The 135606-nt window shown below is 35.7% G+C and overlaps 1 protein-coding gene across 1 annotated transcript; it reads right to left on the bottom strand.

Annotated features, from left to right (window-relative positions):
* Nucleotides 1-16497: 16497 nt before the first annotated feature.
* On the bottom strand, nt 16498-123319 carry LOC142337125 (uncharacterized). The gene is made up of 12 exons (XM_075386222.1): nt 122827-123319; nt 120060-120411; nt 119554-119698; nt 85451-85812; nt 83018-83237; nt 70723-71066; nt 60908-61166; nt 39841-40005; nt 32090-32575; nt 28660-29286; nt 27906-28529; nt 16498-17126 (listed from the first exon to the last, which is right to left on the bottom strand). The coding sequence occupies exons 1-12, from the start codon at nt 123155-123157 to the stop codon at nt 16548-16550; spliced, it is 4494 nt and encodes a 1497-aa protein (XP_075242337.1). The 5' UTR covers nt 123158-123319; the 3' UTR covers nt 16498-16547.
* Nucleotides 123320-135606: the final 12287 nt, after the last annotated feature.

Below are 135606 nucleotides of genomic sequence, written 5' to 3'. Positions count from 1 at the left end.
TGCCAAGTAAACAAACACGACGAACAACACTGGGAAATAAGCAACATCACACATTTCTTGACTGTCACAACACTTCTGATTTCAAAAATTTCCAGAATTCACCAAAAACACTTATATGAAACTCCGTATAATGAAAAACTAGATAATTTTCAAATAAATGAGCGTCATAAATTTCTAAAAACCGTTATGCATCTCCTAAAATTAGTTCTTAATTTACTTCTCTGTCTCATAAAAATAATGAGCTTCATAAAGGCCTGGAGCTGTAAACCATTTATGCGTTTTTTTCCAGAAACATCCCTCAGCTATATGATGCTCCGCACAGCAATATCCCTCAGCTAACGTTATACTTGTTTGTATCTTTTTAAACTAGTTGTCCTATGTGACTTAAATACGAAATTTTACCTCGTAAAGTTAAAATTTCCAATGTACTGCATCTTGGAACTCTTGCTGTCGAGATAAATATGGTAATTTTACTTATCGTTCAAGCAATTATCTAGATAAACTTTCAAAAGCAGTTGAAATTGTTTTGTAAAAGGATTTAAAGGTATCAGTTTATAGTTCAAGAGATAAGAAGTTTGTTGAATTAAAATAATCTATTTCTAATTCTACTTCAATTTAAGCGATTAAATTTGTTATTAGATCAAACTTTCTCAACTCGACTTGTTCATTTTAACACATTTTTGATGCACATGAACTACGCCCGCATTGTGAATTTTTACTAGACGAAGTTATCAATATCAATCAAAGTATTTAAAAAGGTATTTTTAAAATTATTCAGCTAAAATTGTAAGTGGATGATGTCACGTGAACCTAACTTACGAAATTCGTAAGCGTTGTCCACGGTCTCCCGTGGGGCAGCAAAATTCTCATAGGGTCAAACGACTCGTTATGATGTGAAGTTTTATAGCTAAGAACATTAGCCAGTTTTTGTTTTGTAATCAACTTCATTGATGCTGGTTCTTAAATGTTCGAAATTTTATGTTTGAATTGAGGATTTCTATAATGAATTACCGGTTTTTGAAGCCTAGTTTATAGAAAATTACTTATCTGGGATTCCATTCAGATTTTCTGCGAAGCCTAATTTTTCGTTTTGTAGAAGAATAGTTTAAATGAAAGATGCTCTTTGAAGTAGTCGGTAAAAATTTTGCTGAATTCTTTATAGTATTTAGCCTAACTACAAGTCAGAAAAACTTTATTTTTTTTATTTCAACTTCAAAGTAATAGTTCAATTGGCGAATCTCTTTCATTTATTATATAGTACACTGAAATTGTGGAATGTTTGAGTTCATGTCATAGGGATTAATTGAATCTCTATGTCATATTGGATTTTGGGGTTTGTTTTTTGTTGGTCCTCAATCCATTTTGTGTTGTAGGATCATCAAGTAATATTTCAAGGCTTTTTAAAAATAGTTATAGCAAATATAAAGAAGTGTTTTACGTTCCATTTACTTCAGTTTCTAAAATATATTGTCAACCAAAAAATCTTTTCTTAGTTGAGGGTTAGAGTGGTTTGGCGTTAGCAATATTTTTCGCCCTCTTTTAAATTTGGCAGTAAAATTTATTACAACCACTTCGGAAACAACTTTGTTTTTTTTGCATTTACACTCTCAATTACAAAAGTTGGCAACAGTTGTTTTAAACCTAAAAGAAAAGCAAGAATTTATTAATTATGAATGACAAAATTGACATCAGATTGTTCTCTGTTTTATTTTTTTTGCTTGAAACTGGGCTTATACATTGCCTTCAGGTCAATAATGTTGAATTCATCACGGGCAAATTGAAACATTGTTCTTTTTGGCCGCATTACAATTTTGTCAACGTAATACATTTTCTTTGCCAATCAGATCAAAAGAGGTTAAATAAAAGCCGCTTTGTGACAAAGACTTATTGCTTCAACATTTTTTTTATCAAAATAGGGGAATTCATATGCGGGACCGGTTTATTTCTTCAGTCAAATATTTACTTTTTGTTTCCAAATGTCACTCTCATTTTATAGAGAAAAAAGAAAAAAAAGACATTAATCTTCTTCCTATTGCTATGAAATCAAATTGTAAAACTATAAATTACCTTGTAGTAAATTTTTCCCAAATTGTTTGTTAAAAATCATATCCATACGAATAACTATGACACTTCCAATGTACCAAAAAATTACAGAAAAGAGAAAACATCAAAAGTACCCATTGAAATGAAACTTGAAACATCTTGATAAGAAACATATTAAAACTTGACAAATCTTGATAAGATCTTGGTAAGATTCTTGGTAAGAAAACGTCAAGATATGTACGGACATGCAAGATCTTTGCAAGAAATTCAAGAAATAAGATCTTGATAAGATAAACAAGAAAGAATTTTCAAGATCTTAGCAAGATTTGTCAAGTTTTAGGGATTTGAAAACAAGAATTAATAAGATTATGCAAGAACTGTCGGAAAATTTTCTCTAGTCGATAAAAAAATCGACATTGAGATTTTCCAGTATGATCTGTGTGTTTCTTCCCTCCTCCTTTTTCATTCCGGGCTGGAGACCGGCAGTGGCGGAGTTACTGAAATAAGCTATAGGAGTACTGATTCAGTACCGCAAAAAAACCGCACTTACACAGTTCTCCGAAACAAAATCAAATATTAGTTGATTTTATACGGAAAAGCGTCTTTGATCCAATTTACCCTGACTTGATTAAAGACTATCACCTTTCACTTTTTTCTGATATTTTGTGCCGCAATAAAAAAAATGCGTTGAAGTGATTTACAAAACATTGTCTGGGGATTTGAATTGTATTTTTTATTGATATGTGACCAACACAAGGGGATTCGAGAATCTGAGGACAAAAATGCTTGCTTAAATAGGAAAAATCTTGAAGAGTGCAATTTAAAAACATAATGTTGAGGAACAGAGCAATCACTACATTCTGATCGGTGTTTACTCGTCTCATTCAAATCAAATATTAAATTTGGCCAGGTCAGAGGTCAAATAAATGCAAATAGTGAGAGCAGGGGACAAACGACTTCAAAATATTTTTCTAAGAAATAAAAAAGTAATAACCTGATTAAAGTAACAATTCTACAGTTCTACTTGATAATTTTATTTCGTGTTTTGTCATTGAAATGAATGTGCCACGTGATTGGTTTTGCTAATTGTAAGTCCGAAATTATGTATTAGTTGATTTTATACCGAAAAGCGTCTTTGATCCAATTTACCCTCACTTGAATAAAGACTATCACCTTTCATAATTTTTGATGTATTGTGCTGCAATCAATAAAAAATGGGTTGAAGTGATTTGCAAAACATTGTCTGGGGATTTGAATTGTTTTTCTTATTGACAATGACCAACAGAAGTGGATTCGAGAATCCGAGGACAAAAATGCTTGCTTAAATAAGAAAAATCTTGAAGAGTGCAATTTATAAACATAAGGTTGAGGAACAGAGCAATCGCTACATTCTGATCAGTGTTTACTCCTCTCATTCAAATCATATATTAAATTTGGCCAGGTCAGAGGTCAAATAACTGCAATTAGCGAGAGCAGGGGACAAATGACTTCAAAAAATTTTTCAAAGAAATAATGAAAGTAATCGCCTGATACCAAAGTAACAACTCTACAGTTCTACTTGATAATTTAATTTCGGTATTTGTCATTGAAATGGATGTGCCCTGTGATTCTGTGTTGCTAATTGTAATTCTGAAAACATGTATTAGTTGATTTTATACCGAAAAGCGTCTTTGATCCAATTTACCCTCTTTTGTTTAAAAACTATCACATTTCTTTATGTTTTGATGTTTTGTGCCGCAATCCGTTAAAAATTGGGTTGGAGTGATAAAAAAAATTCTTAGGGGGTTTGAATTGTATTTTAATTGATATATGACCTACTGTAGCGGATTTGAGAGTCCGAGGACAAAAAGGCTCGCTTAAATAAGAAAAATCTTGAAGAAAGCAATTTAAAAACATAATGTTGAGGAAAAGAGCGATTACAACTTTCTGATCGCTGTTTTCTCCTCTCACTCAAATGAAATGTTAAATTTAGCAAGGCCATACGTCAAATAACTGCAAACAGTGAGAGAAGGGGACGAACGACTACAAAATATTTTTCTAAGAAATAATGAAAGCAATCGCCTGATACCAAAGTAACAACTCTACAGTTCTACTTGATAATTTAATTTCGGTATTTGTCATTGAAATGGATGTGCCCTGTGATTCTGTGTTGCTAATTGTAATTCCGAAAACATGTATTAGTTGATTTTATACCGAAAAGCGTCTTTGATCCAATTTACCCTCTTTTGTTTAAAAACTATCACATTTCTTTATGTTTTGATGTTTTGTGCCGCAATCCGTTAAAAATTGGGTTGGAGTGATAAAAAAAATTCTTAGGGGGTTTGAATTGTATTTTAATTGATATATGACCTACTGTAGCGGATTCGAGAGTCCGAGGACAAAAAGGCTCGCTTAAATAAGAAAAATCTTGAAGAGTGCAATTTAAAAACATAATGTTGAGGAACAGAGCAATCACTACATTCTGATCGGTGTTTACTCGTCTCATTCAAATCAAATATTAAATTTGGCCAGGTCAGAGGTCAAATAAATGCAAATAGTGAGAGCAGGGGACAAACGACTTCAAAATATTTTTCTAAGAAATAAAAAAGTAATAACCTGATTAAAGTAACAATTCTACAGTTCTACTTGATAATTTTATTTCGTGTTTTGTCATTGAAATGAATGTGCCACGTGATTGGTTTTGCTAATTGTAAGTCCGAAATTATGTATTAGTTGATTTTATACCGAAAAGCGTCTTTGATCCAATTTACCCTCACTTGAATAAAGACTATCACCTTTCATAATTTTTGATGTATTGTGCTGCAATCAATAAAAAATGGGTTGAAGTGATTTGCAAAACACTGTCTGGGGATTTGAATTGTTTTTCTTATTGACAATGACCAACAGAAGTGGATTCGAGAATCCGAGGACAAAAATGCTTGCTTAAATAAGAAAAATCTTGAAGAGTGCAATTTATAAACATAAGGTTGAGGAACAGAGCAATCGCTACATTCTGATCAGTGTTTTTGCTCCTCTCATTCAAATCATATATTAAATTTGGCCAGGTCAGAGGTCAAATAACTGCAATTAGCCAATTAGCGAGAGCAGGGGACAAATAACTTCAAAAAATTTTTCAAAGAAATAATGAAAGTAATCGCCTGATACCAAAGTAACAACTCTACAGTTCTACTTGATAATTTAATTTCGGTATTTGTCATTGAAATGGATGTGCCCTGTGATTCCGTGTTGCTAATTGTAATTCTGAAAACATGTATTAGTTGATTTTATACCGAAAAGCGTCTTTGATCCAATTTACCCTCTTTTGTTTAAAAACTATCACATTTCTTTATGTTTTGATGTTTTGTGCCGCAATCCGTTAAAAATTGGGTTGGAGTGATAAAAAAAATTCTTAGGGGGTTTGAATTGTATTTTAATTGATATATGACCTACTGTAGCGGATTCGAGAGTCCGAGGACAAAAAGGCTCGCTTAAATAAGAAAAATCTTGAAGAAAGCAATTTAAAAACATAATGTTGAGGAAAAGAGCAATTACAACTTTCTGATCGCTGTTTTCTCCTCTCACTCAAATGAAATGTTAAATTTAGCAAGGCCATACGTCAAATAACTGCAAACAGTGAGAGAAGGGGACGAACGACTGCAAAATATTTTTCTAAGAAATAATGAAAGTAATCGCCTGATACCAAAGTAACAACTCTACAGTTCTACTTGATAATTTAATTTCGGTATTTGTCATTGAAATGGATGTGCCCTGTAATTCTGTGTTGCTAATTGTAATTCCGAAAACATGTATTAGTTGATTTTATACCGAAAAGCGTCTTTGATCCAATTTACCCTCTTTTGTTTAAAAACTATCACATTTCTTTATGTTTTGATGTTTTGTGCCGCAATCCGTTAAAAATTGGGTTGGAGTGATAAAAAAAATCTTAGGGGGTTTGAATTGTATTTTAATTGATATATGACCTACTGTAGCGGATTCGAGAGTCCGAGGACAAAAAGGCTCGCTTAAATAAGAAAAATCTTGAAGAAAGCAATTTAAAAACATAATGTTGAGGAAAAGAGCAATTACAACTTTCTGATCGCTGTTTTCTCCTCTCACTCAAATGAAATGTTAAATTTAGCAAGGCCATACGTCAAATAACTGCAAACAGTGAGAGAAGGGGACGAACGACTACAAAATATTTTTCTAAGAAATAATAAAAGTATTCACCTGATTTTAAAGTGACAATTCTACAGTTCTACTTGATAATTTAATTTCGTGTTTTGCCATTGAAATGGATATGCCCCGTGATTGGTTTTGCTAATTGTAAATCCGAAATCAAGTATTTGTTGATTTTATACGGAAAAGCGACTTTGATCCAATTTACCCTGACTTGATTAAATACTATCACCTTTCACTTTTTTCTGATATTTTGTGCCGCAATAAAAAAAATGCGTTGAAGTGATTTACAAAACATTGTCTGGGGATTTGAATTGTATTTTTTATTGATATATGACCAACACAAGGGGATTCGAGAATCCGAGGACAAAAATGCTTGCTTAAATAGGAAAAATCTTGAAGAGTGCAATTTAAAAACATAATGTTGAGGAACAGAGCAATCACTACATTCTGATCGGTGTTTACTCGTCTCATTCAAATCAAATATTAAGTTTGGCCAGGTCAGAGATCAAATAACTGCAAATAGTGATAGCAGGGACAAACGACTTCAAAATATTTTTCTAAGAAATAATAAAGTAATAACCTGATTAAAGTAACAATTCTACAGTTCTACTTGATAATTTTATTTCGTGTTTTGTCATTGAAATGAATGTGACACGTGATTGGTTTTGCTAATTGTAAGTCCGAAAGTATGTATTAGTTGATTTTAGACCGAAAAGCGTCTTTGATCCAATTTACCCTCACTTGAATAAAGACTATCACCTTTCATAATTTTTGATGTATTGTGCTGCAATCAATAAAAAAATGGGATGAAGTGATTTGCAAAACATTGTCTGGGGATTTGAATTGTATTTCTTATTGACAATGACCAACAGAAGTGGATTCGAGAATCCAAGGACAAAAATGCTTGCTTAAATAAGAAAAATCTTGAAGAGAGCAATTTAAAAACATAATGTTGAGGAACAAAGCAATCACTACATTCTGATCGGTGTTTACTCTTCTCATTCAAATCAAATATTAAATTTGGCCAGGTCAGAGGTCAAATAATTGCAAATAGTGAGAGAAGGGGACAAACGACTACAAAATATTTTTCTAAGAAATAATAAAAGTAATCACCTGATTCTAAAGTGACAATTCTACAGTTCTACTTGATAATTTAATTTCGTGTTTTGCCATTAAAATGGATGTCCCCTGTGATTGGTTTTGCTAATTGTAAATCCGAAATCAAGTATTAGTTGATTTTATACGGAAAGCGTCTTTGATCCAATTTACCCTGACTTGATTAAAGACTACCATCTTCCACTTTTTTCTGATGTTTTGTGCCGCAATAAAAAAAAATGGGTTGAAGTGATTTACAAAACATTTTCTGGGGATTTGAATTGTATTTTTTATTGATTTATGACCAACAGAAGCGGATTCGAGAATCCGAGGACAAAAATGCTTGCTTAAATAAGAAAAATCTTGAAGAGTGCAATTTAAAAACATAATGTTGAGGAACAGAGCAATCACTACATTCTGATCGGTGTTTACTCGTCTCATTCAAATCAAATATTAAATTTGGCCAGGTCAGAGATCAAATAACTGCAAATAGTGATAGCAGGGGACAAACGACTTCAAAATATTTTTCTAAGAAATAATAAAGTAATCACCTGATTTTAAAGTAACAATTCTACCTTTCCAGTTGATAATTTAATTTCGTGTTTTGTCATTGAAATGGATGTGCCCCGTGATTGGTTTTGCTAATTGTCAGTCCGAAATTATGTATTAGTTGGTTTTATACCAAAAAGCCCACTTGATAAAATTTACCCTCACTTGAATAAAGACTATCACCTTTCATTATTTTTGATGTATTGTGCTGCAATCAATAAAAAATGGGTTGCAGTGTTTTGTAAAACATCGTCTGGGGATTTGAATTGTAGTTCCTATTGATAATGACCAACAGAAGCGGATTCGAGAATCCGAGGACAAGAATGCTTGCTTAAATAAAAAAAAATCTTGAAGGGGGCAATTTAAAAACATAATGTTGAGGAAATGAGCTATTAATACTTTCTGATCGCTGTTTACTCCCATTGAAATCAAGTATTAAGTTTAGCAAGACCATAGGTCAGCTAACTGCATTTAGCAAGAGCAGGGGACAAACAAGTTCAAAATATTTTTCTAGGAAATAAGAAAGTAATCACCTGATTTTAAATAACAATTCTACAGTTCCACTTGATCATTTAATTTCGTGTTTTATCATTGAAATGGATGTGCCCCGTGAATGGTTTTACTAATTGTAAGTCCGAACTCATGTGTTAGTTGATTTTATACCCAAAAAGCGTCTTTGATCCAATTTACCCTCACTTGAATAAAGACTATCACCTTTCATAATTTTTCATGTATTGTGCTGCAATCAATAAAAAAATGGGTTGAAGTGATTTACAAAACATCGTTAACGGTTTTGAATTGTATTTTTATTGATATATGTCCAACACAAGCGGTTTCGAGAATCCGAGGACAAAGAGGCTTCCTTAATTACGAAAAATCTTGAAGAGTGCAATTTAAAAACATAATGTTGATGAAAAGAGCAATTACTACATTCTGATTGCTATTTACTCCTCTCATTCCAATCAAATGTTCAATATAGCAAGGCCAAATTTCAAATAACTGCAGGGGACCAACGAGCAGGGACAAACTGCTCCAAAATACTGAGAGAAAATAGCTCCAAAATTTAATTTCGTGTTTTGTCATTGAAATGGATGTGCCCTGTGATTCTGTGTTGCTAATTGTAATTCCGAAAACATGTATTATTTGATTTTATACCGAAAAGCGTCTTTGATCCATTTTACCCTCTTTTGTTTAAAAACTATCACATTTCTTTATGTTTTGATGTTTTGTGCCGCAATCCGTCAAAAATTGGGTTGGAGTGATATAAAAAACATCCATAGGGGGTTTGAATTGTATTTTTATTGATATATGATCTACTGTAGCGGGTTCGAGAGTCCGAGGACAAAAAGGATCGCTTAAATAAAAAAAATCTTGAAGAAAGCAATTTAAAAACATAATGTTGAGGAAAAGAGCAATTACAACTTTCTGTTCGCTGTTTTCTCCTCTCACTCAAATGAAATGTTAAGTTTAGCAAAGCAATATGTCGAATAACTGCAATTAGCGAGAGCAGGGGACAAACGACTTCAAAATATTTTTCTAAGAAATAATAAAAGTATTCTCCTTATACGAAAGTAACAACTCTACAGTTCTACTTGATAATGTAATTTCGTGTTTTGTCATTGAAATGTATGTGCCCCGTGATTGGTTTTTGCTGATTGTAAATCCGAAAATATGTATTATTTGATTTTATACCGAAAAGGGTCTTTGATCCAATTTACCCTCACTTGATTAAAGACTACCACCTTTCATAATTTTTTGATGTTTTGTGCTGCAATGCATTAAAAAATGGGTTGAAACGATTTAGAAAACATCGTTTGTGTGTTTGAATTGTATTTTTATTGATCTGTGACCAACAGAAGCGGATTCAAGAATCCTAGGACAAAAAGGCTGGCTTAAATAAGAAAAATCTTGAAGAGTGCAATTTAAAAACATAATGTTGAGGAAAAGAGCAATTACTACATTCTGATCGCTATTTACGCCTCTCATTCCAATCAAATGTTCAATATAGCAGGGCCAAATTTCAAATAACTGCAGGGGACCAACGAGCAGGGACAAACTGCTCCAAAATAGTGAGAGCAGGAGACAAACGACTTCAAAATGTTTGTCTAAGAAATAATAAAAGTAATCGCCTGATGTTAAAGGATCAACCCTAGAGTTCTAATTGACAATTTAATTTCGAGTTTTGTCATTGAAATGGATGTGCCCTGTGATTGTTTTTTGCTAATTTTAAATCAGAAAACATGTATAAGAAAAATCTTGAAGGATGCAATTTAAAAAAATAATGTTGAGGAAAAGAGCTATTACTACTTTCTGATCGCTGTTTACTCCTCCCATTGAAATCAAATATTAAGTTTAGCAAGACCACAGGTCAACTGACTGCATTTAGCAAGAGCAGGTGATAAACCACTTCCAAATATTTTTCTAAGAAATAATAAAAGTAATCGCCTGATATTAAAGTAACAACTCTACAGTTCTACTTGATAATTTAATTTTGTATTTTGTCATTGAAATGGGTATGCCCTGTGATTTGTTTTTGCTAATTGTAAATCAGAAAACAATTTTTAGTCGATTTTTACCGAAAAGTGTCTTTAATCCACTTTGCCCTCTTTTGTTTAAAGACTATCACCTTTCATAATTTTTTGACGATTTGTGCCGGAATCCGTAAAAAATTGGGTTGAGGTGATTTACAAAACATCATTTGGTGGTTTGAATCGTATTTTTTTTTTGATATATGACCATCAGAAACGGATTCGAGAATCCGAAGAAAAAAAACGCTTGCTTAAATACGAAAAATCTTGAAGAGTGCATTTTAAAAATAAATTGTTGAGGAACAGAAAAATCACTACATTCTGATCGGTGTTTACTCCTCTCATTCAAATCAAATGTTAAGTTCAGCAAGGCCATAGGTCAAATAACTGCAATTAGCGAGAGCAGCGGACTAACGACTTCAAAATATTTGTCTAAGAAATAATGAAATCAATCGCCTGATACCAAAGTAACAACTCTACAGTTCTACTTGATAATTTAATTTCGTGTTTTGTCATTGAAATGGATGTGCCCTGTGATTCTGTGTTGCTAATTGTAATTCCGAAAACATGTATTAGTTGATTTTATACCAAAAAAACGTCTTTGATCCACTTTACCCTCTTTTGTTTACAGATTATCACCTTTCATAATTTTTTGATGTTTTGTGCCGGAATCCGTAAACAATTGCGTTGAAGTAATTTACAAAACATCATTTGGGGGTTTTAATTGTTTTTTTATTTATATATGACCAACAGAAGTGGATTCGAGAATCCGAGGACAAAAATGCTTGCTTAAAAAAAATCTTGAAGAATGCAATTTAAAAACATAATGCTGAGGAAAAGAGCAATTACTACATTCTGATCGCTGTTTGCTCCTCTAATTCAAGTCAAACCTTAAATTTAGCAAGACCATACGTCAAAAAACTGCAATCAGCGAGAGCAGGGGACAAACGACTTCAAAATATTTCCCTAAGAAATAATAAAAATTAATCGCCTGATATTAAAGTAACAACTGTACGGTTCTACTTGATGATTTAATTTCATGTTTTGTCACTGAAATGGACGTGCTCTGTGATTGAATTTTGCTAATTGTAAATCCGGAAACATGTATTAGTTGGTTTTATAACGAAAAGCGTCTTTGATCCACTTTACCCGCTTTTGTTTAAAGACTATCATTTTTCATAATTTTTTGATGTTTTTTGCCGCAATCCGTAAAAAATTGGGTTGAAGTGATATAAAAAACATCGTTTGAGGGTTTGAATTGTATTGTTTTGATATATGACCATCACAAATGGATTCGAGAATGCAAGGACAAAAATGCTTGCTTAAATACGAAAAATCTTGAAGAGTGCAATTTAAAAACATATTGTTGAGGAACAGAGCAATCACTACATTCTGACCGGTATTTAACCCTCTCATTCAAATCAAATGTTATATTTAGCAAGACCATAGTTCAAATAACTGCAATTAGCGAGAGCAGGGGACAGACGACTTCAAAACATTTGTCTAAGAAATAATAAAAGTAATCGCCTGATATTAAAGTAACAACTCTACAGTTCTACTTGATGATTTAATTTCGTGTTTTGTCATTGAAATGGACGTGCTCTGTGATTGAATTTCGCTAATTGTAAATCCGGAAACATGTATTAGTTGGTTTTATACCGAAAAGCGTCATTGATCCACTTTAACCGCTTTTGTTTAAAGACTATCATTTTTCATAATTTTTTGATGTTTTGTGCCGCAATCCGTAAAAAATTGGGTTAAAGTGATATAAAAAACATCGTTTGAGGATTTGAAATGTATTTTTTTGATATATGACCATCAGAAACGGATTCGAGAATCCGAGGACCAAAAATGCTTGCTTAAATACGAAAAATCTTGAAGAGTGCAATTTAAAAACATATTGTTGAGGAACAGAGCAATCACTACATTCTGATCGGTATTTAATCCTCTCATTCAAATCAAATGTTAAGTTTAGCAAGACCAAAGGTCAAATAACTGCAATTAGCGAGAGCAGGGGACAGACGATTTCAAAACAATTGTCGAAGAAATAATAAAAGTAATCGCCTGATATTAAAGTAACAACTCTACAGTTCTACTTGATGATTTAATTTCGTGTTTTGTCATTGAAATGGACGTGCTCTGTGATTGAATTTCGCTAATTGTAAATCCGGAAACATGTATTAGTTGGTTTTATACCGAAAAGCGTCTTTGATCCACTTTAACCGCTTTTGTTTAAAGACTATCATTTTTCATAATTTTTTGATGTTTTGTGCCGCAATCCGTAAAAAATTGGGTTGAAGTGATAAAAAAAACATCGTTTGAGGGTTTGAATTGTATTTTTTTTGATATATGACCATCAGAAACGGATTCGAGAATCCGAGGACAAAAATGTTTGCTTAAATACGAAAAATCTTGAAGAGTGCAATTTAAAAACATATTGTTGAGGAACAGAGCAATCACTACATTCTGATCGGTATTTAATCCTCTCATTCAAATCAAATGTTAAGTTTAGCAAGACCATAGGTCAAATAACTGCAATTAGCGAGAGCAGGGGACAAACGACTTCAAAATATTTGTCTAAGAAATAATAAAAGTAATCGCCTGATATTAGGGTAACAACTCTACAGTTCTACTTGATGATTTAATTTCGTGTTTTGTCATTGAAATGGACGTGCTCTCTGATTGAATTTCGCTAATTGTAAATCCGGAAACATGTATTAGTTGGTTTTATAACGAAAAGCGTCTTTGATCCACTTTGCCCTCTTTTGTTTAAAGACTATCACCTTTCATAATTTTTTGATATTTTGTGCCGGAATCCGTAAAAATTGGGTTGGGGTGATTTACAAAACCTTTTTTGGTGTTTTGAATTGTATTTCGTTTGATATATGACCATCAGAAACGGATTCGAGAATCCGAGGACAAAAATGCTTGCTTAAATACGAAAATTCTTGAAGGGTGCATTTTAAAAACATAATGTTGAGGAACAGAGCAATCACTACATTCTGATCGGTGTTTACTCCTCTCATTCAAATCAAATGTTAAGTTTAGCAAGGCCGTAGGTCAAATAACTGCAAGTAGCGAGAGCAGGGGACAAACGACTTCAAAATATTTGTCTAAGAAATAATATAAGTAATCGCCTGATATTAAAGTAACAACTCTACAGTTCTACTTGATAGTTTAATTTCGTGTTTTGTCATTGAAATGGATGTGCCTTGTGATTGTGTTTTGCTAATTGTAAATCAGAAAACACGTTTTAGTCAATTTTTACCGAAAAGTGTCTTTGATCCACTTTGCCCTCTTTTGTTTAAAGACTATCACCTTTCATAATTTTTTGATGATTTGTGCCGGAATCCGTAAAAAATTGGGTTGAGGTGATTTACAAAACATCGTTTGGTGGTTTGAATTGTATTTTTTTTGATACATGACCATCAGAAACGGATTCGAGAATCCGAAGACAAAAACCCTTGCTTAAATACAAAAAAACTTGAAGAGTGCATTTTAAAAATATAATGTTGAGGAACAGAGTAATCACTACATTCTGATCGGTGTTTACTCCTCTCATTCAAATCAAATGTTAAGTTTAGCAAGGCCGTAGGTCAAATAACTGCAAGTAGCGAGAGCAGGGGACAAACGACTTCAAAATATTTGTCTAAGAAATAATATAAGTAATCGCCTGATATTAAAGTAACAACACTACAGTTCTACTTGATAGTTTAATTTCGTGTTTTGTCATTGAAATGGATGTGCCTTGTGTTTGTGTTTTACTAATTGTAAATCAGAAAACACGTTTTAGTCAATTTTTACCGAAAAGTGTCTTTGATCCACTTTGCCCTCTTTTGTTTAAAGACTATCACCTTTCATAATTTTTTGATGATTTGTTCCAGAATCCGTAAAAAATTGGGTTGAGGTGATTTACAAAACATCGTTTGGTGGTTTGAATTGTTTTTTTTTGATATATGACCATCAGAAACGGATTCGAGAATCCGAAGACAAAAACCCTTGCTTAAATACGAAAAAACTTGAAGAGTGCATTTTAAAAACATAATGTTGAGGAACAGAGCATTCACTACATTCTGATCGGTGTTTACTCCTCTCATTCAAATCAAATGTTAAGTTTAGCAAGGCCGTAGTTCAAATAACTGCAAGTAGCGAGAGCAGGGGACAAACGACTTCAAAATATTTGTCTAAGAAATAATATAAGTAATCGCCTGATATTAAAGTAACAACTCTACAGTTCTACTTGATAGTTTAATTTCGTGTTTTGTCATTGAAATGGATGTGCCTTGTGATTGTGTTTTGCTAATTGTAAATCAGAAAACACGTTTTAGTCAATTTTTACCGAAAAGTGTCTTTGATCCACTTTGCCCTCTTTTGTTTAAAGACTATCACCTTTCATAATTTTTTGATGATTTGTGCCAGAATCCGTAAAAAATTGGGTTGAGGTGATTTACAAAACATCGTTTGGTGGTTTGAATTGTATTTTTTTAATATATGACCATCAGAAATGGATTCGAGAATCCGAGGACAAAAACGTTTGCTTAAATGCAAAAAGTCTTGAAAAGAGCAACTTAAAAATATAATGTCCAGGAAAAGAGCAATCACAACCCTTTGATTACTTTTTACGCCACTCAATTACAGTGAAATTTATAGTGCCGTGTTTAACCATGATACTGGCAAGTTTTATCAAGAAATTTTCTTGATATTGCTTGATAAGATCATGGCAAGATCTTACCAAGATGTACCAAGAATTTTTCTCCTATCAAGATCTTGGTAAGATAACCCATGTTTTGTCAATAATGTCAAGAACTTGCATGTCTTGGCAAGGTGTATCAAGTTTCGTTTCACTGGGTATGTAGTTTATCCAGAGAAAAGAAAGACCAAAGAAATTTGAAATAGTTTTCTCATTATTCTCGGTTGTTTCTCTTGCCCTGATTAAACTATTTTCCATGCCATTTAGTAGCTACACATCAAAAACTATTTGATTCCATGATAATTTCATAGAAACACAATTATATTTTTTCTGAATTGAGAAGGGAAAATATCAAAAGTTCTGAAGAATAACTTAATTTGTAAAACACCATGGGAATTTATGCTATATATGGATACTGAAAATCTAAATTTGGAATGAAATTTCAAAGATTTGATCAATAACGGGATATGTGAGACAAGTTCAACAGAAAAATAATTTCGTTAGAGAAAAAAACGCAACTTTTTTGATAACTTTCTAATTTCACCTTTTTGCTACACTCCTGTTGACCATCAGTTTCAGTCATCTCGACAGGCGAACAAACGTGAAGAAGTTAGCAGTGTAAATAATTTTACTCGCAAAAATTTTTTGGAGAAGTAGAAAATTAACTTCTTTTAGCAACATACTTCACAAATCTACCGCATAAAATGTTGCCTTTCCTTTCCCACAATGTTTTTAGTTGATTAATATGAAATTAAAATAATAGAATTAATTTTTAAGGACATTCAAGAACATTAAAAAAGAAAGACAATCACTTGATAAATAACGAGAAAAAATTTTTGTTTCTCATTCCCCTTGAATTTGCATTTAAATTGACGTTAATGATTGAATCGATTAAATGGTTTCATTTTCTTTATCAGTCCAATTTAACGAAAAATTCTAAAGGAGTCCATCAAATGATTTACTCTAAATAAAAAAACAGGCAACGTTTGTTTTAGTTATGCATCTAAATTCTTGTAAAATATCAGCCTAACATCCTCTAGTAAAGTAAAGTTTCCTTTTGGTTAGAGTTAGCTTAATTGATCATTTAGGGAAAATTGTATTAACAATAACGGAAAAATCAGTCATTTGCGATGAAAATGATGTTTTGTTTCACTACTGCAACGTTCTTCTTCTTCTGAACGAGCGCATTGTGAACTAAACTCTTCAACTGACTAAGAACTGACTAAATCCACTGGAATGAGATGTTAAATATACAAAAGACTTGATTATTTCAGTTAGAATAAAGTATAAAACTTTAAATTCTTACCTGTGAGATATATATATATATATATATGTATATATATATATATATATATATATATATATATATATATATATATATATATATATATATATATATATATATATATAAATTACATACCACCAATTATTATTACAAAAATTGCTCTTTTTCGAGATATTAAGCTTTCTGTGCTTTGCTTAATTTATCGTCCTTCCCATGGGTAGTTATAACCAACATACATATCTGCATTGTTATAAATGATAACAACAACAAAAGCCATGTCAGATTCGTCTTCATTTGGATGCCACCACGAAACTCTTTCTCTATAGTCAACCAGCGAAGTTGGGTTCAAAAAATAATTCGGGTCATTTCTATACTCAAAATTATCATTCACTATGTGAACTCCAGCCAGCGTGAAATAATTGATCCACATTTCGGTGTACTGAATTGGTTCATGATTCACATCAAACGCATACTGTTCACCCCAATCCACATTTCGAAACGTGAAATACGGATAACTTTGAAGATATTTGTTGTTAGCGAAGGTATAAAAGTTCGAAATTGAACCACTCCCAGTTGCCAGTGCCCGGACGCGGCTGTTATAAGTTACGGATCGGAAATTGACGGATGCTGAAATTGTTTTTTCAAAAGTTTCATCAGAGCCACTGCTAACAGTCTCAGTTCCAGTTACCCAATTTCCGACGAGGTCACGTATTTCAACAACTGCTCTGTCCATAGCTTGAGGTTGCAGCCACGAGAGAATCAGTTTTTGGTACGGGCTCTGAAAAAAGAAATCAACCATCCAAATAATGAAACCGTACCTAACGCTCAGAGAACAACTGATTGGGAGCGATTTCAGATAAATTTTCATTTTTCATTGCTGATTCAGAACGATTTCAGATTAGCTTTGTATCAATTCTGAATGGGTTTCTGAATTGCCTCTGAGTCAGAATGGAAATCAGAACTTTTTCTCAACCCTAATGAGAGACACAAAAAACTGTTCATCAATTTTTTAACCGTTTTTTAGCTTTTGGAACAAAATGCCACTAACTCTAGCCGAAAAAATAGGAATAACATCTTCGCTGATATATTCTGGTAAAAAATGATATTGGCTCTTTGCATAGTTCCTGGTTCTTTGCAACATTTGGTTTAAGACTGACTGTAGGGGTTATATGACCTGTGAATCTGCAACAAAATTGGTCATAATACGTCTATTTGACAAAAAATGTCATTATTTAAAGAAGTTACAATTTTCTTTATAATCAGTTTTATAATAGGTCGTAGGTGGTAAAGTGAAATATTGTGTTTTTCTATTATTTATGTTTGCTTTGCCTAGTTTTGTCTTGTTTATTGCTTATTCCGTCTTGTTTTTGTTTTGGAAAACTACACAAGCATGGTTTTTTACCATGCTATACCAGTTTTCCTATACTTTATTTCAGCAACTCCGCCACTGCCACTCCCTAGCCGGGAATGGAAAGGAGGAGGGTAAAATCAAACAGAGCATGCTGAAAAGCTCAAAAAATCAGTTTTTAACTCGACTTGAGAAAATTTCCTGCAACCTATATTATAAAATTCTTTAGTTTCTACAGGTATTGTATGAATTTTTGTTTTTAAGGACATGAGAGCGAAAGCAGTGGTAAAACCTAGCTTTGCTTATAAACATAGTAATGAATTTTTCATAAATCAGAGAAACTTAGATTCTGAATCAGAGCCCGATTCAAAGTCTGAATCAAAGAAATATGGGAGTCTGAATCGAAATCTGATTTAGACACAAATCAGAGTCTGTATCAAAATCTGAATCAGACAAATTGAGAGCGAAATGTGACTTGAATCAAAGTCTGAATCGATACTATCAAATTCTGGTTTTTACTCTGATTCAGTACTGATTTACTTTTTGAGTTAGGTACGGGAGGAACATCAATTTACTGAACAAAGAGAGCTGGAAAATTGATATTATTTAAGCTTATGTCTAAGCGCGACATTTCAAACTTTTCTGACTTGTCTGATAGGAAATGGCACGTACCTTTTGGATGATAACAATAAATAAAAGAACCTATAACTTGAACAGCTATCTTATTAAACAATTTCTAGTACCCGGAACAAAGTTGCTTTCTTAAAAAAACAATCAGATTGCGGGGTAAAATAATACAAGTGACAAGAACTACATTAATTGACAAAAATGTCTAAGAATTAGTTTTGAATGAAAATTGTTAACAAAAAGGAACTTGCAAAATAAAGGGTTCCTTCAAAAGATCATTTCCTTCTTTCTTTTTAAAACGAGTAGGCTCGCTAATGTGCAGTGGCACATCATGTCCCATTCCTGCTCATCCACAATAGTGTCTCAATTGTCAACCAAAAAAGCAGAGATAGACTGCCTCTATTGAAGTAGTTCAAATTTTGTATTTTAACTTTGAAAGACACTTAAAAAAGACAGACGTCTATACAATAAAGCTTCATACCAGTAAGATTATTTATTTTTCTTCAATACAACGAACACTCAACGAAACAATAGACAAGAAATCAAGTCTAATGCAATTTTTATAGGAGAAAAAAACAAATGCATCACATTAACACCAGCTGTTACCAAAAGAAACCAGGAACTGAGCTCAAAAGTGAAAGCAGAAGTTGAAAAAATTACTTTTGAACTCATTTAGAAATCTAAATTGAAAATGCAAAATCAGATCAAATTCAAATACAGGTTACCCCAACAAAGGTAACCTAAGGTAAGTCGCGATTGAAGTAATTCAAGTTTTACCTTGGACTCTATCAAAAGGTTGCTCTAGCATTTTGGTTGTCGCTCTATATAAACAATCATATACGGAACTAGCAAACAGAGCAATCCTGACTAATACTCCTTTTTCAAAAATTTTTTAACAAATAACAAAAAAGTCTTAGAGTAAAAACCAAAAAACTGAATTGAAAAGCAGCTAGAATATCTTTTTTGTGAGATGATTTTATGAGTTGACAATACAATATTGAAGATCAAAGGTTTTTCCAAAATCTGTTGTTTAATTTCAATCGAAATTCAAGACGATTCATAGTTGAATGAACAGATTCAGAGGTTGCATTTATGCCTCTTGAGAATACCAACTGGTCTTGTCGGAAATAGAAAGGGTCGATAAGTCTGATTATAAAAAACCATCTTTAAATAAAATACAAAATTGAAAAATCAAACAAACAAAACTAAAAATTTCTCAACATCTTTACCATATATATATATATATATATATATATATATATATATATATATATATATATATATATACCCTATATATATATCAATTTCCGAAAAAAGCGTATTTTCAAATCCAACTAAATTTTTAGTTTCACTCAGAACAGTTCAGAAAACTGCAGCTCTGCACCATTACGATAAAAACATTGCTTTTCTTACAATTCCTTTTATTTCTTTTTTTGTCGAGATATTTTACCAAAAAACCTTCATGTATGAACTAAAAGCATTAGATAGTTTCACTAATGTCTCCTCCGATACCGAATTAGTCATTTGAATAACCACATTGAGACATAAGACTGCAAAAAGAACATTAAATGCTGGCTAAGCTGATGAATCCAAAACAAATTGAGGAAAACAATTTGTCGAACCCATAAAAACGAAAAGCACTTTACTCATAAAACACTTATTAGCTCAATTTCCAAATGAAAGCAGACCTAAATGTAATTTGGATGAAAAAAACTGCAAAAAACTTTGAAAAGGACATACCCAAATTACAATCCAAAACCTTTTTTGAAAAAATCAACAATGGGACCAAAACTGGCTTTGTTATAGCGGCCCGGCTTTTAAAAAAACGCAATTCTTCTAAAACATTTGTAATTGTTTTTCTGGCAAACGAATATAATAAAAAATTAAAAAAATAATTTTGAAATATTTATAAATATCGGTATGAACTAGCGGAAGACCTCAAAAATGTTATTTCTGAGGAACCGGAGCAACAAAAAACTAATATAAAGCCAAATAGGTTTATTTGATGCCACTTTTTGGAAAAAATTTAGCTGGAAATATAGCCAAAACAGTTGAAATAGTTCGCCAACTCCCTTTTCATCTTTGAACGTAAAAACAAATGAGACTATTATATTTTTAGCACAAATTGATCATATTTAAGCAAAAATTACGAAAAATGTGAACGTTCACAAAAATTTACTCGGAAAAAATCGAAATTCAAAAAATAATTTTAAATTAAATTTTGACAAGTTTTATAGTTGACAAGCTTTCCAATGATACTATCCACATCCATGTACGATCGGCGAAAATTGACTGAACAAAAAACCCAGTTCAGTATATAGTTCCTCCGCCACTAAAGTGGGTCCGAACAATAAGTTTCGAAAAAAATGTCGATTTGATATTGAAAATTGTGCTGATACTGTAAATTATCAATTTCGGACTCCTTATTTATTCTAATAAGAGCTCTGAATAATTGTTACAACCCGATTGTTATCGCCACCGCAGCATACACTAGTACCATACGAAACAGCGATCACATACGGAACAAGCCAAAGTCGCAGTAAAGAAATCACTTCCGTCAAAGAAACTTGTTGGCATCATTGCCTAAACTAAATGCGAAGAGATCTGATTTTTCGTCCGAGTTGAAACATCATTTTCTGGTTTTATAAGTTTCTCAGAAATTTCATTTTGTAATAATGCTCTAGAACTTTCTGTATTCAAGTAAATGAGTTTTTTTGTTATTTTTCTGATTTTGTCAGACAATTGACTGGATTGAATGGAGTCAGATGCACAAACGTTTTTAGATGCACTTGGAGCATATAAACAAGAGCCAATCAAAAAACTTTTGTTAAATTGATTTAATCAAATAGCATAACAAGACATGGAGAACGATGGCGTCAAGAAGATATCTCGGTCTTGTCCAACACAGAAAACAATGCAAGGAAATGACGACCAGCTGCGACAAAACATTTTTTTAGTATTTTTTGTGGAAGGAATTGAGCAAATTATTGGCAATGTTTCAGTACATTAAAACAATAACAGGTTTCAATTTATTCCGATTATTTTTCTTAAACAGCACAAAAATTTTCAAAAAATTTTGGGCATATAACTCAAACTTTTGCGTTACCCCACTAGTAAGATTGTCGAAGCTTCTATGGAAAGGAAAATTTAAAGAAAAATTAATTTTAAGTCCTGGCCTCAATTAAACAAAAACAGTTTGTTAAAGTTAGAAAGTGAAAAACATACTTACTGCACAGAAATCGGAATTTGTTTAATCTTATAATACTCTTCGGATGACTCTCTAGCTTCTACTTTTGTGGCAAGTTTCATTTATTTGAAACGGTTTTTAATTGACTTCAATCGGAAACAATTATTGTCGTAAACAAAACACACACACACACAGACACACACACACACACACACACACACACACACATATATATATATATATATTCATATTTATATATAAATATATATATATATATATATATATATATATTCATATATACATATATATATATATATAATATATATATATATATATATAGTATATATATATATATATATATATATATATATATATATATATAGTATATATATATATATATATATATATATATATATATATAATCTATTTCATCCTTCAAACTTAATAATCTCAAGAATGTATGTTTTGCTCCGTCAGACGCTTTACATGACCAGAAAAGAATAACCAATTTTAACATTTTTTTGCTTGTTTTTCGGCCAATTGATCTAACTTGCATAAAGAGTATAGGAGATGAATCATTTGAAAGCGTATAAAAAATAGCAGTTTCTTGGATAATGTTGCTGGTTGTTCTCTTGGTTTCTACTTTATTTAAGTCATTATATTCAATGTATTTTGAAGGATAATAAAAAAAATCAAAACTGCAGTTGTGTATACTTAAATATATGAATACAACCATCTACATATCGACATCAAACTGTGGAGACAGAAATTCGACCCAGGAGGGAAATCGATTAGTAAAAGTGTATATATATTTATATGAGTGTAGGTGTGTGTGTATACAATTGCATATAAAAAAGTATAAAATTATAGTATTTACATATATAATTAATGTTTTCTATCACTTGTACTTTTTGTAACCAATATATTATTTCTTCAGCATTGGTGAGTTTGTCTTGAATAGTAGAGATATTACGGGAAAAAATGTCCATTTTTGGCTTTAATTGTTGGTTGAAAACTGATATTTACAAACACTGAACTTCACGTTTGAAGACTTCATCTTCGTTTTCTGACATAGAAATTTTTTTTGTATCGAGGGACACGAGAAACTTTTTTTCCAGCGATTGGACTGTTTGAGCAACTAGGCTGTTATTGTTCCATCCCTCAATGTAATCGAAATTACGAATTTTTACCAGTCCTAGATTTTTGCTGAGCAAATGTTCACAGATATATTTTTTCGGTGAGCCGATAGATGTTTTTGGTGAGATATAAATGTGGCATGAATAAAAAGAAACGCAATCAGATCGCAAAATTTATTCCAAATTTTTTATAACTCTGTCAATCATTTTTTACTGTTGTACAATAAATTTGCTGAGAATCATAGTTTAGTTTTCGGTTCATAAACAAAGTTTTAAAATCTACACTTCTCAAATTAATTCAAATATCAAGAAGTAAATTTGCTAGAAAGAAACTGGAGAAGAAAGAAGTGGACAAATTAGAATTAATAATTAAACCTTTTTTCAATTTTTTGGAATATCTCTAGGATAGGACTTGATTAAACGAACAATGGGAAACTTAAAAAATTCTGTTTGAGTTCTCTTCAGGCAAATCACATGCATCTCCATTTTTTTGTTAATTTTGCAAGAGTGTTTGAAGCGCAATTTAGCGGTTATCAGATATACCTTGTCACATGAGCACCTAACAATGACCAGCAACCACAAAGAGATGCTTTTTTTCAGAAAAATCAACTGATCATTCCATCCCATCCCACTAAAAAAAACAAAAATCTTGTAAACATAATGTGTTTATATAAGGAAAGGTCTGGTTTTCGAGAGACCAACAATTTAAAGTTTTCACGTAATAAAACAGAATATATTAATAGCAGCGCCATCGTCCTCTAAAATTTTTTCAACTCTGGTTGTGAAACTGATGAAAACTCTTTGTTACTGCCTTTTTAGAATTCTGTTTTAATGCATTGTCTATATCAACTAAAACAAAAAACTGCCCATATAAATTCCCAATACGCAAAACCTAATAGAAAAATTAGAGAATGAAAATACAAAGAAAAATCTAACCAAGAAAAATAAAATCCTGGATTGTTTTTTCTTGAATTAAGGAGCAATGCTATTTGGTAATATTAGTTTACTTCAAATTTTCAAGAACAAACGCTCCATTTTTGTAAACTGGCTTTGATTAAACAGTATGACTAAACACGCAGCTTGTAAAGACGATAAATGAATAGTTGTTAAATCTAATTGATATAGTTTATTGCCATAGCTTATAACAATTGATGAAAACTAGAGAAATCTTCTAGTTCTTTTCTAGTTTTTATTGATGTTCTCGCAATGTTAATGAAAAATGACTGATATATATGTTATATATATATATATATATATATATATATATATATATATATATATATATATATATATATATATGACACAAATTATTAATTTCGAACGTGACATTAGCTGATTTTAATTTTTATGTGCGAGCGCACAATAACGACCCTCCTTGTTTAGCTTGTCAAACGATTTTGCTTGAGACTCTTCGTTTGTAAAGAATTTCGAAAAAAACTCATGAAAAATTCTTTCAAATGCCCTCATTCCTAAATTATCTGACTAAAACTTAATTCACCAGTTTTTCCGTTCTGCGGCTTTCAGCTGTTTGGGCCGATCATTTATAGTGACAAAGCTTATATAATGCAGTGCCATATATAATACAAAAATCAAAACGTTTTAGTGATGTTTGATGCAACACTACTGTGCTATTGCCTGAGTACATATCGGCATAATTAATAAACCAACCAGACTACGCCAACTGGCGCTAACAATAAACCATCACCATAAAAATAAGCAATAAAAGCACTTTTTCAGCTTTGCAGGGATACGATCCACTGGCTAGGAATTAAAGCCCAGTGGCAGAGGAGGAGCCGCAACTAACAACAAGAAAGCTAAATTGAGTGGGCCGACTTAGCTATACTAATCGAGCAGTCAGATCTAATACTCAGCTTATTTCCTTAGTTCATTAATACATACAATTATGCATTGTACTAAACAGTGATGACTGTGACTAGGTGCTTGTTTGCAATTCAATATCTCGTTGGCGACTCCAAAGGTACTACAAAATTACTACAGCTTTAATAGTTCACATTATGGAAGCTTGTTTTCTTGATTTAGAGACTGATGGTTTATGTTTCTTAGAAGTAGGACGTTGGAACATTTTGCGGTACGTACATTATAATGCGAGCTCTCTTGTTATAGTTTTTTGATTTTATTGTTTTTGTTGTTAAGCTTTCCAACTCAGAGATGCTTTCTTTGCACTAATAATTACCTATGCTTCAGCAAAAGATTGAATCATGGGCCAGCAAGGCGGTGGAAAATTACGCAGCTGAGAGCTTACTTAAAATTACGCAGCTTAAAGAAACAATATAGGTGAATTGATACATGCTTCACATGTTCTCCATATACAGAACATTTTCCTAATCACTTAATTTTTAAATCAAATAGTTATGTACCATATCAAGTCCTGAGAATTATTCCTGAGAATTGTTCAGTTTGACAAATGATAATTATATACATATACACTCGCATATGTGTTTATTTTAACCGTAACTCGGCAAGTTCCATTTTAAAGTTTAATTTGATTACGTGCGACCATCCCAGGGGTAATTGTAGGCTACGTGTATTTCTACGTTATTATAAACCAACACTGCTACAAATGTCATCAAAGATTCATCCTCCGAATGCCAGGTGGAAACTGTTTCTAGATAAGAAAGACTCGACGTTCCTGCAAAATTTCCAGCACCCACTATATGACGGAACTGATCATGGGTTAAATGCTCGCCATCCAAGTTGAAATAATGCAACCACATTTCAGTGTAATAAATGGTTTCAAAATTGATATCCAGTTCGTAAGTTTGTCCGTAGCCAACATTAGCAAACGTGAAAAACGGATAACTCTCTAGAAATTTGTTCACCACAAAAGTGTAAAAATTTGAAATTGATACACTCCCAGATATAACTGCGCGAACTCGGCTGTTATGTGTATTTGTTCGAAAGTTGACTGGAACCGATAATGTTGTCTCGTATTTGTCGGCAGAACCGCTAGTGACGGCCTCGGTACCAGCCGCCCAATTTCCACCGGAATCGCGGATTTCGATGATTGCTCGGTCCATAATTTGAGGTTGAAGCCATGACAGAATCAGTTTTTGATAGGGACTCTGAAAACAGCTGGTCTTTGACTAGTTCAATTTGAACAATTAGTTCTCTTGGAACGAATGCACACTTTCTTCTATGAGTTGAGTTTATTTTTGTAAGGACAGGTCATAACGAATTTTGATTCCAGAAGAGAATAAAAGCGAATTTCAAAGAGTTATGTTAAAAGCAGAGACATAAGAGGGCCAAGAGGGACGAGGGGGAAGGCATAAGAGAAGGGTTCAAATCTACAACCAGCTGATCGTCAATTCCCTAGTCATTGAGCATTGCAAATCTCATTTCTTATTCTTATCTGGCCTCACAAGTTAATGCATTAATCTTGTAAAATTGTATAAGAGACTTACAAGATTTGCTCTGAACGTATAAGATCTTATAAGAGTTGTAAAAATTCGTAAGATCTTATAAGACTCTTATAAGATATGTTTTAGTCTTGTAAGAGTTCCGAAGAATAGTAACAACTGGTAAGATCTTATAAGGATCTTATAAGACGCACATTATTCTTACAAGATTAAAACATATCTTGTAAGTCCTTACAAGAATCCTATAAGACACACATTTTTCTGCTAAGATTAAAGCAGATCTTATATGATCATAATAGAATCTTAAAAGGCACACACACTATTCTTATAAGATTAAACTAATCTTGCAAGATTTTATAAGTATCTTATAAGACACACAGCATTCTTTTAAGATTGAGGCTGATGAATAGAATCTAATACAGAAACACTTTTTATAACCCATCTTATAAGCAATTACAAGATATGTAGTATTGGTAAGAATCTTGTAAGATCTTATAAGAATTGCAATGGTCAATGACCAGGGTTTGCTTCAACATTCGCGAGGTAAAATAGAAGGAATTTAATTCATTGGTATAAAATATAAAATAGGGTATTTGTTTGCAGAGCAATCCCATTAGAAAGATTTTGCAATGCACGAATAAAGTTTGGTATTACCACTGTCGCGTTGTGATTCTAGACACAATTTTCCTTAATGAACTGGTATTTTCAATCGCTTCAGATCTGATGAGCAGTTTGGCAGATTTTACCCAATAGATAATTTAGCTTCTATAGAAAGTTATACAATATAATTTTTTCGATTATATCCTTGTAGAATATAACCGAAAAAAATAGTTGCAGAAAAAAATATGTAAAATAGAATTAAGAAACTGTATTATGTTATCTGCCTTTTCAATTAGCATCTCGTATTATAACGTCACATCACCAGTTTTGCTATTTGTAACAAGATTCTTGTATTATATAAGACTATATAAGATGATATAATACAAAAATTTTCTCAACATTTCTTGCAAAAGTTACAGAATCAGAATTATTTTTGTTTTCGAGAATCTTGTGAGTAAATACAAAAGTTTTTTGTCTTTAAATATCGTCCAAGACAACCTTACACTAATTTTGAACAATTGCCTCGAGGGGTTACTGATGAAAACTGAAAATCTTGGAAGTTGAAAAAGAAAAATCGTTACAGAGTGTTCATATATTTTGTTATCCTTTCTGGCATATAGCGTGAACATGTTCTGAGTTGCAAATCCATCAAATAAAATATAGAAAAAAAGTGGAGACAAAAATTAGGATTCGATTTCAGAAATCATTGCACTGAGAGATTCTGGAGTAAAACTTTTTAAAATAAGATTAAGGACTTATGACTAAAATAGATTTAAAACTAACAATACGAAACTTAGGATTAGGTAGCAAATCATTTAGACAAGGACAAGCTTGAAAATCTTGAAATGCGGTGGATTGCCAAGTAGTAGGTTCGCATTGCGTATATTATGGCATGTAGGAAGTTTGGTATATGAATTAGGTCTGAAGCAATTAATGCAAAAGTTTGCCAAATAATGAGTTTTCTATTAATCGGAAAATTGTTGTCGCGGGACAAACAAAAAAATTGGGACTGTTTTGTCTGGGACTATTTCTAAATTTAAGACTATTTTGCCTGGGACTGTTTTGTCTGGGACTTTTTTCAAATTTAAGACTATTTTGCCTGGGACTGTTTTGTCTGGGACTGTTTTGTCCGGACACCGGAACTGTAGTGGCATTACTTTCCACTCCCGCCTACAACAATAGTCCTAAAACAGAGGGCCAAAAAAGACAAGTCAACAAAAATAGGAGTCATATTGAAAAATAAGCGTCTGTTTTTGACCAGGAAAGGTAACTGAAGACTTACCGATGAATCAACAGTGATTGTGTAGTGCGTCGTCGCGAACTCTCCAATCTCTACAGAATCCAAAGTGCCATCAAAAGGAATCACCCGTTCAAAAATGTGCCCCACGTCTTCAATCATCACACTGCCATTTGATAGCACACCTGTAATCAGGAACTCCTTTAGATAAGCGAACTCGCTTTTGATGCTCACGGATCCTTGAAGGTTATCCGATTCGTACTGGGCAGCATTAAATGGATCCGAAGAGTTCCAGATCGCAATCAACACTTTCTCCACTTTAACCCAAGGACATCCCGGAACGTATGCCGGACAGTCGAAAGAGACCACAGCAAGATCTGAGTTTTGGAATGTGACAGAGTGGACGCATTCAAGGCTCTGGATGTTGACTTGGTAACTCGCAACAGCAGATGGTTGTCCAGGTAAAATGGAAGTGATCTCAACGTTAAATTTATGCCAGTTGAGGGTGGTGGACAGCTGGCCAGATCCACTTGAGAGCGGTCCGTCCGCCACGGTGGAAGATCCGCCTCCTGTGTAGTCGGAAGTGTAGGTTACTCTTAAATATGCAGAGGTGTATATGCCTGGTTGGCTCCAAGTCACGACCAAAGTATCCGGATATGTAGTCTCACTCTAAATACAAATAATTCACAAATAAAAGGCGAAATCAAACATAAATATCACAATTTTTTTCAAATTTATATAAATTGAAAATGTTGCAAAATGTCGTGCAAAAAATAGAGCAAAGAACAAATTTTCGAACATTTACAACGTTCCCCATCTTGTATGAATATATTTCCTCTTGTGCTCCAAGCATTGACACGAAACCACCACCCTCACACCCAGTATCAGTGATAGCCGGTTGTGACGTCAGACCTTCTTCTGCCATAAGCCCAAGTAGACCTTCACGCTCAGTCAAAACTATTATTGTGTACATTTTCCCATACTCCAACTTAAAGTCAACATATTCATTGGGACTTGCAGACCGGACAACGGAGGTTCGATCTCCAGCCTCTCCGGTACACCATATTGCGTCTAAAATATTATCGGCAGTTCCAGTGTCAGCCCACTGTACACGGCCCAATGAATTAGAAGGGTACGACAAAGTCAAAGTGGGTGCACTTGTAAAAGTTTGGGTAAAAAACTCGGCGTCAGCTGCTGTCTCGCTAGAATCTAAACTGTTCACTCCTTTGACAGTGACCTTGACCTTGACTCCTGGGGTGAAGGAGGGTGTGGGGTAGACACTTTCAACTGTGGTACCTGCTCCTTTTATGACGTCATAAGTCTGAATAACCGTGTTAGGATCTGAATCGAGGTTCACTAAGCTGATTTGACACTTGTCATAGAGGGCTGGCAGGGCCCATTGCATGTAGATTGTGTTGGAGTAAATCTGAAATCAGAAAACCAACTTATTAAGTTGTAGTTATTTATCAACAATACAATAGCAATTCTTTCGAAGATTTTGAAAGACAAATTTAGTGAGAGCTCAATTTTATCTTGAAACCCAAGTTGAGGTCCCATACCAAAAGTGGGCACTTCCAGGCTGTCCTAGACGAAAGATTACTGTGTCCAGATTGTCTCAGGAATGAAACACCTATGTCGATTTTCGTTCGTTCTTGCACTTTTCCAAATGTATACAAGATTTTTATGAAATACTCGTTTCGTGTATAGATAAAGGTGATCATTGAGCTGCACTGTCAAAGTAGTCAGTTAATAAATGTTCTAAAAAACAATGTCAACAAAATGTCCGTCTTCAAATGATACGTCCACACAGATATTAATTCAAAATAAGCCCGAGCTCACTAAATGAACAATTTTTCGAGGGCAAAATAGAGCTAAAATAGCATGACAACAAAAAATTAATGCTCCATTCTATAAAAGCCAAATTGACTTGTTCATTTTTGCCAACACACTATTTTAGTATCTATTATTAAAACGTCATCATCATCCATCAAGTGAAACTCAAACTCGAAAAGTTTCTGAAGTTTTCAGCTCTGCCTGTATCTGTTGTTAATTTGTAGTCTTTTGACTTATTGTGAATTGTGACATGTCCAAAGCACTAACAGGTTAATTTATTTACTTAGTTTTAATTGAAAACTCACAGTTGTTGTCTTAAGGTTTTAAAAATTTTCTTTTAAAAAATTTTTTCTAGATTTGCCACTAGAAAAAAAAACTGATATTTATTTGATGATATTGAAAATGATGATATTTAATAGTTTCTCTCAAAAATGAATTCAAAGGTAGAGTGATTGTTGATGTAATGGCATTTCAAATTCAAACTGGTTTCTTTTAATTGCCATAAAAAATTGCAGATGATCCAAGTGTTTTGTTATATTCATTCGATTTTCTGATTATTGCCTGCATTTGTTCTTTTGAATTTTTGCATTCGTTTGACTTCCTCATTTGATAGATAATTAGGTCACAAATGTGGTTGTGTGGGATTGGAACCTCATGTGCAAACATACATTACCAAGCCTTCTTGTTCCATATCAATTTCCAAAAACGCAGCCGATGCTTCATCATAATATTCAGAAATTCATTTTATCGCATTGAGTCTATGGAAAGCAGTGTGGTTAACTATAGTAATTTGCACGGCTTGCAAAATAGTATAATCACGCTCATTGCTTTCCATTGAAACAGCTCTTACCAGACCAGCAAAGCAGTTTTGCAAGCCAATTTTTCGTTTGGCTTGGGAAACCTATAGAAGAATTTCAGAAAACATAACAAACAAAAAAAAACGAAGTTTAATTTAATAACAACAATAATAATTTTGACAACAATTTTCTTCCGCATAAGTTATTTTTTGCAACGGGGAAATTAGTTTAGAAAATTCTCATTTCTGATTGATATGTGCTGGTTTTCCAAATATGACCACCAAGTTATTTACCCGCGTAGATTACGAACTTGCCTGTCATTAAATTACTACAAATTCGTCTGTTGTTTGGGACAAGAGTTCATTGCATCAATGGTAATTTCAGTATTCATTAGATTCAGAGATAAACAACTTGATTCATAGTTTCTATTCTTGTTAATTGTCCAAATATCACTGAAAAGTTTTCATGCACAAAACAGTAAGGATACCCATAGATTTCATATGGAAACAAATTCAGTGTTCAAGAAAAAATATTTTGAGTGACGTTAATCAATTAATTGTTCTTCGGGGATTGTGTTTGATCACTTTAAAGAGTGATGCACTTAGAGAAATGAGTGCAAGCCTCCGGCAAAAATTTCGATTAAACAACGATACAAAATTCACTTCTTTTTGAGATTTTAAAGATTTTTATTAGCTTTTTTACGAAAATTCATTAAAAGGTAGAGTGAGTCTCGAACTAACAGCATATAAATTTAAAACTGGTTTCTTTTAATTGCCATGAAATCGCAGATAATCCAATTGTTTTTTTTTATATTTAGGAAACTTAAGTGCCAGGTCACTTCCTCGGAGGTAAAAAAAAATCAAAATTAGAATTCTGAAGTTCGGATGATCCGTCACTCTTTGTTTGCCATGAAACAATTTCACTGAAACTGCTTCCCAGTTACTTGACTTTAAGTTTTCTCGATTCTATTGTAATGCAGCTTCCATGAATGATCATTCCGTTTTGTTTATCAGATTTTGGAAGGGAACTTGAACCTTTTTTTGTGATGTCGTTCTGGTATAGACAAAACATTAATAATATCGTTCCTCTATATGAATGTTTTATACGGAGCATGTTATCGTACTTCTTTGGTAACAATTGCAAAGAACACCATATACTTTACTTCAGCATTTGATGTGCGGTACGTTTCATGCCAGATGTTCGGTATTAATTCAGCCCTTAAAAAACTTTATTCTTGTTCTTTTTTCCAAGGTAGTTTTTTGGTTGCTTCTGCTCTCTACTGTACCTTAATTTCTTAAAAAAATGCTGAATTGGCAATAAGATGTTTTCTGATTTAGGGTTTGAAAGTTATAGTTGACCCGAATGGTAAATTTCCTTCAGGTAATATTTATTAAAATAAACTTGTGGCATGTGTCGATAGATCGTGTCTTTATCATGCATAGCACAACGCCGTGATTCGGGCTACACATAAACCTTAAAAAACCTTAATTCTGTCTTTATACTGTCTAAACCTTTCTAACCTTTTTACGGTGCTATAATCTGGACTGCTTCTCGTTTCAAAATAAAGATTTCAAATTTCGACTGTTAAGAAACACTAACCGATGCGCTGGGTCCCACTGTAATGCTCCAGAGAATTTCATCATAACCGTGAACGAATGTCTCCGGAAGATCTGGATCACAAGATCTCGCCACTTCCACAGCCTTATAGAAAAGGTAGCCCCCCTCGGGAAACCCAGCATAGACATCGTTCACTCTGGGTACGTTGGTGTACCAATAAAAGTAACCCAGTTTTATAGTTGCTGGATAATCTTTCCCTTGATTTGCGTCACTGGCAATCAATGTACGACTAACTTCACTCGGAGACCACAGCGAGAGAAAGTTTTGATCGTATTTAGTTGCAGAGTTCCAGTTAAAATTAATTTCTCGTCTTTCGGCTTCATTGGCAATCGGCTGTATGAGTGGCGCATTTGAGTCAGGGGTGACATATCTTGATAATTCCATAGTGTTGCTTTCTTTACCATAGCTTATTGCAGTGATTTTTAGCACGTGTTCTTCTTTAGTGCCAGAAATGATCGGCGAGTAAACCTAAAAGTTCACAGAAAAGTGAAAGAAGAACAAAAGATACAACGGCAGCCTTTGTTAATCAATTGGTTTAATAAGCTCTATATTACTCATACAAATATCATAAAATTAACAAAATTTGCAAAATAACACAAAAAGTATGACATCAGTTGTATCACGCTCATTTCACGTTCAATTTTTAGATTAAAAAATTCAGAGTTATTTGAGTTGATATAAAAATTTCTATAATTATATGTCATGTTTTGACATTTCAGATTATCTCCAACTTGAAAAATTTGATCTTCTTTTCTCGACGGACTCGTCCTAATTATGCGTTTCCTAAAATGATTTGTACAATATTGTTTTGTACAGCAAAAGTTTCAGCGTTTTCCTGAATATAATTTTTCATTTCAAATCTATCCTAAAAAAAATTTAACCACAATTGCATTTAACTTCAACACTATATGGATAACCCCGAAACACTATGGCACAAATAGCTGGTAGTTTTATTTTTCCGACCCCCACTTTAGTGGGGAAATAGGAACTATGTACTCAACTCGGTTTTTTTTCAGACAATTTTGGCCGATCGATGTATTTATCGTAGAGAATTGTGAGTGGTATCATTAGAAAGCACGTACACCCTAGAATATAAAATAGAAACATTTTTTGCGAATTTCCTCTTTTACAGGGAGTTATCGAGGTTTAAAGTTTTGTGAATATTCGACAGTTTTTATTCACATTTTCCGTAATTATCGCTAAATTTTGGCACAATTTTGCTAATATATTTTGAAATAAGTTAAAATTTTTAACAGTAGAGTGTTATTGTTAACGTTACAGATAGATGAGCGTTGCTGAATTGTTTTATTGAAGATTTTTTGGCTAAAATTTTTGATAAAATTTTCAAAACTCAAATTTTTTTCATCAAAAATGGCACAAAATATACTTTTTTGGTCCACTTTGTTAAATTTGCCAGACTTAGTGACCTAGACACCTTGACACAGACTCCCTGACCTCCAAATGAGCGCTAGTTAAAATTAGACTTCCTTTGAAAATCTTCTGGAACTAAAAATTTGCAGGTTCAACTCGATAATTATAGAAAGTGAATCGTTGTTTTTTTTTTGTATTTAAAGAATTTCACTTTATAATTTGTCCAATTCGCAAACACTTGGAACACTTGGGTGGTTTGTTGGGCGCGCGGCAAAATCAAGGCTAGGTTTGATATTATCAGGGATTGTTACAAAAAGAATTTTTTGATTTTTATTTTGGTGCTGCCGTTTTTCCAAATATTTTGCGTTTGTTTTTTATTTTAATTAGTGACACAATATTTTATTCACGGCTCCATTAATGACAGCTCTGATTTCCATAAAGATGAAGCCTAATGTAGATATAGTTTGGTTTCAGAGAACCTAATGGTTTTAATGGCTTTGGGGAGGAGCTTTAGTAAACATTAAATGAATTCTTGTGTTTTGGCTTCAATTTTTATTCTTTCTGCAGTCTGAGTACTAGGTCTAAACATTTAAAGATCCAAATGGCTTCCCCAGGAGGTGTAAATGATCATGTACCATGAATTCGTTTGTTACCTAATGTCCCTCATGTCATCGAAATTATTTGATTTAAGGATATTTCAGTGAGTTTTTGAACTTGTCATTTTTTTCCCTTAGTCAAATTTTTGCTTATTCTCAGTAAACACAGGTCAGACTTTCTTCAATATGGAATAAAAACCAATTTTGTGGTGGATTGTTTTAACAGAAGGTTTTTCTTGCTTTTGGTACTACGAGCATTCACACAAAATTTCATGAATTTTTTGGAATTTTGGTGTTGTTTTCATTTCTTTGGTAAACTGTCAAATTACCTAACAATCTAGGAAAAAAACACATGACAATATCCCTGTTTGTTCTGGTTTGCGTTTTTTTTGTATTGAACAATGTTGTATCATTTTTGCACCTTAGCCTCATTATTGAGAGGTTTTCCTATTGTTCTGTTGAATCAAACAATAAATTGTCAGCTCTTTAAACGTTTTGACTGATGCGTTCAGGGCTTAGACAGTTTTTGAAACATAGATACATTTAGATAAATTAGAGAAATTTGTGAAACTTAGATGCATTTCAATTTTTGTGGTTCTTTCTGCTGTCAGTTTGTGAGAGTCCTTTTACCAGACGTATTGATGATAAAACGAGACGCCAATGAAGATTTTATGTTCTCGCGGTTAAAATTTTATAAATTAAATGACTTCATCATTTTGGTTTCGTTGTCTTATGATTAATTCATGCTATCAACAGGTGCAATTAGTTTTCCAATAAGTTGCAAGTTAAGCTGTCTACTCTTTTTGTCGAAAGCAAATGTTGTTTATGATTTTTGAAAAAGTTTGTTTTTTTTAAAAAAAAGACAAAAAATTTTTGAGAGTTGTCAATCTTTTTCTGCTACTTGTAGCTTAGCTTCTCCATTGACAAGTCACGTTCCTTATCTATTGAACTTTTGCTCTTCATAATGGTTTTATTTTCCTCAAGTTGTCTTTGTTTTTGGTATCTCTCAAAAACAGTAAAATGAGAGCTCAAATGTTGGGTAACATTCTTCCCAAAAGAGGACGGTGGTACTTCAAATTTCTGAATGACGGTTTGTAGTAATCAGTGTTCTGCATGTTTCAAAAAGAACAAAGAAATCCATACACGTGTCAACTTTTTATCGCCAAAAAAGATTTAAGATTAGAGAAATAATCGGGGAGTTTGTAGCCAATTCCCCTCAAAACTCTTACATCATATTTAGGGGTAAAGGGGGTAATTCTTCGATGCAAGAGTGGGGGTAAGGGGGTAAATTTGGGGTGCAAATATGGTGCAAGAGAGGGGGTAATTTTGGGGGGTAAAATGATGCAAGTGCAGGGGTTATTATCCCGCTTGGAGGCCCTAATCTTTCATTGTGTTAGTCTCCTATACTCGAATACAGACAGTCTTGATCCCGCTACCTCTGTACCCTCCGCCGGTTCTCCTTATCCTCTTAACCATCAATGGTTGCCCAATTCTTGACGGTCCCTCGATTTCAATCTACTCCCTATTACCACCATTACCCCCTTTGTCTTACATCGCTATTTTCCCGCTAATCTTACATCTTTGGATTTAAAAAGTCGACACCCATAACCTCCCTTAATTCACATGGTTTTAATTCACATCGTTCAATTCTTAAATTTTCCCCGTTACCCCCCTAAACTTACATCGTTTTACCCCCTAAAATTACCCCCCCCCCCTAACCTTACATCTTTTTGGGGGTTAATTTTTGGGGGTAAAATCTAAAAATTCCCCCATTACCCCCTCCATTACTCTCCTAATCTAGCATCGTTTTACCCACCTAAAATTACCCTACAAATTTTACAACTTTTTGGGGGATATTTTTTTTTCGGGGGGGGGGGGTGTAAAATCTAAAAATTCCACCCATTATCCCCATTACTCCCCTAATCTTAAATAGTTTACATCATTTTGGGGTAATCAGGGAGGGGGGTAATTTTGACACGGGTATAAGCCGGGGGTGAACCACCGCTCTTTTTTTAACAGTTTAAATTCTAAAAGAATTGTCTGTTCATATTATTTATCATTTTTTGTTCTCTATCATAGAGCTCATCTAATTTTACTCAGACTGTTTAAAATTTAAAAAGGTTGTGTTTAATTAAAAATAAAATTTTATACACATTTACTCAAGAAAGAAATTTTGATGCTCATAATGTAGAAGTCAAAATCAACTGTGTTATATTTGATGTATTTAATGTCAGTTCAAGCGTAGTCCTTATTTTGATCATTTATGTTTGGTTCGGTTTTTATTGTCTAGGATAGAATGGAAACTACAAAAAATTTTAAGGAAAACGCTGATAATATTGCTAGTTATTGTGAATAGGTTTCTGCATGTTCGACATTGAGCTTCGTCAGAAGGCTTGGGAAACAGTTTTCAAAGAGATAATGGTTACTTACATAGTCGGTATCATAATTTAGGAAAATTTTAGTCTAGTTGTATTCAAAAGGAGTTATCTCACTGTTGTAAGCATTTAGAGGGCTTTAAAAACCTGAAAAAAATGTGAAAACAAAAAAAGCGTTTCAAATCTTCCAATCTGCAGGCAAAATGATGTTTCAGATTAAATTTTTTTTGTTCTTCTAGATACTTCTGTAATTGAAAACTAGCGAGTTGTACGGAGATGATAAAGTGCCTGATAGATCTATAATTTTTTATTTCAATTTTAATACAATCTACATACCTCAGCTCAACTAACTAACTAAATATCAAGATAATCATTTCTTTTATTTAAGGTAAAATCAACGCATCAGCTGTTTGGTTGGTAGCGTGTGTCTCTAACTATGTGTTAATCATTCTATACAATTCTTCATTTCTCAGTGGTACTTTATCGGAAAATTGCAAGACTAGGATGAAATTGGTCAGAATTTAGTGTTCAGATTTCACTGATAGATCACTTTATTATTTTGCATGAAAGTAAGCTTTCGGTCACTATTGTAAATTAATAATATATTTTCTACTTGATTATACCAATTTATTCTTTCGGCCGATATCCGCAAAACTTCCGGCTCGTAAGTTACGATTGAACTTCTGGATGCCTCCGGAAATGCGCTCTCCACCTTTCTTCTTCAGTAAAAAAGGTTGTCCTTTACCAACATTAAACAATTTAGATACATGTCATTCCATTTACCATTCAACTTTTTGCAATGAAATTATCCATTTGGAAAATTTTTTGCATGTGTAGCGTGCAAAAAAAGATAAACCTATCAATAATGTCAATTGCAAAAAATCATGATGAACAGCCAATAATCTATAAATATATACAATTAAGCTTTAAATTGCATGCTTCAAAACTAGTCACAATAATGGATAGTTTAGGCAGTTGGTTATCTGAAAAATAAAAGTATCTGTTGTTTTGTCTATTCTAGGGCTAAAATTTGGCTGAAAACTGCCCATAAACACCTAAAAACTCGATGGGACCCAATCTGTGTCAAGGTCTTCTTTTAGAGTTTGGCATCGTATGATATCGGTTCTCAACATCCACGGGAAAGGGGATCAAAAGTAAACCCGAAAAGTTTGAGTTTTTTTAAAAGTTGGTTACCCAAGTCTTGGTCAAGACTATCCCAACCTGTAAAACTTAGTTAAAGCTTGTTTTAAAGCGTGCACAGTACTGCAAAATCACATAGGGACTTGAATTTAGATTTGTCTGATACTTATTGAGACTTAGAGTTCGGTACGGATTGTCATATCTTCTCAATTAGCATTAATAATTCTAATAGACCACCCCTAAGGTGGGGAGGGGGTTGCAGGTAAGTAGGCGGGGGAGGCTTGTAGGTGTGGGGGGTCTACAGTTTAGATAAGTAGGGGTGACTTATATAGGATCAAAAAATCTCAAAATGACATCTTCAATTTGAATATTACCAGCAGCTCCTAATAACTATATACTTCAAACTAAGCTACTGTTAAAGGCCAGAAGTCAACAATCAAAAACAGAGGTAAATGTTCAAAACGAAAAAAGCCCAAATTCAAAAGCCCCCCAAGTCATGACTATACTCGCTCTACCTAAAAAAACTGTAGAATACCAATACTCCTCTTCGAGTCGTAAAACCCGAAGCATCAACAGCGGACAACCGTGACAAAAAATGCCATTTTTCAATTAGCCTTAATCTTAGTATGAGTTTTGATTGAAAATTAGTTTTTCAATTTTACGTGAAAAAGTGCTTTTTTTATGATAATCCAATTAGCCATGCTCCACAAAAACAACATTTCTGATTCTTCTCAGTGATAGGTAAACAAACCCGGGTTGGGCTCCAAGTGAAGTCCATTGATGAACCATAGTTAATTCATAATATTCCATAACCCATCGATGGATCATAGTTTTTTTTCATAAACCCATCGATGGATCATAGTTTCATGAAAATAAAGATATAGTTTTTCTCGAATGAAAAATTTAAATAACATAAAATTCAACATCACATGCAGTCAAAAAGGCGACCACCATTGAATTAACTGTGTATAACATAGATTGGGGGACAACTCGGGCTGCTTGCAGGCGTCAAGCAGCCCGCGTCGTCGTCGATGTTTGCTGCTGCGTCGTCGTCGTTGAATACAGCCACTACTCGTTGAAAACTCGTTGAACTAAACTGAGAAATGAGTACAGCTGCGAGTTGGGGGGGGGGGGGGGGCTAGACCGTTTAGGCCAATTTGATTTTAACAAACATTAAATGCCAGGCCAGATATTGGATTTGTCGACTACATTTAGCTTAAAGTTGCAAAAATTCCCCCTTCTCTAAGCTGATTGAGCGCCCCGACCCCCCCCCCAACCCTGTGCAGGAATAATGGGATAGTTTTAAAGTATGAATTACACAAACGACATTAATTATTATTTCAAAAACAGGCGTTAGTTTGTTCACACACATTGTAACAGAAGATGAAAGTTTGTTCAGGGGGAAACTAGAATTCTATTTCATCCGTGCCGGGCAAAATTCGCTCATTTAGATGCACAGTTGACTGATCTTTTTCGAAATGAAGATTTTCAAGAGAATTAGTGGGGAGGGGTTGTTGGATGTGAGTGTGGGTGAACAAACTGACACTGGCATCGCTGCGTCAATTTTTGACCAATTTCCGACCAATTTTTTTTTGACGTTTTTTGAACCAATTTCATCGTTTTTCAGACCTATTCTTGACGATTTTGAGACCTACATTTGATGTTTTTCTGAACATTTTTTGACGTTTTTTGGACCAATTTCAACGTTTTTCAGACCTATTTTTGACAATTTTGGGAAATACTTTTGACGTTTTTCCGACCAATTCCAACGTTTTTGATACCTATTTTTGACGATTTTGGGACATATTTTTGACGTTTTTCCGAAAAATTTTTGACGTTTTTTGGACCGGTTTGATGGATTTTCTATGATCGAGTGAAGTCGCATCGATGGATTTTCTATGATCCAGTGAATTTCAGAGCTTTCCAATCGATGGAATGTTATGATCAGAGAAAAAGTGGTAATGATCCATCGATGAACAATCGATGAACTTTTCATGAAATTTCTATTATCCATCGATGGGATTCACTGGGAGCCCAGCCCGGGAAACAAAGTTTCACAGAAGAGAATAAAAGTCAGCTGTACAGATAAAATTCCCCATATTGAAAAACTGTTAGACAATAGGATACCGTACTTTTAGACTAGTTGAAATACCTTTCATTATCTATTCCTTGTAAAATTAGAAAAATTGGTATTCGGACCAAGAAAGATGTCACATATACATTGCGCTATAATCAGGTGGTGAAAACTTACAGCTAAACTAGTGTCGAAGTAGACGTTCATGTTGCTTCCCTCAATTATGTGGTAGAATGGCGCCCCTTGCAGAACAGAATTAACCTCCAGTTCGAATTTCAACTCATGCCACACTCCAATTTGGACCAGATCGAATATCCACGTGTCCTCGTTGTCCCCATCAGCCTTAAATAGTTAATCAACAAAGCCACACTTGGAACTGTTCCGCTTCACTGTTAGAATAGCTGTCTGTAATTGTGAGTAATTTGGCACATTAAAACTCAATTGGCTTAATAGCCATGAAAAGATAGAATTTGTTGAACTATTGAATAATTCCCAGGATGTGGTGGTAGAAATATGATGGACAGTTTATTCTCTTTGGTGGGGTCTGGAAATTTTTGCGCCATTCTATCGTATATCATAAATCCACAAAGACGCTTTATATCGATTAACAGTCAGGCTAATTTGGCTTTCATGTTCCCGCTGAATCAAAACATAAATCCGCCAATTCGAATGATATTTATTTTGAACAACATTTTTCAACATTTCTTTTTTGCATTATGAGCTGGCTGAATTGGCTCAAATAACTTATCAGCAGAGGCTCTCGTCAGTTGCCACAAGCAACACTTCAAAAGTTCAAAATTATGAAAAAAATGACCATAATGTGGAAAACGTCCAAAATCTTGGTAACTTTATAATGTCATACTAATATTTATCAGGCATTAAAAGACTTTTTCCAAACTAAACGCCAAAGAAGATTACGCTTGCCCCCTTTATTTATTTTTCAACAAATTTTTTGGGAGCTTTATCCAGAGTTTACCTAGTCATTAAATATATTGGATTTGCGGAAAATTTGAATTAAGGAAAAGTTCTAATTCGGCAAAATAATATATTTATAAATCGAAACATGCTCTTTTTATTCTCCAAAGTCAGGTCCGTTGAATCAAGATGGTCTTAAATTGCGCATTTTCATTAAAATTCGCACTATGTTGCACATAATCTCACTATTTCGAACCCTGTCGGCCTCTTGTCTGTGCATCAGATTATAAATACTTTTTGGAATCATAAGATTCATCAATCCACCGCAGGACTTGGTTTTATCTGATCATAGCCACAGTTCTTGGTTGGTGCGGTTTTCGAGTCACAGAAAATGCATGGCCCTACAGAAACGAGACGCGAACGCGCATCGACAAATTTTATAGAAAGCTAAGACCTTCTAAAGAATTGAAAACTGGTACCAATACGAACACATCGGTAAAATCGGGCGTTAAAAGACCTCCAAAGGGCCGTCATATCTATGTTGGACGACTTAGCCAACATATCTCTGTCACTGAAATGGAAGAATACTGTGAAACAAACGGCATTGAACTCCTTCAAATTCGTCAAATTTCAAGAGCGGAATCACAGCTCAAGTCATTTCATTGTGTTTTTAAGTTTGAAGATGAAAAAATCGGGTCAGCGGAATTTCGGCCTGAAAATTTTACCGTATCAAGGTTCTATCTGAACGAGCCAGCTCGTGAATGGCTGAAAAGCGTTGAAAAAAGATGACTAGAATTTAGCTTTTCTGGCAACTATGAAAAGCGAATGTTTAACTGCTTCTTACATAATGCTCGCTCTGTGAGAAACAAGACAAAAGAAGTAAATGCTTCATTGCAAATAAATGAGATAGGCATTAGAATATGTGTCGAATCATGGATTAAAAATAATATGAACGATAATTTCTTCTTGCCACAATGTTGCCCATCTGGTTTTAAGTCTCACAGTGCACCACGACTCAATAAAAGAGGCGGAGGAATTTGCTTATTCTACAGATCAAATACTCAGTTACATAATTTTGAAAGTCAATCGTCAGAGCTCTTCGAATGCTGCTGCGCAACCTTGGAAATTCAGGAAACTACTTTTTACCTAATCATCTTGTACAGAGTGCCTGGAAGAAGTTTCAAATTGTTTATTGATAATTTTGCTAACTTTTTGGAAGACAAAAAGTTACGTTTCGTTGGAATTCTTCTCTTAGGCGATTTCAACATTTCTTTGAATGTCAACAATGAAGCTTCACGTCTCTGGGCTCTTTTTTGGAAGAAATTGGTCTAATTCAGCACCTCAAAAGCCAAACTCACAAATCCGGTGGTCTTCTCGATCATGTTATATCGTCCGATGAAATTCGGATAAATGTATTATCGAACCCTTTTCCCTAATTTGTTTTTCGATGAGTAATTGGAAATCTAGCAAACAAACCGACAAATATTTTACCGGAAATGAAAATAGTATAGGCCTGACTTGTATCTGAACTCGCTGTTAAGTAGTTTCAGCATAGAGCAAACTTCGAGTGTTGATAAAACCTGGAATGACTATCTGGCTGCAGAGGAAAAAATATAAAAAGATCAATTACCGCTCAAGTTTAAAACCATCTTTAACCTTAAATGCCCGTTTTATGATGATGAGTTGTTATTCTTGGAGAAGAAGAAAAGGAAATGTGAGCGATTAAATCGAAAAACCCGAAGCGTTAATTCGAAAGCGGATTTTGATTTGAATACCAAAATTTGTTTCGATAAGTTTCTTGAAAAAAGAGCATTGTTTATCAACAATGTCTTGCACGGGAAATGTACCCGTCAAAAGTATGCGTTATTGAAAGTTTTACTTGGTAAAAAGGAGCAGATACTACGAAAATTTGAAAACAAAGAAATTCTTGCTTCAAATTTTAATAAATTTTTTATATCAAAATTTGGGAATATAATTGCATCAAATTAGGCAGCTGAATGCCCAGAGGTCCTCCTGTTGACAACTAAACCTTAATTCTCTTATCCCCGAGCGATATGAAGAAGCTATTTACGGCTTCAACGACTAGTATATCAACACTGGATGGGATTCCAAAGAGAATTGAAAAAACTTTTCCTAATGAATTTTCTTCTGTAGTAATGAAGCTAGTCAATTTTTCCTAGGAAAAAGGAATTTCACCCACGCTCTTAAACAAACAATTGTTAGTTCTCACATTAAAAACGTTAATCTTGATCCTGAGGATTTTGCAAACTATCGGCCAATATCAAACCTCAGATACACATCGGAGTTTTTAGAAGGATCAGCACTTATACAATTTACCGATCCGCTCGAGCGCATTGCAATGTTCTGGGCGTTTTCAAGTGCTCGTAGAAAGTTTCATTGAACAGAAAGCGCAGTACTAAAAGTCACTAACGACATGTTACCTAATTTAGAGCTAAAAAGAGCACTATTAACATTGGAATCGATCTATCAGCAGCCTTTTGATACACTGGATCTTGATATACTTCTATCAGATCTTGATGTAAGCCTTGGATTCCACAACTCTGTTCTCTGTTTCCTAAAAAGCTATCTGAGTGGTCGATCTCAAAGGCTGTTAATAAAATATGAGTTTTCTTCAGAACAGGAAATAAAAACTGGGGTACCACAATGATCGGTTTTAGGCCCCCTACTTTTCTCCTGTTATTTGCTGCCATTAGAGCTCATATTTAAACAGTTGCAAATAAACCACGAGTTATATGCGGATGATACCGCTATTTATTTTGTCTATGAGGAAACGGTGACTCAGGAGAAGTTTGATCTGATTATTAGCACCTTACAGAAATAGTTTTGTGGTGCCGATGAAATTGAATACCAGTAAAACAGAGTTTATGAAAGTAGTGGAAAATAACTCTCTCAATGCCGATCTAAAGCTCCCTATGGATGCCAATTTTCGAATCATTTGAAATTCCTTGGCTTCATTTTGGATGACAAACTTTTATTTTCAAAGGAAATCTGCTCGTTTACTTCGGCCTATATGTGCTACGCAAGATCTATTCTAGCAGAGACCAGTTGACAGTGATGTCCTAGTAGAGTTGGTTAGAGTTATGATTATTTCGCGGCTTGACTACTACAATTGTTGCAACGGACAATGAATTGTGCATGCAGGCTGATATTTCGACTGTCACCCGGAACACCAAATTTCCAGGGTATCTTCCAGGGTATCTAAGCTCTCTTGTGTCTCGCAATGATAAAGTTACAAGATGCCAGTATATTTACAACCTTCAAATTTCGGTCACTAAAACTAACTTCGGAAAAAGGTCTTTCAGCCATGCATTTCTGCATGAATGGAACAGACTGCCATTTGAATTGTAGCTAATACCAGATGAGCTTTATTATAGGAAGAAACTGAAAACTTCTTTATTCTGATTGTTTTTTATTGAAGCAGTTTTGAGTATTTAAATGGTGCCTAAACCTATAACATATAATCATAAAATATTGAAGTTGTTGGCACAAATGACAAATTGGAATCAAGACCATAATATTGTCTGGATAGTCTGGTCTGGGTCATTTTTTTCCTGGATCGTGTAGTTCATATTTCCCCCACCTCGACCCGAATTACACATAAAAGTGCCAAAAATTGATGTCGCCCCACTGTACCCTCATGCTTAGTGGTCACCATAAAAACTATAACTCAAGAGCTATGACTTTGTTAACGGCTATAACGTAGTGGGAACGCTACAATGGGACTCAACCCCATCAGACTCAACCCCATCAGAGGGGAAAATAACTCGATGAAAGAACGCATATCTGAGAAAAAAATGCCATTTTAGCACGATAATCACATTATTATCGAGGGCAATTTCCACAAAAACTCAAGTAGACCCATGCCTCTTATGATGAAGAACCATCAATTTTGTGAAAAAAAAAACGAAATAAAAGTAGTAAACCAAGTCATTTTTTTCCACACCAGCAAATAACAATTCTAATGAATACTAATTTTGTTGCAGGTCTGGTTTTTCTGTGGCAAATTTTTTTCTGCAAATTGCGGAAGCAAAAACAAGTTAAGTAGATAAAAAATAAAAGCGTAGTAGCAGCGTTAGATTTTTTAAAGATTACTTGGCTATATCTCGCATAACTTAAGGCACCAAAACTAAAAGACATAGGCAATAATTCAAAAAGAAATCGCAGTCCTTGATTCAATCAAATTTCTCATACAGAACTTAACATATTAAACCAAATGATTGAGCACCAGATACTTTGCGTGTAACTAACTCAAAGGATCCCATGAGAAAAACTCTTTAGGGCCCTTCTTATCATTTTTCCGAGTGATATGAGCAATGTCACTTTGTGCTAATGCTCCCTCATTGCTTGCAGTCGCAACTGTATAAAATCTTAATAAAAAATGAAGTTTTCATAAAGTTCGTTTTCAAATATAGAGTATCGAAGCTCCATAAATTGATTCTTGTTTGTACGAATAAAAATAGTTTCAAGAGACCCTGTCTTTAGTAGCGCAATAGAAATTTTTCATTCTAGCGATGATATACAAATTCAAATTTCTACGACCAAATAAAGCTAAAATTATTAGACAAAGTTATTATCAGTTTATTTTAATTCAGTAAAGTCAAATTAACATAATCGATTAGTTTGAATATTGAAAACATTTGATGTGCGTAGAGCCAGAACTATTAAATAGTAAAATCTAATTTTGCAAATAGCTTTACTGACGGATCGCAACTGAATACATCAATTTTATTCTCATTTTTATTCAAAATGTAATCTGAATTTAAAGTGAAAGACAGACCTTATTCACCTGCTGAAGTTTAACTGACATTTTTTATAATTATGTTCGGCGCAACAAACAAATGGGATAGCTTTTTGATATTTTTTTGCGAAGTCAAGTAAATATAACAGACAAAATTAAAACTCCAATCTGAAATAAAAAAGAAAGAAAAAGATCCACGTTGTTTCAAAAGCTAGTGAACTGTTTAGTGTAAGTTTTTATTATGATTGTGGTCAGCGTAAAAAATCAGTTTTCACACAAAAAGTTTAACAATGAAAATATTGGATGGGAGTTCTTAACTTGACACGAATATAACAACAGTAAAAAAGAAATACAGATAAAAATGAGCTGAACTAGATAAGAGAAAATAAATTATTTACAAATGTCAATAAAAACGCTAATTTTTCGATGTATAGCCTGCCCGGGCTTGATTCTCATTTCGGCTCTGAACCAGCATATTTCAAGCGTGAAAACTTAATTCAGTTCTGAAACATTGCATCTCCACAAAATTTTAAGTTTCTTTATGTGCACTTTTTCTTCATTATGATTACATTGAGGTCATAGAGTTCGCCCGATCTTGTACAGACCAAAAATTACTTATAGCCGAAAAGTAAGTCTGGGCAGAACAATGCAATACATTTGCAGCTTATAACGGTAATTATGATAGTAGTATACAAAAGTATTTATACATAAGCTAGTGTGTAGGTAATCACCACAAAGCCCATTTATCTCAGTGGCTGCGACTTGCTACGCAAAATAAATCTCACAAGTACCCAAGCGAAAGTTCGATTTGCATATAAACCAAAATTGGTTAGCGGGAGTTAAGCTGAACAAACTATATATCTTGCAGTAAGTTTCACTCAAAAATCAAGACTGGCCAGTTTAAATTGTGATATGAACTGAGTACTGGCCATCTTAAGAAACAAATTGCCTCTATACTGATTCAGCGCTGATCTGCTCCGGGTGTCTACCATCTTCTTGCAATTAATGAAGTCATTTTTATACAGAAAATACCGTATAGCAGCATCCAGCCATAAGTCAAAACGAACTGCAAAATAGCTTCCAACAAACATGAGGCAAGAATAAGCTCCTCTTTCGTTTTAGAAACTAGTTTTTTTTGTGACCAAATGTTGTCTTCCTTTTAGCTCGCACGCAAAAGCAAATGTAAAGGCTAGAAACAAGATATTAAAGAATAGGTAACACTGTACAACCTATTCATTTTTGAGATTTTTTCAGGACTCTACAACAGTTTGACAGATTCTTAATGATTTGGTTTTATATTTTTTAGATTTAATATTTTATCATGTCTTCAAATTAAACTTCCAGACTTTTTTAAACACTACAACAAGTACACAGCCATTTGATCACTTTGAGCTGAAACTACATATTTTTTACTGCCGAAATGTTATACCGCGCAAAGTGCTACCAAAACATAAACAGCCTTTTTGTTGGTAGTCTGGTTTAGCCGGTGAGCAATCAATCCAACAAGAAGGAAAATTTAAGTCAAATGTTCAATACAATTAGAAGTTTTTTAGAATGTTTTGTTAAAGATAGCTGGCGAGGTTTTATTTTTAGAAAAATTAAAATAGAAGATGAGATATGTTTTTTTTCAACTTTTTGCCCTTAATAATGAGCTAGAATATGCTGTCACACTAAAAGCATTTTTGGTTCTCACTACAGTGAAGAATTACCATTTTTCCACAAATTAATACAATAATTTCAAAACATCTTACAAAACTGCAGTTTTCACGTTGATTTTGCTCCAGGAAGTGGCAATAACTGATAATTGCAAATTGAGCATAACAACTTCAAAAATCGAATATTTAGGGTGAAAACATGCTCCTTCAGTTACATAGACGACATAAAGCGATAACAAAAAATTAATCTAATTTTTTTTAAAAATGTTTTTGTTTTTTATAACTTCATTGACACTAAGTCTTGATTTCTGAACAACGAATATATCATAGCTTTCAGATATGTAGAAAAAACCCTTTTATTCCACCTTTCAGTCATAAAAGTAGTTGTATTTCGTGACAAGTTTTTATCAAAAACTTCTACTCATTTATTGGAAATGGCATTTATTCCTGTTTTGGAATTCCTTCCGCACGCTTTGATTGTCCTCAATCTGTCAATAGAATCAATTTGGGGTCAGAAGTAAAGAAGTAAAAAAAAGTATCAAATATCTGGGCCGAAAGTTATTGAAAACTTTAATTACGGCCTTCTATGCCAATTTGAGCAAGCCAAATTTCGGGCTTTTATCAAAACTGACATTTAACCACTAACCTATCGGATTTTTCGCCAAGCGATAAGACCAAAATTGTTCAAATCAGGTAAAATTTGATGGAGTTTTTGACGCTCATTTTGTTTTTGTTTTTTTTTGAAGGGAAAAGAATTTTGATGACTGTTAGTAACTAAATAGATGTAAGCGAGAAATATATCATCCAATCAGATTCGAGTATTTATGTACGGATTTAAATATGCATAGAAATCGTTCCAATTTGCGTACAAAGCTCAGAAAAAGTGCAAATAACATAATTCCGTCAAACCTAATAATTAAACCTATCAAGTAAGGCTCGTTTGAACTTAATAATTTTCGGTTTTTTGCACGGTTTCGAATAGAATGGTGACCAGCTTTGATCTCAAGTATCAGAAATAGACTGATACCAGTTAAATGAGCAAAAAGACTTTGCCGTCTAAAGACACTTGTTGCTATGATCGTACTGATGCTTATACGTTATTGGATTGTACGTTGCTATCATCGATGAGCTCAATGTTGCTTGATATTTGAAATTGAAATTCCAAAACGGTAGACTGTTTTAATAGATTTACAGCTACATTTTGGGGCCGCGACCCTTTGTTATGGCGCCCCACAAGGGACAGTTTTTTGTATGAGCTGACAACTTTGCGTTATTAACTGTTCCGGTTATTTGGAATACACATTAGATCAAATGTTCCAACTGCTCTGTTCCCTTAATCGACGAGCGACAAAATGTAATGATGGAGAATCATAACACCGGCTGCAATTGTTTTCAACCCAGTCCTGGCTCAAGTTTTGTCAATAAATCAAATATCGCCACTACAGTTGAGGGAAAAAATCGACCCGCAACCGAAAAGTTTTGCCCTTATTTCAAGGAAGCGCCGAGGTTAAACCAACAGAATTGACACTCACAGCTGGACCCCGGATAGTTGGCTCGGGCACCACTGCAGATACCCTCAACGCTGCCCAAAACCCACGGTCATCCCAAACCAGAAATTGGGAATTAATCCTCAGAAACTCATGATGTGGCAATTGTGTTTGACTGCTACCCAGATCAACACGTTGGATCCTCAATCTACTATTTTCTCTGGTACACAGGAACATTTAAGCCAGCATACTGTAAGATTAAATCCAACTCAAAAACATTGAACTGATGTCATAAATTTATCAAACTGCTTTTTAGACGGCAAGGAACCCAACCGTGATACTTTTCAAAAATAATTTTAAGGGGTTGTATAACCAGATAAATCCGTGAAAATCATCCGTAAGAGGTCACCATTAACCCCCCACAAGTATTTTTGGAGACGAAAAAACAGCGATTTTGAAAATTTTTGGTCGAATTGTGAGAATTTTGTAAAATGTGATCAAGTCGGCTTGTATATCAAAAATAACCTTTGATATAGAGAAAACATTATGCTAAATTGTTCGATTTTGAAAAATTTTGGTCAATTTTGAAGCAATTCAAAAAAACTTTAGAAAATCAATACCGAATATTGATAAACCGTATTTTCGAGATTAAATCCGTCCAGTTTATTGGATTACCGTTCCGTAATCAAGAATTTGCAGAAAAAATTGACCAGAATTTTGAAAAAAATTGACTAAAGCATAAAATTTTAACAAATTCGTCAAATTTATTATTTTCAACGAGAAGGTTCGTTAATTGAGTGAAACTCATCACACAAAAAGTTGTGAAAATTTTCACAACCTCCGGCGTACAAAAATTTATCCAATTCCCATAATTTTCTTCGCCGCTCGTTTATATACCGTTTTTCGTCTGCGTTCTTTTCGTTCTTCAACTTTACAATTCTCCGTTTTCCGTTTTTTTTCAATAACGTCGCTCTGCCAAAACTTCGCTTTTCGTTTTCTTCACTACTTTTCCGATTTTCGATGTAGTATGTCATATGTGATGAAGTATGTTGTTGTTTTTGCTGTAGTATGTTGAGTAAGCTAGTATGCTGGTTTGTTGTTTAGGTCTTATAGCTTTCTAGGGTGTGACTTAAGTTTATTCTCGAGTTACGGCTGGATTGCCCTTTGACTTTTCAACTTTACTAATTTACTAGCCTTCCTGCTGTAGTATATTAATTTTTGCTGCTCTATGTTTGCGTGTAACTGTATGATTGTTAGTTGGTTTGGGTTTTTTGCCTTCTGGGGTGTGACTTAAGTTTATTCTGGAGTTACGGCTAGATTGTTTCTTAACTTTTCCAGCTTTCATTGACTACAAAAGCACTGCATATTACTTAACTTTTGTTGTAGTTTGTTTAATATTGTTGGTATGCTGATTGGCTGTTTAGGCTGGAATTTTGCTAGGGTGTGACTTAAGTTTATTCTAGAGTTACGGCTAGTAAATTTCTTGCTCTTTTCATCCATTTAGTATACTACAGCTTTGCCGTAAATTAGTTCGTTATTTGTATATATTAAGCCCCATAATGACTTGTACTAGTTTGGCTCGTGCAGTAGCATCTCTCCTCCATCCTAGGGTGTGACTTAAGTTTGTTCTGGAGTTACGGCTAGTTTGTTTGGTTGAGTTTGTTGCTGTGGTCTGCTAGCATAGTGGTTCCCGACCTCCCCGCTCGCTGTGTAATCGTCTCCCGCCCGTTCCGACCCGCCTTTCCGTTTCGTTGCGCGCTACTCGCTCAACGCCTCCGTTGTGTCCGTCTCGTCTCACGTTTCTTCGTGCGTCGCTCGTTCAGCGTTTCCGTCCCGTCCGTTGCGTCGCCCGCTTACCACCCGCGTTTTCGCCAGTTTCGTTCCGTTCACTGTTGCGTTGCGCGCCGTTCGCCCGTCCTTCCCGCCCCGTCCGCTTCGTTTCCCGTTTCGTCGTGCTTCGTCTTCTTACTTACCTTCGCCGAGTAATTCATTACTCGGTAACTTCTTTTCTGCTCTTCGACGTCTTGATTATCAAGTCGTTGTCATTTGGGTTCGGTATAACCCTCATTCCACGTGTTTGGTTGAAAGTTACTGTACGTTGATAAACTAGCCATTTCAATATCATGGCCGAACAGCAGGATAAATTGAAAAAGCTCTTTAATGCAAGATCTAATTTGGAATCTGAATTACGTAACATCCATAAGGACATCACAGATGCCATAGATCGTCAAGACAGGAGGGTTAAGGTTGAACGCTTGGTTTCTAAGTTAAAGGATGTCTTCAGTAAACTGGTGCATAAGAATGAAGAATTATTTGACTTAGCCAGTAAAGCGGAGAACCCAGATTCAATTTACCCTGTCCTTGAGCAATGGTTGGATGATGTAACCAAGAACAATGATAAATTCTTGCTTGCGGCTAGAAGCTATATTGACTCAGTTGCTGACCGAGACACCGTATGTGAGGGCGCTAATCTTCAAGGCCAATCTAAGGGAAGTTCACGCCGAACAACATCATCAATGTCTAGCCAGCGTAAACATGAATTTCTCATGGCAAAACTAAAACGCGAAGAGGCCGAGAAACAAGAACAAGCTGCCATGCGCCTCGCTAAACAAAAACACGAAATTGCCATGAGAAAAAAGGAGCTTGAAATACAAATGGAACAGATGGCACTTGAAGAATTGGAGGAAGACCACCGCAAGCGTGTTGCAGCAGCTAAATTAGATGAGGCTGATTTAATGGATAATCATTCATTGTTTAGTCACCACTCAAGTGAACTGAATTTGTTTAAAGATAGGGGATCAGATAGAAGTCAGGGACTTGTTCAGGACTGGGTAAATTCGTTTCCAGCAGGTAATTCAAGTGAGTTAAACTTTTCTCGTCCTGGTTCAGCAACCGCCGACCCTCCTGTTAAAGATACTTCCCCTAGTAATCCTCCAGAAAACCCAAGTGATGTTGCCGATAACTTACATCATCTTGAAATGCTTTCTCAGTACACACGGCCAGGAGTTGCAATTTCTGTTGCCCAGCAGGAAGCTTTATATCGGGAATATCTCCAGGCTCAACTGCAGCAATCACTCATTGATCAAAGAGTCGAGCAGGCACATAGTCCCTCAGGCAGTGGTAAGGTGAACCAAGTATCAGTCGACGTACAAAATGTTGCACTTCCACCACTTCAGCCACCTATGCAACCTCCCCGGCCACCGTCACCCGCTATTGCACCAACGAACGCCATCTTTGTACCTGATTTTTCAACAAACCCACAAATAAATCAATTCTTGGGTCCAAAAAGCTCCAGTGTGCCTTGTCAATTACATACGTCAATGCCTCATGTTCCGCAACAACAGAATCCACCTCAAAGTAACATTCAACACCAAACACAAGTCCCTATTGCCCATTCCCCGCATGATGTCCCTCCACCTCTAAACCCACTCGTGAACCCGCCACCCGTAATCCCGCCTCAACAATTATTAAATCCTCAGCCTCCCGTGATTCCGTCGCCCATTCCAGCGAGCACAGCAACATACTTACCCGTCCCCAACATTCCACAACAAAACATTGTCCATTCACCTCAAACCCGCCTGGTACCGTGTCCTACAGCACAAAGACCTCCCCAGAACTGTAACCTTGATCTAAACTTGTGGAGTTTTCCACAGAATAAACCCCCAAACGTAAACCAGGCGACAAATAATGCTACCGCCTACAAAAATGTTCAACCGTACCTACCCCCAAGCACAGCTAACCCCACCATCAGCCATCCCATCTTGCAAATAAGTGCACAACATAATCCAAAAAGCAACTACGCAGCTAACTGTAGCATCCCTGTTAACCCCTTTAGTACAACTACTAACATCGTGCCACCCTTCGTCACGCCGGTTATACATCCAACATACGGGCATACTGCTCCGATACCATTGTGTTGGGGTGGCCCACCGCATCCCACGCCTCCAGCGCCAGCATCTGAAAATGCAAGCTTGATTAAGGCATTCACTGACGCCTTATCTAGCAAGAGGAATGACCCACTACCCGAATGGAAGTTGTCACAATACAGTGGGGATCCTCTACAGTGGCACGAATGGTATGGTCAATTTAAAAGCGCAATTGACTCTCAGTCCTTAACTGATGATGTAAAATTGACATACCTTAAGACCCTCGTTACAGGTAAAGCTAAAACAGCTATAGCTGAGTTCGCCTACTGCGGCGCAATGTACAAAGACGCACTGAGGACCTTAGAACGTAAATTTGGCCAACCACAGGCGGTCGTAAGTGCACATTTGGACAAACTCAACAGCTTTCCACCATTGAAGATGCACAATAGCGATAACATCATTAACTACTCGGGGTGCATTTCAAGTCTTGTCGGGGTATTTAAATCGCTGTCATACGATTCGGATTTAAAGAGCGCTGCGCTTCTCAACACCGCCGTACAGAAGCTACCACCCAATATGAAGGAGTCATGCTCACTCTTCACGGTCAAAAAGCATTGGGTGAAACCTACTCTTCTTGATTTCAACGATTGGTTGAAAGAGAAGGCCGAAGCGCACGATTTAATGAAGAATACCGCACTTAAAGCAAGGACTGAGGATACCAACAACTCAGTAACCAGATCAAAAGTTGCTTCAAAGGCATTTGCTGCAAATACGCAACAGAAGAGTAACTTTAAGCCGCAACAGAGATCTCCGTCAACATCAATCTCTAGTTGCATTGTATGCAAAGGCAACCACCGGTTGTGGGAATGCCGTGTCTTTAAGGAAAAGACTCCCACACAGAGAGCCAAGGTCGTGGCTGAGGCAAAGCTCTGTTTCTCTTGTTTGCGTGATAAACACATGTTTAGGCAATGCCCAAGTCCACGTAAGTGTAGGAGAGATGGTTGCAACAGCTCCCATAACACCTTACTTCATGGAGCTGAAAGGGTTTTTCCAGCTAAACCCTCAACAAACAACATCGATACTTCGAAGTCGAACGCAGGTACAAGTAGGCCATCTACTGGTCAACAGCAACCAAGCAAAACAACCACTTTGTCTTCCGTGACGGATGTCAAAGGCCTTCTTCAGGTCACGGAACTGAAAGTTACTAATTCTTCTGGTCTTAGTACTACGGCGTTGGTTTTATGCGATACCGCTTGCAGTAACTCTTGGGTGTCCGATAGTCTCGCAGCTAGACTCGGTTTGCAGGGTACCGCATTAAAACTGACCGTCAAGGGTATAAACACGGAAGAACTCATAGACACAAAAGTGGTTCAATTGACTGTGACACCTCACAAAGATCAAGACTTCGAAGCATTTACCGTACGTCCCTACGTGAGGGAAACATTAAACGTAGGTTCCGACATCATTGACGTGAAGTCCATGCAAGAAACGTACCCACATTTGGCAGTTCTAGATCCAGTAAGATATAGCTATGGAGAAATTGAGATGATACTTGGACAGGATGTCTACCATGCCATCCGCCCGTTAGAGTATTTTTCAGCCGACGAAAAGTGCTCACCATTCGCTGTCCGCTTGCCCATAGGTTGGGTTTTAAGTGGCCCACTCCCGTCAAGCTCAAGTTTAGTCTCCACGTGTTTCAAAGCCAATATTGAACAGGATTTTGAATTAGCTTGTCAGGTTAAATCTTGGTATGATATGGAATCGTACGGCGCGTTCAAGCAAGTTGACCCAAGATCCGCAGCGGATGCTCGCGCGCAGGAAATACTTGAAACAACAACCTTCCATAACGGCCAAAGATACGATGTCGGTATGTTATGGGCTGATGACAACACCCAGCTCCCGAATAACTACTATTCGTCACTGGTACAGCTCAAGTCTCTCGAAAAGCGGCTATCGAGAGATACATCATTGAAAGAAACTTATGCTAATACCATCCGTGAAGACTTGGAAAAAGGTTACTTGATTACAGTCCCTGATGCTCACAAAGTAGAGCAACGGTCGGATAGAGAGTGGTACCTACCACACCATCCCGTAATCAATCCGAACAAACCGGGAAAAGTGCGTAGGGTATTAAATGGTGCAGCAAAGTTCCACGGTACTTCTTTGAATAAATCTTTGCTCACTGGCCCCGACCTGCTCCAAAACCTAATCCACGTACTACTTAGGTTCCGTCAACATCAGTTTGCCGTGTCCGCAGATATCGAGGGTATGTTCCTCCAAGTGGGTGTCCCTGATTGGGACCAGCCATCACTGCGTTTTTTGTGGCGGGAGGACCCCACAACAAATGTTGTAGTGTATCAATACACGCGCCATATATTCGGGGCTAAAGACTCGCCCACATGCGCTAACTATGCACTGCAACGCACGGCCCGAGACAATGTTAATCAGTACCCGGAAGCAGCCAAAGCCGTCCTAGAAAACTTCTACATGGACGATTACTTGGATTCGGTGGAGTCACCTGAGAGGGCTCTCAAAATATCGAAGGAGTTGGTACATCTTCTCCATCTAGGTGGGTTTAAGCTTACTAAGTTTTTAAGCAATGTACCAAATCTGGCTGATAGAATTGATGGGTCAACTCAGTCTACCGAACCAAAAGTAATTGCCTCATCTAAGGAGGATTCTTCGCACGTGCTTGGGTTGAAATGGGATCACAACAATGATACTCTAGTTGTGAGTCGGGGTACCTCCAGTACAGTAACTAAGTCTTTAACACAACGCTTGGTATTGAGCCTAGTGTCTAAGGTGTTCGATCCCATCGGCCTAGTGGCACCATTTACTGTTGGCGCCCGATTGTTACTAAAGGACATCTGGCGTGTCAGCGGGCAGCATTGGGATGAAGAATTACCAAAAGACACTGTTGAAAGGTTCCTCGAATGGAGTGTAGAACTACCCAAACTTGCCGCAATCACTATACCAAGGAGCTACTTTTCCGGAAACTTTGAACACCTGGAACTACACATGTTTGGCGATAGTTCACAAGAAGTTTTCAGTGCCGTTGCATTTCTCCGAGCTCGAGTAACTACTTCGAGTGGGCCCCAAACGGAGCTTGCGTTTGTCCTGGGTAAAGCTCGCGTAGCACCTATGAAGGTCATGACTGTTCCAAAGCTGGAATTACAGGCAGCGCTACTGGCCGCTCGATTGAAACAAGATATATGTCGAGCTCTCACAGTAAAAGTCAACAGGGTTTTCATGTGGACCGACAGCACTACTGTCTTGCAATGGCTTAACTCTGCAACCAAGCACCCAATATTTATTGCAAACCGTGTTTGCGAAATCTTAGAACACACTAGCGTTGACGAATGGAACCACGTTGCCTCAAGCGATAATCCAGCCGATGCCGGTACTCGTGGTATGTCCGCTGAGGTTTTGCAATCAAGTAGCTGGGTAAGAGGTCCAGATTTCTTAAGAACCAAGGAATTCCCGTTCGAACCAAGCATCGAAGTAGTTAAAAACATCAAACTTGGTATAGTAACTAAGGAAACTGACGAAACCAATACATCATTGGCCGCATCCGTAACCAAGTCAACTAAGGAACCGCCCCCGCAACTAATTCCCTTCGATAAGTACAGTTCTTATCAGAAGTTGCTACGGATAACAGCGTACGCACTCCGCTTGTTACCTTCTCACGAATGTTACCGTAACGTCGATGGTAGCATCATAGACCCCACGGAGCTTGACGAAGCCGAGCGTCATCTCCAGTATCTTGTGCAAGGGGAGTCATTCAATGCAGAGAGAAAAGATCTTCTCGAAAACAAACCCGTTAAACGGAGTAGCCGTATTGCCCCGTTTTCTCCCTTTATTGGGCCAAATCGTCTAATCCGATCGGCAGGCCGCATCAAGCGGTTGGTCGAAGTTGACTTTGATGTAAAACATCCTATCGTTCTGGACGCACGCCATGCATTTGTAAAGTTGTTCCTCAGGCACACGCACGTCAAACATCATCATCAAGGTATTGATTACCTGCGGGCAAAAGTACAAGAACGTTATACTATCCTTAAATTACGTTCCTCACTACGTTCCATTAAATCTAACTGCCTTACGTGCAGGATGTTCCGCGCTGCCACTATTCAACCCATCATGGCTGATCTCCCAGTAGAAAGACTTGCATACCAGTCTCCTCCCTTCACGAACACCGGGGTCGACTACTTCGGCCCGTTTTACGTTACTGTACGTAGGACTACCGAGAAGAGGTGGGGTTTCCTCTTCACATGCTTAACTACTCGTGCCGTTCATGTTGAAATCGTTCCGTCCATGGACGCCAGTTCGTGTGTAATGGGCGTGGAGCGGTTCGTCTCCCGTCGGGGTACACCAGCCATTATTTGGTCAGACAATGGCACTAACTTTGTTGGCGCGGAAAAAGAACTACGCGAGAACATCGAAAAGTGGAACACCATCAACATCGCTGTAGAACTTGCCCACAAAGGCATCAAGTGGAGGTTCAACCCGCCCAGTGCGCCACACCAGGGTGGCATCTGGGAGAGGCTAGTACGTAGTTTTAAGCGCGTACTTTACACAATCCTTGGAACACGTCGCCTCACAGATGAGGTTTTAAATACCACTTTTTGTCTGGTCGAACATGCCCTTAATTCGCGTCCGTTAACGCCCGTAAGCGCCGACCCGGCCGACCTAGGCGCATTAACACCTAATCACTTTCTCCTCGGTAACCAAGCACGTAGTCTCCCCTCCATCATTGGCGTAGATGAGTTTGATCACCGTAAACGTTACGCCCGCGCGCAGTCCTACGCTAACGCTATTTGGTCTCGTTGGATCAAAGAATACGTACCGGCGCTGAACCGACGTTCCAAGTGGCAGACGCCTGCCGACCATCACCTTAAGACCGGTGATTTGGTTTGGGTAGTTGAAGAGACCAACCCAAGGGGTTACTACCCCACTGCTCGGATCACTGAACTTCGTTACGGTTCCGACAGCGTCGCACGCTCCGCCGTATTGCGCACGTCCTCCGGATCGCTCGTTCGCCCGCTTGTAAAATTAGTACCGATTCTCCCAGCATCTTCTTCTGGGCCGGAGGATGTTAGTAACTAAATAGATGTAAGCGAGAAATATATCATCCAATCAGATTCGAGTATTTATGTACGGATTTAAATATGCATAGAAATCGTTCCAATTTGCGTACAAAGCTCAGAAAAAGTGCAAATAACATAATTCCGTCAAACCTAATAATTAAACCTATCAAGTAAGGCTCGTTTGAACTTAATAATTTTCGGTTTTTTGCACGGTTTCGAATAGAATGGTGACCAGCTTTGATCTCAAGTATCAGAAATAGACTGATACCAGTTAAATGAGCAAAAAGACTTTGCCGTCTAAAGACACTTGTTGCTATGATCGTACTGATGCTTATACGTTATTGGATTGTACGTTGCTATCATCGATGAGCTCAATGTTGCTTGATATTTGAAATTGAAATTCCAAAACGGTAGACTGTTTTAATAGATTTACAGCTACAATGACAAAAGAAATACTCTCTCATGCAGCCAAATTGCAAATAAAGGAAAATCTTGAAGAAAACATATATGAAAAATTCCAAAAACTGACACCAATGTCATAACTTTGTAAAAATATCAATCTAAAAAATAGCTCCTCCGTTCATTAAGTATAGTCTAAACAATTACTGAAAACTAGTCTTATCTTATAAAGCGTAGAACGAGGTTCCGATTCATTCAATGGCGTGAATACAGTCAGATTTCAGAAAAAGGAAAAAGAGACTACCATGCTTCATGCAAAAATTATGCGCTTTTTGCATAGCGACTTTTATTTTGATGAAATTCAACAGCTTTTTTGATAATTTGGGTGGTGACCTGTCAGTCAATAGAGAAGTCAAAAATATAGAAGTGTCTGTTAAACCGAGAAGCTGAGCACGCGAGCCTTAAAAACAAATTTTTTTTTAAACGAGATACAAAAAATTTTGTCGAGGAAAAATTTCATAGAGATCTGGCTCTTGCAGATTGGAGAACAGTTTATCAACAAAGAAACTGCGATGAAATGTTTGCAGAGTTTAACAAAAATTTTCTGACAATACTCGAGAAAAATGCACCAACAGAGAAGAAATTAGTTTCTAATATAAAAAAGACTACTTCAGAAAAAACTTGGATGACAAAAGAAATTAAACATTTAGTTTCTCAGAAACATCGTTACTTCAATGAGTACAAATTGACACAAAGTGCTGAATCTTTTGCGTCATTTAAAAAATATCGCAACCTTGTAAACCGAAAGTTATAAGAAGCACAAAATCAATTTTCAGAGGATTTTTTTAAGAAAATTGAAACCACAAAGGAGAAATGGAAATTCATTAAGAAAAAAATTGGAAAGAAAAATAACAGTCCAAACATCACTGAAATTGATGAGAATGGTAAAAAAACGAAAGACAAAAAATCAATATGTAACGCTTCTAACAGAGTTTTCAGCGAAATGGGCATCTACAGAGGGCAGATTGTTCCGTTGAACGTCGAAAAAAAAGAGTGAACTTTTCAAGAGTTTAATTTTAGACCTTTTACTTTGAGGGAAATCTATAAAGTTATTGACAATCTAGACAACCACAAAGCACCAGGGCCGGGATACATCAATGCTTGGGCATTGAAATCCGGAAAATATGCTATTGGGACACATCTTCAGATTATATTTAACGATTGTATTCAAGAGAAAGTGTTTCCAACAATTCTTAAGGATGAACACATCACACCAATTTTCAAAAAAAGAGATGTTTCTGCTTTAACTAATTATCGTCCAATTTCTGTAACACCAACTTTTGCAAAAGTTTTTGAAAGGCTTTTACTTAATCAGTTATTAGAATATCCAGAAAAATTTGCGCTCTTGAACAAAAAACAATTCGGTTTCCAATCTCGAAAGTCGTCTACTGATGCTGTTCTTTACTTAATTGAAAAAATAATAGGAAATATGCAAGATAACGACACGGGTAATGTGTTCTTAGATCTTGCAAAAGCTTTCAATTCAATTTCACATGAAATCTTTCTCAAGAAAGCTGAAAATTTCAACCTCTCTCAATCAACAATTTTAATTCTCAAATCTTTTCTCGAAAATCGAACACAATGCGTAAAACTGGGTATTGACTTATCAGATAAATTAACTTTTAATCATGGTGTTCCACAAGGAACTGTGTTAGGACCTCTTATTTTTCTGTTATATATCAACGATTTTTCTGAAAAGCTGGAAGGTGAAAATGATGTTATTCAATTTGCGGATGACACTAGTATTATATGCAAATTTGAACGTAATGAAAATATTCCCCAAAAAATTGAAAAAAATATTAGAACAAACAGACAAATACCTGACAGAGAATCAACTCACATTAAATGCCGATAAAACAGAGATGTTATTCTTTACAGATCATACTAATTCGGATCCAGAAATTTCTCTTAAAGGCGAAGTTATCAAACCAGCTCATGCATGTCGTTATCTGGGAGTACAAATTGATTCAAACTTAACCTTTGAAATTCACCTGAATTCAGTTTTAAGCAAAATGGCTAATGCAATTCGTTTTTTGTATCTTGTAAGAAATCAAATACCTTTGAAAGTAAGAATTGATGTTATCAAGTCAGTTGTACTCTCTCATCTTTCTTTCAGTGGAGTATTCCTCTAAACTCTTACAGTGAAAAACATAAACCGCATAAACAGGCAAATTAACTGGGGAATAAAAGTTTGTTATTTTCGTCAAAAATTTGACCACTCCATTGATCTTCTCATTAAGGATCGTATCCTACCAGCCGAATTGTTTATCTCAAAAGTTAGCCTAATGAAGCTACAAACAGATATAAAACAATGGGAAACATCCAAAAATTTTAAAATGTTTACTAGTCGCCATAACACCCGACAGAACAACAGAACAAATCAATTTATTATAAAAAAGAAAACGAAAACGAAGTGGAGTAACAAATCTTTAATCTTAAAAAGCGTTCAAAAATGGAACAAATTGCCCTCTTCAATAAGAACTTTTAACAGTAAAACTTGCTTTAAAAATGTTTTAACCGAGTTTTTGCTCGATCAACACAGGAAAGTACCGTTAATAGACATATAGGAGCCTTCAAATCCTATTTTTACCTATAAAAACGAACAGCCACAATTTGAAGATTAATTTATTAATAAAAATGCTGATTAATTTATTTAACATTTTAGAGCATTTAGATATCTAACCTCAGGGTTATAGTCTGTCTGAGTAATTTACAAAAAAATATTGAGCATAGCCTAATTATTTTTTGGACTTAATTCTGCACTTGGCCATGTTTTGTGAACGATGGCAAAAATCAGAGCTCCATGAAACATGATCTCGATATTAATATTAGGTAACCCAGAAAGCCATTTCTGACCATATTTACAATAACTAACTTTCCCATCCTATCTTGGCTCCTGAATTCCGCGATTGGCAATATATAATTTTCCATATTTCAGTATGTTTGTCATTTTCATTAGCGTCATTTGAAATATTGTTGAGCTTTTTCGGCAGAAATTATGTCCCAATGTGAGCCTTACATTTGGGTTTGCTCCATAGACAAACCTCCAAGTCTGATTGAACAAGTTGCCGTCATTCAGCACTGAAATGTCACAGGAGCCGTTGTTAACTGATGCCAAATTGTGTACTATGACAGGATCTGCGGGAATGGTGGATTCGTTGACAGATGTCATTTGTGTCTTAATGTCTGTGTATTCATCTGTCTCGCTTGTGGCCACAACTGAGAAGTTGTACATGTCACCAGGTAGTAAATTTGTCCACGTAACTGTTCGTGTTAACCTGCAAAAAGAACAACGCAAGAAAAAATCTGAAGTCTAGATTGAAGTTTTGGGTCTTTCCCAACATAAAATTTAGCGAAATTATAGTTACTGATAAAAGTATTTTTGGCAATTGATGGGTATTGTGTGGAACAAGTAAGTTAGTTTTATAACAAGCTGGTCTGGTTACAGTTTTACAAGTCAAATGTCGTCTTCTGAATTTCTAACTAGGCTAACAGTGAGGGGAATCTGTCGCCTAGAAGATTGATCAAGTAAAATAAACATAAAGTTTTGAATCGGTGAGGCAAGCGCTACTTTGTTACTCAGCTTTTTCATCTCTTCCACTCTTAAACGCTGTTCGAAGTTAGATTGTCGCAAAATAGTTAATTCTTAACGAGGCTCGTAATATCAATTATTCTTAGACAGATAACAGATGTAAGGAAATTACTTGCACGTCAATAGAGAGAACGATCGGAAGACACTTTATAATAGTAATTAATATAATAGTAGCAGAACTTCCAATGTTCACTTCCCTAATAAACTTAACCCAAATGCTCACAATATCGCAACGGGTGTTGCACTTGCAACTTTTCAAGTTTAGTCTCACTAAACTATGAGTTTCGCAGCCTCTCTAAGAATCAACTTCTCAAATTGCTTCACTAAAAATCTCCTTCTCACCACAAGACAATTGTCTCTATCTCGCTTGTGCGAAGATCTCTCCTGTGTCTAAAACTCTCCCCGCGTGTCTTTCTAAGTGTGTCATTTCAAATCATACTCAATCTGCGTGCTCTTATCTCAAGCAAACAAACTCTAATCTTTTAAATAAACATTGCACCTTAAATTTCAAAATTATCACAATCTGTAGGAGTGCTCTTTTAAACTTCCAAACAAATCATTGCAAACGTATGCTCTGTCATTCAACTACTACCAAACATTCTTCAATTTTGCATTATCTTAAGTAAAAGACCTTGGGACTCTTGTGTAAACAAACCCACTCCGCTTTATATGCACACATTGCACATATCATTTCCATTACTGTTTGCTTAGTAAAGATTGGACGTTGATTTGAAAAGGTCCTATCGCTCCATTTCCGCTCTCAAAATCAACCGATGGAAATCAAACTTTGTCAAATGCCATGTGATAAATAATTAACTAAACTCAATTCTAAAACTATGATCAAATGTTTTTTTTTTCTATTTTTAAACCTTTCGATTCCCGTAATAATACATTTCCGAAACCATTTTTTCTAAAAGCCCAATGTTTGACCTCAAGTTCTCAACAATTATAGGTCAATTATCAAAGACGAGAGGTCAAGTGGGTGTTTCGCCGAAAGGTCAGATTTCAAGAGGTCCTATCTCTTGTTCTTGGAGTCAAAAACTCATGGGTTGAAGCTATTTATAAACTGAAGGATGCCGAATCTCGAAAAGTCTAATTTGGTCAATTTTGACCAGGGTGGGTTTTTGTCACTAATTGTCTCTGATTATCATTTTATTACCATTTCAAAGTCATTCGGCCATTCAAACAAAAAACCATTTTCCAGTTTTTGGAACTCGGGTTATCCCGAACCACCGACTTCGTGTCGCTCCTTTAAGTGAAAGGTAGCATCATTCGAAAACTCATAAAAAAAATACAGTAACCCTCCTGTTTATATTGCTGAAGCAAAAATGCTGTAAAGTTTCACTAAACTGAAGTTCTTATGGAGAATGGCTGAAATTTTGCTCAATTGTTGAATAAATGAGCTTTTAAGCGTTAAAATACATTAAACAAACCAATGGTCCAAAAGCGCAGAAATTCTCAAACACTGCATGTTTTGCGTGTTTCAGCGCATTAATCGCAAAACTTTGAGCGCGTTCTGTTCAATTCGTGCTCATTTTTTTGCGCACAAAGTGCAGTCAACCATTGTTTAGGAGCTCGAACAAAAACGACACAAGAGATGCTCAGTTTTTTCGGTTCGTTTTCCGGTGTCTTAGATTCGAAATGCTCTTTCCTAGATTTGCTATGTGTGGTTTTGAATGTCAGATAACCGTCGGCATGTTCGGTTTCTAAGATTTTGTATGTTCACTTTCGGTATGTGTTCGGTATGTGTTCACTTTGGTATGGATCCGGTATGTTCATTTTCAAACGTAAGATATCGTGGGTTTTCATGATTTAAAATTTGAGAATTTTGTTTAGTGTAGTATTATGTTAGTATAAATTTCTAATCAAAGGAGCTTTGAACCGACCGTTCGCAGGCAATTTCTTCGAAAAAATAAAATGAATGAGTTTTTTCTTAGCTTACTTATTAAACTAGTTCAACAAATAAGAATTTTTTGTTTGTTCGGATCGAATTCATTCAGTGGCTCTGGCTGTTATCATGAAAAATCAAGAACATTAGTCATTTTCTCATGATTTCTTGTGGTTTGAAACCTCCTATTCCAAAAGTTGCTGACGCTTAAAACCGAATATACTGAAATTAGTAGACCAAACGTAACAGATCTATGAAATCGAATACACCGACAATTATCTTACGTTTAAAAGCGAACATACTGATTTCAAGAAACCGAACATGCCGAAAGTTTTCTTACGGTTACAATCGACAATTTCTGAACTAGGGTAGGGAACAAATTATTTTTGATTGAGTTTAATTTACAAAGAAGCGTAAACCTGAGCCACAATGGATATATGGGGTAGTTTACAATTAAAGCAAAGCTATTTGTTACTGAATTGCATGGTCAGCATTGACTAATAAAAGGTACTTGCGAAACAAAAACGTCGACAACGTTCACCTAGGAGATTTTATCAATAGGCTTTCCTTAAATTAATGAAATGTTTTGTTGGCGCTCCTATACTACTCCTATCCCAAACCACCCCTGTCAAGGACACTGTGACTTCTCGTTAACAAAGCCCGGTTTGATTAACAATAGTATGATTGTTTTTGAACAAGTCTAATTTCTGATATTTGGATATTCTGAAACATTGAAAAAAATCATGGTGCACATCGGCTTAGCTCATTGGAGAATGTATGTTTTTTTTAAAACAATACTTAGCTTTAGGTGTGGTTTCGAAGCTGTTTTGTTGGGTGCCAAAAATGAGTACCAGTTCATCCGATTCCCCAGATGGAGCAATGTTAACTCAACAATCCATTGGTACCTCAACAGCAACCAAGTCAAATGGACAGAAGCGTTTGGAAACCTCTAAACTTATGATCGAAAATGACATCAAACTACATACTGACTACCTGATCGCTGCTATAGAGTCCTCAGAAGATATCGAAACTTTAGAGGAAACAGTTAATGAAATTAGGGAAATGCAGCAGAAGCTTGAACCAGTTGTAATTGACCTAATCAGTGGCTTGGAGCCTGATGAACAAGATATTATGTCCAGGGAACACAGTCGTTTGAAGATAGAAATAAAACAGACTCTGACACTATTCCGAAAACACGTTAAAGAGACAAAGAGGCCTCTCCAGCAAATCTCATCTGGTGGATTATCCTTGAACTCCAATGAGAACATAGAAACGCATGACAACACCTTGTCACATTTACAACAACGCCGGACTCATTTTGTCTTTGACGACACTCTTTCGACTGATCACACCACTCAAAGCAGTACGTCAGCGCCCGCTGCGAGTTCGCGTTTTGTCAGTTATGGTTATATTGCACCCAGTGGTACAACTCTACCTGTCAACAACACCTCATACACCTCAAATTGTAAGATGTCAGCTGCACCCTGCAGTGCATCTCAGCAATCGTTCTCAACTTTTCCTCGCGGACTTCCCTCAACTGATAGCAACTCACTTGGACAAAATAACTCTTTTCCATTAACACAGCCAAGCTTCAGTAATATTCCTAACACATCAGTTACGCAGATGCCATTTGCTCCTATACACAGTGCCTCAATGTCTACTTGCTTTCAAAAATCCGTACCCAAGTTACATGCGGACCATTTTGATGGTGATCCAATAAGCTGGATGAAATGGTACAGCATTTTTCAAGCTACTATTGACAGAGCACCAATGACATCTTCTGAAAAAATGATTCACCTACAATCACTATTAACAGGTGAGGCGAAAGCCCTCGTCGACGGCTATGGTTGCAACGGTGACTTATACGCTTCAGCACTTCATCGCCTTCAAGAACACTTAGGGAATCCAAAGCGAATTGTAAACGCTTTCCTTGAGAAACTGAATAGATTCAAATCACCCAATTTATCCCATCCAGAGAGCTACACACACTTCTCTTCTTTTCTTTTGACAATGGTGGATACCTTTCAGCAATTAGGATTCGTTCACGACCTTCATTCAACTACCAACCTAAATGTGGCGCTAGCAAATTGCCCAATCCCGTACGTCTTGAGTGGAACAAATTTGTGTTAGAAAAGGACTTCCAGCAACCATCTCTACAGATACTTTCTGACTGGCTTCTGAACTACTCCAAAGCGTGTCGAGATTTAAACTCTAGCCTCCAAACTTTTCACTCAAGCCACGCAAAATTGTCCTGGAAAATTTCTCCGAGTGCACAAAACTACACATCAGCTACAAGTGGATGGAAAACTAATCAATATAAACAGTCAAATAGCAGTTCTAGCAGGAACTTGACAGTTGAAGGCAGGCAACCCCCTGTGATACTTTGCCCAAGCAATGAAAGTTGCCAGTTTCTATACAAATGTACCCACTTCCAAGCTCTCCCAGCAAGCATTCGCAGAGAGCACATAAGAAAACTTAGATTATGTTTCAACTGTTTTGGAAACCATCACGTAGAAAAGTGCACTTCCAAAAACGTTTGCCGTAGCCACAATTGCGGTATGAAACACCACACTCTATTGCACGATAGCTTCGCTATTAAGTCAGGTTCAAAAAAGTCTAATGTGAAAACTTTAAATTTACAAGGAACAGGACAGGTAGCAGTTGTTCCTGTACAACTCAAAAATGGTGATGAAGTTTTGGATACTTATGCTTATTTGGACAATGGTAGCTGCCAAAGCTTGTTGCTGAGGTCAACTGCAACAAATCTGAATTTAAACATGAATACCATTGGAAAAATGCCAATTAGTGGCTATCATATGACTAAAGAAATTGATTGTGCACCTGTAAAACTTCAAATTAGACCCTTACAAGGGGAACAGTCATTCGAACAAATAGACGTCGTCGCCGTTCCGGATCTCAATATGTCACCCGTTGATACATAGAAACTGAATCGCCTCTGTGATTCCTTTGAACACCTCAACCATATCTGTTTCCCAGACATAGGGGACAATAATGTTTCCATCATTCTCGGAATTGACAATCTAGATCTGATACACTACAAACAAATAGTTAAAGGACCCAAGAATGCACCATGGGGAGTTGAAACCCAACTTGGTTGGACATGCGCTGGAAAAACTGACCTAATCCCAGATGATTGCAATCCAGTTCAATTAACTCAGCTAAACAGCCATCCTAATATGGACAACAGTATGTTCAAGTTGGTCTCCGATTGGATGAAAATTGAAAACTTAGGCATAGCTTCATCCAAGAAAGCAATGTCTAAAAATGACAAAAGAGCCCTTGATATTTTAGAAAATACCACTAAACTCGTCAATGGTCATTATGAAGTTGGACTTCTCTGGAAAGAGAACGCCAATCTCCCAAATAACAGATGGCTTGCGGAGAAACAACTTCGTCAGCTCAACAATAAACTTTCAAATAATCCAGAATTAAAGCAAAAATACGAGGAAACGCTTGAGAAAGACTTGCAGAACGGCTATGTCACAAAAATTAATCAAATTAAAGAACAACCAGATGAAAAGACTTCGTTCCTTCCTCATCACCCCGTGACTAATGAGAACAAACCTGGAAAAGTACGCCGTGTCGCTAATGCATCAAGTGTGTTTCAAGGTCAGTCCTTAAATTCTAATCTTCTGAAAGGTCCAGACTTGCTGAGCAATCTTACCGGTGTAATTTTGAGATTCCGAGAGAACAAATTAGCGCTTTCCGCTGATATTGAACAAATGTTCATGCAGGTTAAGGTAGCTCTCGAAGACAGAAAATTCCTACGCTTCCTTTGGAACAATGATGGTCGTATTGGAACTTACGAGTACACCAGTCACATTTTTGGAGCCACAGACTCACCATGCATCGCCTCATATGCTTTGCAAAAAACGGCTCGTGACAACGAAGAACAGTTTCCAGATGCTCTCAAATATGTAGAACGCAACATTTACATGGATGATCTCTATGTTTCCACAAATTCACTCGAAGATGCTGAAAAAATACTGCAAGGAATGAGAAAAGTTCTTTCTAAGGGAGGTTTCAACCTAACCAAATGGAATTCAAGCAGTCCTGAGTTTCTAAATTCAATAGAACCCAAAATAAGGTTACATCCAGACAACGCTCTCCCTCAGTACCAAAAGGTACTTGGCTTACCATGGAACGCAGCATTAGATTGCTATGTCATTGAAAGTAAACTACTTCAAAAAATCCTGATTTCAGGCAACGTAACTCAAAGAGTATTACTCAAGTTGGTGGCGTCTTTGTTTGATCCCCTTGGGTTCATAGCGCCTCTAACAATTCGTCTACGAAAAGTTTTACAAGCCGCCTGGAACCATGGTCCAAAATGGGACAAACCCCTTTTACTCGATAACATCCAGGATTTCAGTAGTTTAAGGGAAGAAATTCCGGCATTTAAGGACATCGAAATTCCTAGGAATTATTTCCTAGATAAAACTATTAGCTCAATTGAGCTTCATACCATTGCTGACGCTTCGGAATACGCTCTATCTGCCGTCTCGTACATGCGAATTGAGTACTCGGATCGATCGATCTCCGTTAAATTTGTTATGGGCAAGGCTCGTGTAGCCCCAATAAAAAGGATGACTATCCCCAATCTGGAATTGCAAGCCGCTGTATATGGAGCCCAACTAGCCCAGTTTACAAAAGAAGAACAAGATATAGAGTATTCAGATTGTTTTTTTTGGTCTGACAGCACTACAGTCCTGTACTGGCTGAGAACACCTGAAATGCGCCATAGAACATTTGTTGCAAATCGAATAGCCAAAATTCTAGATGTCTCCTCCGCTTTCGATTGGAAGTACGTTTCATCCAAAGCTAACCCTGCAGATGACGGAACTCGAGGATATAGCGTTGAGCAAATGACATCAAAATCTCGATGGATTTCAGGACCGTCATTTTTGAGTCAAAAATGATCTGAGTTGCCAAAACAGGAAATTTTGCATGCTCAACAAGTAAAGGTTGTTTCGTTTTCTTCAGTAAACTCAACTGTATCAAACACTGTCGACGCGACAAGATTTAGCAGTTGGAACAAAATAATACGTGTGATAGCAGTCTTTTTATTCTTTTTGCGGACAAATGTAGGAAACGCAACGCAGAAATGAAGTTAGCACATTACATTAGAGCTTATCTGCACGTTATGCACAATATTCAAAAACAAGATTTTCAATCAGAATACTTGTTGTTGAAAAAAAGACTTGAGGTCTCTGATACTAGCAGATTGAAAGCACTATCACCTTTCCTAGACGAGAATAACCTAATAAGAGCACGTGGTCGCTTGACAAAAGCAAGTCTTTTGTTGACCGCTCGTCATCCCATAATACTTGACGGTAACAATGCTGCAGTTAAACTGCTGATACAACACACACACGAAATTAATTGTCATTGTGGTCCCGAGCGTTTCCATGACTAGAAACACTCTCATGGAATACTATTGGATACTTCGCTGTAGAGCAGTTGTTAAACAGACTATACGCCACTGTTTGCCATGTCGTAGAATGCTGCAAGATGTTAGCACCCCCAGATGGCTGATTTACCCGAGGACAGATTACCCAAGAAAAATCAGTTTGTCTTTGAAACAACTGGTCTCGATTTCATAGGACCCTTTCCTGTTAAAAACAATGGCAGATTATCTAGCCGATATATTTTGCTCTTCACCTGTCTTGTTGTTAGAGCAGTACATCTTGAAGTTTCGAATGATCTCACAACAGACTCCACAATCAACTGCATCAGGCGTTTTGTTAGCCGCAGAGGAAAACCCAACAAATTCGTATCAGATTGTGGCAAGTCTTTTGTTGGTTCAAACAACGCTCTGCAATCTAGCATCGCAGAACTGAAAGAATCAAAATTATTAGCAGCTAAGCTACGTCTAATGAATGTGGAGATAGATTGGAAATTTAATCCCCCAACTGCCCCCCATTTCAGTGGAATTTGGGAGAGATTGGTACAAATTTTTAAACTATCACTTTACAAGGTCATTGGTTCGAGAACTGACGAAATTCTCAATACAGTTGCTTGCGAAATAGAGGCAAGCATGAACTCCAGGCCTCTCACAAATGTTCCATATGATATAAACGACCCCTTACCACTGACACCAAATCATTTTCTCCTAGGTCGTTCATCCGTTAACTTGTCTCCTTGCGTCTTCATTGGTAAAGAGAAGAATCTTTCAAAAAGTTGGCGTTCATTACAACAAATTGCAACTCACTTTTGGAATCGTTTCCTACGGGAGTATTTACCAACACAACAAGTACGTTGTAAATGGCATAAGACGTCGAAAAATTTACAGGTTGACGACTTGGTATGGATTCTAGAAGATTTCACCCCTCGTGGCCTCTGGCCTTTGGCTAGAGTTATTCAAGTTTTCCCTGGCACAGATGGGATTGTCCGATCAGTTAAGTTGAAGACGTCTTTCGGAGAACGCATTAGACCCGTTGTGAAACTGAGCAAAGTTTTCGCAGAATGAAACCCAAATTTCGGCATAAACAAACAGTCTCTTTAAAGATAGGAAATTTAGGGACAACAGTTTGCCCTTCTAAAGAAAAGGTGGCTGCTCAAACTTTCATGGCTTCTGATCAACACGTTACACCCTCTTACGTTCTGGATTGTCATTTACAAACCAGCAGATCGATTGATCACATATTTATGTTCCATTGATCATCCCTTATCACCAGCCCATTTCAACTTGTTATTGGTTTTATTTTCTCGCAGGTCTAAGACCCACCCCTCTTACTTTCTTTTGACACTGGAGGTATTTTTGGTTAGTATTTCCGATTATTGATTTCGTTGGCTCGTTTTTACGAACCACCAGCTTTAATTTGTACCCTTATATTTCATTACAGTCAATTTTTATTTTACTTCTTGTTTCAACTTTACGGATGATTCAACACGCTGCAATCCGACAGTTTTATTCTTTCTTTGCAATCCTGCAAATGGGGCCGGCGATGTCAAGGACACTGTGACTTCTCGTTAACAAAGCCCGGCATTTCACAACAATTATTGTCAAAACCTGACGGAAGTAGTCGACTTCTCAAAAACCTTTTATAGCAACAAACAAGCGAAACAAAAGGAATCAAATTTAATAATACACAATCAAAATAGTCCTAAGCATCCCCCCAATCCCAACACCATTCATTAACAACCCCCCCCCCCCCCCCCGGTTCAGCGCAACTAGTTGTATAGAGCTCATGCATCTATGTTGTAAATCAATAATCGTTTCTTTTTCCAGGGCAAGAAAACTGTTCCGTAAAAATGAACAGTTTCGTCTGAAAACAATAGCATGTATCCTCTAAGCTGTGGGGTCACAAAGGGGAAAGGGAAAAAAAGTACTAACTGTGAGAAATTGAACACCCGAAGTGAGTCAATGTGTTCAGGTGCCCCATAGAAGACCCCCTCAGCAGATATATTGAACTGGACTCCAGTCCCTGAAGGGAAAATGGTCTGCAGTTTTATAGTGTCATTGGTGATGAGCAAGGGGTTGTGGGTGAAATTGGCTGTGTGCATGGATTCATTGACCCAAATAAAGTGTCCCTGGATGTCATAGGGACTGAAGGGGTACACTTTTGCATTGAAGACAGCACCCGGTGTCAACTGGTCCACTTTGAACCACTGGTCAATAGATTCGACTGTCAACACCCACGGTGATGATGCCTCGTCGTCCTCGTAGATGTGGAACTCCTTATCAAATTTCACACCATTTTCATAAAATTATAGAGATAGTATATTTTTAGGTATCAATGGAGATGGAATAAAATGATTTCAGATGGGTTCACTATTCAGGTCATCGTCTGCGCCTAAGGAGCGGGTAACTGATCCTTCAAAGTTGATCTGTCATGATCGAGTAACTGATTATAATGTGATTTCGATGGTCTGAGCCTAAATAACCTTGAGGGCCGCTGACACTGAGAGATCTTGATAGTCTCTGATCAAAAGTGAATTAAATGTGGCCACAAGTGCTACTGCCTTTATCGATTCCAGTTTCAAGTAATCTCTTTAAATAATTTTGTTAAAACTGCCTACTGCAAAATTTTGGGGGATTGATTTGTTCAATAAAACCATTTCTGATGAGATAACAAATTGTCAGCCAAAAACTGTCAGCCAAACAAAGTATCAAAAAATTTTATCGACTTTGTAGGGATCGAAAAAGCAATGCATTGGTACAAACAAAAACAGAATAATCCCAATACGACCAAAAAAAATATTTTTTTTTCGGGAAATATCATTTGACAAGTTTCGTTAATGTTAGTTAATAGCGGTGCTTATATACCAACTGATTACATATAACTCACAAAATATGTCATAGTAGTAATTTATCTCACCCAACGAGCGGAGAACACAAAAGTTACGACATTATTTCTATCAATAATGGACTAGCATAAAAACGTACCCTCGTCACAAACTGGATTAAAAGGCAAGTTAAAGGTCTAGTAGAAGGATGAATGTAATGAGACATATATTCTAGACTTTCGGTTGCTCTTATTTTGTTGCGATTTCTTGTCAGACGTTTTCGGGAAAGAGTAAATCTCAGGTTTTTGGCGGTAATTAAATCAACGGCAAATTTCATGCTTCACTTGAGTTCCCAAGGTCATTGGGAACATGCTCCAAGAGGGAGGGCAGGGGTTGAAGATCACCTTGATTGTCGTTTGATCCGATATCCTTGAACCTATATAATTGGAAATTAAAATACTGTAAGGGTGATAACATCAAATGGGGTGGATGTAGCTCATGTTGCCTAAGGCCGGAGCGATGATTTGAATTAAAAAAATTACGGATAAAAAACCCGCGCGAGGCCGGCGACAGGACGCACGAACGAGCCGTGAGCCGTTTTTTTTCCTTGGCAACTCGTACTTCACCGTCTCGTCCAGGGGATGTTTCTACAACCCTTCGAAAGGGCCAAATTCCTCTCGGCGTCAATTCTTTGAGTACTCACACAACATCTCCAACATTCAGAGGAGGCTGGTTGTTGTCTGTCCATTTATGTCTCTTGATTAATGTCGTGAGGTACTCCTTAATCAAACGCCGCCACACGTGGTTCATCAACTGCTGAACGTTCGTTCAGTTGTTGAAACTAGCTGGCTGTTGATCTCCCAAGTTTCCGGGTGGCAGGGAACTGTACAGGCGTTGAATGAAGAAATGATTAGGAGTGAGTGGTTCTTCGTTTTCCCGCCGATCAACTACGTTTGTCAAGGGTCTGGCATTCAGAAATGATTCTAATTCAGCTTTTCTTCTCTCAAAGATGTCGAAGGAGAGACGCTTAGATCCTAGAAAGATCAAGAGTGTCTTCTTAGCGCTCTGAATCAATCGCTCCCACGCACCACCGAAAATAGGGCCAAACGGTGGGTTACAATTCCATGTGGTTTTGACCGCAGCTAGGGTTTTATAAATCTTGTCCTTGTCTAAAGCCTTAACCGACTTCTTTAGCTTTTCGGAGGCGCCGACAAATGTTTTTCCGTTATCGCTGTACAACAAAATACGTTGGCATCTTCGACAGGTGAACCTTCGATGTGCATTGAGGAAGGTGTCTGTACTTAAATCTGGACATGTTTCCAAATGGACTGCTCGCGTACCGAGGCATGAAAAAATAAGTCCATAATGTTTCTCAACTTTGTTTTGTTTTTCTTCAATATAAAAAACGGTCCAAAAAAGTCCAGTCCTGTGTTTGCGAACGGAAATTTGGTTTCTTTTGTGGGGAAGCGAAATGCAGGAAGCGGATACTTCAGGAACAATTTTCTGTCCGTTCTTCACGGTTTTGTTGAGTGATTAAGCAATTTCCTGGCTTGTTTTGTAATGAACTGAGGAGGCTTATTCAATAGGTCTTTTTGAAACTCGATTGATGCTTTAAAAAAACTTTAGAAAAAAATGTGTTTTGATTTCTATAAGTCAGAGAAGCAATTTTTCTACTTTTTTGTTGCTTCTCTACAATTTCGCAAAAGTAATAAAATTGGTTATTGGCTTGTTTTCAAGTAAGTTGAAGGTGCCTGTTCAATAGGTCTTCTTGAATCTATTAAGTGTATTAACTATAACGTTGGGAAAACGTCTTTAAATTTTTTTTGAGAGAAAGTAGCAATTTTGCTAATTTTAAGTTGCCTCTTTACTAAATGCAAAAAGAAAAATCTAATTTTGAAGCTTGTTTTGTAGCAAACTGAGGGAGGTCAATGAATAGATTTTCTTAGATCTACTAATTGTATTTATCAAAACGTCAAGAAAACGTTTTTTGAAATTTTTGAGTTAGAGAAGCCATTTTGCCAATTTTAAGTTGCCTCTTTATAAAAACGCAAAATTGATAAACTAACGTTGAAGCTTGTTTTATAGAAAACTGAGGGGGCTCAATTAATAGGTTTTGTTGGATCTACCAATTGTTTTTTACATCAAAACGTCAATTTTTTTTTGATTTTTTGAAGTCAAAGATGCAATTTTGCTAAGTTCAAGTTGTCTCTTTTTTCAAAAACAAATTCAATTAACTAACTTTAAAGCTTGTATTAAAGCCTTTTGAGGGAGCCCACTCAATAAGTTTTCTGGATTTATTTGAAAGTTTTCATTGAAACGTTAGAAAAAGGTTTTTTTGAATTTTTTTTTATTTAAAGAAGCAATTTTGGTAAAATTAAGTTGCCTCTATGTTAAAAAGCAATATCAGTAAACTAATCTTGAAGCCTGCATTATAACAAACTGGGGGGCAATCATTAGGTTTTTTGGATTTATTAAAAAATTGTCATCGAAACGATAGAAAAACGTTTTTTGATTTTTGTCTCTCAAGAAAGCATTTTCCGGTACTTTTTGTTTTTCGGCGAAAATTTTACATGAACAATTCAATTTTAAAAAAAATCAATTTAAGTCCCAACTGAAGTGTTCTATTCAACTAGTAATTTTACTTTCATGTAGATTTTTCGACAAAAACAGAATATTGTTTTTTAAATTTTTACGATGCAAAAAAGCTATATCGTTTTTTCGTGCAATTTGTGTTTCTTTTGCTAAGTGCTAACATGTTGCTTCTCATGGCTATTTCTTTCAAAAACCATCCACAAAAGCTCGTTGGGGGACAATTTTCTTGTTTTTGAAATTTTTGTCGCAAAAAAAATTGAAGTTTTTTTTGGATTCGTCTAACCGGGGAAGGCACCTCTGAGGTGGCGTCTGGAACCTCGGGCGGTCATCTTTTGGTGAAATTTGCAATCAAAAAAGTCAGGCCTTCTTGATTGGGTGACGTCTTGATTGGGAACCCTTGAAAAAATCTCCTTGTCTTTGGTGACGTCTGAGACCAAAAAAATCGTTTTGGGGGCTTTTCTTGCTGTTTCCTCCTCTCTCCTGTCGCTCTGATACTAACTTTCATTTGTGGGGGGAGGGTGATCTGTATTTTTGAGAAATGCTCCGGTTCTTTCTCGTTGTATTCTTCTTAAGAAATGCTTTGTTGAGAAATTCGCTGCTTTCTCCTCTCCTGTCGCTCTGATACTAAGTTTCAGCTGGGGGGGGGGGTAATGTCACTCTCTTTGTTAAAAAAAATCCGTTTCAGAAGGTGGACTATGTTTCCTAATCACGTAGGTAGGTCTCCATTTTATGTAATAAAACATATATTCTAGACTTTTGGTTGCTCTTATTTGGCTGCGACTTCTCGTCAGGCGTTTTCGGGAAAGAGTAACTCTCAGGTTTTCGGCGGTAGTTTAATCATCGGCAAATTTCATGCTTCTCTTGACTTCCCAAGGACATTGGGAACTATGAAATAAAAATTAAGTGACTCTGCTTGAAGTCACTGAGAACTTCTGGCGTTTATTGAGAACCACGTAGTGGTTCGAGATATTAAGTCAGAACTTCGAAGTGACTTCTGCAGAGTCACTTAACCATGCTTAAAGCACGAAACGCGCACGTTTTAAAATGACGAAAGTCAACAGAAGTCAACTTCTGGCTAAGTAGCAACTTCCGGCATTTTAACTTCTGGTACTGCAAAATTTCATCATTTTAAAATGTGCACGTGAGCGTTTTAACAATTACTATAAATACACAGTTCGGCTTCACAGATAATATAGAGCGTAATTCAAGTGTCGAGCATGCTCATCTTTTCATAATATAGTCGGCGGAGCAGTGAACTTAAATACGATTGATCGGTACTGCTTGGTCTTTTTATATGTCGTAAAAATAATATTTTGGGATAATTGCATCAAAGAGGCAACACCAAAAAAGTATTATAATAGCCGACAGCCCCAACTTAAAAGTGAATTGGTTTGTTGCCTAGGATAAATCAGTTTTCGAGTGTCAGCGTAATCGTTTGCCTGAAAAGAAGTCGGTAGTTCAGCTCCTACCATTGACATTTATCAGCCATGAAGTTAGCATGATCTTTGTATTTATCATTACTTTTTCAACATTGAAAATCTTGAAAAACCACAACAGTAGAATTCATAAAATGAGCAAGCAGACACTAAAAACAAAATGATTTTTGTCCACCCCACTCGATTTGGAAGATTTCTGCCTGAATCTTACAAGGTAACCTTTCATTCTGCCAGAATCTAGCAAGATACTCATTAATTCTGCCAGAATCTAGCAAGATACTCATTAACTCTGCCAGAATCTTGCAGGATAACATATTTTTCTGTCTGAAAAATTCAAGATGGGAACTTTTCTAAGCTTAATGTCCGTGGTAGCTAGTTTTTTCGCCAAAGAAATAAGAAATATTCAATTACCGACTGAAAATGAGAAGTTAAAAAGTTTCAGTACCCGTACCTTGGTCTCAGAGGGTTTCACCACTGTGACATGGCAATTCAATTACACTCAGCACTGAGTCATGAAAAATACATTAGAAAAGACCGTTTTATTCTGCGCAAAATGACTGACTCGTGTCTGAATTGAGTCAAACTCAGGCTGGATAATCTCTGCCCAGATAACAAGCTTTTTATCGGCATGTATAGTGACTCCTTCATGCTAGAGAATAAACAGTGAGATCAAATTGAAATTTTCGAAAAGCATATTTTTGAAGTAAACAAGATATGTTAAAATGGCGTTTTATATGCGCTCCAACTGCAAATTTAGGACACTGCCGGACAGGAGCGCTACATGAGTGCTACACCATCTTACTGAGGTGCAAACAACCCACCTCTTTCCCCCACAAGCCACCTCACCTCCCCCCGTACCCGTGGCAACAAATTCCTACACTGGTCAATACGGTAACATTCTCCATGACCTTTTCTGTCATAATTTGGAATCCTATGTGTTTATTCCGATCCAGTCCGAAACAGCTAACAATTGAACGCCTAGTTATGCTAACAGCGGTTTCAGCTCAACTCTGGACCCGTCAACTGCTTCGTCGATCTCTCGATACGCTGCGACCTTGAAGATACCGTCTCAAATTGTTCCAACTTGCATCGGGCGATTGATGCACCTTGACGAAAACTTGAGAGGGGGTGGGGGTGGAGGTGGAGGTGCGGATGTTGGTTGGAGGTGGTGGGTGTTGGGTGGAAGTGGGGGGGGGGGGGGTTGTTGGTTGGAGGTGCGGGTGTGATCAGGGGCATGAACATGAACTGTAATCTAATACCGCAACTGCATATGTGCACCAAACGCAAGCTACATTCAGTACATCCAACCGCATACATGTATCGACTCGGTTTTGAAATATATGAACTACTTGCTGAAAAACAAGTTTGAAGAAAAAAAACCAAAATAGTTTCTTGTATTTGGAGTTTTTGGACGGGCTGCAAAGTGTGATTTTCTGCCCGCCAAAGCAACGCTATATTGAGGCCGTTGAATAGCTAAACTCCGATACACAAGCAATCAACGTGAGCTCTGCGTTGAATTTGATGCGATCATATAAAACTGCCAGCCAACGAATTTGGACAGGAGGGCAACCACAATTCTTTTAAAACTGTTATCTAATAGATGTGTGCACTATCCAGATAGTTTTGAAGCGATTTGTTCTTATCGTTATCCTGAATCAGATCAATATGTCAGAACATAAAAACCAAAGAGTTCAAATTGTATACTATACAAGCATTCATGAAAATCGAGTAAAAGATAGTTTGGGAGCAGTGTATTATACAAATGGCACTGCCAAAACATTACTGTCGAGCTGATTCCAAATTCAAACTCTAAAAATGTGAGGTTTTTGATATTTACGGATCTAATTTGTTTTCGAATTTTGATGTTTCTTGAAGCTTTGGGATTTCTTTATGCTGTTGAATGGCTACTGGTTCTTTAGTAGTCAGTTTGTTATTGTAGAATTTCGAGCGCACTACAGTCTGGATATGGTCTGACCACAGGTCACTTCAGTCTGGAAAGTATGATCAGGGGCGGAATACACACATACATATAAACATACATACAATTACGAACACATACACAAACACACACCGCACACATACACTTACCACATACACACAAACAAGCACCACACACACAACGCAGTAGTTTAGACAGGTGTAAAACTAATGGTACGGGAGGACAATCATTGTTTTAAATTAGGTAATACTACATAAGTAGGTAATGCCCCCGGAATGTTTATTTGCTCTCAAACAAACTTTGGGCTCTTTTCTGCTATTGCTCCCCCATGACCATTTTCACCCCCATCCTATACATGCAAAAGCATATTGGTTGAACTTCAAACACTTACAAATACAGTTATATACAAAAGAATCTTAGAATTTAATTATGCAGCAAAGTTTTGAATTTAGGATCTATTAGGTAATTGAATTTTCTTATTAAGTAAGCAGAGAGAGAGAGAGAGAGAGAGAGAGAAAGATAGAGAGAATATGCGTGTTTTCAATGTTTTTGCGCAATCTTTCACAGGAATAGTTTTATGACACTAAATTTTTGACAACCGGAAACAAAAATTCATCCATTTCTCTACCGGTACCGGCAATTTGTTATGATCAAAATGAAGGATCTCTGAGGACCAAAAATTAAGATGGGGGTGTCAATAGCAGAAAAAAGCCCAAGGTTTCTAGCAATTATTTTAGTCATGTTGGCCTTTTTAATGCGATCTTTCGCATGACCAATTTTTCGTCTGGCCAATTTGACATTTCGTCCTCAAAAAAAAGGATAAACTGTTAGCACACCAAACACACTCACAAACAAACATAACATCAAACTACACCACACATGAGACAAAACACACAAGGAGACACCCACACCACACCAAACTATACACACGCCCCACACACACACATAAACAAGCAACGCACACACAACACATTAGTTTAGACATGTGTAATACTAATGAGACGGGATGACATTTTATGTTTTAAGATAGGTAGTACTATATAGGGAGGTAATGCCCCGTAATGTTTATTTGCGTCCAAACAAAGTTTGGGCTCCTTTCTGCTATTGCTCCCCCACGTCCATTTGCACTCCCCACTTATACATGTAATAGCATATAGGCTGCATTTCATATACATACAAATACAATTATATACCAACGGATTTTACAAATTAATTTTGCATCAAAGCTTTGCAATTAGGACGTATACGGTAATTGAATTTTCTTATAATGTAAGCAGACACAAAATAATGCGTGTTTTCAGTGTTTTTGAGCATTCTTTCACAGAAATAGTTTAATGGCACTAATATTTTTGACAACCGGAAACAAAAATTCATCCATTTGCCTACCATTACCGGCAATTTGTTTTGATTAATATAAGGGATCTCTAAGAACCAGAAATTACAAGTTTGGGGGGTGCAACCAGACTGGCTATATAAGGATGGAGGTGTCAATTGCAGAAAAAAAAGAGGTTTGTAGCAATTATATTAGTAATGTCAGGCTTTTTTAATGCGATCTTTCACTTGACCAATTTTTCCTCTGACTCATTTGACTTTTCGTCCTCAAAAAAAAGGATAAACAGGTAGCACATTAAACACACTCACACACAAACATAGCACCAAAATACACCACACATGACACAAAACATACAGAGAGAAACCCACACCACACCAAACTACACACACACGCATCACACACAAGCACACATACACACGCACACACAAAAATACCACACAAAATAGACATCACCGGTAATGCTTCATTTTTTGAACTAAACTAAAAATCTCCAAAAACTGCGATATGCATTCATCCAGTTGTTTTTGCCCGAGTATATCAGTGAAGGAGGCCGTAGATGTCATAATTTGATGGAGCTAGTTGGTCATGCCAAAAAATTTACGCATGTTTTTGTAACAATTGGGGCTAACGATGCAAAAAGTAGAGGGCGATATATCTGCTGCAAGTTTGAGGAGTCTCGCGATGCGTTTGAGGAATTTCGCGTGTTTTCCGGAAATATGCGAAGAAAGACCTCTCGCCCGACCTTGAGTCAAAAAACAATATGGTTTTAGGAAATAAATTGGGATATCAACTTAAGATAACAAAAATAATAAGACGACAAGACTTTAGTGACCATTGTAGGTTTTATTTACACCGATATTGCGAAGGATTGCGACATAATGCAGTTCTTATTTTATTTGTTCTCAAAAAGTTCTCTCTGGTCTCTGAGTAGGTAGGTTCCATGATATACGTGGCGAATTTGATAAATATTGCGCTTTTATACGCTCTATGATTAATTAATCATCTGTTCTTCTTTAAAGAAGGTCATTCGGTTTCAAGCTGAACTCTTTTGGTGCTTTCTTTGCTGGCTGCTATCTGCTTGTTTTTCCCTTTTTCAGATGTATGACATGTATGAGTTCTTTGTGGATCTCCATGTGATCTCACTTCAAAGTGGACTGGTCCCCCGGTGCAAGGTGGAGGGATTTGAGTTGACAGCTTCAGTTGCCAGGCGTCGTCATCGCCAGGCGCGATTCTGGAGATTCTATTTGTGTCGAATCAGCTTGGATTGAGCACGTCACCTCACCCGAGAGTGAGAGAGTGAGAGAGAGAGAGAGTGAGAGGAGAGCACATCACCAGAGCGAGCACATCACAGAGAGCGAACTTTAACTAAATCTTTGTGACAAAATCTAATTTATTCAAATGTTTATAATACTTTTCACTAAAAAATTGTTAATAGATGCATTCAATCATTTTTAATTCATTTCACATTTACTTAATCTTCAGATTTTTCATATACCAGTGCAGCTCAAGCGTGAAAAATTTATTGCGGTTGAATTTCTGTTGATTGTCGGTTTTGTAAGAGTTCAAAATTTAATAGCCATATAAGTCAACAGAAAACCGCGGGTAATTAAGAGCAGAGAAAATACAGTAGGAATTTGAGAGTGCGCAGATCAATGTCAGCCGGCATTTGTAGGGTAAATTAATTATGCATCAAAGCTTTGCAATTAGGACGTATACGGTAATTGAATTTTCTTGTAATGTAAGCAGACACAGAATAATGCGTGTTTTTAGTGTTTTTGAGCATTCTTTCACAGAAATAGTTTAATGGCACTAATATTTTTGACAACCGGAAACAAAAATTCATCCATTTGCCTACCGTTACCGGCAATTTGTTTTGATTAATATAAGGGATCTCTAAGAACCAAAAATTACAAGTTTGGGGGGTGCAACCAGACTGGCTATATAAGGATGGAGGTGTCAATTGCAGAAAAAAAGAGGTTTGTAGCAATTATAATAGTAATGTCAGGCTTTTTTAATGCGATCTTTCACTTGACTAATTTTTCGTCTGACTCATTTGACTTTTCGTCCTCAAAAAAAGGATAAACAGGTAGCACATTAAACACACTCACACACAAACATAGCACCAAAATACACCACACATGACACAAAACATACAGAGAGAAACCCACACCACACCAAACTACACACACACGCAACACACACGCGCACACACACACACGCACACACAAAAATACCACACAAAAAGAGACATCACCGGTAATGCTTCATTTTTTGAACTACACTAAAAATCTCCAAAAACTGCGATATGCATTCATCCAGTTGTTTTGGCCCGAGTATATCAGTGAAGGAGGCCGTAGATGTCATAATTTGATGGAGCTAGTTGGTCATGCCAAAAAAATTACGCATGTTTTTGTAACAATTGGGGCTAACGATGCAAAAAGTAGAGGGCGATATATCTGCTGCAAGTTTGAGGAGTCTCGCGATGCGTTTGAGGAATTTCGCGTGTTTTTCCGGAAATATGCGAAGAAAGACCTCTCGCCCGACCTTGAGTCAAAAAACAATATGGTTTTAGGAAATAAATTGGGATATCAACTTAAGATAACAAAAATAATAAGACGACAAAGACTTTAGTGACCATTGTAGGTTTTCTTTACACCGATATTGCGAAGGATTGCGACATAATGCAGTTCTTATTTTATTTGTTCTCAAAAAGTTCTCTCTGGTCTCTGAGTAGGTAGGTTCCATGATATACGTGGCGAATTTGATAAATATTGCGCTTTTATACGCTTTATGATTAATTAATCATCTGTTCTTCTTTAATGAAGGTCATTCGGTTTCAAGCTGAACTCTTTTGGTGCTTTCTTTGCTGGCTGCTATCTGCTTGTTTTTCCCTTTTTCAGATGTATGACATGTATGAGTTCTTTGTGGATCTCCATGTGATCTCACTTCAAAGTGGATTGGTCCCCCGGTGCAAGGTGGAGGGATTTGAGTTGACAGCTTCAGTTGCCAGGCGTCGTCATCGCCAGGCGCGATTCTGGAGATTCTATTTGTGTCGAATCGGCTTGGATTGAGCACGTCACCTCACCCGAGAGTGAGAGAGTGAGAGAGAGAGAGAGTGAGAGGAGAGCACATCACCAGGGCGAGCACATCACAGAGAGCGAACTTTAACTAAATCTTAGTGACAAAATCTAATTTATTCAAATGTTTATAATACTTTTCACTAAAAAATTGTTAATAGATGCATTCAATCATTTTTAATTCATTTCACATTTACTTAATCTTCAGATTTTTCATATACCAGTGCAGCTCAAGCATAAAAATTTTATTGCGGTTGAATTTCTGTTGATTGTCGGTTTTGTAAGAGTTCAAAATTTAATAGCCATATAAGTCAACAGAAAACCGCGGGTAATTAAGAGCAGAGAAAATACAGTAGGAATTTGAGAGTGCGCAGATCAATGTCAGCCGGCATTTGTTTGTACTCAGTTTTGCGTCAGCCGCTAATTACTCATACACAGATATAGACGACAAGAGCAAAACCATACTTGCATGAATCATGCTGTAAATAGCAAAAAGTGACACGACCAGAAAAAGGTTAAGACAAAAAAACAGAAAGCATTTTTGAATGGTTCAGTACTGAATTGCTCTGGCACCAAGGTACGGGTAACAATTTTGCTTTGAAAACTGGTTTAATTCGAGAGCTGCTTTTAGCAGAAAATAACGAAAATAGAAAAAGTACTTTTCAGGCGGCAGTAATAAATTATTTCAAGTTTAAATAAACAAAATCTTTACTATGTTCTTAATGAAAACTGACCTCCTGAGTTTCTATCAATTTGATCAAAAAGTAATGGTAAAGAAAATGATTAAAATTAATCAAAGCGCAGCTCAACCGGAACGAACTCCGTTGTCTTCGCAAGAATCTTGCAAGATATCCAATTTTCTGACAGATCCTGCAAGATAACAATTTTTCTGGCAGATCTTCAAGACAAACACAACAACTCTCGCCTGGTGCAGTGTACCAATTTTGATCCAGCAAAAGCTTACAAACTTTCCTAACAGCATAGACATGCATGGCGTCACATTCTGAGTATATGTGCATGTCAACCTTAGTATAGCCGTAGTAGAATGAGCATTGGAAGTTGACAGAGAAATCTGGCCAGTGTGCATATTGGGATCCCTCCTCTTTGTAAGGTGTAGGTGCCATAGTGTACGCATCCATCCAGAACCCCCTCATTGTGGGTTTCAATCCTTTGCTGAAGGCTTCCAGTGAGATGTTGTACTTGTCACCCGGCACCAGGCCTTCGAACGTCACAGTGTTTGACAAGCTGAAACGTGGTAAATGGTTTACCAGAGTTAAGTCTGAAGTTTATGAAAATAATGGGCTGAAAGCAGTTCAATTTCTAAAAAAATTCAACAGTCAGCACATTTCAGCGCATCTTCTTAAACATAAATTCACAGCACTCAGCTCCTTTTTAATATAAATATGTGCGGAAAATATACTAAGACCTAAAATCCCAAAATTATTTTTTACTTAAACCTATCTTTTTCAAATCGAGATATCTATATCATACAAAAATTAAACAAAGGATGCGTTTTCGAAAGACGATTTCATAGGGAAAAAGAAATCGGGTCCCGCTACTGTTGTTTTGAGTCGTTTGTAAGAAACGGATGAATAAATGTTTGGGCCGGAAGTCACTCAACTGCATTCCCGAAAAAATATATATATTTTTTGAATTTGCCTATTGGAGGAGCCGAATAATTCAAACTATTTGCTAGTGTGGCTAACAGTTTCCTTCTTTCGAAAAATTTATTTGCACTAATTTTGGTGACCCTGAGTCGCAAAAAACAGTCTGCACAATTTCTGCTAATCGACCAGGGTGAACCCTTATTTCTTTGCTCCAAAAATGTTCTTCACAAAATATCTTTCCAAAAGATATGGGTCCCCTTTTAAAAAATGGGTCCCCTGTCTTCGCTCAATTTTCCAATGGTCTCGACATACTATTTGCCGATGACACAGTTCTTCTGCAAATCGAATAGAAAAAAGTGTACCATGTCAGGAACACGCAAACGACGCTGTCGGTTGGTTGAATATTAAATCCGTTACAATAAATAGTAAAAAACAATGGAAGTTACTTTTAAGAAGGGTAACAGGAGTAATGAAGCTAATTTTCAGCCTATCAAAATAAATCAGGAAACTATTGATCGAAGACCTTATGGAAAGAACCTTAGAAATGTTTTGACAACATTGAAATTTATTAAAATTAATCGAGCTTGTTCAATGTTTAATTGAAAAGTTGAACAAATTTTTAAGTTCGTTTTGTTGCTTAAAAAAGTTGACGAAATTTTCACAATTATTTTGTTACTATGCTCACATGTTACAATGTTCACTATGCTGCGCTTTTGTATGGAATGGCGCGCAAAACAGCGCTAGAGCCCTTAGAGTCTAAACGGATTAACTTGGTAAGAAGTATATGGTTTGAGAACACAAGATTCAATTCGTACCGCGAGAGAACGCAATTAGATCTTAACTGTAAATGAACTGCATTTGTAAGAAAAATTGAAGTTGTTATTCATAGTTTTGAGGAATGAGAGCCGATTAGAAGAAATCAAATAAAAAAAAACTTGTGTTGATTCTGAGAAGGTATCAAAATCGAGAAGTACATGTAGATCCATCAAACCATCTAATAACGCAATTGGCTGTAGTTCTAAATCTATTGGCGTAAGTGTGAGAAAATTACTCAACATCACACTACTCACCAAATTTATCTCTATTTTTGTCCAATGTTACATTCAAGGCAATGCTGAAATACTCTCAGCATTTTACTAATTGTTATTTTTTTAAGTTAATTGATATTTTTTAAAACCGTTTCTTTGTCAAATAGTGATATTTTGTTAAATTTGAAGATGCATTTCTGGCCAAACACCTTTAAATTTCTTCAAGGCATCACTAGACTAGGCTTCTTTGAAGCCTATTGATGACCTGTTGGAACTGAGTGTTGTGTTTGTGCTGAGTGAATAACATGTCCTTATCTTCTGAAAACAGTTTAATTTTCAATCCACTTAGTTGCGCTGCCGATAAAAACAAAAATAAGCTCATTATACTATAACTCGTGAATAGATATTGTGAATAGATCCGCTTCGTACCATAAATATAAACCGTAAATTTGCAAAATTTTGTAATAATTTGTTCAAGTTGATAGAAATAATGGATTATTAGACAATTATTTACAGGCGTTTTTATAAAAATAAATAAATTTTTAATAAATGATTATTATTAGTTGAGTCCTTGAAATTATGAAAAGACCTAAAAAGTTGAGGAGGTTTAAACATTGTCTTTATTTACATGGCCAGAGACTTCATAAATTTCAGCCAAGCAAAGTTCGTGAGTCAACTCAATGTTTTTCCATACGAAAGGCCAATATCTTTTCATAGCCCAGGACACGATTTCTAGACCGACGCGACCTCTGGTAAGACCATCGCAGGTATGTATATCAATCTAAGATATCGGGGCCTCGTGTTGGACTCTATTTAAGCTTACGCAAAAGGACGTTCTTCAAATCCATCAGTAAGAGCCAGTTCACTGTTGTGGTAAAACTTGACCTCCGAGCCAACTCCGGAAGCAAACTGGATATAGAAGGTAATATAAAACTGGTCGTAGTTCACCACATTATTGACAGAAACCACGTCTGGCAAGGTTGGCTGATTGATTACGAGAGGGGAGGGGTAGCTAGAGTGGCCCAGGTGTGCGTGTGAGCGTAGAGTGATAAAGTAATCCTCCCCAGCAATCAATCCACCAATTTGCAGTTCATCCACCTGGGAGGGTATTCCACCCACTGGAGCACTGCACGGTGAGGACGGAGTACAAGATGGTCCTACTGGCACGTACCAGTAGTCCAGTGACTAGAAAGAGCCACAATCTGTTATTCTTAAAAGCAACGTTTAGTAACAAAATCAATGATGCAAACAACTGTTTAATTTAAATAAATATAATCACAAACAGTGAAAAACAACTCGCCAAAGCTACAAACTTGCCTTTTATTTTCTGATAACAGCAGCTTTATGTACATAAATACATTTATCCAGAGTTGTTTTTCCAACTCGTTATCACCCAAGATGCAAGAATATAAAATTATGAAAATCAAGCCTAGAAGAATCCCGATCGCCAGCTTCATGACGCCAAAAATGATGAGCTCTTGGAGACGGTTATTTTCTTTTCATGTAACGCAGAGGCGGTAACAAATTGCAAAACTTCATTTCAAGGTCTGCGAATCTTATCTAACTAAAATTGAAGAAAATGTTATTAAAAACACATTTTTAAAGTAATATTTGCAACGCTTGATTTCTTCATGCGCGGAATGATGTTGAGTTGAGAAATATTTGACAAAAGCCTGTATTGCTAAAAACAATTTCTAAAAACTTTGTACAAAAACGTGTACTTTTCATTGTCAGAAGATTGAATGAGTTAGAATACTCGGAATTAGTTGTGAGTAGGTCTGGAACGTATTGGAGAATGAATGGAAAAACGGTACTTGGAAATATATTAGTTGGTCAAACAGTGTTCAGGAGTAGTTTCTAACTTTTTACACAATTCTGTTTTGAAATATTTTGCACACGAGGTTTAACCTCTGTGAACTCAAAATCTCTTAATTTCCGATCAGTTTGAAATGTAATTTGCTTCAAACCGCGGAAAACAAAAAAAAATTAGCATGTTTTCTCTGCATTATTTTTTTTAAATATACCCTAATGTATTTTTTTCATTATATCAAGCGCACGGGAACACGTCTGGCAGCAGCATTTCAAATATGATTATTCTTAAAGGCCCACCATTGTCCATAAAATAATTTAAAAATATATCAATTCTGGCGGAAGACATAATTTTAGTTTGAGCAGCTCAATTACGTCAGTTGCTTCGCAAATTCTAGAGCCTGTGAAAAACGGTCAATTTCAAAAAGATTACCAGATCATTAAACTTATTGCAGCTGAAAAACAGTCTACCGATAAGCTTTAAACTCAATCCTTTCTATATTAACATCAGTCATCAGCAGATCGATGATAGCAACGTAGAGGTACAAAAGCAAGGTAACAAAAAAGATTAGACGGCGAATTTTTTTTGTTTCACGTTTTTGACGTAAAAATTGGTTAATAATGGATCAAAAACCGTCAATAAAACCTACAATTTTTAAGCCAAAACAAGCTTAATCAGTACATAATATGGTTATATTTACTGAAAATTAAGTTCAACAATTTTTTTTGAACTTTCTACATATATTACAAAGCACTTTTATCATGTTTTAAAGGCTTAGAAATACTCAATTCTAATTCCATAATATTCGCTTAATTACTTGGTAACATCCTCAGGCCATGATGAAGATGTTGGGAAAACTAGAGCAAGTTCTACGAGCGGTCGGAAAAGCGTTGCAGTAGACGTACACAAGAGGGTGGGCGTGTGACTCTATAGGGGGTGTAACAGAGTTCTACAATCCACGCCTTAGGGTAGAAACAATTAGGGTTTGTTTTGCTCAATTTTTCAAACCAAGTCACCCGTCTTCAGGTGTCTCTTGGCATGCGTCTGCCACTCACATAAAACATCGGTTCAGCTTTGGAACATAGTCTTCAATCCAACGGACCAAAACGCATTAGCTGCGCAGGAGCGTCACGATTGCGACATGAAAAAATCATTGATATCAGGACGAGACGGAAAAGCGTCAAGACCGCACGCATTAGCGCTCACGGTTTATAGCGATTGCGCTTTAAGAGCATGCTCAACTGCTCCACTAGACAAAAAGTAGTATGCAGTACCTCATCCGTGAGATGATGTCCAATGATGGTACTATCAACATATACAGCGCGAGTTGTAAGACAACAGAAAATGAAAACCAACTTTCCCCTAGTGCGGCGGAGAGTAACAAAAAACTGCCCAAAGTAGTCAACTCCAGTGTTATATTTTGCTCATTATTTCGAGTCGTCACAAGAAACCAAGGAAAAGATAAAAAACAATTGACAAGACGGTAAACCTAACGAGTTACGTCGGTAGAATAAAACTGTTCCGCCAAAAAGGAAACATCATTGACTGAATGGAAGAAATATAAATGAGGGATTTGAAAAATTGGGCAATTGAGGTTTTCTGCTTTCCTGTTACTACAATGCTGAAAACAAAGCCCATACCAAGGATTTTTAAGAAAACAAGTTGTTGCAGCCTTAGTGTTAGCATTAAGGAAAGGAAAGTCTATCAGGTTAGAAAATTGAAGTCTAAAATTGAAGAAAAACCTGAAAGTGGTGGAGTTCTTCTGAATCAGAACGAATTTAACAAAAATGCAGTTGAGACTTGTTTGCGCTATTTTATTATTCCCACTACAACAGCCTATGCCTTGACCGCTAGTTTGTTGAGAGTCTGTACTTTTGGGATTAACTTTGATTTCATTGCAATGTGACTGCTCTTAACTGAACATGAAAAACCATCTAAGCCCACTTCAAAATGGTTGCAATCGATGCCTAAACGATGAAAGATTGGAGGCAGGGCAAAGAACTGAATGAAAATTTGAAACTAAAAAAATTTAAGAAGAGAGGTGATCTGATGCTCAGGAAAAAGCAAAATTGGTTTTAATCAGTCGCTGTTAGAGAAGAAGTTGATAGTTGTTACAAAGATAAAGACGAAAAGCAAAAAAGCACTTAAAGCCTCAAATTTTCACTCTCTGTTTTTCACAGAGAAACCTGATCAAAAGTTGTTTTGATCATTTGTTTAGCTTCATTCTCGTTGTCGCAAAAAATCGTTCTCTGTGAGTAGCCAACTTGCTGCTGAATAAACGAAGAAAATCTGAAATTAGACTCTCATCGGAATCCTAAATAAAAGGCAGGCTCGGATTTGTGTTCACTGTCGATTGCATATAAGCGCTTCCCAACTTCACAAAGCTGGTGCTCTTTTCACGGCAGCTCCTGCTCAAGGTAAAGCTCTATTGGCTTGAACGGTTTACTTATATGGTAAATGAGTCAATAATAAAATCAGCCCATCCCTTATTATAAAACTTTGAGCGCAGAAGTACAAAATACAATGACACTGGTGCTCAGAGTGCACATTTGGCTTCTCAATGAGCCCCATGTTACGGTTTTGGAGACATTTTGAAAAAACTTGTGGTATAGTATGACATTGTATTAAAAAGGGGCTATTGATTTGGGTACACCAAATCTGTTTAATTTTAAGTTATTTTAAATTAGTTGATTTTTGTTTTCTTTTAGTTCAAATTTCAATTGTCAATTTCCTGTTTGAAGATCAAATCTTCATATTTCACGTTTATTTAATTTGTTTACAAAAACTTGTCTGAAAACCCTGTGTGTTCTTGTAATCTTGTGATTTGAGTTGCCGCGTTTGGAGATAATTTGTTGTGATCAAATTGTTGATCAAGTTCAGTTAATTTTGATTTCCTCACTCTGCTCAATTCGTAATTCAAGTTTAGTTGTCTCTCTTTGTTCTCAAATCAGCTCCGCCAAATACTCAATTGTATTCAAACAACTTATAGTTGTAATTCGCTAAGCGAAATACAAATGTATAAACTATAGCTACAATCGTGCCGCCAATTGCAAGCGTACTTAGCACCCAGAAAAACGAATTCTCATATTTCAAATTTAATAGCGAATTCGCTGCGCGAAATACCATAAAATTAAGAACCATAAATCCTGTGTTTTGGCTCCCCTATTTCACTTCGAATACAATAACGAAATCTGTATGACATGGCGCAGTCAGCTCGCGAATCTCGAAAAACACCGTTGTCGATAGAGCCATTCTGGGAACGACCAACTTCGGACCCTCCTATAAGATGGGAAATGTGGCGTATTCAAGTAAAACTTGCCATTCTTTCCCGTGAAAACATCACACTAGATACACTTCTCCAACCGATACCAACAGAGGTACGACTACCAGCTGAACCGAAGCACGAGATGACAATTGAAGATGCGGCAGAAGAAACAGAAAGAGATCGACAAATGCGAAATAGTCAATTGAAACTCCAATGGGACTTGAAATGCCAAAAGATAACGGAGGCAGGTGTCTTATGCGGAGAACGGCCATGCCACCTCTGAGACCAAAAATGTTTTTCACTTTTGTATCTTAGCATCGGAACAGAGGGAAGACGTCTCCTAATACAAAATTCCCACGTGATAACATCTACGATCTCACTACCCTCAAGCTCTGGGAAATGATGGAGATAGCTTTCCTTCGTCCTAGAAAAATCACATTTGATCGCTATGTGATCTTCTCAAGAAAGCAGAAGAAAGGCGAAACAGTCGAGCAAGTCTACAGTGTTTTGAAAGAATTGTCTGAAAATTGCGATTTCGAAAATCGAGAAGAGGTCATAATCAAAGACATCTTCATCACAAACATTTTGGACGATGACATCCAACGCGAACTCCTTCGCGACACAGTTGACCCGGAAAGAGCACTCAGTATAGCTGTAAACATGGAAATGGGACATCAGAATCAACAGAGAATTTCTTCAAACAACAATAACAGCGCAGCTGGTAGTACGGTAAATGCAATACAACCTTTCAATAGATTTCGCGGCAAGGGTGCACGCGGAAATCAGCCGGGGAGATTAGCAGTCAATCGAGCAACGGTTGGTCAGTGTAGAGGATGTGGTCAGGCTTGGACTACAACACATCGCCAGGTTTGCCCTGCCCTGGGTAAGAAATGCAATCATTGTGGTTTGCTCAACCATTTCACCAAGGTATGTCGGAAAAAATTAATTAATTCACGAAACTCTTGTCAAGGTAATCGCATCAATAATGTAGAAAACGCTGAAAATTCAAAACAAAATACACATTCTGGAAATCAAAAAGTTAATTATATAAACTATAATGAACAATTCCATTCTGACTACGATTCTTCGGACGATAATTATGTAGCAACAGTACAAAACGTTAACACATCGCCTATTGCACTGCAAAATATGACAACAACAATTGAGAATACAGACTGTCATTTACTCCTTGATTCTGGTAGTGGTTGTACTATTATCAATACGTCCCTCACCAGAGAAATAATGCTTAATTGTGAGCAATCACAATGGTGAGAGAAAAAACCACTCGAATTAAAGTCTTTTTCGAAAAATATAGTGGAACTCTAAAAACGCCAGTTCGACGTAATGATTGGAAAATTCAAAAAGCAAAAATCACGGTAGTAGCAGACAGATTTAGACCTTTTCTAGGACGAGATCTTTTTTGATCAATTGGGCATAACAATCTCACAAAAGCCTTGCCCAAACATAGAAATCAACAACATAGAAACACCTTGTGCTATAAAAAATCACTGGCAAAAGAATTTCCTGATCTAATATCAGGAATTGGAAAATCGAAAAACCATACAGTCAGTTCAAAATTTCACAAATCATCGAGTCACGCATCAAAAAGTGAGAAAAGTGCCAATTCATCTTCAACCGAAAGTAAAAATCGAACTTGAAAAACTGTTAAATGAAGGACATATCGAAAAATTAACAAACTGCTCTGATCAGTTTTTCTTTTCTCCGATAGTCATTACAGTCAAAAAGGATCAATCAATCAAAATAGCATTAGATTCCAAAATCCTGAATAAAACTATCCACAAAAACAAATATCAGATGCCAAATATCGATTCGCTAATTCAAACGATTTCGCAAACACTGTCAACCGCGACGCAAGAGACAGCTTATTTCACGACACTATGGGATCAGTTCATCATCTGGGCAAATTTATTCCTAATCTGTCACAATTACGTTTTCAACTTAGACCACTACTTGAGAAAAAATTACAATTTGTTTGGACCGACGAACACGAAGAACAATTCAAATTGATAAATGCGAAGATTCCTGAAACAACTGAAAATAAACATTTTAACCCGGACTTAGAAACACGTATAAAATGCGACGCTTCACGTAAAGGTTTGGGTTGTGCATTAGAACAACGAACAGCAAACGGTTGGCACACCGTGGCTTTTGCATCGCGATTTTTGATTTCTGTAGAAGATAGATATAGCATCAATGAACTCGAGTTGTTGGGTGTTGTTTGGTCTATCGAACATTTCAAATATTATCTATATGGCAAACCATTCACCGTAATAACTGGCCATAGAGCTTTACTTTCGATAATGAGAGAAAATAGAGCTAATAAATCCTACAATAGTCGTCTAACACGTTGGGTAGATAGACTACTACCTTTTGACTTCACGATCGATCATCTACCTGGTTCAAAAATGGGACTGGTTGACTATATATCTCGCGACCCACAACAAAAAGCTGTTAATATATCTGCATATGACAAACAATTCATAGTTGCTAAATTGGACGTGATTAAGCGCGGCGCGAAATGCTTCTTTTAAATGTAGAGAATTACATCGATTTTGCAGCGCCAAATCCACTTCTAAAACAAGCCTCAAATACCCGAAATTCCATCAACAAATTAGGCAGTGAATTGGCACTGCGAAATCCAGAATATTCTGCGATTACGGAATATGATAATACAATTACCAAATTAGCACCAAAAAACTCAAATTCCAATCTCCAAATCGAGACAACTAACATTCCACACTCGCTTTTTGCCTTGAATCGTTCTACAAATCAGTTGCCCAATAATTTGAATAATTTTCAAAGAATCGCAAATAAATCTCAAAACGTACTCATGATGTCCAACTCTTACGACGAAACCCTAATGCAAGTAAAGCAGTCAACACCTTCAAAAGGTCAGGTTCGCGGACGAGGCAGGTCCCTCAACTTCTCCCGCAGTGCAAGCAACACCCTCAACACCCAACACCGATACCACAACGGTCACGTGGCCCTCTACTGATGATCGGTACACAGATGCCTTCAATTTTGCGCTATCCAAAATTTTTTCAAGCACCCTAATGGCCAGTCTGACGACCAAGGACGCGATCCTTAACGAGATAAGTGACTGCATTCCGACGGAAAATGAGGATAGATGCAAGCAGATTTCGCCGTACATTCATATTTTCTTGAAGGACATGCACGTCAAGAATGGATGCGTGTGCATCGATGACAGGATAGCCATACCACATTCGATAAAAGAAGCCTACGTGGAGGCAATTCACGCAACACACCCAGGCAGCTGGGGACTAGAAGACATGGCGACAAATGCATCGGGACATAATATCAAAAACCTCAAAGTGCAATCCCTGTGTCAAAATCGGTAAAAATTTAAAGTCTATTATTCCTACTAAAAAATGGGCGCCAATAAAATTATGCAAAGTACCAAATGAAGAAATTCAAATTGACTTTGGCGGACCCATTTATAATGAAAAAAATCAAGAAGTTTACTTCCTTGCATTTATAGATCGATTTTCTAAATTTCCGACAGAGGAGGTATTTGATAGAGCTAACGCAGACAACATTTTAGAAATTTTTCAGAATGTGTTTTGCTACACGGAATACCACGTTCAATTAGATTAGACCAAGCGCGATGCCAAACTGGTGACCAAATTAAAGCATTTTTTAGTCAAAATAATATACAATTAATTGAAGCTCCAATACACGATCACAGAGCAATTGTACTCGTTGAAAGGCTAATTCAAACAATCAAGAATCTTTTAGCTTGTATTAAAACGGCGACGCAAAAGCAGTTTAACTTGAAAGCATCGAAAAATTCTATAATTTACCAGCTACGTATATGTCGACAAAAGACAATAAATATATCATCATTTGAAGCACATTTCGGCAGAAAACCTAATACTCCGTTAAGTAATATTTCAACGGAACTTGATCCTAGTAGCCTCATGTATAAACGCCTTTTCAATAAATATTTAGATATGGAGACAGTCCGTTGGGAGGAACTAATTTCTGAAGAAAATTGGGATGTAGACGCCAGAAGCGACATTGAACTGGAACACAACAGGGACAAACTGAGCAAAGATGCAACCCGGAGAAAAATCATCGACCAAGAGAAGGAGTCTAGACTGATAACTCATCCTGATGTTGGTCTGTCAGTGCCACGGACAGAGACATCTTTATCAGTCAAATTAGCCAAGAAAAAACCGAGGACTAAAAGGTCTAAGAAAAGTCTTGATGGACTTTATGAGGTCTTGGGAACGGGTTCCTCAGTAGTCAAGACGGATTGATGTACTTCTGTTATCAAAGAACCAGGTAAAAGAGAAGTCACCATCCGCAACTCTGATTTGGCGAAATTTGGAACTATAGCAGAGCGCCAAACGGATATCCAAATCTACGCAAATAGAAGACCAAAAGTACCCTCCGGGAAAATAACGGAGGAATTAATAAACCAACATGCGAAAGAGGCAAGGAAGAAGTTAGAGGGAAATAAGAGAATGAAACATCGAAAGACCACCGATGATGCCAGTGCTGTATCATCCATTCATTCTAATGTTACGAGAGCACTGAGAGTGAGAATGCCGACAAAACCCAAAAGAACAGTAGTACCAGCACCGCCACAGCCACCCACAGAAAATATAAGTGATTTCGCGCCGCCAATGGAGCTCCCATTGACATCAATTGAAATTGCGAAGCCACCATCAAGACCAAAAAGGAAAGCCGCAACCAAAGCATCTGCAGCATTACAGCCATTAAAAAGAAAAAGAGCTTCTCCGTCAATCACGGAATCAGACGAATCAATAGCGTCTGTCCAAACATGCCCTCCAACAACTTCCTCGTCTTCAGCACCTTCACGAAACAAAAGAAGGCAGCTAATTAAACAAACTCAAATTCAAAATAAGTCGATTGTATCTTCAATCAAGAAACTCGCAGCTCAGAGCCAAGATGCGGAAACAGACTATACAGTAGGACAATGTTCCCCTGTACAGACGTTTCTGACCCAGTATTATATCTCACCAAACTACGAGGGACCAGAAACGTCCATGACAGTCGGCGAAGCTTAGAGACTATATGAAAGTGATTCAGATTAAAACTTGCAAAAACATTGAGGTATTATTTATAGTAATCAGTAAATATGTTATTAATTTTCTGATAAACCACTTCGTCGTTTACATTCGCCGAGGGGGAAATGTGGTATAGTATGACATAGTATTAAAAAGGGGCTATTGATTTCGGTACACCAAATCTGTTTAATTTTAAGTTATTTTACATTAGTTCATTTTTGTTTTCATTGAGTTCAAATTTCAATTATCAATTTCCTGTTTGAAGATCAAATCTTCATATTTCACATTCAATTAATTTGTTTACAAAGTTTCTCTGAAAACCCTGTCTGTTCATGTAATCGTGTGATTTGGGTTGCCGCGTTTGGAGATTTTTTGTTGTAACCAAATTGTGATCAAATTTAGTTAATTTTGATTTCCTCATTCAGCTCAATTCGCAATTCAAGTTTAGTTGTCTCTCTTTATTCTCAAATCCGCTCCGCCAAATACTCAATTTTATTCAAACAACTTATAGTTGTAATTCGCTAAGCGAAATACAAATCTATAAACTATAGCTACAATCGTGCCGCCAATTGCAAGCGTACTTAGCACCCAGAAAAACGAATTCTCATATTTCAAATTTAATAGCGAACTCGCTCCGCGAAATAGCATATAATTACGAACCATAAATCCTGTGTTTTGGCGCCGCTATTTCAAATCGAATACAGTAACGAAATCTGCATGACAAAACTTTTTAGCATCTGCAGTCGTTGCTTATAACAAAAGCATTCAACAGGCAGGATTTTAGTAGGATTTGGTCAGCGTGCACAGGTAAAGTTAGCTTATTACTCGGCAAAGTTCTTGTAAGTCCCCTGTAATAACATAGCAAAACGGAATTTAGTTACAGGCTCGGTCAAATTTGACTCAAGTAAATCAGGTCTGCCTTTGCGGTAAAAAGCTACACTAATTTTGTACTTGCGGGAGTAGGTAATCATTGCTCCTTTTGTTCTTTCAATTGACGGGCAATCTTGGCTGAAGTTTTTACCCGGGCATAGGAAAATCTAAAACTTTTATTCTGACCTGGATTGACGTTGACAAAAACCAGCCTGGGTGCTGGTTCAGGTACGAAATGTAGAAAAAGACTAAAAAAGTTTGGTGAGGTACGAAATGTAGAAAAAGACTAAAAAAGTTTGGTGAAAGAAGTTTAAGAATGTCGCTGAAAGCCTCGTTAGTAAGAGCCAATAAAACAAAATTTAACTTTTGAATTCACATCTGAATGTAATGAAGCTGATCTTCAGTAAGTAGAATTTCCGGGTATATAAGATTGCGGCGAATAGCGATGAAAAAATTTTTCGCCCCAAACCGTCCACTTTTGTTAGCGGTGAATGCGCTGAATATTCCCGAGATTTGCCGTTAATTTAGTGTTGAATTTAGCGTCGATTTTTTGTGAAGATTTGCGATTCTTAGCGTTGATTTTTTTTCACCGCTTTTTCTCTTGTAGCGGTTCATTTCTTTTAACCGCTAGCAGGAGAATGAGGTGAAAATTTCACCCCATAGAACTGCAAGTCTTCCAAAAAATTTACGCTAAATTTACCGGAAGTCTTACAAAAAATAGCCGTTTTCACCGCATTCATCGCTAAAAGATGCGGGCGCATTGCGATAAAAAAAATTTCCCCACTACTCACCGCAATTCTTACGTTATTTTTCCTTCAAATGCTCGACCCGGAGAAATTTAAAAAACGTGCGGCATATTATTTCACGATTGCTACACTCGTAGAGACAATAAGAAAAGTTCAACCAAAACTTTTCTACAAGCTGAGTACGGTTGGAACAATAAGCTCCATTGTCAACATTGCAGAAGTAGTGGATAAAACAAGGAAACCAACCACCAGTAAAATTTGACCCTTTCTCCTAACGCTAATCGCGCATGTCGAATCGGGCCAAATTTAGATTCCAGTAACTAACATTCATTCTGATTGGCTGGTCAGTAAAGCGTAACAGGTTACTTCATAAAGAATGTTCTAGAATAATTCTCCATGAGTGGACATTCTTTCTCCACTGCATTGTTTGGCTATTCACCATGGCTTTCGCTTGGCTAGCTCTTTTGAACAATAACATTTATTAAACAAGCAAAATAGCAAAATACGAACTAAATAGCAAAACTTGGACATAAAACATATGGATTTTTAGCATTAACTCGAGAACTAAGAAAGATATCAAACTCAAATTTTGTGAATGGATAACCATTTGTTGGGTGCACACTCTGTATGAAAACGAGGTCTGTACGCCAAGGAGGTGGAGTGGGGCTACCTTTCTAAATTTTATGACCAATCTTAATACGTGGCGGAATTTTTCAAATGTAAATAGCTCCAAAACTGTTGGTTTAAAATTGAGCAAACTTGGCAGTGACTACCACAGGCAGTGACTACCCATATTATAAGACATGCAAGAGGAAGGAACTAAATCGGACGGATACTGAGAGATAATGAGATTTAAATTTCAGTTTGCAACAAAATTTAGTAATGAATGTTATCTTCTCTTCCAAATAAATCTTCAATTCTAAGTTCTACGACTCTGGTGCTATAGTCATTGACCTAAATGCCGGAATGGTAAACTCGAATATCCCCCTTTGAATATTCACCAGATTCGTGGAGAAAAACTAAAGCTATTTTAAGTGTTTCTCACAAATTTCTTTCAGTTAGTTTTTTGTGCATAATTTGCACCACATTTGAGTTATAGTCTAACTAACTCACATTTGAGTTATAGTCTGACTTGATGTACCATTAGTGGTTGCTAAATGTGAAAGAAAATTAATTTTAAAAATTTTTTATTTTAAAAAATTAATTTTTTTCCAAAATAAACAAACAATTTATAAAATTTCAAAATAAGAGTGAAATCACTCTTTTAAGAGCCAATCACTCTTTAAGAGCGAAATCGCCCCTATCGGAGTGATGCCCAAGTACAAAATCACTATTTATCGCGCTTAAGGAGTGATTCCCCTCTTCTTTAATTATCATTTAAAATTATCTAAATTTTTAAATAAATTTTTATTTTTTTACCTTTCTATATTTTTTTATTTTAAATTATCTATAATCTTCATTAAGTTTATGTCCTCTTTTACTTCTTCTATATTTATTCCATTATTAATAAGGAATCATACAAAATTATAATATTTACACGAACAACTTTCCCCAGTTTGGCCAATAACAGATCTGTGATACAGTTCCACTGATCCACGTAGTGGAAAATTTGTTGATCTGGGATCCGGTGAAATCCGGGTCTCAGTTAAATTTCTACTAAATCCTCTAGTTAATTCTACATCTGGATGTTGTTTCTTTACATGAACCCTTATCCCATCATATCTCACAACATGGGACAATATAGACAATATAGACAATTAACTTTAGCTGAAGTACAATTTCTACATGTACACTTACTCTCATCAAAATCAGTTAGTGATTTTACAGAATTACATTTATTACAATTTCTAGTTAAGACTTTGGTGTTAAGGTTAGAGTTAGAGTCAGAGTTAGAGTTAGAGTTATAGTTAATGCTAGAGTTAGAGTTAATGCTAGAGTTGGAGCTAGAGTTAGAGTGAGAGCTGGAGTTAGAGTTAGAGTAAGAGTTAGAGTTAGAGTTAGAGTTAGAGTTAGAGCTGGAGTTATATCCAGATTCATCTTTAAAAGAACAATCAGTTTTCAAACAAATACCACTTAATGTTTTATCACCACATGCACATTAACTAATTTTATCTTTATGATATATTGAAAAATGAAAAGCTAAATTAAAAGGGAGTCCACATTTATGTTTACACTCTAAATTTTTTATAACCATTTACAATTGGTCAAAATCTGCCAAGCAGCTCCACTGATCCGCGATTTTAGCCAAGATCTCAATTAAGTCTTTAGTATTATCTAAATAGACAGGATACACTTAGCTAAATATTCCTTTCCTAACGTATTGAGTGTATTCGTTTTATATCTTCTATCTTAAATCACTTCAAGGTCTAATTCCGTTTTATCTCTAACAAAATTTAAAATTTCTTCTCTAAATTCTTCAATATTTACATATAGTCTGTTTAAATATTTTTGTCCCTTTCTATTTAAGTTCCCATCTCTTCATCTATATATTCTTCTTGTAGCTTTTCTATTGTATTAGCAAAGCTACTTCGTAGATCATCTGCGAACGAGCTTTGCTCATGTTTCTCCAACATGCTTTGCAGATCTTCTCCGTAACCATAATTAACTAATGTACTTGCTCTATTTAACATACTATTTGCACCCATAGCTACAACTCCAGCAGTTTTTACTGTTGTATCAGGATATATATATATATATATATATATATAATTATATATCACAAAACCCGGACTTATAATTACTAAAATAAATGATATTAATCTAAAACCATCTGCTTTAACTTTTTCTTGTGTTGAAACATCATTCTGTATTTTAATACCTTTTAATGTAAGAAGTTTATTAAAGTAGAACTGATAATTATCGTGATTAATAGTATTTCTATTTGTAGCATTAATCATGAGTGGTTTCATATATGATATAAGTTTATTTTTGTCTTCACTTTCTAGTTTATCTTTTAAACTAAGAGTTTTTAAATCAAGAAAACCAACTCTCGAGTCATATGTTATAGTTCTATTCTTATCAATTATAATAAAAGTGTTCTCTTTCCTATTATATTTAATTGTACCATAACGAAGTTCATCTGACATTCCGTCTGTACTGATATAATAGTTTCTATTTAACTCACTAATTATTTTATTGAAGCTATGTTCACATTTATATATTTCATTAAAATTTTTAAATAGATCAGCTCCATTATAAGTTGTTAAATAAATAGTATCACAACTCATTCTTGCTGTATTAATTATTTGAGCTGGTTTATGACATATTACAATAATTTGAGTATTATAATGTCTTCCTTCTGTGAAATAATAAGCTATATCCTTATATAACTTATCACCCATATCATCAACATACCATCAACGTATCATCAACGTAACATCATCAAGAACAATTACACTATCTTTGAATTTAGACATATTTTTTGATGTGATTACATTTATATCGCATGTATTAAATTCCATATAAAACTCATCAGTCTCAGGATCTATCCAATCTCTATCATCTTTACATACTATGATTATATTTTTAGCTTGATCGGTGAAACTGCTTCGCAGATCAGTGAACGAACTTTGTTCGTGGTTTACCAAATTACTTCCCTGATCTTGGTCTTGGTTTTGGTGTTGGTCTTGGTTTTGGTTTTGGTTTGGATCGGTGTAACCGCTTCGCGGATCTAAGTATAACTTTAAGTATTGTCTAATAAAATATGTTTTGCCAGTACCAGTTCCACCATAAACAATAGTATGTAATGGTGACTTTTCATATTCAAATCTAACTAGACTCCTTTTCATAAATCCACCAAAGCTTTCTTCTAGTTTTGTATATTTACTTGGTATTGAACCATATATTATATAATAAATTCCAATAAAGAATATAAAAATTATAACTGCGCTACCTGTCTCCATTTTTATACCTATTAAGAATGCTTATCCTAACTTTTGAGGAATTCAATAATAAATTTAAATATTCTTAGTAATGCTATGAGTGATATCAGAATAAAAGATATAGGAAAAGATATAAGTCTAACACCAATTGAAATAGTAATGAGAGATCAGACTCCAGATAACACAAGTAAACCTAACGTCAACACTATCGTCAATCTACATCCAACTGATGGTACACATTGGGTTTTAGTTATAAGAAGAGATGGTGGTCCTGTGTACTACTTTAATAGTTTTGGTGTTGAGAAACCACCATTATTTTTAGAAGAATATGTTGATTTAGGTTCTAATGAGAGAATACAACAATATGGTGAATCTTATTGTGTGGCTTATTGTTTATATATGATCTATCTTACTGATATAAGATTTAGAATTAACAATGCTTTGATTATTCTAATTAATCAATGTAAATATCCTGGAATACATAACGAGTGTTTTTGTTTAGGTTGTAATGTTAAAGATAAATATAATGTTAATGATAATGATATTGATAATGATAATGATAATGATCTACGAAGTAGCTTTGCTAATAACGATAATATTAATGATCTACGAGGAAGCTTTGCTAATATTGTTAATGATAATGATAATGATAAAGATAATGATAGTGTTAAAGATAATGATAATGATAATGATAATGATAATGATAATGATAATGATAATGATAATGATAATGATAATGATAACGATAATGATAATGATAATGATAATGATAATGATAATGATAATGATAATGATAATGATAATGATCTACGAAGTAGCTTTGCTATTAATGTTAAAGATAACGATAATGATATACGAAGTAGCTTTGCTAATAAGGTTAATGATAATGATAATTTTAATGATAATGATAATGTTAATGATAATTTTATATATATGTATATATATATATATATATATATATATATATATATATATATTTATCTATTTGACGAAAAACATCTAAGGGTAAACCTAACAACAAAGAATGTCTTAGTAACAATATCTCTGTAAACATAAATGAACATCTACAATCATGGCTAAATGATGATAGTATAATTACTGAAGCTACACTCCTTGAGAACCTTAGATTTATAATATCTGGTCCTAGTGAATGCGGCAAGACATTCTTATTAAAAAAACTAATTCTGGCTAGAATATACTTTGATAAGCTTTACATCATTGGTCCTACTGGTGACCAATATGAAGGTGTAGAGAGTTATAATCGACAAAGTCGCAACTCTGTTGACGATAAAACAGATGTTGAATTTGTTAAAGATATAAAAGATTTACCCTCTCCCGATCAAATACCAAAAGAATTAAAGAAGTTGATGATATTCAATGTTAGAGCCAAAGAACCAGTTACCAAAAGAATTAAAGAAACTACTGATATTCAATGTTAGAGCCAAAGAACCATTAATGAATACTTTTGTAGAGGTAGACATAGTAATTGTAAGATGATATATCTTAATCAAAATCTATTCAAAATAGATAAACAGAGTGTTAGAGAGAATTGTAATCTATTTATTTTATTTGAACAAAGGGGTAAAGTCCTCATATCTATATATCAAGATTTCTTTAATAATGTTGAACTTAGTTATAATGATTTTGATAATATATTTAATAAGGTATGGAAAGAGCCTTATAACTACATTGTCATTGATATAACTAAAAAAAATATTAATGGTAAACTAAGAATTAAATGTGATCGGAGAGTTTTGTAGTTTAGTTTGAGTTTAAGTTTATATCTAGACTAGATCAACGAAGTTGCTGGTTACACCAGATGGACCTTTGGTCAGCTGACTACGTCAGATGTAAAGTAAGACTTAATACACCGCCATTAAAGTCTATAGGTCGTCCATGCTCATCTTTAATATGAAACTCTATATATTCTATTCTATCTTTAGTTACATTTTGATATAAGATATTAGTTGGTATAATATTTATTAAGTAACCTGTTGGTTCTGTTAGATTAAATGTATATAATATATCTGTATCTTTACCATTATTTTTAGCTCCTGATATAATATTGCAATGAATATTAATTGTATTGAAACCCATTATATCAATAATTTTATTTGTTGTATACTTACCTCTTGAATTTATTTCTTTATCAAATCCTAGTAATGATGCTACCAAGTTTTTTACATCAAAATTATTAACACCTTGTTATACTTCCATTTTACATTTCATTGTATTCTTATCAGGTTCTATTATAACACTACCATTAGTTTCTTCTTTTATTAATTCTGCTATTTCGATTAATTGGTATGCACCTGGTATAACAGCTAAAACTTCGCCTTCATATAAGAATTGATTGTTCCTTCTATTCACATTGAACACCGAATAATAAACAGATAATCTAATTAAACCTAATTTTGATGAGTTAAGTATAGGTTCACTAAAGTTAAATTTTTCTGTTGGCTTTCTATAGTTAAGTGTATGCCCTTCTTTAGTTTTAGTTAGAGTTTCATGTATCTTTTGTAGTTCATATAGAATTAAGTTGTCAGTCATTTTTCATATTCAAATATTGGATTATATTTATGGTGAAGGGCCTACTAGTTATAATTATAGCTTTGGTTATAGTCATAGTTATAGTTATAATTATAGTTATAGTTAAAGTTAAATTTTGGATTATAAGAATGAACTTTAATTTGGATACAACTAATGGTTATAATAATGATATACACAAATATAACCCTAATATTCTAGCAACAAGGAATACGGTTAATACTAATATTAATATCATTCTCAATAGAGAAGAGAATCATTTAAATTTGCTTGATTCGTATCTAGAGATAGAGTTTGTTGTATTAGATGATGCTGGTAGTGTATTTGCTAATAATGCTAATATCAGATTAGTTAATTATGGTATGATGGCATTGTTTAGTTCAGTTATTCTTGAAACTAGTGGTGGTAGGACTATTGATTATATAGATCATTGTCATCCTAATCTATTGATGTATAAGTTATTAACTAGAACTGATGATGAATATGCGAGTGGTTTTGTTAGAAATCAGGGTAATAGAGATAGTCAACTTAAAGTTGACCATATTGCTGCAGAACGATGTCATATGTATATGATGATTAAGATGAGTGATCTATTTGGTTTTGTAAATGATTTAGAAACGATTAAATATGGTTTAGGATTTAAACTAATATTAAAAAGAAATAACACTCATTGAGCTCTATTTAGAGTTAATGCTGGCGCTGATGCAGTTGCTAATGATGGTATTATAGATATTAGAGATATATCATGGTTTGTGCCTAGTATTGATCCTAGTAATGACAATAGAATTATTGTGCAAAAGGGTTTAGTTAAAAAGAATAATGTAGACTTTAGTTATTATGAAAGAAATACATTTCAAAAGAATGTACCAAATGCTACTAACTTCTTGTTTGATCAAGGTATGGAAAGTGGTATGGAAAGACCACAATATATAATAGTTGGTTTCGAAAACAATAATGTTAATGAACAAACTCATGATGCAAGTACATTTGATATAAAGAATGTTACTGAATGTTATTCTAAGATTGGTAGTGAGTTTTATCCCGAGGATAGAATGAATATTAATTATTGTACCAGTAATTATAATGAGGAGTTTAAAGAGATTGTTAAATTTAATAAGGATTAAAATGGGCTACCACATAATATAAAACCATATATAAATCATAGAACATTCAAAAGTAATTATAGAAAATACTCATTCGATACTAGATATCAAAGTGATCATATAGGCCCCCAACCAATACAACTTAATTATTAATTTAGTGCTGTAGTTGCCGATGTTATATGTCATTGTGTCATGCATTAGTATTAACTAGAAAGGTTATTAGTGTTAATAGTGAGTAAGATGGTTGATATAATCTCTTAATTATAGTTATATTTATAACTATTTCTTACTTTTCTTAACAAAACCCTTAGCATAAATAATATCTAATTTCTTTTTATTCTCTAGAGATAAAACCTCTAGCCTCTATTCTACTCATAGTCATGGGTTTCGGTTTAGCTTTAGGTTTAGGTAGTGGTTTGAATTTAGCTTTAGGTTTATATTTATTTACAACAATAAAAGGATTATATTTTTTAACTTCCATTATTTTTTATATATAGAAATGAGCCTTTTAAATAAGTTCAAAACTAATTCATATTCTTTAGGAGGTAGACATTATAGTGGTACTAATAACATAAGAGGTTTTATTACTTCAAAAGGTACTAAAATGTTAAAAGGTAATTGTGTTAAATGTAAGAGAAATAAGTCAATGACTGTCAGTGATGCAACAATAGAAGCAGAGGTATTGAAAGATTTCTTTAAAAGTGTTGGTAGAGCTACGGTTAACTTTTGAAAGAAGTTTGCTAATAATCCATTAGGAGCATTAGAAATATCAATAAAACAGGAAGTGCAGCTGCATCTAGAAGCCCTAGAGCTGCTTTATCAGCCACACCTGATTTAATAAAATTTGCAACTACTGGTGAAGGTATAAAGGTAGTACAAAAAGGAAGAGGTTTATACTTAGGTACAAAGAAAAGATAATTTAGTTATGGCTGAGGCTAAGGTTAAGACTAAGACTATAGCTTTAATCTTACCGATAGTGAAACATGGGCGAAGCCCTATCTGCGAAGCATGTTCCCTGATCAGTGTAACCGCTTCGCGGATAAATATTAATACTAATATTACTATTACTAAAAACATTGTTATTACTAAGCACTAATAGCTTTAATCTAAAGACAACACTTAACTTATTTTTCTTATCAACGGAGTTGTGGCTTCGCCGATTCTTCTTATATTCTTCATATACCTTGACTAATTCATTATATTCATCATTATCAATTTTATTATCATTCATTGATTTAGTATATAGTATATTAAACTTGTCGCTAAACTGTTTACTTAAAATATACATTTGTGTATACTTTATAATTTTATTTCTTATTTTAGTATTAATTGTTTTTGATAATGGACAACAAACAGTTGCTGTAGCAAAAGATGTTGGTATAGAATAAGTTAATCCTATACCTGTTAATGCAACTGATGTTGTTGTTGCCGTTGTTGCAATTGATAAGAATAGTATTTCTGTTATCTCAGCAACCTTAATATGATTTTTATATCTACTTAACTTCTTATTATAGTTATTAGTTTCAGTTTCATAATAATTTCTAATATCTTTTATAATGTTAATATTGTTGTTAAATTTATTATTAGCTAGTATTTTGTCGTTTATGTATTGTTCATTAACGGTTGACAAGTTGGGATATTGTAATCTCGCACTCGGTGCTGTTGGATTGGTCATTTTCATTAGTAAAATAACTCTCAATATCTTTCATTATATCTTCTTGTTTAAAATCATAATGCATCTCTAGTCTTGCTTGTTCTATATTGTCTACTAGCTTACTTTCTAGTAATATAGCTATTATATATTTTATAACTATCTTCATCATTAATATATTGTTTTCTCATAAACCTCTCCATCTATCAACACATGCATCACCTAATTGAATATTAGTAATTGACTGATTAAACTTATTGTTATCAAACTCCACTTTTAATTCATTATATTTAGAAATGGTATCATGGGAAATTTTGTTGCCAAAATGAACAATATTAGTTTCAACATCAGTCAACTTATTGGCTAATGTGGATGTATTAGATGAGTTAAGAGAAACTAATTCAACTGTATCACCATCAATCCATACAGTATCCCCATTGGTTGTAGATGATGGCAAACCAAAAATGTTTGCAATTAGTCGACCAATTGTAGCTTCTTCAAATTTACCTTTTCTTAGTTCAGTTACGTTTTTACTTAAAATCTCTATTTTTTATTGGAAGACAACAAGTTATTGTCACAAAACTCTTTATTAACAACATCTTTTTCATCTATCGGAGGATGTACATTTGTAATTGTGTAGGTATCCTTCATATCAATATTATCATTATCTTCTAGGAACAACCCACGAGTCTTACTTAGTGTTAAGTTCACCGATGGACCTCCGGTAATGCTTTGCCGATGATGTTTCGCTTGGTTAAATCTATTTCTTGTCTTCTTTGTATTTATTTATAGAAAGGTTTATATTTATTGATTCTAAAACTTTATTAACAGATTCAAAGTCAAACTCGGATTTTAATAATTCTTGTTCGTAATATTTACCTTCTATTATCTCACCATTAATATCTTCTATTTTATATGTTGGTTGTTGTGTTTTTAAAACATCATTAACTTTAAACAATTCTCTATTCCAATTAGAAGTGTATCCCTTAGAGAAGATATTACGTTTATCTGCATTTCTAACATAACCACCAACTTTAAATTTTGGTGTTGCTTTGGTAGATTTAACACAGTATCTAATTTTCTCAGGATTATTAGAAGCATCAACTGGTGTCAAATTAATTGTTGAATGAATGTTATTGTCATACGTTATGACTGCATCATTTAGTATATTTGACCAATTACCATCACCATTGATGAACATTGGTTTATTAATTATATGTAATAATTTTCTTTTGAATCTCTCTATAAACACCGCCTTTAAATCAGTACAAGTAGAATACAGTTTTGTCTCAGTAAAGATTATTAAGTAAAGATTTAAATGTTTTATTGTAAAACTCACTACCTCTATCTACCCATAATTTTTCTGGTTTTCGACTTTCAGAGCCACCCTGTGAATTTTCACTTAATAATATTTTAAAACCATTAGTTATAGATAAACCAGATTTATTCTTTAAAGGAACAGCCGATGCTCATTTTGTGAATATATCTATAACTGTTAATATAAACTTATAATTATTTTTGTATTTATTTAGAGATGACTTATCAATTAAATCAGCTGACCATGTTTCATCTATATATAATGGTATTATTCATTCTCTTCTAAACTTTGTTATTTGAGGACTGAATACTTCTTTAGCTAATAGTTGTTGTTTTTGTTGTTATTGTTTTTCCATCATTATTTATTTACCATAGTTAAAAACAAAATTATCTAGTTGCTCTTGTTTAATAATATTCATAGATAATAGTTGCTTAGATATATCTAGCATTTCATCATATAATCTGTCATTACCAGCTTTTGTTTCTAGTAATAATAATTTTAGTCTTTCTACTAAATTATTTGGGTCAGCTTTGCTAAGACCACTAGCTTCTATTTGTTTATCAGTCTCATAATCAGTTTCTTCTTCTTCTTCTTCTTCTTCTTCTTCTTCTACTATCCCTTGTTCATAATCACTAGTATCACGACGATATAATTCATCTTCACTGGAGGTTGGTATTGATATAACATAAGAAGTGGCTTCGCCGATATTAGCAAGCATTCTTCTTATAACTTTCGATCTACTACTTTTAGTATCTCCTCTTTGTTTTTAACCGTTATCCCTTAGAAATTGTTTTGTTTTCTTTTCATCACCTTTTATATCTCTTTCGGTTACATCTTTTTTAGTAATAATTAAAGCAAAACCCTTAGAAAAATCAGAGACTTTACCTTTCATTTTTATACCATCAGGGAATAGGGATACATCTACACCATTTATTTTAAATTTGTTTGAATTTGGATCAACTGATATTATTTTGAATTGTTTATTTGTTTGTTTAGCCATTTCTATCAAAATAGCCATCATATCATTGTCTACAGTAAATGTTTTACCTATATCATCTTTTAATGTTACAGCTCGATCATCAAGAGAGTTGCTTTGTTGTTGGGGGTCTAGCGCTTTTAAAACATTTGTGTTATAGGCTAATGTTTCTAATGTTTGGTTTTGAAGAGTCTGCCATGCTTCGCTGTTTGTATTTAAAGTTTTAGTTAAAGGATCAAATATATCTTCCATGTCACCATAATATTCTTGTTGTCCTAATTTTTCTTCTAATCTATTTCTTCTGTTTTGTTTTTATAGAATATCTAAGTGTTTCTAGTTTATTCATTTTTTATAATTATAATAAAGCATTATATAGTCTAATTGCTGCAAGGATTAACTTTCTATCATCATTAACGGTTAGCTTTTTAAAATTATTTATAAGTAGGTCTTTGTGTCCATCTAATGATGCATTCTTAATCGGGGAAGGGCCTTTGGCCTTTGTTGGTGTAACAAAGCTTGCCCCTCCCCAACCTGTTTGGCAGATTTTATTTAGTAGATCTCTTTTGAATAGATATAGATTCTCATCATGAGGATAGCTTTTAATAATATTTACATAAAATTTTTTATCATCAATTGTGTTTAGACTAATCTTACTTGTTTTTGTTGTTGTCAAGTTATCACCAACTTTTATTTTCTACATTCATCTACACTTCTCTCTGTGTTATACATTAGTGCATTATAATACTCCTCATGTTTAGCATTTTTACAATTCTTTATTCCTTTCTCTTTAGTATTCTTAGGATAGTCTTTGAAACTGTGTCTTTGGTGACAGGGCTGTAAACTCTTCTATAACTTTACTACCTAATACATGTTTGAATTTGCCTGCCACTTTTTTATTAGTTTTAATTGGAAGATCGGGGAACCCGCCGCTTCGCGGGTCGAGATTGGATAGGTCCATGTGTTCATTGTTGACATTATCCTCGATAAAACTTAATACAAAACTATCAGTATCCATATAATGGAGTTGTAGATCTTTGAGAGATGGTTGAAGAATATTATAGAATACACCATACATGTGTAATTCACTTAATTCTAAGATAGTAACACCTACATATACTGGAGAATTATATTCTATTTTTGTCTTTATGTATTCAATTTGGATATAATCCTTATATCTTGTTATATTCTTAAATGTTCGTTTACTTATACTTTTCATTATCTTTTCTTCAACATGTAAGAACTTACTTTGAAGGAAGTGTAGGGTATTCATGCACATTCTTCCATATAGTGAATTGTTCATTAATTTCCTTACATCCTTTTCTGCTTCAGTTTTAGCTGTTGCTCTTTTATTAGTATTGTTTTGTATATAATCTCTACATATAAAATCTTGTTTAAATTTTATTACTCTATGTATTTTAGTTACTTTTACACCAATCTTAAAATAGAACGTTAACATCCTATAATGAACCATGTATTCTGTTTTGTTGTTTTGGTCTAAGATTAATTTCTCTGTTTTTGTTTTGCCTTTCTCTCTTTCTCGGTATCCCAATTCATTATCATTTATCTTTCTCTTATCGGGCAGGCATTAATGCTAGTTGCTCTATTCTATCTTTACGTGTATCAGTATAATCAATATCGCAAACTATATATTAATCCTGATCACTATCATCTTGAGTATTTAATATAGTTTCAAGGGTAGTAGTAGTAGTAGTAGTAGTAGTAGTAGTAGTAGTAGTAGTAGTAGTAGTAGTAGTAGTAGTAGTAGTAGTGGTAGTAGTAGTAGTAGTAGCCTGGAAGTCCTTTTATGGTTGCTTTTGCATCATTTCATAGCCGTATAGGTTGTTTGCATCAATGTACCAGATATTTCTGTTATGGGATTTCATCCCTGTTTCACCATTGTTGACTATCCTATCTCGCATTATACCGCATATGCCCCGTCTCTTTGCTACAACAAATTCATCTAGCATTTGTTTATCTTGTAATGTATCTAATGTTACACCGCTTGACATTAACCAACAATCAAAACTATAGCCTGGGAGACTTACATAGTGAAAGGGATTCAGCTTGAATTCTTTCATACTTAGTTGAACATATTCATTCATGCAGTAGTCTAATATTTCCACATCATTTTGTAATAACTCTATAGTTAGATCTTTACCAGTTTTATGACTGTTGTCTTTACTAAAAATATCGACTTCTTTTTGTGTTGGTAGATTATTCGAGAGAGAGAGGATTTTAAGTCTTCTTTTTTTAGATTACCTGTAACGAGTCCAAACCAAAAAGTATTCATATGGATATAATGTTTTAGTTTTACAGCCAAATATCTTCGCCATTTGACCGAGAGGCATAGCTAAAAAGTTATAACTATCTAAGAATTTGAGACAACCAATGCTAAACATCTTAGACTTACCAGCAGCTAGTAGTATATTATCTGCTTTTCTTTTATCATTATTCTGTTTAAAGAGTTCACTGTATAGTAGGTTGAAGTCATAGCCAGAGCCAATGTGGAATATTACAGGAATGAAGTTTTGTTGTTTGTACCTTTGTTGTTTGTACATAATCTACATGCTGGTCCTCTATATTTACCAGTTTCATGGCAAAGATCTCTGACTTTATTAATACATGTTCTACTGCAGATTTGACAAGTGCTATTAGTTTCATGATATAATTTATCTTCTTCATTAAATATCATTTGTTTGTTGCGCTTGATGTTATTCTCAATTTCTATTTCTAATAGATCACTAGCAAATCTTTTGTTACAATCAAGACCGAAATAGTATTTCAAATTACACTGCCAGATGTAACCCACACTTATTGGTATGTGTTCAGCTATTACATACTTAGTCGCGACTTCAACAATGCAACATTCTATATCAGCAGTTATAATATTTTTTATATTCTGACGTTTGTGTTCATTTATAAATGTAATTTTATTCTTCTTAGGACAAACAACCTCGAGTTTGAAAGAGTTGTTACATTCATGTTTCTTGTATTTAATTTCGGAATCAAACCAATAAGTACATCTATCACAATAATAATATTTAAAGTTATTTTTATTTGGTCGATCTAACAAGGTTTCTCTGCTTTTAATTAGAGCACAGTGTTCTGTAGTACCGTCTCCCCAAACCAATATTCTGACATCTTTTCTTTCTTTATCAAAGTCATCCACTGGTTTAAACAATTTTAATTTGCCCCCGCCACAAGGTGTGTATACCCAAATATTAATATTGTACAATTTTTGTATACCTAATATACAGCCGAAGTAATCTTCATCGCGTTGTCGTGCTTCAATTAGATTATTTACATATTTACTCTCACGTGTTGAATTACTGAGAAAGCCACTTCGCGGATCGATAGCAGGATATAGCCAAGCAGTAATAGCCAGTTTCAAGCATTTATATTTGGAATTGCGTATATTCAAAATTGATTTAGATTTTTTGAGATCGGGGGTAAATCTATATAACTACCAATAGATGCTTTAGTTGGTTCAATATTTATCTGAATACTTCTTAATCCCAGAAACTCAAAGTCATAGCCATAACCCTCATATATTTCCTTTTCAAAGTTTAACCATTGAGTGAAGTCTCCATTTTCATATATTGCGTTATTAATAATATAGTCAGTGTTGAAAAATATTTTAGTAGTTTTAACTTCTTCTTTGGTTCCCTTTTTGTACTCACACCCAGCTGTGATCTTATATTTAAAACTTTTAACTTTTCTATACTGGTAACAGTTTTTAATTTCTTCTAAAGAGTTATTAATGGCTTCGTCTATGTCTTCAATCTAATTTCCAGCTTTATCAGTAATATAAAATTCTATCAGTATCCATATAATGGAGTTTTAGATCTTTGAGAGATGGTTGAAGAATATTATAGAATACATCATACATGTGTATTTCACTTAATTCTAAGATAGTAACACCTACATATACTGGAGAATCATATTCTATTTTTGTCTTTATGTATTCAATTTGGATATAATCGTTATATCTTGTTATATTCTTAAATGTTCGTTTACTTATACTTTTCATTATCTTTTCTTCAACATGTAAGAACTTACTTTGAAGGAAGTGTAGGGGATTCATGCACATTCTTCCATATAGTGAATTGTTCATTAATTTCCTTACATCCTTTTCTGCTTCAGTATTAGCTGTTGCTCTTTTATTAGTATTGTTTTGTATATAATCTCTACATATATAATCTTGTTTAAATTTTATTACTCTATGTATTTTAGTTACTTTTACACCAATCTTAAAATAGAACGTTAACATCCTATAATGAACCATGTATTCTGTTTTGTTGTTTTGGTCTAAAATTAATTTCTCTGTTTTTGTTTTGCCTTTCTCTCTTTCTCGGTATCCCAATTCATTATCATTTATCTTTCTCTTATCGGGCAGGCATTAATGCTAGTTGCTCTGTTCTATCTTTACGTGTATCAGTATAATCAATATCGCAAACTATATATTAACCCTGATCACTATCATCTTGAGTATTTAATATAGTTTCAAGGGTAGTAGTAGTAGTAGTAGTAGTAGTAGTAGTAGTAGTAGTAGTAGTAGTAGTAGTAGTAGTAGTAGTAGTAGTAGTAGTAGTAGTAGTAGTAGTAGTAGTAGTAGTAGTAGTAGTAGTAGTAGTAGTAGTAGTAGTAGTAGTAGTAGTAGTAGTAGTAGTAGTAGTAGTAGTAGTAGTAGTAGTAGTAGTAGTAGTAGTAGTAGTAGTAGTAGTAGTAGTAGTAGTAGTAGTAGTAGTAGTAGTAGTAGTAGTAGTAGTAGTAGTAGTAGTAGTAGTAGTAGTAGTAGTAGTAGTAGTAGTAGTAGTAGTAGTAGTAGTAGTAGTAGTAGTAGTAGTAGTAGACCACAAGCTCTACCTGTCTGACTCGTGGTTGTCTGGTGTAAAGTCGAGACAAGGAGGAGTGGGCGTTGCTGTAAAGAAGTCATTGATAAACAGCATCGTAGAACAAGTGGCTCTAAGTGAACGTATTTGCTACGTCAAGTTCGCGGCTCAGAGGAGAGCCAATCTAGCTGTTGTTGTCTGCTACGCACCTACGAATGAAGCTAGTCTCCAAGAGAAGGATTTGTTTTGGAGTCAACTTTCAGACCTAGTTTCCAGTTTCAAACATAGGGAGCGTATTTGTGTCATCGGTGACCTCAATGCAGAGCCTGGACACCAGTTGAATGACACCATGAGCTGCAGAGGCCCGTTTGGAATGGGTGAAGAAAATGAAAACTCTGAAAAGTTGTTATCCTTTTGCACTTCACACAAATTGCTCGTAGGTGGTACATGGTTCCAGCATAGACAAGTGCATCGGTACACCTTCAACCCTCCCGATCCGAGTTGTCGAAAAAAGATGCTGGATCACATTCTGTTTGCAGAGAGATACAGAGGATGTCTGACGAATGTGAGGTCCAGAAGAGGGAAAACCACAATTACCGATCACGAACTGGTCATTGCGGAAGTATCTATGAAACTTTTGTCTAAAAAGTCATGCTTCACGCCCAGAATCAGTTCTGCAAAGCTGCAAGATGAAACAACGCGTGACTTATTCACGCAGGAGGTCAAGTTACATCTTGATAAGAGCGGCGATTTCGAGAATACAGAGCAGTCTTGGGACAATTTTCGAAAAGCCCTGAACCAAGCAGCAGTGAAATGCCTCCTTCCGGACAAGCGAGTGAACAAACCTTGGATTTCTCCAGATTCTCTGGAACTTATCCGGAAACGAGCCGATCTACAGTTAAAGAAACACAGCAGCGCGGAGGCGCTGTTAGAGTTCACAAACTGCTGTAAGGAAGTCAGAAAAGCTCTACGTGCAGACAAACGGGCATGGCTTGAACGCAAAGGCCAAGAAGTGCAGAGCTTCGCGGATAGAGGCAACTTAAAGGAGGTTTTTGGGGCATCACAGCAGATTTGCCGAAACTGGAGGCCCCAGTTGACCAAATTAGTTTCAAGCACTGGCGTCAACTTACGGACGAAAGAGGAACGACTTGAACGCTGGACGGAACATTTTAGTCAACTCCTGAATCCCTCAACATTCAGTTGCAGTACGAGATTGGATCCCGAAGAAGCAGCTGAAAGCTTGCCGATTGACCTGAGCCCAATTCGATTTGAAGAAGTGCTTGAAGCTGTCCGCAGGTTGAAGAATGGCAAGGCAAGTGGACCCGATAACATTTCCTGTGAGATGTTGAAAGCACACAAGGGTATTGTCGAGTGGCTCTGGGACATCATAGATAAATGTTGGTCGACCGAAGTTCTGCCCGATGACTGGAAGGTAGCAGAAATTGTCCCATTATACAAGAGTAAAGGAAAGAGGTCAGAGTGTTCGAACCACCGAGGGATCTCTCTATTGTCAGTACCAGGCAAAGTGTTCGCTTCCGTTACTCTCAATCGATGCAAAGATTCAGTGGATCGCGTCATAAGGGAAGAGCAGTGCGGCTTCAGAAAAAGCAGAGGATGCGCCGATCAACTCTTTGCCCTGCGTCAAATAATAGAGAAATCAATGGCGTTTCAATTGGATATTAGCTTTTGTTTCATAGACTTTCGAGCGGCATTCGATTCTGTCGATCGTGAGCAGATGTACCAGATAATGAAACACTATGGTCTGCCGCAAAAAGTGATAAACATCATAAGAAACAGCTATGATGGATTCAAATGTCGAGTCAAAGCCGAAGGTGAGAAGGGACGCTTATTTGATGTCAGAACAGGCGTTAGGCAGGGTGATGTGTGGTCCCCAATCCTATTCGGCCTTGTCATCAACTACATTTTAGCTAACTCGGTGCATGGAGGATTAGACATTGGGAGATTGGTGGCTGACTTAGATTTTGCTGATGATGTTGCTCTCGTGGGGGTCTCAGACAGTGAGGTGCAAGAAAACCTACATCGAATCGAGGCCCTAGCGGAAGCCGCTGGTCTGAAGATTAATGTGGCCAAAACAAAGAATATGGGCGTAAAATGCGACAGTATGGGCGTAAAATGCGACAGCCCAAATGTTGTTGCAGTGCCTAGTATCCAACAGAACTTGGAGATACTCACTGGAACACATAAAGGCAAACTAGGACTCCTGGCAGAGACATCTAGCCAGTCACGACTAACCATCGGCACGGAGGTGTTGCTGGGAACGAAAAAGAAAGCGGGCTGGTTCGAAACACAAGATGGCCGGAAGCTCAGATTGAAAAGCTTAGCGGAGGCTAAGCCAGCGTTGGTAGCTTCACAACAACAATCTGCAGTAGCGGATTTAGAGTCGCTAGAAAATGAGAGTGGGTCAGCGGTGGCTGATCAAGAGTCTTTAAGATGTCAGAACTGTCAGCGGCAATTCAGTACAGTTACCGGACGCAAAGTGCACCAAACAAGATTCTGCAAAGCCGGTTTGTCAAAGAATGTCGTCGACAAGTCAAAGATCGAGCAACTAGAGGCGAGCCTCACCTGTGACAAGTGTGAAAGGAAGTTCAAAACAGTCAATGGCCGAAAAGTTCACCAATCGAGATACTGTGGCAAACCTAAAGTAGCTGCCACACGCGTGTTTTCCTGCAAAGTACAAGATGTTATCGGAAACGAGTTTGAAAACATAGAAGCGTTCAAGTATCTCGGATCATATGTCAGCCTCAAGCATGGAGACCTCCAGAAAGTCAATTGCAAACTTGCAGAAGGTAGACAACGGTTTGCTAACTTCCAAAATCTCTGGAAGAGCAAGCAGCTCAGCGTGCACCTCAAGTGCAATTTGTACAAAGCACTCGTTTTATCAGCCGTGCTGTACAGCTCAGAGACTTGGACTCTTTCGAAATTAATGGAGAGAAAACTTGAGAGTTTCCACTGTGGTTGTCTTCGGAGAATTCTACGTGTGTCATATCTGGAGAAAGCAACGAACGATGAAATTATGTCAAGATCGCGAATGCCCCAACTATCCACGATGATCATGCTCAAACGGATAAAATGGTACGGTCACATCCAGAGAATGGAACCAGGAAGATTAGCCCGCAGTGCCTTCGATTGGGACCCGCCCGATCAATACGCCCATGCCAGACGCGCTCCTGGGGGGCAACGGAAAACGTGGATGAGTCAAATCGAAGGAGACTGTGTACGAAACAAAGTATCGTTCACCAGATTGCAGGAGAAAGCAGCAACAGGGTCAAAGAATGCCTTCAACAATTTCGTCGTACAGCACTTCACAGAATAACCAAACAAAAAACTCTTCTTGTTTTGTTTGTATTTGTATTTGTATTTGTATTTGTTGCCAACCGTGCCTTTATTTCATATTTGGAATTAAAGTGTTGAAACAGTAGTAGTAGTAGTAGTAGTAGTAGTAGTTGCCTGGAAGTCCTTTTAAGGTTGCTTTTGCATCATTTCATAGCCGTATAGGTTGTTTGCATCAATGTACCAGATTTTTCTGTTATGGGATTTCATCCCTGTTTCACCATTGTTGACTATCCTATCTCGCATTATACCGCATATGCCCCGTCTCTTTGCTACAACAAATTCATCTAGCATTTGTTTATCTTGTAATGTATCTAATGTTACACCGCTTGACATTAACCAACAATCAAAACTATAGCCTGGGAGACTTACATAGTGAAAGGGATTCAGCTTGAATTCTTTCATACTTAGTTGAACATATTCATTCATGCAGTAGTCTAATATTTCCACATCATTTTGTAATTACTCTATAGTTAGATCTTTACCAGTTTTATGACTGTTGTCTTTACTAAAAATATCGACTTCTTCTTGTGTTGGTAGATTATTCGAGAGAGAGGATTTTAAGTTTTCTGTTTTTAGATTACCTGTAACGAGTCCAAACCAAAAAGTATTCATATGGATATAATGTTTTAGTTTTACAGCCAAATATCTTCGCCATTTGATCGAGAGGCATAGCTAAAAAGTTATAACTATCTTAGAAATTGAGACAACCAATGCTAAACATCTTAGACTTACCAGCAGCTAGTAGTATGTTATCTGCTTTTCTTTTATCATTATTTTGTTTAAAGAGTTCACTGTATAGTAGGTTGAAGTCATAGCCAGAGCCAATGTGGAATATTACAGGAATTAAGTTTTGTTGTTTGTACCTTTGTTGTTTGTACATAATCTACATGCTGGTCCTCCATATTTACCAGTTTCATGACAAAGATCTCTGACTTTATTAATACATGTTCTACTGCAGATTTGACAAGTGCTATTAGTTTCATGATATAATTTATCTTCTTCATTAAATATCATTTGTTTGTTGCGTTTGATGTTATTCTCAGTTTCTATTTCTAATAGATCACTAGCAAATCTTTTGTTACAATCAAGACCGAAATAGTATTTCAAATTACACTGCCAGATGTAACCCACACTTATTGGTATGTGTTCAGCTATTACATACTTAGTCGCGACTTCAACAATGCAACATTCTATATCAGCAGTTATAATATTTTTTATATTCTGACGTTTGTGTTCATTTATAAAAGTAATTTTCTTCTTCTTAGGACAAACAACCTCGAGTTTGAAAGAGTTGTTACATTCATGTTTCTTGTATTTAATTTGTGAATCAAACCAATAAGTACATCTATCACAATAATAACATTTAATGTTATTTTTATTTGGTCGATCTAACAAGGTTTCTCTGCTTTTAATTAGAGCACAGTGTTCTGTAGTACCGTCTCCCCAAACCAATATTCTGACATCTTTTCTATCTTTATCAAAATCATCCACTGGTTTAAACAATTTTAGTTTGCCCCCGCCACAAGGTGTGTATACCCAAATATTAATATTGTACAATTTTTGTATACCTAATATACAGCCGAAGTAATCTTCATCGCGTTGTCGTGCTGCAATTAGATTATTTACATATTTACTCTCACGTGTTGCATTACTGAGAAAGCCACTTCGCGGATCGATAGCAGGATATAGCCAAGCAGTAATAGCCAGTTTCAAGCATTTATATTTGGAATTGCGTATATTCAAAATTGATTTAGATTTTTTGAGATCGGGGGTAAATCTATATAACTACCAATAGATGCTTTAGTTGGTTCAATATTTATCTGAATACTTCTTAATCCCAGAAACTCAAAGTCATAGCCATAACCCTCATATATTTCCTTTTTAAAGTTTAACCATTGAGTGAAGTCTGCATTTTCATATATTGCGTTATTAATAATATAGTCAGTGTTGAAAAATATTTTATTAGTTTTAACTTCTTCTTTGGTTCCCCTTTTGTACTCACACCCAGCTGTGATCTTATATTTAAAACTTTTAACTTTTCTATACTGGTAACAGTTTTTAATTTCTTCTAAAGAGTTATTAATGGCTTCGTCTATGTCTTCAATCTAATTTCCAGCTTTATCAGTAATATAAAATTCTCTCATGTTCTGTCTAGAGTTTATACCAAAGTATTCTGTGTTTTCTAGATACTTGCGATAATTGCGATAATGACAAAATGAATGAGTAGTTAGAGCTATTTTATTCCTAAATTCTTCATGACATTCCTTACACTCATACTTAATTCTGGTGTAGAAATTATTATCACCATGGGTCTTTGACCATCCGCGAAGCGGTTTCACCGATGTTTCACTATCAGATTTAGTTTTAGCTTTAGTTTCAGTTTTAGTTTTAATAATATCCTTAGTATTATCTTTAGGTTTGAGAATATGATCATCTTCATCTGGATTATACACCCTCTCCAAGATTTCATCTTCCACTTCATACTCATACTCCTTTCTCGCCCTGTTTAAGTGTTCTTCACTTAAATTGTGTTTGACAATTTGTTTCCTTGTTTCAAAGGCCAAATCACAAATATAACAAAAGTTTACGTTTTCTACTTTAGACATTTTTATTTTTATAGACAAAAAATTCATTTTTGAAAACATACAAATTAAAAATGTCTACAACAGGAAGATGTGGTGGTTGTAAAGATAAATCATGGTGAAAGTGTTGTGATAAATAGTTAGATAGATTATTTGAATGTTATATCTTTAAGGGTTACTTTAAGAATAGAGTTTATATTAATCATATGAACATACATTATAATGATCCTAGTCTATATATAACTTGTATTATGTGTAATGAAAATCAACACATCAGCGGATTTAGATTTAAAAATTTTAAGTGTAGATTATGTATTTATTTACATAGATATAGATATACACATACCAAAGATAGATTCGAGGAATATGCTGAAAGATTTAACATAAAAGTGTGAAAAAACGAAAAAAGTGGTGAATTTGCAAACGAGCTTATTATTATTTTCTAGAATTAAGCCATTTCATAAGTTATTGTTAGAGTGAATATGTAGTAGAGGATAAAACAAGGAAACCAACAAGCAGTAAAATTTGGCCCGATTCGACATGCGCGATTAGCGTTAGGAGAAAGGGTCAAATTTTACTGGTGGTTGGTTTCCTTGTTTTATCCACTACTTGCAGAAAAATTGACATGAAATAAATGTAAACCGTATAAAGAACCAGGATGCTTCATTTTGTACCTATGATCTTTGTGCACTTCTAATTTACAACTAAAACGGTTGTCCTTTCGGGGCGGCGCATATATGAAATTTTAGAAAATGGGTTTCCTGATAACGTAAATGACCATTTTGTTATATGAGTTTACGTATGCAATTTATATTTATTAATATTATTAAAAGATAAAACGTGAAAGTGCTAATGCAAAATAAAAGATCGCTTCATTTTCATTTTCGAAAACATTTTTCGAATAGAGCATACTTACCAGAACACATCCAATGATATCCCAGAAAATGTGAAGAGAATGGGATCGAATGACTCTTTCATCCTCTCGCTCGACTGGAGTGGCAGGATAAGTCGCTGCGAAATAGGAGGTGTTGAATTGAGACAGATAACCATTGAAAGTTGTACTGAAACAAAATAACTTGTAACCAAGGGGCGAGATAAAGTTGCCTATACCCGGCAATTTTGACCGCAAAAATAGCAAGATTGTATTTGAATGGGTCTGACCCAATATTAATTTCAGGGACGATTGGGATATGGATACTTTTGGTAGGTGTCATTTTTGCGTCTTATTGTGGTGTATTGATTGTTTGATCGATGCACATTAACGTCATGAACTTAAACTTAATAAATGTAAGCCCGATAAGTTGGCTCATAATATTCAGATATCACCTCTAAACAGAATAATGTTTTTTTTATTTTTATCAGATATCAACACTAATCACTATTATAATCAAAACTGTGCTCTTTTTGAAATCCATTGCGTACGCTATTTGAAAGTTGTATATAATTCCGGGGGTGAGTCCCTCCATGTCGTACGCTCTGACGTCATTGGGCAACCGAAACCTGTACGTCTCAGGAGGTAGAGAGTAAGTTCCACACTGCGTCTCCTCGCTCCAGATGTTGAGATGGAGTTCTACAGGGTACAAAAGGTGTCCCTCAGTGGGCAGATGCCACTCTAAGGATATGTTGTACACTCCCTCCTTGGTGCCAGATTGCAATCCTATCCAGACGCACTTGGACCCACTGATATCACTGCCAGAACCCTCAAGACATCCCCGGACGTTGTGAAGGGGCTCACCATGAATCCAGTCCAAACCAGGTGAAAAGGCTCTGGCTCCTGCAAAAGTGAGACATAATTTCGGGACAAAGAAAAAAGAAAGCGGCGTGATATTTCCAGGCCTCGACTGATGAAAAGACCCAGAAAGTATAGTAAAAGAAATGGTGAGGGTACAAACTGACGACTAAAATTAGTCATAGTTAAAATCAAGCAAGATGTTTTCATCAGTAAAGCAAACATCCTTTGATGAGCGGAGCAAAAAAAAAATTTGCAAAAACTTGCTTTTTAATTGTGGAAAAATTTTTTGTAACCTATTATTTTTCCGCCTCCGCACATACTGTATCAGGCACACATCACCCGTGTTGAGGCAACGACGAAAAACGATTATCTTTTTGTAAGAAATCTTCATTTTCGTCGTTTTGTTGTCGTTTTCTTCGTTTTCATTAGTCTCCGTCGTTTAAGTCGTCTTTTACTTGTAAGAAAGGATCGATTCTTCGTTGTTTTTTGTCTTTTCTTACGTCGTTTTTTTTCAAAAAGAAATTGTCATTTTTTGATAGTTTTTTCCGTCATTTTTTTGTCGTTTCTTACGTCGGTTTTTTTCAAAAGAAATTGTCGTGTTTGTATCGTTTTTTTTGTCGTTTTTTAGTTGATTCTTCTCAATGCACAAAAAGACGCTGAGTTGGAAGAGGACGATGATTTTTTAGAACCCTACTAAAACCGGAATTCGTTCCACATTGGTTAATTTTGTGAGCAACTCTGATTTTGATGGACGCAAAAAATTCTTCCAACTAGCAGAAAGATAGGTATAATTGGCATATTGAAGGAGTTGTATTTCAGCAATGAAATTTAGAAATCTTTTCTAAACCCGAAGAGGTCTTCAAATTTTTAACTGAGAAGATTCCTCAACACGGGCATCGTTAAACAACATTAAAACCAACCCGTCAATCAAACTAAAAGATAGTGAGGAAAGTCGCCAAAAGATTCAACAAAAAATAAAATTGATTTCCGAGGTTTAATTTTTGTTATAATTGAACATCACTGCCAAATTTCCTAATTGACTGAAAATGGGTAGGTTAATTTTTAGTTAATTCCAAAATAATAAAATATAAAACAGTCCAAATGACCAAATTATTAGATCCATTGTCTTTTGGCCCCTGCTAGAAGGTTTTGAGCGAACAACTTAATGTAATTTGTGCTCTCAAGATGAGCTTGACATGACTTGAAAAAAACTCTACTTGTTCAACGTATACTTGGCTAGAGAAATGAAGCCTTGAGGAACAAGAAAGAACGTAGGAACGAGTCATCAGATATTGTGTCCGGACAAAACAGTCCCAGACAAAACAGTCCCGAACAAAACAGTCCCAGACAAAAGAGTCCAGAATTGCAAAATATTCCCAGACAAAATAGTCCCGAATAAATATCAAAACAATTGTAAACTTAATCTACATACAATTAACAAGCATAATCTTTGAGTTCAGCATCTGAATACATTGTTTTTAAATGATATGAATTAAGATTTAACCAAAAACTTGTTGAATCTTATGATGATTCACACTTACAGCAAGATAATAATAAAACCAAAAATTAGCAAATAATTGAAAGAAAAAATTTTTTGAAATAAAAAACGAAGTCATCATTGAAAATGCTAAAAGAAGGTAATTTGAAACTCAAGAAAAACGCTGAATTCCAGGCAACATTTTTCGATTAAATGAACTATAATCTGGTCAGACAATAAGGAATGGAATGAAACTGGGATAAGTTCTTTCCTTTGGTCGATTATGCTGACAGCGCCTTAACATAATCTTACGTTTAAATCACTTATATGAAATATGACCCATTTGAAAATTAGAGTGTTATTTCTGGTCGAACGACAATTGAACCTCTACGCATCAACGGGAAAACCACACTCGCTATTAATCGTTTATCGTCTCAAAGGCACGACCTTTAAGTATCAAATTGCTTCAGCTAAAATTCGGTGGTTTCTTTGAAACTCAGACAAGGCTACTGTTCAAAGGCCATTTTCTGGTAATTAACGGATTTAGGATTACAGGATGTTGTATGATATCCCAATTATGGTAAATTGTCAGAACTATTCACTTGGGCATTGATAGGGCTTTCCGAATTAAGAGTTAAATTATTTGCTCTGTTTCTTCCCAACATTTTGAATTGAAAATTATCAAAATAAACAAATTGTCGACTAATCCGACAGGTTCCTGGGACACATTAACGCTCGCGGAACACAATTTTGTCGCTTAAAATTACTTAAAATGATCCAAACGAAATACTTTTATGAATAGCATTGGTACTATTAATCATTTTAGGTGTGTTTCTACTCGTAAGGCTATATTATACAAAGATTTAGTTTCCGGATCAAACTGGCATCTATGCAGCATTGTTCTTAAACTATTGTCTCCTTTGTCTTTACACTGACACCATGTTCATACCAACAGTGTCTATCCATTACCTATAATTTACCTAATTCGTCTTCCCTGAGCAACAGTCGGGAGTCCGTAACAATAAACTGGCAAGTGCGTGTTTTGGGGTGAAAGTTAAAAGAGCGACACAATCCCCCTCTAAACCCACAAGCCAGCCCACACAACCTCTGTGACGTCACACCTGACACTCCATGGCCTATAAGTGTACCTCCTGACGATGAAACTATCTCTTCTGTTAGATAGTTGGGCGAAAAGAGGGGCACGTTCGTGTAAGTTATTGAAAAATGAAGAAGTGAAAATGTATCGATATCGGTTGAATTTGAAATTTTGGTGAATCTTAACAGAATCAAAGTCAACAAAATTAGACACATTTTAACTGATAAACGTTTAGTTCAATAGGTATTAGTTTCAGTAGAATTGGAAAGTTTGGTTACTGAACTTCGAGAAGTGCAAGATTGGTTCAGAGAGAAGAATTATGGCTGTAATTGTTTCACGAAACAATTTTTTTGCGAAGAAAATCTTCGCATTTTCTTATAAATTAATGATTCTTTCGTTATCCAAGTAAACATATGGAATTAATATAAAATAATTGCTCGCTTACGGCAATAATTATGTCAAAATCGAACATAAAATCAAGACATTTTTTTCGTTTATTATTAAATATCAAAGTTGGAGATGAGAATAAATTCTGCTATGTAACATTGGTCGGATATCCGTTTCAGATACCTGATTAAATTTAATTTTGAAAAAGCTAAACGCCGTGTTTGCAGTTGTCCATACTTACAATTTTACGCATCTCAACATGACTTACCATATCTCCTTGTACATATATATGGCATTGGCGCCATTCCCAGAGCATGAATTATTTAATCCGAGTCAAAAACCGCGTAAACAATACGGTAAGGACAAACTTTTAAGACTTCGCCGGCAATGGAAAAGAAGCCGGATTGCGTGAAGATTTTTATTGTTCTGCAAGCCTGCTTGCACGTGCATTTATGATATGCCCAGAGTTGGATGAACATAGTTGGATGGGCCCAGAACAAGCCACGGATAATGAGTGTTTATAGTATTTTGTAACTTTTGCTTTCTTATCTCGAAAACAGTGCAAATTATTCTTTCACAGCGAGAATACCAGATCCAATAAATTGCCGGAAAAAAATAACTCACCATTTATTTTTTGTAATCTGTGCAAATATTTGCATTTCTCTAAAAATGAAGTTTATTACCTGAAACGTGATGGAAAATCAAAAAATCAAAACCTTTTAGTTGCTCTGCCAAGCCGCGATAGCCTTGAGCAGTAAATATTAATGAAATTTGATAAAACCAGCCATGAGGGAACAAGTTTTCAACATTTAAAAAAACTTTGGCTTTTATCTGCTATTCCAAAACGGTGATCTGTCAGTCGTCATGTTTTGAGATATCGACCGAAAAATTTTGATCAAAATACTTAAGCGCGAAAAAGCAGAAATGCCTAAACGTTTCGCCACCGCTTTGTTTCTGTTATAATTTTATATTTAGTAAAGAGTGCAAAGTAAGTGAAAACAATGCAATAATAAATAACAACTCTAAAACGATTTTCGAAAAGCCATTAGTTGTAAAATTCACTAGATTGAAAAACTTATGTACCCCTGCTACGAAGAACAAAATTTTTTGCCATTAAACAATCAAGTCAGAAGTGAAACTTGAAAAAACACTGACTTTTGTCCTTATCGCAGCAAAAAAGAGTAGCTTGTTCCCGCAACTTAAAACAGATACAAAAACTTGAATATCAAGAACTATGTAATGGAATCCTTATCTACATTCTTTATCATGTTATGGTTTACCCTTCGTTCAAAGAACAAAACCAACTTTTCCCCAAAACAATTTTGAGGACAAAAGTCTCCCCTTTTACTGGTAATTGGTTTCATTGTTCAACAACTTGTGCGACGCAGTGAATAAAAGTATAAAAGCATCAGAGGGTCTATGACAGCGGTCAGTGCAACAATCAAGTGCGGAGCACAGTAAAAGGAACACGAAAAACAGCAACCAGTCAAGACGAAGAGAAAAACACAGAAAAGACACAGAAAAGAAAAGACAAGCAATTTTTTCAGCGACGAAGCCAAGTTTGGGTTAGAGACGCGTTACCCAGAAAAAAACGACATTTTGGGAATTGGGTTTCAGACGTCACCCCGTCGAGATGATCTAGTTTTTTACTGGTTTCAGACCTCAACAGCAGAAGTCTGCCCGAGGTCTCAGACGTTACCTCTGATGTCCTGTTCCCCGGTTAGATCCATTCAAAATCTCTACTCGTTTTTCGAAAAAAAGCCTCCAACAATTGAAATTCCCCCTAAAATTTTTTTTGGTTACTATAACAGCTCGATTGATAAACCTTGACTAGTTCTATTTTCAAAGCGACTAAAGGCGAATTTAAAACTTTTAAAGAAAAATATGCGAAAAAAAACACAATTTAGTTTGCTGACCACATATCCGTTTGAATTGCAGAATAAACTATTCACCCACCCTTTGAATTAGTTTGCAATCAAACCAAAAACTACTTTCAGCGATTAATCAAATCAGTTTCATATAAATAAGAAATGTCAGACGAAATTTTTTGAATTCAGAAAATTCAAAAAACACAATTTAGTTTTCTGACTACCTATCCGTTTGAATTGCGAAATAATTCTTGTGAATTAATTTTCGAACAAACAGAAAGCTACTTCCATCAATTTATCAAACCAGTACCATAGACGTAAGAAATGTCAGAAAATTTTTTTTTTAAAATCAGGAAACTCAAAAAACATTTTAAAAATCTGACTATTTACACACTTGAATTGCCGAATAAACCACAAAACAAGCCCCTGAAACAGGACATTGTCAGTCAGTTTGACAGCTTCACCTGTATAAAGAATTAAATAGAAAGCCATTAGGCGCCACACCAAAAATCAAACTTTTCAGTTGACGAAAACAATTACTATTTCGAAAAGAAAAAACTTCCAAAACTTCATTTTTTGCAAAATTCCTCAGTCTTAGAGGTTGCTGTCTGCAAAATCCGTTTATCCCATTGGTTTCAGACTTTACCACCAGCTGAAGAGGAGTTTTCGAAGAAAGTTAGTTCCAGTAGTCACCAGAAAATCTGACGATTTATTCCTACTTTCAAAGGGAGATCTCAGACATTATCTGTCGAAGAGAGTCTTGAGAGTTTATTACAGTTAATGAAACTACAGAGAACAATTAGAGAGTGAAAAAAAGCAGATAAAGTCAAACCGGTTTAAAGAAGATGAAGAAAGCTAATTTAATTTAAAGAAAACTGGTTGCTAATTTATTCTTAATTGAGAGAAACAGACCAGTTTATTGAAGTTTTTAAGAAAAGGAGTTTACTGTAACAATTATTCGAGTTATTGTCTAATATTGGTTCAACTGTATAATTTAAGCAAAGCAGAGGTTCCCTGTCATCCACAGTAGCCGGAAACACTAGTTAAAACAGTCAAAGTTAAACAAAGTCACCTATTTAAACAAAATTTGTGTTTCTTCAAAAAAAAACAAGCAATTATTTAGCTCTGTTGAACAAAAGTTGATTGAATCGCGCGAACGTTCGAAAAAGCTTTTAAATTTTTGTAGTGCAAAAAAGCTAGATTTAGCAAACAAAACACATCATAGGACATCAGATTTTCTGTCGCTGATCTTTTGAACAAGAAAAAACTAGAATCATTAGCATTCAAACCTTAGACAACTTTTTTACATCAAAAGATAACGTCGCTCCGTTTCTCACAGCGGTTTTTCACCTTCAGTAGCGAGGTTCCTAACAAACCGCATCAACAATCAGCTACAGAAAAGCAACAGCCTCCAAGATTTCGAAGCAGAACAGCGCTGAATGTCAGTTGGCCATCAATATGTTCAAAGAGAAAGAAATGTCAATGAAGAAACTGCTCGACTTCCTTGAGACAACTGTGGAGCAGGAAAAGATTTTCCGATCAATGGTTTTGATGATCAACAAAATCAAAGGCCAGGAAACAGAGCTCAAGAAACTCAGAAAGTGATGAGACAGCAGCCAGACCTCAAGAAACAAAGAAAGTGATGAGACAGCAGCGACATCAAGGCACTGCATCATCAATTTTGAATAGGAAAACGATACAATTAACTGGCCTCAATGAACTGGAACTGCAAGTTGATCTGTTGGACAACGATGGACAGCTGAGACAGTCTTCTAGTCAATTTAGAGATGATAGCAGCATGCTCTCCAGCAGAAGAAACCTGTCTAGGCAATCAACACCTGCGCCCAGTGACGACAGTGAACAAATCCAGCATCAGCGCGCTTCAGAAGAAAAGCAGACCAGCAGTAACATGTTCAATCAGCCGCCTCCAATACCACCACGGCCAATGCAACCATCACTGCTTGTGCAACCATCTAAAAACCAGGAATTCAAACTCAACATGTGCTTGAAGCCCACCAAAGAAATCCTAAAAAGCAGGTTCGTCAAAGTCTTCTAGAATCGGAAAATAACCTTGAAAACCAAGCAAACGCTCCGAAACCCTCTCCCTGCTTTGACAAAGATACAGGCCAGGAATTCACATCTCCAGTGGAATCAGAGAATTTAGAGTTTGCTTCTAGTCTGTTAAAAAGAGATGCCCGCGAAGTTTAAACATCTCAAATCAACTTGAGTGAGAACTTCAACACGTCGCTGAAACTTTTGCCTCCACTCCAGAATTTGATCCTTACGAGTAATCACTCACTTTCAAAGCCCTTCAATTTGGCAGACCCAAGCCCTCAATTGCGTACGGGTGGTCTGTTTGCCCAGTACTCGGCATAGGAGAAAACCTTCAATTTAAACTTGCCAAAGCAAAGCAACAGTCAGGATTCAAATGCCATCACAAATCCATAATATCGTAATTTTCCCCATCTTCAAAAGAATTTTGACCCTCCGCAAGTTCAAACAGGAACAATGTATGCCTTGATAGTCAAGTGTTGAACTGCAATCTGCAGAAACGCCCTGCTTACCCACAGTGGCAAACAGAACCTCACATCTTCTAAGTAAAACTGGCAAAATAGTCGCAGAAAACAATTGCCTACAATCCAGTAATTGTATTGATCCTATAACTGGGGTACATTCCGCAAGTGTTCCTCCAAATACATGCCCCCTGATGAAACAACAGCATCAAAATACCGTCTTAAGTCCTGCAGCTCCTATTTTTCTGCCAAAGCAGGTGGCTTCACCATCAAACGTATTTGCAGCTCCTCTGCAACTTCCACAACCTGTGAACAGTGAACACGGCTCCGCCAGCACTTTCGCAGTCAACCAATTTAGGGTACAACCCACTCAGTTGTGTAACAACCGGTTTGTTCCTGGCTCTAAGGTACCATCGATCTTTGAAGCTCCAGTAACTTCCACGGTCCATGCCCCAATGTGTATTAATCAACAGCTAAATCATGTCGGACAAAATCAGTTAGGCCAGCCTTTAATCAACCAGAGTTTACTACCCACATGTGAACCAACACATTAGCTCTGTACGCTCGAACCCTGCTGTAACACAGGACAAAAAGAAATGTTGATTTAAAAACACTCAATCAAATTGGCACCTCTGAAACTTCAGAACTTCAAAAGGAACCAATCAACTTTTACGAGTGGATCAAAAATTTCAACACAAATGTCAACAAAAACACCGCGGTTACAGACACGCATCGTATAACCTACATGCAGAATTCTCTTAGTGGGAAAACAAAGAACTTGATTCATGCTTACTCCTGCGTTCCATCTTATTATCAGACAGCACTGAATGTACTAATCCGACGTTTCGGTGATTGTACTATAATTGTTAATACGTTCAATAATCAGTTCTTTGAAACTGGCTAATGAACTTCCAAAACAAGCAAAGCTTCATTGCTTTTTCCCATTTTTGAAAAGATTTGTGCAAACCTTCCACTACCTTGGCTCTACAGAAGACCTCCAGTCAACAACACTCATTAAAAAAGGCAAAGAGAAAACACGGCATCATTTGTTTCAGAAATGGACAGAACATTGTCTTACCGAGTTCAGCTCAGACCCGACTCTTGTGGATTTTCAACAATGGTTAGAGCTCGCAACTAAAATCTACGACAAAGTGAGTCCAGAAAGCAATCAAAGAACAACCAGTTCTCAAGCCCCAACGTATGTCAACTCGAACAACCTGCAAACTAATCAATACAAGAGCCAACTCTCAGTGTCAATAAACAACGCATCGCCCAAAAATAGTAGAAAACATTGGAACTTTGCGCCACAGCAAAAACAACCGTCAACTTCACAAAATGTTCCGAATAAAACTGCTAAAACAAAACAATCTTGTGACAAGTGCAAACAAGAACAAAGTATTGCCCAATGCCCTGAATGTCAGTTGTGCTCAGCAGGTGATCAGTAGAACCTTGTCAGTCAAAACCAATTTGTGTAAATATTGCTTGAGCAACAAACACCGCAAACAATCCTGCCCACCGCAAAAACGTTGTCAGGGTTGCAGTGGATTCCACCACTCAACTCTTCATGATTCTGCCTAGCAAACCAAACGCCCTACAGCAACTTCTTCTACTAAATTTTTTCTGGTAACAATACAACAGCTTCGTCTAGAATTAAAGACAAACTCCAAATACATCTTCAACGCAAAAGTCAAACAAACAAAGCCTTCAACAGCCGTTATGGCCAAACTTTCAACAAACAAAGCCAGCAAAACGTGCAACGACGTAATTTAAATTGCACTGCAATTAACCAATTTTTCAGCATTAACCAATGCTCAGAAACTCCGAAGAATTGGTATGACCAATTGCAGCTTACTCCTGTTTCATTCCTCAAAGGGAATGAAGCATTCGATACCTAAGCCCTCATATACCCCGGTAGCCATTTCAGCTTCGTATTGGACGCCATAACTGAATTTCTTGAGTTTCCTTGTGAAACTCAACAGTCAGTACCACTACAATTTCTCAATACAGAGTACAGCATGTCCATCTCAAAAATTGTTGAGCCAGTCAGATTAACTCCATAAAAGTCAACTGAAATCTCGTTTGAGCTCTCTCGAACGTTCAGCATCCCGTCTCTGAAAGTCGCAGCTGCAAAAATTTTCGAGCTGAATCAAATTTGTGATGTTTTCAACAGTTTGCGCCACATACATTTCCCAAATATTCCCAAAAATCAAGCGTTTGGTGTGAAAACTAAACTTGGTTGGACCCTCGCCAGTGAATATTGAAATTGTATCTCAGCTACCAATAAGCAGCCCGCAATTCATCCGAAGAAGATAATTATTTTCAATGTGTCAAGAAACAATACAGCTGAACCTGAACTTGACGAACTTGTTTAACAGATCTGCAATATTGAAGCATATGGCAATCAAAAAGACCCTGAACAGGTTTACACAAAACAAGAAGAACAGTTGCTTGATATTTTCAAAAACTCCATCAATCACGACGGTGAGAGATATAAAATCAAACTGCCCTGGAAATCAGAAAGAAAGTTAGAAAACAACTTCCATTCTGCATTGAACAAAATCAAAAGCCTCAACACACGCCCTCAGCAAGAGAACGACAATAAGAGTCACTTGACAGACCTCGAGAAAATCTATGTCAAGCCTGTGGAAATGAAAGATCCTAAACCAGACAGAATTTGGTACCATCCTGTGTAAAACATCAATAAGCCCGGAAAACGCCGCCGAGTTGCAAATGCAGTTTCAAAGTTCTGTGGTCAATTGCCTAATTCAAACTATTGTAAAAGACCAGATCTTCTTAATAACCTTTTAGGTGTCCTGATAAGATTTTGAGAATATCCAGTTGCAATCCTTGCGCACATTGAAGGCTTGTTTACGCAAATCGCCATCCATCAGACTGATCAATGTGCTCTTCATATTATCTGGTTAAAAGATAATGAGATACAACTGTACCAAATTACCAGACTCATGTTTGGAGCAAATTTCTTGCCCTCTTGCGCAATATACGTTGTTAATAATTAGGCCAAAGAGAACAGTCAACAATTCCCAGAAGCCCTCAGAGCCGTCAGAAAGCACTTTTACATGGATGACTACATCCAGTCACATGCAACACAAGAAGACGCCTGTAAGGTAATTCTTGAAACCAAACATTGTCCGTAAGCAGGTGGGTTTCGACTCACAATATTTGTTTCAAACTGCCATCTAGAACTAAACCAAATCCCTCCAGAAGACAAGGAAACCAGACAGATGTTGTTAGAGTTCTTGGTGTTGAATGGAATTTCGAGAAAGACTTTTCTATGAAACCTCTCACTGATTTCCCAAAAGAAGCCTCAGCGTACACTCAACGTTACATCTTTAGTCTTGTGTCCTCAATCTTCGAACCAATAGGGATAATGTAGCCATCAACGATCCGTTTCAAAAAAGTTTTTCAAGAACTGTGGAAACCCGAGAAGAAATGGGACGAAGAGATTGCCCCAAAAATTTAAACAACTTCACAAGAATTTGGACTCTTACTTTTCTTCACCAGAAGTAACATTGAACAGAACTCTCAATAGGAGTTGCCATTCACCAGAAAGCAAAAAAGAATTCCATATATTTGTCGACGCTTCATCTGTAGCAGTTGCAGCCGTTGAATACTTGAAAACGATTCCTAGCTTAGCAACTGAAGTTGAAATTGGTTTCTTAATAGGTAAATGCAAAGTTGCCTCAATTGAAAAAAATCAGCACACCCAAATTAGAGTTGGAAGCCGCAGTTATTGGAGTGCGCCCTCGTTCAACAATCATGAAAGAGTCATCGTTTCTCATTACTCGCTCTACACTCTGGACAGATAGTCAAGTAGTAACTGACTGGTTATCCACAACCAAGAAACAACCTGTTTTTGTTGGGAATCGCGTCAAAGAAATTCTTGCTTCAACGAATGCATTCCACTCGAAACACGTTATCACCTTAGAAAATGCAGCTGACCACGGGACCCATGGTCTCAATCCAAGCGAACCTCCAGCCAAAAGGCTAACAACGCCAGCATTTCTTTCCACGAGACAAAGCAGCCTTCCTGAAAACCCTTCAAAGCATGTGTTAGCAACGCATGAAATTTCAAGCAATTTTTCGGAGCAAATAATCGACTCGGTTTTCAAGTTGGAACAAATTGCTCCTGACTTTAGCAACAGTTTTCAATTTGGACTTTTGAATAAAAAAAGCAAAAGTCTAAATATCAGCAGTATATAACAAAAGAAGTCAATCTTGCAAGAAATCGACTGATCAAAATGTTACAGCAGAATTTCTTCTTCCCAACAATCCAAGCCCTGATGCCGTTCCAGGATAGATGCAAAGTGCAAAATCTGTTCGCTCAACCCAATATTGGACAACAATGGAATCCTTCGTTCAAGCGGAAGATTGCAATTTGCGCTAGATAACCTCACAGTCGAGAAAATCCAAGATCGTTAAGCAAACATACCACATCATGGGACTCATAAAAACACTTTTCATTATAAATTACAGATGTTTTTGCTGCAGACGATTTGTCGCTCAAAACATTCACCCTGTCACGGCTCGGCTAACTGCCTGCCGTTTCCCGAAAGACTGGACTCAGTATCCGTTGTTGTTGGCTGGAAGATGCCAAAGGACAGACTGAAAAACACTAAAATATGCACAGACTGAAAAACACTAAAAGATGACAAAGGACAGGTTTAAAAACACTGCGGCCTCATATTTGCTTGCCCGGTTACTAGTTGCGTCCACCTAGAAGCTTGTCTTGATCTCAACACTGACACTTTTTTATACGCCTATCGACGTTTTGTAAGTCGCAGATGCCAGCCAACAACAATGCTTAGTGACAATGGCGAGACATTTATTGGTGCATCTGAGGAACTAAAGAGATGTGTGAAACGTCTAGACAACGATAAAAAAATCTGGAAGTTCAATCCTCCCTATGGTTCTAATTTTGGCGGTATTTGGGAGCGTTTGATCCAGATCGCGAAACGCACTCTATTGATCATTCTAGGCTCCAGATGTGTTCGGAACAAAATTGGTCGAGAGAGAAGCTATATTGAGCTCCTGACCACTATCGATTGTCGCTGCCTTTTCAGAAAATGAAATGCCTCTCACGCCTGATCAACAGACGGTTCGACTCTCTCCTATCAGAAAAATTTGAAAGCAATGATGACGCCAGTTTCATGTCTTGGAAGAAAATACAGCGAATGGTCAACCAATTCTGGATACAATTCGTCAAGGAGTATCTTCCGACACTGTTAAGGAGGTCCAAATGGAGCGATAATGACCAAACACCACTCAGAGTCAATGACATCATTTGGATTCTGAAAGATATGACTCCACGTGAATTTTGGTCACTTGGACGTGTTCTCGAACTCTACCCTGGACGAGATGAACAACACCGTGTGGTGAAGTTGAAAACGGCTCACGGCATGTACCTTCACCCGGTATCCTCCCTCGCGCGCGTTTTGGCTGAATAGCCCATATTTTTCTTGGCCTTTTTTCGAAGTGGTCCTCTAGGCAACTTGGGCACACCATCTTCCACGACCTGGTCAAACGACTGTGATGTGTTGCTGGCCCCTCTTTCCCCAGAACATGTTATGTAACAATCAAGTCAGAAGTGAAACTTGAAAAAAAATTGACTTTTGTCCTTATTGCAGCAAAAACGAGTTGCTCCTTTCCGCAATTTGAAACAATTACAAAACATTGGCAAATTTAAACGTCTAGAAATATGGAATGGAATCCTTATCTTTATTCTCTTACATATTTTAAAGAAAAACAGAATTTCAGGCACGCAGACATGATTCAGAGAAGAAGCTATTTAAAAACTTAGTGTTCTACAATGCAAGGACTTCTGTTTTCGATTTTATGCCAATTAGCAGAATTCGTACTTTTAAAAAATAAATGGTAGGTCAGAACAACGGATGAGAAGAGACAAACAGGATTCCTATAAGCAAGTTTGTTTTCAATTAGGATTGTGTAACTTTTGTGAACTTCAACACTTTGGCTGATCAGAGTTATAAAGTAATCAAAAACGTTCTGATTTTTTTTACATTTTATTCTAAATGATCTGGGCATCAATGCTTTTCATAATGTTTTCGGTTGGACTGGTCAAAAACAAGTAGCAAAATTTATTTAAAAGAGAAAGCCAAGTTATTTGGGATTTACTAATTAACAAATTCAATTAATTTTGATTCTTGAGGGCACCGCTATAAATAAAAATTTTTAATTGATAATTTTAATTGTAGCCTCCAAGTTGAAAAAAAAACAAGCTGCAAAATTTCTCGAATTGAACAAGAAACATCACGAAAATGACACAAAAATGTCACATAAACATCAGTTTTAATTTTTTTGAACATTAAACCTATCTTTTTGATCGCAAAATTTTTACTGCAAAACATGTCCGGTGGGAACACTCAGTTTAAAAAGAAAACAAAACTAAATTGGAAAAAAATGGTCACATATTATTAAACCTTGAAAGCTCTTAAAATTTTTCAAAACACTGGAAAGTAAAAAGTATATATTTTGTGGATTTTCCGATCCTGTCTGCCAATTTTCGTTAGCTGATTCACTCTTGATCACAATAAAAACAACATTTCTAAAAAAAACAAAAAATAATGCAGAAAATGCAATAAAATAAAAAATTCTAATAAGTTTTGAAGGCACCTCAAACAAACAGTTGTGGCACACAGACCTAGAGCTAGCTTATTTATGACCGTTCATATATATTACTTTTTTTTAATTTGTTTCGATGTGCACTGAAGAATTGTTTGGATTAGATGTATAAAATCATAAATTGAAGAAAATTGGAGCACTTTAAAAAATGCAAACGTGCAAATTCACTTTGAAAAATTATTTCTTATTAAAATAAGCTTATTTGCAAAATAAGTTGCTGCAAATAAACTGTTCGCGAAAAAAATGGACCTTTGACCCAAAAGTGTTTGAATTTACTTCTCACTAATGCGCGTAACATGCAAATGAAGTACGGACGTCTCAAATCTGCTTCAACAACATTATTAGCAAACTGGACACACTAAGGTCAACATTAGGAAAAACCACTTTACTTACAAAAAAATAGGTTACAACAAAATAGGAGTAAGAATAGGTGGCGGTGTCGGAATTTAGATCCGTAAACACTTCAATGTTAAAAACAAGAAAGGACTTAATAAAACGAATCTCTGAAAGAAAAATGTTTGGTGAGACTGATCAATGTGCTCATCATATTATCTGGTTAAAAGAAAATCAGATACAACAGTATCAAATTACCAGACTCGACTTTGGAGCAAATTTCTCGCCTTCGGGCGCAATATATGTTCTTAATTATTATGCCAAAGAGAACAGTCAACAATTCCCAGAAGCCCTCAAAGCCGTCAGAATGCACTTTTACATGGATGACTACATCCAAACACAAGCAACACCAGAAGACGCCTGTAAAGTAGTTCTTGAAATCAATTTTTGTCCGCAAGCAGGTGGGTTTCGACCCACAAAATCTGTTTCAAACAGCCATCTAGAACTAAACCAAATCCCTCCAGAAGACAAGGAAACCAGACAGATGTTGTTAGAGTTCTTGGTGTTAAATGGAATTTCGAGAAAGACTTTTCTATGAAACCTCTCACTGACATCCCAATTAATTTTGATTTTTGATGGCACCGCTATAAATAAAAATTTTTAATTGATAATTTTAATTGTAGCCTCCAAGTTGAAAAAAAACAAGCTGCAAAATTTCTCGAATTGAACACGAAACATCACGAAAATGACACAAAAATGTCACATCAACATCAGTTTTAATTTTTTTGAACATTAAACCTATCTTTTTTTTCGCAAAACTTTTACTGCAAAACATGTCCGGTGGGAACACTTAGTTTAAAAAGAAAACAAAACTAAATTGGAAAAAAATGGTCACATATTATT

The sequence above is a fragment of the Convolutriloba macropyga genome, chromosome 3 (genome assembly GCF_964194025.1).
Source record: "Convolutriloba macropyga chromosome 3, txConMacr16.3, whole genome shotgun sequence".
Taxonomy (NCBI): Eukaryota; Metazoa; Xenacoelomorpha; order Acoela; family Convolutidae; genus Convolutriloba; species Convolutriloba macropyga.
This window is presented reverse-complemented; position numbering and strand designations above follow the sequence as displayed.

Bases quoted from the DNA above. Each gene is read 5' to 3' on its own strand.
- LOC142337125 (XM_075386222.1), bottom strand. From the start codon at position 123,157: ATGTGTCTAATTTTGTTGACTTTGATTCTGTTAAGATTCACCAAAATT. The intron at 119,699-120,059 runs GTACGCAATGGA...ATTTTGTTTCAG, and splicing joins ATATACAACTTTCAAATAGC to TACAACTTTCAATGGTTATC. The intron at 61,167-70,722 runs GTTAGTACTTTT...TTCTTTTTGCAG, and splicing joins CGGGTGTTCAATTTCTCACA to GTTAACACGAACAGTTACGT.